Genomic DNA, 124,999 nt, shown 5'->3' on the forward strand with positions numbered 1-124,999 from the left:
AGCAAAAATCGAAGGTCACTGTCCCAACCTGTAACACCACAAGTTTTCTGTTAAGTGGACCATTATCAAAATTCTGTGTTTCTGCAATTTCAACATCTTTTAGAAAATACCAAAAAAGAAAGCAGTTCTATATGATCATAAATTCTCCCACTGTGATGTTTTATATTTTAATTGAGCTTTAAATATGTATAAATGTTTACATGATACATCATGTTGATAAATTACTAAAGTCTAAAAGTTCAGTCTGAGTGTAATACAACAAAAACTGTATATTGGTCCCTACAGTATGATTTCCACAATGTGGATGGAATCACAGATAGACAGTTGGTAATAAAAAGGAATCAACTGTTAAAACATGGAATATTATCCCTGCGTTACAGCGCAGCGTGCCTAACAATGCCAATGGAATGTGTGTGTGGTTTCTTGGCCATACCAAAGTTGACATCCACTTCAGTGCCATCCTCAGGTGGATCAGCTGCCAGGAGGAGCTAACTGGTGGATGGACGCTTTCTGCATTGTTGGATGATCTTTTCTTGAATGTAGTCGGCCATTTCTCCAGAAGCTTGCCTGAGACACCTTCGCCGAACATCAGAACGAAATCCTGTTCCACCTAAAGTAGTTATAATGGGCAACAATTACAAGACAAAGTTAATTGTGACAATTGTTTCAGTATAATATTGTCTAAAAACTATTAAGTTGTCAAAATAAGGAAAGATTACCAAGCCGTTGACGTCTGAAATGTGGAAAGAGATAGTATGTTGCTTGACTCCTGGGGGGTCAAAGACCATTTCACGGCAATAGTCAAATGTCAGCTTCTTGATTGTGTCCTCATCAGCTGAATGTTTCATCAATGCGATGGCTTCCTTGCACTCATCTTTACTCAGGAGAGTCTTTTATAAGTTACCCACCAGATTTCTTGATCAGAATGGATTTGACCAACTTAAAACACAAAGCAAAACAATTCCAAATGTTGGGAATGTATCGATTCAACAATTGACAGTTAAAGCAACATTTCACCCCAGGGTTCCCACACATTTTCTTAAACATTAAAAATTTTTCCATAACTTTTCAGAGACGCATAATATAAATTTCCATGACTTTGAGGAGGTTTTAGGAAAGATGGCACTTTTGCACCTATGATTAATGTATAGCCTAATCAATTAAATTACAGACAACGAAAATCTGTGACTTTTCCATAACTTTTGACAATTTTACTTAATGCCATGACTTTTACAGGCCTGGAAAATTACATGACTTACAGGTTTTCCATGACCATGGGAACCCTGTCACCCAAAATTTAAAGTTCAGTTTGTGTGTTAATTCTTACTTGCTTGGCCTCTGAATCCAGCTACTGACGTTTACTGGAAGGAGTCTGATAAACGACTATCTTGTGAGTCAGATGACTCAAGGGATGGTAGGTGGGACTGTTCAGGAGAGGATACTGCGGAGACAGATTCTGACCATGATAGAGGAAGCAAAAATGTTACAAATCTCTGTAGTAATATATCCATTCCTTATCAAATGAACAATACAGCATTCATATCACAAGAACTTGCATATCCATTAAAGAGATCAGAAATAAATACATACAGATTAGAAATATAACTGAAACAAACCAGTGTCATATTTGATGGTTAGCACTCCAGCTAAGGGATCCTTAACGACACCCTCAAAAACGTCGTCATCCATCTCAGTCCCTGAACTGTCAAAAACTTTTGCACCTTCCATTATAGCTGGCACACCAAACTTTGCAAATGCTAAAGAACAGGGCAAAAGCATGTGTAAACCAAGAGGCAATTGTAACTTATGAGTTCACATTTGTCGAATAATTGGCATACCAATATTCAATGAATCTGGAACATTACTTTTGAACTAACACACAAAATGAGTGAAATAAAATTACTTTGTAGTATAACTGCATTTGAAGCAACATATGCATTCAAAGTTAAAGAATGTGGATGAAAAGGGAACATTTGAACTGCTAATGTGAGAACACAATGTCAATTTCTTACCTGCAATCAAAAACTCTTTCAGATCTGGCTCCATTACTCACAAATTTTTGAACATCACCAAGTTTGGCTTTAAGCAACATGATTCCTGCAGAGAGCATCAGCACAAAATTCCTCATTATCAAAATGTCATATATGCTCTTTATAACAAAAACAAATGTAACAAGTGAATGCTTTACAACAGAACAGCCCTACAGCAAGACCAACTTTTATGAATCACATTCAATTAAAGAATAAAAAAAGTGTTTGTTTCAGGCTATTTAACAGCTGTCAAATGGTGAACTATTTGCAGGATCAATTCAACTTGTGTTCAATCATGTCATCTTGTGCACTAACCATGTCATGTTATGAACAGTTTGGTCTGGGACTCACGTTAACTTACTGCAGCTTCTCACAAAAGACGACACTTGTGATTACAGCAGTGTCTCAGAGCTGCTGCTGCAACTGTCAGCCTGCGCCATCCTGCTTTTTTTTTTTTTTTAAGCGACCTTTTTAGCGCATTATCATTAATGCACACAAAACAAAGCTGGAGGCGACAGCTGCCATGACTTATGACACATCACTGCGACAATGAGCGGCATTTTACACGAACAGATGATATACTGTTACCTTGGGCTAGTTCACTGCTAATCACTGCCAAAATAATAACTAGTGTTCCAATGTTACGAGCCGACCAAGAGGGCAAAGTTTTTTCAAAGTAAAAGCGTGCTGCTTCCTTACCTCCAATCATTTAACCTCAGTGAAATTTAATGACTGACAATAACTATAAATATTGGCCGCAAAGTAATTTCAATCGGTGTTAAAATTAATAACGTTAACTTTACAAGTTATTAAGGTTACCTTAGCCAGTTTAACTCCCCACACAACCAAGTGCTGAAATGACGTTAAATTAAAATTGCGTTTGCACCGACACACAATGGTGTAGATTTGAATTGATTAGCTGGGGAAATTTGCACAACCATTTGGCCTGTGGGCGAATTTACATTCACCAAGCAGCAATATTACCAGAATCTATGAATGCATAATACAACAAAATCTACCTTCCACGTTGTATCAGCGCTATATTTAATTACCTCTTGCAAATATGGCTAGTTAAGATAGCGCATTTTAAGCTAACGTTGCCATTAGCTCGATCACTATAGCCCCCTGAAATTCGGTGTTTTAAGATAAAAAAAAAAAAAAACACAGGTCAAATCCACCCATAAAATATACAAGCAGATCACATTTCCACGTTGTCTTAATGTTAAATTAATTACATCTTGCAATCATCGAATAGTTAGACACAGTCTAAGCTAGCCCCTCACGCGGCCACGTTAGCCCTTCAGAGTTAGATGTTTTATGATACAAACCGGCTACCTCAAGCGCAGGGAACAAGAACAATACAGTTTCTGTTGAAGTGTCAAATAATTAGTTCAATAGGTAATAAGAAGAAACTTACCGCTGTTTTTCGACAGAGAGAAAATGGCGCTGGTCAAATCGTCCTTCCTGTTTGAAACTACCGAAAAACTACCGAAATTAACACGAACCCTGGGGGGTTTTCGACTCAAGCTGTAGTTAAAATAATCCTGAAAGAGTCAATGAACTTTGACACTGCCAAATGTACTGTGTACTAACATCCAGGAATAGTGTTCGACCAAAATATGTCTTGCTAAAAAGGAGAGAAAAAAAGAAAAAAACCTCAAAAGTTCCTCCAGAAAGTCCACAGAAGTGTTTGAGACAGAAAAAAAGGATGTAACTTCTCATTCTCATTCATTATGCACATGGCAGATTCCTGAGTGGCTGGCTGTATTTACCCCCTGTTGCATGAACCACCAGCTGAAGAACAGTTTCGCTAAAAAAAAAAGTCACCCAGTATCTGCAAAAAAAAAAAAAAAAAAAAAAAATCAGAACTAACAGCATTTCACATCATTTGACAAAAACAAAATCCTTGTAATAGAGATTTGTTTTTTTTAATACTGTTATGTATTGAACTACAATGTACTAATACATTTATTTATCTATTTAGTTTTGTAACTCCTATTTACTGAAGTACTGTTACTATTTTATGTCATTTTGTCATCTTTTTTTAACTATTATAACAAACTCTTAGTAACCTAGGTTACATAAACAAAACAAATAAAGTAACAAATACCAAACACAATGCCCCAATGCCGCTATGCCAGCTAGTGGATGCTGAAATTGTTGTTTTACTCTTACTTTTTTTTGTTATTTATTTTTTTTTACAATTTCAGTTACTAGATCGTTCGGATTTCAAAAAAGAAAGCACGCAGATAATATCTGGTTGAAATACATTCAGTTAAAAGAACTGTGGATAAACACACACTTTCTTCTTGTATTGGGCTGATCCTCCTAAAATAGCCACACATGCCTGCAGGGCTGCTTTTACAGTGAGGGAAAGGTAATTGGAACCTACCGTTTTGACAGGGGAGTTTGTCGGCGGTTGAGTTTGTAAATTGTCCATACAAAGAGTTGTATTGCTAAAAATATGAAGAATAACTACCTTGTATGTGTTGATACTGTACTTGATGTTTTGGAAATTGTTTTCTTGGATTACGGTCACTTGAATTGTAGGTGAGCTTGTGTATCAGCCCTTCACTTGGGAGAGGTGTTCTGATCCAGCACAGAAAAGCCCTGGCAGATGGCATTTAACGCAGTCTCCTCTCTGATAGTGGAGAGAGAGGTTGGGCGCCATGTTGCCATGTTATATTATAATATTATAATATTATATTATTATAATATTATAATATTATAATTAACTCAACATCTTGGGACACAGTCCATTTCGGAGTGAGTGATGCCTGCACTGGGGGAACAGTGCTAACCACTATGCGGCTGTGCTGTCCGGCGTGATTTGGATACTTAACTGCGACGGTTCTTCAAGTTACAGATGGCTTTATCTGTTGTTGGGGATTTCTTCTTCTTTTTTTTTTTTTTTTTAAATTAACACATACTCTCATTGTGAGACAGTGCACCACCCACACTTTTTCCACTAATGCCTGAATATAGTTGTCCCATCTCTCTGGCATCCCTCTTTCATCATGCAGTTGCTGAGGAGTCCATGACCTCGCAGTTTAACCAACTATAACAAATCTCAGAAGCTTATATATATATATATATATATATACATATATATACATATATACATGTATATATATATATAACTGAGGGTTTTGTTTTTTTTTGTTTTTTTTTTTACCGTGTATTGAACATTGTCATCTAAACTTGCCGTCCTACTGTAGCTATGAGTCCTAGAGGACCGACTTTATCAAATATTTTATGATATACCGCAACTGGCAGCATAATGTCATCAGTGTAACTTTGAATTAGTCTTACAGTCGAAAATTGTTAACTGTACTTTGGGTAAAATTCATTTATTTTGGGAAGTGTCAGAAAAAAATTGCTGTTCCGTCGCAGTAGATGGTACCTGGTGTTGCAGCACTACTTCATGCATCCACATTGCTCCACAAGGTCAGTCAAAAATCAGCTGGGAATGTTTGACCGAGAATTAGAAATACAAATGAAATCTGGAAAAAAACAAGCCTGGTCAACGAAATGCAAGATCATGCGCTAAATTAACTTAGTACAGCTGAGTATAATATCCACTCAGTTCAGTAATAGTGGGACCTTATAAAATCTGGGATGGAATCAATTATAGCTGCTACATGGTCGTATGAATCGTCATTTCACAAAGGAGAACGGCAAAACAAAAAATAAAAAGACAACCCATCCAGACTGTTTAATGTGTACAGGCGACCTGTGTGACTCTTAAAGGTTGAATTCTTATGTGAACTCTCCGCTTCTGTCAAAATGCTGAGATGAAATCTGGACCAGTGTTTCGACAGTGACCTCGTGACTGCTTATGGAATCATTTTTAGACGTTATCTCGTGGGAGTGGCTGATTGGTGGTGTATTTAAGCCGTGACTCTGCATCTTGGTGTGTATAGTGGAGAAGACTGTTGGTGCCACTGATCGCTCTGTGACATCTCTGCTTTGTGCTCTATCAGGTAAACTGGCGCATCTTTCAGATTACTGTATGAAAACAGTCTTTATTTAAATGGGGTCATTTTAATTTATTTCGGCAATGTTTTTCTTTTTTTTTTTTTTTTTGGGGGGGGGGGGGGGGGGGGGATTTATACATCTGTTTAACATTGTAGCAATGTTTTAAAATTATATACATTTATTTATTTAACAACAGTTCGACTGTAAAAACCCAGACAATGTTCACAGTAAATATTTGTATTTTTTTTTCAAGTCCCTAGAATAACTGAAAGGGATTTTTTTTTTTTTCATTTGATGGTAAGTGATTGGCAACTTTGCTTTTATACTTCTTACCGTGTATGGAACATTGTCATCTAAACTTGCCGTCCTACTGTTGCTATGAGTCCTAGAGGGCCGACTTAATCAAATATTTTGTAATATTTTATGATATGCCGCAACTGGCAGCATAATGTCATCAGTGTAACTTTGAATTAGTCTTTATTAGTCCAGGGATGTCACATCGAAAATTGTTAACTGTACTTTGGGTAAAATTCATTTATTTTGGGGAGTGTCAGAAACCCTAGCTGTTCCGTCACAGTATGTGGTGTTGCAACACATGGTGTTGCAGCACTACTACTACTACTACAAGGTCAGTCAAAAATCTGCTGGGAGCAAAGGCTGTACACTCTGTGTCAGTAGGCCAGTGCACGAGGCGCGTGAGCAAAAGAACACAATTGGGGTATTTATTTCAAATAAACAAGCATAAATAGGATTTTAAGATACAGTCAGATCAGATTATATTGATGAGTTCTTCTTTCATTCACCACCTGATTTAATGCATTTGGCCTACTTGTGCTCAAATACCGACACATCTGATGTGTGTACTAACGTTTTGATCCATGACACTCGTGCAAATTGTAATTTCAAAATGGCAAAAATCATAATCGTAATTCTTTTTGATTCATATTGAGATCAGTTATTCAATATGGTTGACCATTGACTTCGATAACATTATGAATTTATTAAGCATTGAAAATTGCTTTTAAGCACAGCACAGCACTGCACTGCACTGCAATGACAATGGCTTTTTACCAGACAAAAATAACAAACTGCTTAATATATATTGTGCACAATACGCGTACGTGGTTTCAGTCTACTATGATAGTGGGAAATATCACACATATTGACACAAAAGGCTTACAAACTTAATACTTCAGTAAACAAAAGGCAATTGGGCTCTGCCTCTCTGTGCGTCAATGCTGCTGCCGGGAAGCTCTCTCTAAAGTAAGGGCGGTCGCCCTGGAACACATGAACAACTCTCCCCTTGTCTTTCCGCATCCCTAGCCTCAGGCTTCATCAACAGAAGAGCTGCAAGGGCTAGCCACTGCAACCACTGCTGCTCCTGCAGCACCGCTGTTTGTCACGTTAGCTGGCCCATACAGCAAGTAAACACCTTAATACATCCAAACATCAGCAGCATCAGCAGCTGTCTGGGGTGGACAAACTTTCGGAAAGAAAGCAGTCAACTGCCTTCTTCCTCTTTCTCCTCTGTCTTCTCCTGATCCCCTCAGGTCATTGAATCTGGGCTCACTGACCGGCCGCTGTGTGTATAGTGGACTGTTGGTGCCCACTGATCGCGCCGCGATGTCTCCGCTTTGCGCTCAACCAGGTAAACTGGCGCATCTTCCCAACACGCCTGACTTGCAGCAGTGTTGGAATGAATGAACTGACTCAATTTGTGATTGCCTTTTGCAGTTGTGCTGTTGTGCAGCTTCACCTTTTTGTCTGGTAAGTAAAGGAGTGCTTTACCTTTATATGACGCATTATCTGACGAGTATAGGTGAACCCGCAGGTGTTTTTTTTTTATCCAGATTTTTAATCAAAACACACACACACACACACACACACACACACACACACACACACACACACACACACGGAGAAACAAAGGCCGATGGTAAATCGCTCTTACTGGCAAGATGGTAAAAGATGGTGAACAAATTCATCAACTGTCCGTCTTGTGCAGTTTGAGTCTGTTTTGTCTCGCTGGCTGTCTGCGAGAAGACAGGCTGATGATCTGGATGTGTGATGATCCATTCAACAATGACCTATGGACCCAATGCAGCACTAAATGCAGAGGGTTTTTTGTATTTTGTTTCATTTCGAGTTTTTTTTTTTTGGCATCTTGATTGCTGACATTGCTGATCTTGGTGTCGACGTGCTGCACGTCTCCCACTCATAGCTTGGCCTCCTGTGACCTCACTTGGATGGCCATGCACTGATAAATTGTGTGAAATGTGGCACGTCGATTATCTTCTATCCTGAAACGATGAAGTGCTGATTATATGTGCTGAAGCAATTTCCTCTCTTCTCCTGTGCTTGTTAGACTCTGCCTCGGTCACCAACTACGCGTAAGTTGTACTGTGAGATTTTGGTACTCGTGTTTGTGTTTTTAAGAGATCTCTGGGTGTGTGTGGGTGGGGCTGTGTGTGCACAGCTGTTTTATGAAATGAGTGGGAATAGAAAATGTGAAAGAGCAATATCCCACAAACTATTTTAGGCTGAAGAATTGGGAAACTGCGTAAATTGCCAGTGAGTCACAGTCAAGCCGTCTGCAAAAAAAACTCCTCACATGAATTAAAACATGAAGTGAATTTTTTTATCTCAGTAAAATGTAACCTTTTGGGGCCAGTTTTCTCAATTACGCAATGGATTCCAAAACAATTTGGCATATTAATAGTTATGGAAAACCTATTAATATATCCCATTGGACCAAAATAGCTGGAAGTCAATTTTTTTAGAATATCCCAAATTTTTGATGAAGATAATAATAATAATAAACAAATAACAACTTTTTAGATTTTGAGGGCTCAAAGACAAGTTTTATCATTCTAATTACACCATTGATTGCTTGGTTGACTTGTGTCTTATGTTACGGTCAAAGCTTTTGATTTGGAACCGGAGCAGACAGAATCAGATGAGCAGAGTGACATCGTACAATAACTCTACTGCAGCTGGTAGTGAGGGTTGCCACTGAGTCTTTGGGAAATGAAAAGAGGAGATCCAGCAGGAGGACAGAAGAGTGTTTGTAGGTGAATGACATGGCAGACAGTGTTAGAGCGTTACAGGGGTTACAGGTGAGTGCTCTAGCAAGTGATGTGACACACAAGTGATAGTAAAAATAAAATGGGCCCAGATGTCACCACATGGGCAGCAGCAAGATTTAAATGAACAGCAGCTAGATGTGTAGTCATTGGGTGTATCTGCAGACACGTAAGGCTGACAGGGCGAGTTCTGAACTACACCTTATTCTCTCTCTCTTTTTTTTTTTAAACACAAACACATACCAACCTACATTCTTCTTCTTCATGCAATGCTGGGAATACATTTATCATTTAAAATAAATGTAATCAATTTCTACAGGTTCTCCAACCTTTACTAAACCTGTTTGTACAGTTGCAGAGTTGGAGCTTCACCATATCAGGATGTTGCTATCACTATGGTTAGAAAAGAAAACCTTTAATATGAAAATACTGGGGTTGTGTCCTTCTCAGGGGCGCAGTTACCCAGTGTCAGAGGGTATGCAGCAACAATTCTGGGCCGCCCCCCAATTCGTCTGCATTATTTTCCCTAAAAAGGACAAAGTGAATCAGTTAGTCAACAGAACTTCAAACTATACTGGACATCTCGTTTCCACTTATTTAACTGTTGCCCCATCCCTTGACATGATGCGACGTGCTCCTTTTCTATGTCTAAATTCTATGGTGGACTATTATGAGTCCTGAGGACGCCCTACTCTAGCATGTTAGCCCTCTAAAATGTTATATAACCTTAAGGAAATGCAGAATCTATTTAGAAACACAACAGCAGAAGCAAAGAAAGTACCAATTTTATTTTACTACTATAATTTTTTACCATTGCTTTGGCGCACCTATGCATTGCATGTAGTGCTTACCCACTTTTTGTGCCACTGGTCCTACTGAAAGATAATGAGCCGAAACATTAGAGGCCAAAAAACTACAGAGACACTTGACATGTTGCTAGAGCAGCATGGGGTTCGAGAACAGTGTTGGAGCCCAGAGAACAGAAAACTACAACTGCAACACATCTGCAGCAGTGTTTGGGCAAACTGTGTGAACAATATATAATCTTTCTTGGAGAAAGTTCACTGGAGTGTCTTTGGTTGCACAATCATGTGTTGTGTGTCATAGAAAGTTTAGAATGTTTTCACTCAAGGCCATTAGAGGGCAATGTTACAAAGCATACCTGAGATGACAGGCGCTTATGAGTTATTGCTATTTTGTATGAACTTAAAGGGGTCTCTGTGTCTTGTAGAAATACCTCCAAGAGAATAACATAAGAAAATAAAAAATGAGGAGGAGCAGGGGTGTCATATGCAAACATTTGTCAAGAAAAAAAAAAAAAAAAATCTGCATGTTCTCAGTCACCCAAGGTCATCTTAGTCTTGGAGTGTCTAGTGGGAAGGAACTGGACTCATCTTGTCTGAAGATGTTGTTTGCCCCTCCCCCATGGTTTCATGTGACACCTTGGGGTCACATGACCCCAGATGTATGTGAGGGTTAAACTACCTGGGGAGGGTTCCCAAGACAGCATTGTACGGTCATGGTTAAGAAGTCTGGACCCACAATGCAGACAAAGACAACATCGAGAACATGATCAAGAATGCGGAGAAGTACGCAGAGGAGGACAGAAGGAGGAAGGACCGAGTGGAGGCTGTCAACATGGCTGAGGGAATCGTTCACGACACAGAATCCAAGACGGAGGAGTTCAAAGACCAGCTTCCAGCTGGTGAGTGCACCAAGCTGAAGGAGGCGATCAAAGGTCAGGGATCTTTTGAAAAACTACCCCCTTCTTGAGATGCATCACACTGGTAATCGGAGTGGTCAAAAACTCCTCTAAATTCCTTCTCAAAGGCGTCAAAACTAATGCGCGACGAGAGAACCAGGCTTCAGCCACAGCCCTGCCTCTCAACAGACCACAGATGTATTGGATCTTAGAGGTGTCTGAATGAAATGAACTAGGTTTTAATTGCAAAACGGAGTGGCACTGGAACAAAAAAAACCCAGACAATGATTTGGCTGACCTGAGTATGGGTCTGGATCAGTGGCTCTGGAATCTTGTGGTACAGAAGTGACCGGGGAAGGTGGAAAACAGCAGCAGGAGCAGGTGTGCCGGAGGACACTGAGGGCAGAGCGGACAGTAGACTTGATGGGACAAGGCTTGACTGTGCTCAAACAGGGTGCGGTTGCTCTGCTTGTGCTGACCAATAATTACTCCCTGCTGGCCTACCACTCGCTGGACGGGGTTAGTGTCTGCGGGGTCCATTTCATGGCCAGATTGTTCTGTCATGGTTAAGAAGCCTGGACCCACAATGCAGACAAGACACAGAGATAGCAGGTAGCAAAAATGAATAATTTATTTTGCGTCAAGACAGAAGGGCTGGGTCTGGGGGTGTCCTGAGGTAATCCGAGGGGGTCATCAGAAAGCGGAGTGAGGCCAGATCAGGAGGAGTTGCGGCAAAGAAAAACGAGCTGTGGCCTGGACCCGGGTAATAAGCAGTCTGGAGTGAAGGGGACTTTATTGCTGATGGCTGGTAGGACGCTTGATTGTAGATGACTGGCAGGTGTGCAGGTAAGTGGAGAGTCCAGCTCTGCCCAGCTCCCGACAGGGGAAGAAAAAACAAAACAAAACAAAAGCACTAGGATCCTAACATGTACGTTGCAGACAAATTGTGTCTCAGTCCACCACCTCTGTTTAGAGAAGGTTTCTCTAAGTGGACATAGAAGACATAGAAGACATCTGTCTCTGGACATTTGAGTCCTCCAAAGACTGACCTTTCTCCTTAATATCCATATGTACAGCTGAGTCTTGTCCTGATGAGGGGGCTCTCCTGTGTTGTCGTCTCAGTGGAGGGGCTGTTTGGTTTCTCTTATATTTAGGTCAGAACCCCTCTTTGGCTTGAACTGCATACGCAACATTACTGAGTTCATGTCTGGGTGTTTTGTCCTTGGGATGGACCAGTCTCCGTCTTAAGGACTGGCCAGTTTGAAGCTAACTTGAATTTTGTGTTTTTGGAAGACCCTTATGATTTCTTTTTTTTTTTTTCGATTGATCCGCCACATGTGGGATGACAATGCTCTTATGTTTTTTGCTTTCTGCCTCGGTTGTTTCTTTGTGGTGCGTTTTGGACAATTTTGACAAAACTCCCCCTTCTGTTTTGGTCTTGTGGTGTCTGGATTGCCCCTTTGTGCTCCAGTAAGTGGTCCGATTTGATTTTGTGTCACGTGTCATCCACATATCTGAACCAGTGGCTGGGAGTTTTTCCTGTGAAGGCATTCAGCGTGCTCCCTGCCACCTCCTCCATTTAGAGATTGGCCACAATAGGAGCCACTGGAGAACCCATGTCACAGCTGTGTTTCTGTCTGTAAAAAAACGTCACTGTATTTGAAGTATGTCATGGAAAGACAAAGATGCACAGGGGTGCAGATTTGGTCAGGGTGGAAGTTAGTTCTGGAGTGTAGAAAGCTGTCTTGTTGTAGACCATGGCCACTCCAGTGACAGTGAAAATAACTTTTTTCCACTTTGGCAAAAACAACCACTTTTTACCACTGCTAGCATTATTCCTCAGTGTAATACACTACTAGACCACCTGCCTCACACCATCAGCCTGATGTGTAAATGGAAGACAGGTTGGGTCCTAAGATTCATGCTGTTGATGTCTAATTCTCTGCCTCAGCAGATATCCAGATTGGATTAGACCAAGATAATATGTGTGTGTTTCTATGTATTATACACTGACATGCATTTCAATGGTTACAATGTTGGTGTTGGTTCTAACTTAAGTTGATTTCAGTTCTTACAGCTCCTGTTCAAGTGACTCCAAGTGAAAAGGTTTCTGCTTGCTGTGAACTTAAACCCTACAACCCACTCACGGAGATATGCTGTCAGTCAACCGTTGTTGCCAAGCCTGTGCCAAAGGCTCAATGTTGTGGTGAAGGTGACTAGAGTTCAACGTAACTTGACTCATCATCAAACGGAAAGTTATTTAATTGAAATATCTACCATTGCCACTGAAATATTTTGATTAGTAAATGTCCATGCTGCCAGTGTTGCAGTAGCTTTAGCACAGTCTTCTAGCCTATGCAACAAACAAATAATAGCTTAATTAAAAGTGATACAGTCGTTGTGATCTTTTCCACAGAGGCTTTTGATGAAGACAAACAGCTCTGTTGTGGTCCGCTTGGAAATAAAATGATCCTGAAAAGGCATTCCAAACATCATGAGTGCTGTGATCGCAACCAATTTGACACCAGGAATCAGTGCTGCTATGAAATAAACGGGACTCTTCAGATAGGAAGCATTAATTCAAGTTACTGTGCAAAGAACTCAGGTACGGTAGAAGAACAAAACTAAGGTGCTTTTCCTGACTTTTCTATGTGACTTAACGTTGCATTCTGGTTGGTTTGTTTTTCGGTTACATTGTAAGAATTTAACTCATCGCAAAAACTTACCACTTCCCTTGTGATAGTAAATGTTCATACAAGAGACAAAGTTGCACAGTATGTACTATTCAAGGTTCTGATGCCTTATGTTGACTTTATGCTTGCCTTTGCAGCAACACAACAATACTGTGGTAATGGTGAGTGGCACTACCACAAAAAAACATCACCTTTACATTTCAGTAAAACAAAGCAGTACTTGAGAGATGGGTATGAGATAACAGCAATTTTAAGTTGAGACAGAAGTGATTTACTATGATAAAAGTATCATTGTGATCTTTTCCACAGAGGCTTTTGATGAAGACAAACAGCTCTGTTGTGGTCCGCTTGGAAATAAAATGATCCTGGAAAGGCATTCCAAACATCATGAGTGTTGTGATCGCAACCAATTTGACACCAGGAATCAGTGCTGCTATGAAATAAATGAGACTCTTCTGATAGGAAGCATTAATTCAAGTCACTGTGCAAAGAACTCAGGTACGGTAGAAGAATGTCTTGACACCTGTGTAAACATTTCACTAACAGAAACCTAATCTTCACTTTATCAGACTGATCTATGGCCTGTTTGAACCCTTATGCGCAATTTCAACCAGATCGTGCGTTAGTTCTGAGGCGCAGCAGAAAGATGAATTGCTTTTGAATGACAGATCTTAATCTCATTCTGCACTGATGTCATATTTTCGAATAAACAAAACAAAAAACAGAAACTAAGGTGCTTTTCCTGACTTTTCTATGTGACTTAACGTTGCATTCTGATTGGTTTGTTTTTCGGTTACATTGTAAGAATTTAACTCATCGCAAAAACTTATCACTTCTCTTGTGATAGTAAATGTTCATACAAGAGACAAAGTTGCACAGTATGTACTATTCAAGGTTCTGATGCCTTATGTTGACTTTATGCTTGCCTTTGCAGCAACACAACAATACTGTGGTAATGGTGAGTGGCACTACCACAAAAAAACATCACCTTTACATTTCAGTAAAACAAAGCAGTACTTGAGAGATGGGTATGAGATAACAGCAATTTTAAGTTGAGACAGAAGTGATTTACTATGATAAAAGTATCATTGTGATCTTTTCCACAGAGGCTTTTGATGAAGACAAACAGCTCTGTTGTGGTCCGCTTGGAAATAAAATGATCCTGGAAAGGCATTCCAAACATCACGAGTGCTGTGATCGCAACCAATTTGACACCAGGAATCAGTGCTGCTATGAAATAAATGGGACTCTTCAGATAGGAAGCATTAATTCAAGTCACTGTGCAAAGAACTCAGGTACGGTAGAAGAAGCCTGTATACACATTGAGCACATTAATTCCAACTTCTGCTAAGCAAGTTACACTGTGTGTGAAGTGTGTTTGACACAATTTTCCTTGCAAAGGGCTAGGTTTTAGAGGACATTTAATGAAGAGAAAAAATCCAGGACACAGATGATGCAACGAAATATCTGTATTATTAAGCAAATAAACATTAGCACAGCTTAACTAACCTAGCCACAGTCAATTAGACAAAAATACAGTGAAGCTAATCAAATGACAAGCAGTGAGCAACCACGGAGCTAGCTTAGATTAGCTTAGAAACACATTAGCATCCAACTGTATTTCACTATTCACACAAACACAAAAATAACTCGACATCTTCATCTCACTAGATGAACAATACTCACTGAAGTTGTCTTTGCACAGAGGGAAAATGAGAAGCTGATAACCGATAATGTTGCATGTCTCAACATGACTACCGCCAACAGCGGCACTTCCTGTTTGACGGGACACAAGTGAAACAAATAAAACGTTGTTTCTAGAGGCATAACAGCCTTCTACTTCGATAATGTATTCCAGCATGTCCTTTCCCCTGAAGGCTATGATAACATTTTGTGTTTCATTTTCACAGTTGGATTGAAACAGGTAAGAAACCTATATCTTTTTTCTATCTTTATGCTACTTGAGAGTGGCCAGAAACTACACCACCAAAAAATGTCCTCATATATAGACCAGCTTTCACTGACCCGACCCTAAAGGACAAAACACCTCAACATAATGCAGTGCATTATATTAGCTCTGAATGTGAGGCTCAAAGTTTTTGTTGAGTATCTGTTGATTACGTGGATTCAGAATTTGAAGTCTTATAGCTTTACTTGGAAATCAGATGACATGTGGTCTGCACATTCAGATGTTTACTGATTTTTGCTCTTTCTCCTTTTTTAGAGCGCAGCACCGAAGCCCAAATGGTAAGTCAACCAAATATTTGATGCAATATGCTCAAGACACAATATTTGCTCTTGTAAATATACACTTTGGGGCAGTGTTTGTGTTACTTAAATTAGTTCTGCTCAGTTTCTAGCTATTAAAGCTATTATATTAGTTAATTATTTTATTAGAAAGATGCTATTTAAAAAAAAAAAGCTCAGACATTTACCCTTAAACCGTTACACTGATATGGCGAAGCAATGCAGGATACAGATATCACTACAAATATAAATATAAGTAGTGATATGAACATTTAAAAAGACCTATTTGTAATGTTCTCAGGAGTTTCTTTAAAGTACACAAAAGTTATGTTTACATTCAGCATTATTCCCCAGAATGCACTGAGGAGTGAATCCAAACACGCTGACCGCAATTCCCTTTTCATAACACATTTACAATTCAATGATTTGCTAACTTTGGGGTTAATTTATCATGCTGCCCAAAGAATTGTGTTTGTACAGCTGTGTACAACAAAAATGCATTTTTATTAATTTTTGCTCATTTTTGCCCATTCACAGCACTGAGCAAGAAGCAAGCCTCTGCGGATCAACATGTTATGACCCTAATGAATTTCACTGCTGTGAGAGAAACCAGATAAAGCCTTCTTGGTGCTGCCATGGTGAGTGGTTGCACGTTACATCTGCCATTTGCTATCTGATGCTGCCTAAGGTCTGACATGGACTTTGATCTAATGCTAACAGGTCAATGAAAACCAAATGGAGGAAATTCTAAGTCAACATTGTGGAGTATGTAAATGTGAGGTAATTATGTCTCGTATAGATGTGCCTAGTCAGGCATTAAAAGAGGTGACAGACGTAAATTCAGTGTAGGTCTTGGGAATTTTAATAATTTGGATTTTAATCCATCCATCTTCGACCGCTTTTCTGTTTCTGGGTCGTGGGGGGTGCTGGAGCCAATCCAAGCTCACACTGGGTGAGTGGCACAGTCAACCTGGACAGGTCACCAGTCTATCACAGGGCCAACACACAGAGACAGACAAAGATGAACGACCACTCACACGCGTACCTACAGACCATTTAGAGTCACCAATTAACCCAAACATGATGTCTTTGGACGGTGGAAGGAAACCATAGTACCTGGAGGAAACCCACACAGGCACGAGGAGAACATGCAAACTCCACACAGAAAGGCCCCGCAACCTTATTGTGGGACAACAGCGTAACCCAACTTATACGCCAAAATTAGAAATGAAACCTAAGACCTTAAACAGAATTTTAGTGTCATTGTGCCTGCAACACACTTCGCTACAGGAGGATGAAGAGGGTATAAGGTATGTAAATTGTGGCATAAGGCGACTGGTACTGGTTTAAATTAGCCTTACTTAGTCTGGAGGTGTTTTGGATCCTTCACCCATGGTTCACACTGGGAAGCACACAAAACCAAACCTACAGGTGACATCATGGAGGGTCACCATGATAGTACTGATTTTCACAGATTTGCACTAGTCCAATGTTCATATCTGTTGGGCAGATAAAAATGAATGAAAGATGCTGGAAAATCAAATCAGGAGGTTGGAAAACAGGCTCTCATTGAATGATAGTATCAAAGATAGTATTGAGAAATATGTTCCCTTTTTTTCATGCACTTTTCTCTTCTTGGATGACTCAGACCTTGTGTCTCAGTACTGCTTTACACCCTGAAATCCTACATCTTTATGTGATCAGATTCTTGTCATTTTAGAGTGATAACTGTTCTCTTTTCATCGTTTTATCCCCACCCACTCTGTATAGGTCGATGTGATACTGCTCCAATGCTGCATGACCCACGTATCCAAGTCTGCTGTGGTGGCTGCGTGTCTGGGTTGAAACCTTGGATAGATCAAGTAATGTCCTATTGACGTTTAGGTGTTGAATGCTTAACCAGTTCACTCTTGTTTTAATTTTATTTATTTTTATTTTTTATTTTTTTCAAAAGAGCAGGATTCTTCGCACTATAAGGTGCACTTAAAATCCTTAAATTTTCTCATGTATGAATTCTTGGTGTGCTTACTGACCTCGAAACAGTTTTATGTGGTACACTGCGTTCAAAAATCTGTCAAAATGTTCTAGTGGTTTGGTAAGCCATGAAACCGCTCCGCTTCATTCCCAGCTGGCACAGGGAGTTGTGTTAATGTTGGTCCTTGGTTGAATATGGGCTGCAACGTCAGACAACATTAGACAACTAATTGTGTAGTGCTGACAACCAACCACCATCCAACATTTAGTCAGTGTTACCTTACTATAATCAGACGTCAAGCCAACATTAGGTTTTTAACATAAACCCAGTTTACAAATCCATAATATCCATAATCCATAATAATCCAATTATAAACAAATGTTAGGAGACAATGTTGTTCCAACGTCACACCAACTTTTAATACTTGCAAAACATTTTGTGTATCTGACCTCTGGTGTTCCTTACATTCTCTCAAAACCTGTGTATATACATGTTCCTAGATGTGCATCTGAATGTGTTTGCCTGTAACTGCCCCTTTAAATGTACTTTTTTCCGATTCTAGTGCTGTGGACAGGAGGCGGATGGCATCGCACAAGGTGGAGTTCTCTGCTGTAATCACATCTTGTATATGGGCAGAGAAGCAGGAAAGGAATCAGAGACCAATATTCCTTTTAACCCAGCTAAAGGGACTATACGTGGCTCTAGGTTTTGTCACTCACTGGGAATACACTACTGTGGGACAGAACTCTACCATCCTCACACTGAGATCTGCTGCAATGGACACAGGTGATTAAATGAACACTCATGCTTTACAACGCTTAATGCTTAAATACTGGTAACATTCTGTGAGACAAAAAGTCATTTGTTCTTTTGCTTTGGCATGCCAAAATGTCTGGTATGTAAAATGTCTGACACTGTCAGACATTGGCTGTTGGATTAAATCTTTTCCAGCGTTGAGGAAATATGGTGTCTGGCTGGGAAATATTTTGAATACCAGACAAATAGATCCTGGATGGAAGTTATACCTCCTCCCTCATAAGTCTTTGTGCATATTACATACAACTACACCCAGCTGCTCTGCCAGGAATGTTTGTGTGGGCTTTGTTTTGTCTAAAAAATTTTGAAAGGAGGTGTTTGAACCGCCTTTCTAAATTATTATAAATTATTATAAATAGTTTTTTCTTTGATCTTTTTCTAATTTTTCCATTTCATTGTTGCATCGAATAATACTTAATGTTAGGGATATCATTACATTGTGCATATTCTTCTCATCACATCCTGTGGGTGAAATATTACCTCCACCCATTTAAGTTCTGAAATGAAGATAACTTCCTTTATTTAGAGGTTTAGAGGAAGCAGGTCCATAGTGAATTTAAAACCCCAAATCTTCTTTGCCTTAAGAAACAAACTGTGATTCATGACACACTTTATCAGTGTCTGGTTTTTCCCTTTTCAATTGTACAATTAGACTTAATTAATTATTGGACCACACTTTTAACCCTGAGGGCAACCCAACAGTTAACCAGGACTATGGTAATTAGGGGTTTTTATGTAACGGGTGGATTACTCATCTTTTGCTTTGTTTAGCCTGTGGTTGCCACGGTGATTCATGGTGTTTGGGTCACACACAGGGAGGAGAGAGGTGTCTATGGTAGCCGTAATTTTTTGTTGACCGCTTTCACTGGTTTCATTGGTTGTGTTGATCACTTTATAGCTTTGTTGTATTTCGCAGACAGTGCGCATGTTTACATCTTTATTGCATTTGTAACTGAAAGCCGTCAGAGGAGCTGTATCGTTTCATTTAATCGTGCAAAACTCTATCTGGAGTCAGCATGCTTATGTAAGCAGCAGCGCGCCATACAAACATACAGGACCACACACTCTCACAGCGGCTTTGGAGGACAGCCAAGTCGCTACAAGGGGCTACATTATGAATTATTCTGGCATTCTAATAGTTTTAATTGATTTAATGTAACTATTAGTTTTATGGAGCCATTGGAATTGACTAGTCCAGAAAGGACGATCGTTCAAATTAATAGCCTTTTCTGCTTTTTACTGTCAAGCTACAGTTGAACATGTATTTCTGTTTTGACACATTCCACTTTTTTAATCAGCAGTTAGTCATGCAGACCACATGTTATTTGGCCAACATTTAAGAATTAGTGTCTGGTTTCGAAAGTGCTGAGGTGAGTCGGGACTAGGGCTTGGGAAAAAAAAAAGGATCTGACAAGGACTAGACAGAAACTGAGACTGAAATACACACTGAACTGAACGAGATACAGATGAAACACATTAGGAAGAAATTCAAACCAAACCAAAGAACATGACTGACTTTGTGGAAAAAGTTGCCCACCCAATGAGCTAAAGAAATATTTTTCCAACAAAAGCTGAGTTAAAATTTCTGTTAAAAGGTCAGTTTTGTGCTTTACATGTTGCACGGAAAAAGTTTTGGGCCAGTTTTGACTTGACCATAAGTCCTTTTAGGTTTTTAACTTTTTTCCTGAGTATTGTGCACCGACCACTCTGCCGCTGAAGTGCTTTTATCCTCTAATCCAGTGTATTTAATGCCCAGATAATATGTATTGTAACCCACTGACTTTTAAATGAAAATTGATCTCTCCAGAACATAAAATGGAGTATCATGCTGTCACTCGTCTGGCCTGAGAGAGCAGTCATCAGTCACCATAAGAAAAGCGCGATAGGACTATAGTGTTTGTGTGCGCAAATCCTGCAAGAGAGCATTCAATCTACTGTTGAATCTACTAATACATTAGCAAAATTAAATCCTATACACAGAATGTTGCTAGCCACTTTAATGCTATTGAATCCACATTGACCTTATTTTCCTGATTTGATATGAACTTTTTCTCCATCCAGACATACTAAAGTTGAAAACAGTCATTGCTGTGGAATTCATGTCTTCAACTCTAAAGACCCACAAATGAAGTGCTGTGCTGGCACACTGTACGACCTGAAATCATTGGGCATACGAGGGCAGAACGCACAATGCTGTGGATCTATTCTACAAAATCTGCAGGTACTTTTTCATCAGTAACAATGACAATAATCATCATTCTGTCTTTGCACGTCTTTTGACTGCAGGAAATTCTTGAATTCAGAGGAACTCATTCATTGTCAAATGAGCCTAAGAAAATATTTACTTGATGCAAGTGAAGGCTGAATATGTGAAGAAAACAGGCTTGTCAAAATAAAAGCACAAATAAAAATAAGCAAAATATGTCTTCACCAACTCCAAATGCAAATGAAGGTTAGGTATAGCACACTGGTCATTATTCAAAAGTCACTCTTTTGTCAAAGGCATGCTAACAGGCAACCTCATGTACAGTTTTTTTATTGGAATTTTTTTGTTGTCCACACTGCCACTTTTGAAGTATTTTTCTGAAGCGAGGTTATTCACATCCTGGGCTGCTATTTGTTTTATTTATTTATTTATTTAGAAAATGAAACATAAAAATCTTTAATATCTAATGCCTGTGTATTTTGTAAGTCAGGACACATAAAGTGATATCAGACTAATCAAACTGCTTAATATTGACAGCAAGCATGTTGTTCATTAATGTAATATGTCTACTACAGAAAGAGGGTGTATGCTGCTCAAGTGAGGATCAGGAATTGCTCTATGCCAACAAGGCGGGATTCAGATGCTGTGGTCACCTCTACTACAACACCTCTCTGTGCTCGTGCTGTGCAGGGAAGTTAAATCCAGTGCGCCAACAAGGACAGCACCAGGCAAAGCTCATCACAGGTGATTTTTAACAGAGCAGTTCTTGAGCTTTAGCATTTGAACTTGATGTTTATTCTAGTTTCACCATCCTCGCAGTAATATGGATGCACCATTTTTTTGTTTCAGAATCAAAATTTCTATTACTGAGTAATCTGAATGAAAATGGCCTTTGCGGAGAAAGTAAGCTATCAGTTTTTCAAATAGATTTTTCAGGGGGGAATGTAGGAACATATACTGTTTTGAAAAAAATTGTTATTTTTAAAGCTCATTACTTTTTTTGTTACTATTTAGTGAAAATTGGGATTGTGGAAAGTGTGTCCCTGAACAGTATCGTGTTCAGCAGTGTGCTGAAAATTCATGGAAGCAGTGCTACTTTGAAACATCTGCCCTCACCTCATATCCTGAGAGTACCTAATCGCTGCAACTACCCTAAACTGATTCCTGGGAAAAGCTACATTTTTGATGACATGAATGTCTTCACTGATTTCAACCACAAGTCTTCTCTTCAGACACTTCATTTCATTATTTCGAAGTGCCATCATCCATAGCTCCTGTCACATAGACCACCTGGTCAGCTGTTCCTGTGAATAACTTACTTGAAATGTGTTATTAGTTACGGATTACTTTTTACTAATTGAAAAGTAACATTACTCATTAACAGCATTTTTTTTTTTATCACATCATTTCTGGTTCTCAGTCCACTTTCAAAAAAGGGGGATTACAACAACTCTGACATGATGTCACATGTGACACTCTAGTTACATAGCTAACATGCCGTTACTGCACCAGCATGAAGTTATTCAAATACAGGGCCAGGGTAAGCCACTAAAGGACCCTAGTAGAAAATAAGGTATGGTCTGTACCTCTGTACCTCTTATTCTGTCCAACCAGCAGTATGAAGCAACAAAAACTACCTACTATGTGGTTTCCTGTTGCCACTTGACACAAACAGCCACACAGCTATTGTGATGTTTGCAATTTATATGAACACTTGAATGCAACACTTAGTGCCTTCCTGGAGAGGCTTTTTGAGGACATGCATCATCTCCCAGCAACATTTCACTCTGCCTTCCAGTGTGGCTTCTTGGTCTGGGTATCAACTACAGGGTTGGTTTTACTTGGTTTCACTGTGCACACTCAGACACTAATAAGTACTTTAAGACTTCCCAACACAGTGCACGGGGACACATTAACTACTCAGCTTTGAAGTATAGTACCAGGATTATTATCCATGCATGTAGCTTTGGTAGTGCTCACGTTAGCAGGATGCCATGAGTGTGTATATGTGTAATGTGTGCCATTTAATTTACACATAGGCTAAAACACCTACAAACTAATATGCTTAATCTTTACACTACTTAATTCTTGCACTGCACTACATTCCTTTGCAAAAACATTTGCACTTGTTTGTCACTCATACAATGATGTATCATGTTATGCTTGTCATGTTGATTAAGCTCGTAATTCCAAAGTTCCAATGCAATTATTGAAAAATAAAAGTATATCAGGGATACAGAAATGCTTACATCTCAAACCCCAGTTACTTAAAGATCCCTAGTGCCTTTGTCAACTTTGAAATACAACTGCAGCCAATTTTCATGTGAATGTTTTTCTGTAATATTAAAAATAATTGTGTTTTTTCTTTGTTTGTTTGTTTTGGCATTGGCGCATATTTAACTTGTAAAACTATATGTGAATGATGTAACTTTAAGCTAAAATATTTTAATTTTACCAAATGTTTTTTCTATAAAGGTAACAACAAAATGCAAATGTATGTTATAGGGCTGTCAACTATTAAAATGTTTTATCAGATTAATCTCATGGCCACTGTGGATTGATTTAATCATGATAGATATTCATTCATTATTGTTTTATTTTGTGGGGGCAAAAAAAAAAAAAAAAAAAAAATCATGAAAGAAGGCAATATATATAATTACTACCCATGTGTTTACTTAAACTAAAGAGCAGATTGTCCAGATTGCAATATCTAAATAAAAAAAAAAAATCCCAACCACATCCTATTTAGAAACCATTTTTTCTTTTTCTTTCTTTTTTGTAAACAAATCCACATTGATGTGGCCTTCTTATTCTTATTTTAGCCAGCTGTTGAGACAGACTCACTTATTTACTGCATTATCAGAGAGGAGAGCTGACCTTCTGTGAGTATAGCCAAACCATTTGTTACAATTAGGAAGAAAAATGTAACAATCATTCACTAAAATAGTTGTGTCTCTTTTACTGGTCTAGTCTGTGGACGCGTCCTGTCGCCAGTCTAGCCTCGGTCCGTTCCTGGAAGGGGTGCCGTCACCAGTCTGGTCTGGTTCGGCCTAGGTCCTGGGGGGGGCGCCGTATCTGCATTAGCCCAGTCCATTACTCGTAACCAATGAACTCCGTAGACATGTTCAGGTGCCCACGCCGGGAACCGAACCGAGATATTACATCACATCACATACATTTAACATTACATCATGTTTACATCTACAGTACATTACATCACTTAACCCCGGGGTTACATTAAAATCAGATTTATTCAAATCAGATTTATTTGTATAGCGCCAAATCATAACAGAGTTACATCAAGGCACTTTACAAGAGTTAGACCAAACTCTTTATAAATTTATTTAAAGAGACCCAACAGATCCCCCGATGAGCAAGCACTTGGCAACAGTGGCAAGGAAAAACTTCCTTTAAGAGGCAGAAACCTCGAGCGGAACCAGGCTCAGGGGGGGCAGCCATCTGCCTCGACCGGTTGGGTTGAGAGAGAGAGAGTGAGACAGGCATTGGAGGGGGGGGAGGGGTGTAGGCAGGAACATGTTGCTGCATGGAGTTCATGGAGTTGAGCTGTAGTGCAGAATTCATGAAATATGGGACCAGCAGGTGTTGCAGGAACATGGGATGGCGATGAGTCACCACCTTACATCATACACTGAGCTGCTGGAGTTGCTGCATACATTTGCGCTATTTCACCATTTCACATGTACATCATGTACATCAGTGAGCTGGGATTGGCTCCAGCACATCTCGACTGCATCATTTGTGGTAGTGGAGGACTGCGTTCGCGCTCTCCTCTGATGTAACGTGAAAAATGAACCTTATCCTCACGTCAACCTATCGGTGGATGTTTTTTCTCAGTACATGTGTTGTTTATTGTGCACACTAACACGTGGTGTGTGTTAGTGTGCACAGACACATGTACACGTGTACATGTGTCAGTATATGTGTTGTTTATTGTGCACACTAACACGTAGTGCGTGTTAGTGCGCACACACTAACAGTTACGTTAGTGTACACGCATGTCAGCGGAGGGGCAAAATTGTTGCCTGTCCGCCAACATGCAACCCCAAATGGGTTGATCTGGCTGGCTGGGCGGGTGTCCCCACCGTCCTCTGCCGGTCCCCAAGGCCCTCGGGCCGGCGGAGGAGGACGGGGTGCCCCCGGCGGACTGCCACCCATCCATATGCCGGTAGCTGCTCCTCAGCTACAAACAGATAAACAGCTGGAGCTCCAGCTTACATCCTCTGTGCCGAGAGATCTGTGACGTTCTCAATGACGCAGCTGTGGAATGACGCAGGGTATGCCCTTATAAGGATGTGTAGGAGGCTGAAAACGGAACATTCTTTATTGAAAATAAATACATGTAAAATCTGGCCAGTTTACTGGACACAGACACATATGTACCAGCTCTGCACACGGTGCACTCAGCCTCCCACATGTCCCCACTGGGTCGGTAAACGAGGAATTTTTTTTCTCAGTTCATCTTAAAGTCTTCGGCTGCACCGCCGGTGTCTGCTGCTTCCTTGTTGAGTTTTGGAGATCCGCCCACAGGGCAGCCTCTCGGGGATGACGTCACAGACGCTTACCTGAACAAAGACAACCTGGGGGGGGAGGCACACATACATACACATACACACAAAAGGATAACCGGACATTACCATCAATTATTAAAAACGCCCCGGAAGGGACGTAAAAAGTGGACATTGTAGTTTTGACCCATAAACGAAGAAACACAGTCTGAACAGGTGCGTTTACTTGGAAGGCAAGAGTAAATATGCAAATGTCTGTGTCCGGTGTTACTTTAACTCAGTTAAGAACAAATAGCTGGAGCCTAAGAAACATAATTATATGGTACGCAGTAAACCTGGTAGTGGAGATTTATTATTATAATCCCGGTAATTTACGCAGTGACACTCGGCATTTTTTGCCAGCATTCCTTGCGGCTTCTTGCTGCTGCAGCTATACTGCTTCTCGCTTAACTTGGTGATTTATACTTCTGATTTTTGCATCATATGGGAAATCAAGGTGGGGGAGGCAGGGCAGATACCACGATCAAGAAGGTGGTTCACCCAGGGCGAGGCTCAGCCATTGCACTCTGATTGTGCTGTCCACTGCGAATTCCCCAAATGTGGGAATCTCGACTATCGGTGGATGTTTTTTCTCAGTACATGTGTTGTTTATTGTGCACACTAACACGTGGTGTGTGTTAGTGTGCACAGACACATGTACACGTGTACATGTGTCAGTATATGTGTTGTTTATTGTGCACACTAACACGTAGTGCGTGTTAGTGCGCACACACTAACAGTTACGTTAGTGTACACGCATGTCAGCGGAGGGGCAAAATTGTTGCCTGTCCGCCAACATGCAACCCCAAATGGGTTGATCTGGCTGGCTGGGCGGGTGTCCCCACCGTCCTCTGCCGGTCCCCAAGGCCCTCGGGCCGGCGGAGGAGGACGGGGTGCCCCCGGCGGACTGCCACCCATCCATATGCCGGTAGCTGCTCCTCAGCTACAAACAGATAAACAGCTGGAGCTCCAGCTTACATCCTCTGTGCCGAGAGATCTGTGACGTTCTCAATGACGCAGCTGTGGAATGACGCAGGGTATGCCCTTATAAGGATGTGTAGGAGGCTGAAAACGGGACAGATTACACACAACAGGATAACCGGACAATATTATCAATTGATTAAAAAAAAAAAAAAAAAAACCCAGAAACTCCCAAAAAGACAAGTAAAGTCTGTGTATAACAGTCCTGGTTCCACTAATCAGGAAACCACAGATGTCTGGAAGAGCTAGCTGAGTCTGGAGTTTTGCAAATACTGTAGCTGCATGTCAGATCTAGGTCTTTCCCTGATCATTGCCAAATTCTTCTGGTTGTACACATAAATGTGTTCAACAAACTGTTGAAAATAAAAGCAGACCACAATTCCAAATAAGACGCAGTCAGCGGTGGTGACATCTGGTCCAGAAACACGAGACATCCCAGACTGAATCATCTGGCAGTGCAGTGGGGCTAGGCCTGGCTCAGTGGAGAGGTGGAGGTTTGCAGGATGGTCATTTGTGAGGCAACCACCGCCTGCACTCAAAAGAGAGAAACAAGGGGAGTGGGGACAAATTGAGAAACTAAAAAACTAATTTTGAGATTCCATTTATCTAATGTCAATGGGATATTTCCTGTTTTCGTGTTTATGACAGAGCAATTTGTAGACACTGAATGGAAATGCCAGAAACACTGACCACACCAAACTAGTTTAACAGCAGAAGACACTTTCTGCCATCTGGAAAACCTGTTATTCCCTGCTGTGAAAAAGTCCAGCCTTTCCACTTTTTACAAGAGTTTGTTTCTGTTTTCTTGCAACATTTACTGTGCCATCCGTCACTTCCAATAAGTTGACTATCACACTTTTTTAAACTAAACCACAAATAAAATCTGAGCACAGTAAAAACTATTTACTTCCCCAACAGGCCCTGAGTATCAACAACCAACAAACCTGTGGTGAGTTCTCGCAGCCACCGACAAACAATGCATTACTGCTCTCCAGTGTCTTGGAGGATTACACTTACACCAACATAAATTATGGCTCTTACATTCCCACTTCTCTTCAGCAAAGATAAAACTAATCAACTGGCTAATGTCTCATTTGGTTTATATGGCCTACAGTATTTTAGCAGTCAGGTTCTCAAATGGGTATTAAATGATATATGCTCATCTGCAAACCACTGTCAACAAATGATGAAAATTCTTTCAAATAAGACATAAGATGAATAAATTGACATACTAGTACGGCCTTCATAGAAAAGGTCTGTCTGAACATTTAATTAGGACCCCAAATGCAGTACATAAGTACAGTTAGATAAAATCTAACCCTAACCCTAAGGAATATTTGAGTAAACTGCAGGTATCATTTAAGTAGGCTATCTTGTGTCCTCTTTTTTGGAAATCAAAATATGGTCACCCCACCCTGTGATGGACTGGGAATCTGTCCAGGTTGTACCCTGCCCTCGCCCAGAGTGAGCTTGGATTGGCTCCAGCACCCTGCGATCCAGAAATGGAAAAGCAAGGGAAGATAGATGGATGGATGGACAAAACGGTAACATTGTACAGAAGAAGCGGTCAGCTCTCCTGTCTGATAATGAAGTAAATAAGTGAGTGTCTCAACAGCTGGCTAGATAAGAATATGAAGGCCACATCAAAGTGGATTTGTTTACAAAAACGAAAGAAAAAGAAAAAATGAGGAACAGCACGTAGGCGTGTAGTGGCAGGAGGCCGGAAAGGACCACCAGACTAGGTGGTTGCTGGAGCGGAGACAAGGGAGGAAGACCAGGAAGGAGCTGAGGGGTGCATCCTGGTGCAGGGATCTGGCAACAACAATCAGGATATTATCAAGAGCCATCATGGGAGCCAGAATGACAGTGTAACTGCAAGGTGAACTGATCTGACTGCAGAGACTGGGTTGAGATTCTGCAGATAGTGAGAAAAGGTACAGGTGTCACCAGCCCTGCAGCCTGCAGATCCACTCCTGGAAGAAATGGAGACACATGGAGGGGCGTCAGTATCACTAAAGCAAACTAAGGCAGTAGACACACATATTGTCTGCCTATCTTACTGTGCTCATGCTGATCAACAAGACTAAGAGACAGCAGGAGTGTATTTGCGGTCAGTCATAAAAGAGGAGTAAAGATGGATTACTGAGCAGGTGATAAGCAGTAGCCATGCACCGATCATTGTATGGCCGCCTGCAGACTCAGAGGCAGCGGACAGCAGCTCAGGTTCAGATGGAGAAACTGTTCTTTAGAATGAATTTTAGTGTTCATGAAATTTAATTCAACTTATTCATTAATTACCTTGGAAGAAGGACTCTACTGGACCAGTGTGCAGAACTCCACACTTGAAGAGAGCTAATTTCAGGAAGACAGGATTCCACTCGTTGACACGTTTTGCTCTCTTTTACTTCCTTTTATTTTAGAAGTTTGATGCAATGTAGAAGTAAACCAGGTGAAAAACCTTTAAACACAAATACAAACACCACATAAGAAAACAAAAACTAAGATCAACACATGCAGTCAAAACCATTTTTTAAACACCCAGAAATTAATCTTGTCAATAACATCCAGTTCCTAATATTTTAAGTAAATTAATCAAATACAATAAATACATTTGAAATGAAATTTTATCTGATTTTAATTATTTTAACGACGCAATGAATCAACAGTTGCTTAAAATAAAGCTTTTAAGTACATCACATTCTTGATTATTTTTGGAATATTTAAAGCCCATGGCATCATTTTGATACTATTTATCAAGCATGATTTTAACCTTAAGTATTCAGTCCTTAATCAATTAATTAAAGTGATCTACAAACAATGGGCTGCAACAATGTGCTACAAACAAAGCTCAGTTACAATCAAAAAAACTGAAAATTAAATGCATGGAAGTTCACCGGCTGCGTCATTCACTCCTCATGCTGGCTCCCACTGCTGCTCTGCAGTGATTCTGTGAGTGGGTGACTCCAAGGCCAGTCCATCAGCTGATCACCCTCACCTGGTGCACTCAGCTGGAGGGTCATGGCCCATAGTTCAACTCAACAGTCACTAGAGTGAATGGATGTCCGTCAATTTACAGATGAAAATGCTCACAGCTCCACATGACGGCTATATTGTGCACACTAACACGGCGTCTGTGAATCACGCCTTTCCACATAGCTGAGAGCACAGCTGGCGTATGCAATGGTGCATCTCTCACCCTTTCACCCCTTCTGGACCCCACTCCCACTGTGTGTCTTTCCTTGTGAGCATGCGCAGTGGTGAAGAGTGAAGTCTCTGATGAATCGAGAATAGTAGTTGGCCATCCCAAGCAGACTCTTGATTTCACCAGCATCCTGCAGGTCGCTGGCCTGCTGTATTGCTGCTACCTTTTTTTATACCTGCTGAAATGCTGTTGGCAGAGATGACGAAGCCAAAGAATTCAAGCCTGGATTTGTTGAAATAACATTTTTTTCTGTTGAGTGTGAGGCCGCTCTCTTTGATCCTCAGGAACACTGCTCTGAGGCTGTCGTCATGCTCAGACCAGGAGGTGCCACAGACGATGTCATCACTCAGACTCTTTGTCTGCAGGTCTTGGAGAGTCTGACACACTATGTTTTGAAACACCTCTGCAGCTGATGAGATGCCAAAGTTCAGACGTTCGTATTGCATCAAACCAAGGTGAGTAGTGAATGTTATGTATCTGCTGTCAAGTATGCCCCATTAAGTTCATGTATGACATCATCTACAGTGGGTGTGATGTGATGTTCACGTTGAATTGCAGTATGTGCTTGGCACATATCTACACAGACTCTTACTTTATCTGGGTCTTTTGGCTTGGGGGGTGTCACAATAGGGGAGATCCATGGTGTGGGGCCTGAAACAGTCTCAATTATGTCTAGCGTTATCTGTTTCCAGTTTCTGCAAGTCATCCTCCATTTTTTTGCCTCATGTGGAACGGTGTGCGTCTGTATTGTTGGCATGGGGGTTGAATATTTGGGTTTATGTGGAGCTTTACCTGGACGAAGCAGGCAAAGTGAAGAGAAAGCTGCAAAATCAGCATTTGGTCAAGAATTATGTTTCTTTATTTGTGCAAGTGACCGTATTTAACATTATTTTATCTTTGTCGTGTTTTATATGGAATAAACGGGGGGACTCAGACTGCACTATTTTTGCAAATGTTAGCTAGTGAAAAACTGGAAAAGCTAATGCTAGCTACCTGCATTAGCCACGTCACCTCCAGGAAAGAGGGATTGCGAGCACATTATCTAAAAACCCTCCAGGTTAGAAAACTGTTGGAGCCAAAGCCCAGAGGGCATAGCTCTCCAGTTCAAAACATTAATGAGCGGTGAGGCTCAATGGTCAAAGCACACTTTTGACTTATTTATTTTGAGACAATCAGACCTTTTTAAGCTCTCGTGAGCCACATAAAATGACGTGGCGGGCCCCATCTGGCTCGCACGCCTTAAGTTCGACACATATGTTGTAGAGGGTCTCAAAGAGAAAAAGAGTGAAATGAAAGATCTGTGTCACACTGAGGGACCAGCTGGTGCAGAAAGAGGATATGTGATTAAGTTAATGAAAACAACCTACTACCTACAAAGAAAAAACATCAATGCCATCCCACCTCCTTCAACTGCCGAGTTAAAGACTGAGTGGCCATATCTTTTCACTCCAAGAGAGATGTTTAGCCATTTCAGGTTTACTCACAGACATTAACATTCTGGAAAAAGTGGAGCAGGCTGTGGAAGAAAAGGCGAAGCTGATCCTTAGGTTCTTCCAGCACCATACAGCAGGAACCAGTCCAGATGAGGTTGAGTGCATCCTGGTCAGTGTGATCGATGCCCATGCGTGATTCTGCTGCGGATGGCCCACTTCAAAGAGAAATCTGAGGGGCTCAAGTTACAGGCCGATATAAGTGTAAAATGATTGTATTGTATGTTGAAGTTTTTGAAATATGTATCGGTTTGATCATGTTACCCTCAACAGTTGAGCTGAGGGTGATGATAATGTCCTCAATTCAAAATGGTGATCATGTTTTCAGTTTAGTTTTTCTTTGTCTTACAGGTGTCAACAGCAGCTGACACTGAGGGAACAATGCTGCTTCCTGAGTCTCCAAGACTCATCGTCTTAGGTAGTGTAGTTTTCTTAGAGACTATATGAACGACACATTAGTTTAACCTATGGATATGTACACGTGGAAGGCAACAGAAAGAACATGCATCAAAAATGCCAGAAGAACAATAATAAACCATTTGTTTATTTATGTTTAGGTGATGTTCTCACAGCAACGAACTGGATGCTGAGCATTGAGGGACAAGTGGTTGTGGGTCCACACCAGAACATTGTGGTTGGAATGGCAGTGTTTTTCTCATGCTACTACGTCTTCAATCTGGTGTACCAAGCAGAGGCCTTGAGCACAATGGAATTCAAGGTATGTGCTTCAAGGGGATGCTAGTGGATTATTATTTTGTTACATTTTCCATTATGAATGGTGTATGGTGTTATTTTTATTCAACTCCCTGCATTTCTATTGCATTGCAAAGCCTCTTTCTGCTTCAGCTTGCATGGACGAGTACATCTGCAATTAACGCAAAATTTTGTTTTGAAGTTTTGCATATTTGGAAAAATTATAATCTTGTCTCCACAACTTGATGGGTTCTGCTGTCTCAAACAACATATTTCATTAAGTGTCTTTTTCAGGTGATTTTTCAGGTGCTTCATCAGGATCAATTAAACCTCTGGCACAAAGATGACAAAGTAGATCAGTCCAAGAAGTGAGAAGAGGAACAACATTGTCAGCCTTCATGTCTCTGCACTTCTCAAGAGATTAATGGACTTTGAATGGCTTTGAGCTTGTCACAATACAATAGCTCCCTGACTTGTTTTATTTAACAGCTGAAGATAATCTAATGTAGTGTTTAGAAGCAACCTCAGTGTACTTAATTAGCTAAATGTGACAAACAAAGATTAACTGTAAACCCATTCTACAATAAGATACTGAATTATGATTAAGTAACACCTGCAGACTTGGCAAATATTAGTTGCCAGGCGATTCATCTAATATGAATGGAATACAAGATAATGTTGCAAACTAAAATACAGTAAGTGATTGTTTTTATATAAAACAGAAGTATCCAGTAATATACTGTAATTATTTTTTTACAGTAATTAACAACACTTTTACAGCACTTTATGGGCAACTTTTTTGCCTGGTATTTACTGTGGATTCTACAGGAAATTTATTACAGTGAAGCCAGGACATCAGGCATCCGGACAGAGCGAGGCAGAGCCCCGTGGGATATCCCAGGTGCTGGGGTATAGCTAAACATGATATACAACATTTGATAATGTCACTTAAATAGCTTAATAGGGTGACCATATTTTGATTTCCAAAAAAGCATTTTTTTATATTACAAAATATCTCTCAAAGAGAGAAATTCAGATAGAGGTTACTGAACATTCTTTATTGTGCCTCAATTGTAAAAAAGTAAAAAAAAAAAACAGAAAGTGTGAGTGTTTTTTTTTTTTTTTTTTTAATGTAAAAGCCAGCCCCTTTACTGGACACAGACACATATGTACCAGCTCTGCACACGGTGCACTCAGCCTCCCATATGTCCCCACTGGGTCAGTAAATGGGGAAGGAAAACCGGACATTATCATCAATTGTTAAAAACCCCCCTGGATGCCCCAGACAGGATGTAAAAAGTGGACGTGTCCGGGGGGAAAAGGTTTGGTCATCCTATAATATAACAATTAAACACAAATACACTGCTCATGTGAACCTTGCTTGACATATGAAGTTTTATTGATTTGTGGAGGCCAACAGGAGAGGGAGTGTTTTAAACTGTAAATCTATAGAAGACTTTACATATCTCCAAGTTAAAAATATAACAAGGCTCATATCTACGAATCAATTTACAGCGTCCCATTCGTCTTACTTTTTTTTTTTTTTCTGATCTCCATCACTGTGGAAAAGGAACTATACAAGGCACTGAGCGTTGATGAATTTACTTTTTATAAAAACTTCCATACTTATCAATTTATCCCAACGCATCACGTAACTCACACTGACTCCATTGTTCGTATTCTCTCACTGATATGTTGCCTTACCTTCTTTACTTCCATTTTTTCAGTGCAGTGCCCAAAGTGTATTATTTGAGCATTTTTGAGACGATGTATGAAAACTAAAACTGCAATGTCAGTCTTATTAAAACTCTAATTAATATATTCTTTGGCAACACTTGATCTCTCCTGGTGAGTATAGCTGTTGAATCAGTGAAAGTGCTTACTATATTTATTGTTGGTTTATGGAATTGAGAGATGAGGAATTACTGTGTGCCAAGAGCGTGGGTGGAACACAGGAGTAAGCATCTACATAATATACTGTACATAAGAATTTGTAACCATGTAAGAAAAGTGAGAATGAAACCTATGGATAACATGACTTGCTGTCAAATAAGGCTAGTGCATTCCTAAAAAATTTCATATAATACAGTTATTCCCAAAAAATTAATTACTAAAATTGAAACTTATGAATATTATGTGACTGACAAATTCTGTGATGACTAGAGTTCACTAGTTCACATATGGAATTCCCACTTCCTAGGACTGCTACCACATCCTATTCTAATTATTAACACATAGGAATAAATACATGGGAAGTCAGGAAGGACAGTCTGTGGTTATTTCAGGAGATATGTGAGTCAGCCTGCTGTTAAAGGTCCTTGGAAGAAACATATCTGTCAGAACCACAGACATGATTGCAAAAGTCTTCCACTTCATTCCGCTAGTTTTATTATCCAAACATTGGAAAAGCCATATAATCCTTCAGGAAACCCAAAACCTCAGTAATGGATATATTGTGGTTTCATATTTTTTAAGCAGTTGATGATTGCCAAGGAGCACAGCGGTGTAGTGGTTAGCGCTGTCACTGCATTCAGTTCCCGGCCTGGGTCCTTTCTGCGTTTCCCACCGTCCAAAGACGGTTTGGGTTAACCTGTGACTCTAAATTGACGGTAGTTGTGAATGTGAGCGTGATGGGTTGTTTGTCTTTGTGTGTTGGCCCCATGTTGGACTGGTGACCAGGTGTACTCCGCCCCTCGCCCGATGTGAGCTGGGATTGGCTCCAGCAACCCCACGAAATGAAAAGAGTGGTAGGAGATGGGTGGATAATTGCCAAGAAAAAAAAAAAAAAAAAAAAAAAAAAAAAAAGCCAAGCCAGAAGCTCTTTCCTGTCAGTTTCCAAAGAAAGATCGGAACCCTCCAGCATCGTCCCAGCCTCCTGCTTCATTGCTTCTGTCACCTGGGAGAGGAGAAGGTTACAGGGAGCCATTGAAAACCAGCTTGGTCATAGTTCCTGCCTGCCTGTTTGCCCCTGCTCCTCTTCGCTCTGGTGTCCTCCAGTGGGGGCAATTTTCAAGACCAGGCTTAAAACTTTTCTGTATGAAAGAGCTTATAGTTAAAAAGTCAAAACTCACTTACTCTCTCTTTTCTTTTCAAACCTTTGTCAAGTGACAAAGTGAGTGTCTATATTAAGTGGGGGTATTGTTATGGCACTGTTTTTTATCAAGGTTAATCTTTGTTTTTTGCAGGATTCGGAGTGACTGCTCCATTGACTGGGATGGGGAAGGTCTTGCTGGTTTTCTATGGGCTGCTGGGCTGCTCAGCTACCATGCTCTTCTTCAATCTCTTTCTGGAGAGAGTCTTAACATTACTGAGCCTTCAGATACTCTGGTGCCATAGAAAAAGAGGCAGGCTCAGTGGACAGAATGAGTGAAGGTAACAGAAACGGAGAATAGGAACCATTAGTGTACCAGGTAACGAGCATCCTTTTTGTTGCTGTCATGCTGGCTGCATGTATAGCTGCTTGCTCTATTCTGCCATGGGGGGGGGGTATTTGGAGTCCCTCTATTTTTGCTTTGTGGCTTTTAGCACAGTGGGCTTTGGGGACTTCGTAAGTGGTCAAAGGAAGCACCATGAGGAACCTGGGCCTACCAGATTTTGAGCTGTCTTCGAATGCTATTGGGAGTGTGCTGCACTTACTCCCTCTTCAATGTGACTTCTGCCATCATCAATAAGGACTTAACTGGATGCTGAAAACACTGTACTGGATGTACAGCAGTATTTGCAACTGTAGACTGCAACTCATACCACTATTCAAACTCTGCTTTTCTGACTCTGATCCACCGGTGTGTTATGATGAAGTGTACAGTCGGCATAGGCAGCAGGTGAAAGCCATTTCTGTTTCAGCTCGCAGTATGTTGTGTCACACTGTGGTGAGGTTGTCTCGTCTTGGTTTTATTGTGTCTTGTCATTTCCTGTTTTATTTTGAAATTCCTAACTCTCCTCTCGTTTCAGAACACTTCCTTGTGTATCCTGTGCATCTTCGTGATTACCAATTGTCTCCACCTGTTCCCCATTTCCCCCACAGCTCAAATAGTCTGTCTTTCCCTTGTCTTGTCGATTCATGCCCCAGTCCTTGATTGAGTGAAGGTTTGTTGTAATTTCTGTATCTCAGTTTAGCCTTTTTTCATAGCCTTTGTGTATCCTCTGTATGAGTGACCTTTTGTTTGTAGATCCTTTCGATAGATTAATGTTCATAGCCTTGGTGTTTTCCTCTTTTAAGAGTGATTTTGAGTTCCAGTAATGTTTTATAGAAGTACCTTTTGATCCTCCGCTTAGTAGAGCGTGCGTGTGTAGGGAATTTCCACAAAGACATGGTTATTGCCCATCTAGATTATTTCACAAATATTGTCAACAAGGTGGGAGATGAGTATCAGATGAACATTTATCATAAGTGTACCACTGACAGGTCACAGGAAAACAAAAGCTCTGTGAAGTGGAATGGGGATTTTTTTTTTTTTTTTTTTTTTTTTTTTTTTTTTTTGGATTTTGCAATTTTGAGGATTTAGCCACCCTCTTGGGTGCGGTCAAGAAATCAAACCAGCTACTCACTGGCATGTCACTGTGGGATTGTTGTTCTTTCTGAGATCTGTTAATACCACAATTCCCACACAAAGAAAAGTAAAGCAGCATTTAAGATTAAATCTGATTTTAAAGTTATCAGGGGTGGGGTGGGATCGAGGGCACTTAATCACTTTCAGCTCACCTCAGGGTAAATGTAGGAACACTTTAATTGCCACTTAGTCACTTTGAAAGTCCCTTTGACCGCACCGGGATGGCATGGTTCCAGCGTGTTGCCCTCTCTAATGCTGGACCCAGTTCAGCACATTGATCCAAAACCTTGTCCCTCCTAATTCTGCCAATGGCATAGTCCTCCAGCAGTGCCATGGCGCAGCATTACGCTGTCCATATAGGTTTACAATAATCAGGCTGATTGATAACAACTTGAATACAGTTTGTGCTAACCCCCAGTCTGAAGTAACTGAAGTGTGTGAACATTACCACTTTCTTTGTGCCTGGTTTGTTATGAAAGGCATCAAGTATAGCTGACGATTTGATTTAGATTTATCATTCTGATTCTCAGGAGATGTTTCCAAAACAACTACTCAGTCCAATGCAAAATGACGCCATTGAATTAAATCATTCTGATGGCATGGCCCTAATGCATGATATGGGTTGGAATTAAATGTGTCAAGGGCAATGTGTCACCCATTCTCCTCCTCCAAACTGTGTGTAAGCATTGGTCAAAGTTTGCGTAGGGGTGCGCACATTTTCTCGTCAAGTCTGTTTTTTATAGATCACAACCTTTGCATAGAAGTGATGTACGCAGGTTTTAGGTCCTATCTTGTGTGCAACGTTGATAAATGAGGCCCCAGAAGAGCAATTACTCCCTCTACTGGAATTTTTTTTTTATTGACATGAAAGAGACTGATGTGCTTCCTGTGTCATTTTATGCTATGGCCTGCACAAATTCCTGAAAATGGACCATCTTATCCTAATTATGCATAGACCTTGACTCATTCTTTCATGAAGTTGTTATCAAAGCCTACATTGTATATGCTTGTCTCAGTATCTAGTTGAGGATGTTTGAGCTTTTACTGAACAAACTTTCTGGAATAGTTCCCCATCTCCAGTGCTACATTTTAAACCAGCTACCTTCTAGTCTCACCCTCATAGTTGACCGGACAATCAAAAGCAACCATTTTTTTTAGTCTCTTGACTGTTTTTGCCGGTTTTATTATGTACTGCCTGATCCACCCATGATAACTGTAATCCTTGCTTATCAATTATTTTTTCAATCAAAATCTCGCTGCTGCTTTTGTGTGTCAGCATTTGGGTCCAAAACAAGAAATGTTTGGAATAATATTGTTCCCAATATGCACAACTCTTAGAAAAATATGTACCGTAACTTGTGGAGTTTTGCATTCAGATGCACATATAGGAACATGTATATACACAGGTTTTGAGAGAATGTAAGGAACACCAGAGGTCAGATACACAAAATGTTTTGCAAGTATTAAAAGTTGGTGTGATGTTGGAACAACATTGTCTCCTAACATTTGTTTATAATTGGATTATTATGGATTTGTAAACTGGGTTTATGTTAAAAACCTAATGTTGGCTTGACGTCTGATTATAGTAAGGTAACACTGACTAAATGTTGGATGGTGGCTGTCTAACGTTGTCTGACGTTGCATCCCATATTCAACCAAGGACCAAGTTTAACACAACTCCCTGTGCCAGCTGAATGCTCCGACAATCCATCAAGTTGAGCGGCTTAGTGGCACTAAAACATTTTGACAGATTTTTGAGCGCAGTGAACCACATAAAACTGGTTCGAGGTCAGTAAGCAGAACAAGAATTCATACATAAGGCGCACTGCCGATTTTTGAGAAAATTGAAGGACTTTAATTGCGCCTTATAGTGCAAAAAATATGGTAACCTATAAAGTATGATACTTATTCTTAAAGTTAAATCTTTTCCTTGTCCCATTGATATCATTTTATATTTCACTTCTCAGTATGTGTAAGACGACAGTTTCAAATTTAAAATGGGTTTTGACATCACGCATCTGAATTGAATGTAGCCGGATAATCCTGACTTGAAAGAGTTTTATCATTTCTTTCAGACACAGTTAATCTTCTATACAGTGAGGCAGTACAGTGGTATCTTTGCGCGCTTCCGTTATATAGAGCAAAGTAAATTGTGCTTTTTCTCTGGTATAAGTGTCAGCTGACATTGGTTAACAACTATCAAACCAGTGTGGCAAAGAAATTGCTTTTTTTTTTTTCTGTCAATTGTTTCAGTATTTTCTCGATGGATACGTGTGGTATGACCAAAGATGTGCCGGCGGAAGGATACTGCCCTCAAGCTGAGTCACAGCAGCGCACCGGCTCGGCTGGTTCGAGGTTTCTGGGCAACTGAAGTTCAGCGGCGGGACTCTACTCCACAGGACGGCCCCGGACACGCCTTTAGCCCGCAACATTTAACCAGCTAACTCCTCTGATAAATACGTTAAAAACAAAAGCTTATATCGGACGTTTTGTCGCCTCCACCAGGCTTGAAGAGTCACCGGTACAATGGTGAGTAGAGGCTAACGGGCGCTAGCTGAGTCCGGTGACCGTTTGTGCTCCCGGAGCGTCTAACCGCCGTTACACTCAGTGCGGAGAGCGAGCCGACAATAAGCTAACGGTTCAACACAGACACAGCCCCACACGAGCTGAACACACATCCCTGCTGCTCCTGGCTGCCAAGACAGCTGCACAAAATGCTGCCGCTTCGCTCGGTTTGTCAGATAACCGCATTTATTGTGTGTGTCGGAGAAAAGTAGGCGCGTCGTGATGTTGGTGAGGGAAACAATCGGTGGTCCGGTGTCACAACGTTTATTCAACACCGTGGGTTTAACCCCCGGCCGCTTCATCGAGGTTTCGCAGCGTTTATTTATTTATGTATTTGGTTTATTTATTTATTTGTCGTAGTCTTTGAGACCAGAGTGGGCGTGGTGATGTCGGTGGAAAAGGGTGCTGTGTAAAAATAGACCGTCCGGTGTTAACGTGATCTTGAAACCCATCTCGTTAATCTTGCAAGGCAGATATGAGAACTGTGCCTCCACTCTCTGGATAATACCCGTTTCGCCATCCCACTATAACAAGTTGCTGCTGCAGCAACACGGGCAGCACCTCCTGCAGCCACAGCAGCAGCAGGGTGACTTGGATGTAGTGTGACATGCGCAACAAGCTGGGGGCTTCTACTCCGCCACCGACTGCGATTACATAAGAAAACAGCTCACATGTGGCGGTGTGAGGTTCGCCGTCAGCAACAATTGTTTGCCATAATGGACGGAGTTTTGTGAGGGTGGTGTTGCATCATTTCTGGGCTGTGTGTGTGTGTGCGCGCGCGCGCAGCACCACCATGACAGCATCTTCTCCGTTACGTAGTGCGCCATACCGTTGAGCCGCATTCTGCTCCTGCTGAATGATCCTGTTTTCAACCCCTCCTTCCGCACCTCCCTTCCCCCCGCATTGAACCAAACCATGCTTGGTGCAGTCGGCTGTCAGGACCCGCAGTGCACCCTCCAAAATGGGAGCTAACTGTATCCAACAGGCTCTATTGTTGCATTACAAATCAATCCTCTCACTGTCTCTTGTCCTTTATATTTCACTGCTCTTGTTCTTTGTTTTGGTGGATGTTGCCATTTGGCAAGAAAGGGAATTTGGATCATGCTTCAGTAGCCTATCAGTTGCATGCTGCCTTGACAGAATGTGGTTATCTTCACTGTGCGATTAAGGACAAAAAAAAAAAAAACAACTTCATGGTTCACTGTGCTCAACTTAACAATAGATATGATCACTTGTTTACTGATGAAATGAAAGCCAGCAATGCTGTCTTGCTGAGCACTTTCAAGCAGCAGTATAAATCCTCTAAAAGACAACTGTGCTCTGCTGTGATCCAGACACTGCTTGCTTCAGCACCACCAAATCGGCTGAATGAAAACTCTGCAGTCTGTCTTGCTTCCTTCTCTATACCCACCCCCCCAAAGCCAACACAGAGACTTAATGAAATAAACTCAAAAAAGTGGTGTTATCACCACCTGGAGCTATAGAAATTTGGGTTTTAAGCTCATTGGTTTACACCCATCAATCTATCTGCAACATCAGATGGACACAATGGAAGGAAGAGTTGCTTTGATTGATGCCCCAGCTGTCATACATCACATGTTTAATTAATGTTTTTGATTAAACTTGGAGGAAAAAAAAAGACAATGTAGTACTAACAACTTATCTTGGCTACTATAATATATAGTACTGTAGTATTGGAGACTTGCTAACCGACCAATCATGTTAGTTGCTTGCTAGGCTTCTGAGAATCTTATTTTGATAATATGAATAAATGCATACAGGGAAAAAAAAAAAGGAAGCACTGTAAGGCAACAGTTGGCACAGGGTTTAGGCTATGATCATGACCTGAATGTTTATTCAGTAAAAAAGATAAATAGAAAGAGGTGGTTAGTTGCAGTGATATTCAGTGTGCTACATTGGCGACCCTGTTCGTGTCTCACTAATTATAGCAGGCGTATGTATTTCGGGCTGTGGAATATTTATACCCGTCCCTCATCACACTTTCTCAGCCTGAAGTGGGCATGTTGACTGACTTAGACAGGCCTGGTAAGACCGCATGAGTAGGGGGAGTGAATGAGGCTGAAAATTGTGCTAGCTTTATGACAGCATACGTCCATGTTTTGTTGCCTCAAAAAGAAGTGAAAGCCTTTCTAAATTCTGCAGATATGACTAGTTTTTCAAAATAGGAAAGAAACCATAAACTCGCACTGTCTGTAATTTTATCTGTTTGATGAGCTCATTTTAATAATACAAGAAGCTCTACATTTTGGATTCAGTAGGAGAGGGGTGGATACGTCCTGCCTTGTATAATACAAACAAAGAATAGTTTGTCCTGCTGTAACAACACCAACAAAAAAAGACTGAGGTTAAACAAAAGTTGTTTTTTCCTTTGTACCTTTATCCATTCTCAATGTCGTTGGCAGTGTCTGGATCCTGCAGTCGGATCACATTCCGGTCTGTTTTGAATTAGTTTGTTTTGCATTTGCAGATTTGTTTAAATTGTTTACTTAGTCAACTTGCTGCAGCATAATGCAGTCTACTCGCCGTCCACAGCTTAGCGCTAATGTAACATGCAAATAAAAGTGATTTATGAAACTTTGGCCATCTGCTGGTTGTTTAATCCTTGGGTTATTTCATCCTCTACTGTCAGTGTCATTGTTAGTATGAATACCACAGATCCAGATCTCAGAAATCCTCTCATATAATCAGTTTTTTTTTTTTTTTTTGGTTTTCACAAGAATCCTAGCAATACTAAAGGAGTTATATTGTATTAGATAGAAACAGTTTGAGTCAACAATTTCAGTCTCAAGTTGAATAATGTTATGTGTTTGGCCACGATTTTCTACCTTGTTTATTCAAATTTAGAAAAATTTATTTTTCAGTTTACTCAGAGAAGAGTAGTCTGCCTAGGAAAAAACACAGTGATTATGATTTGAATTTTTCAAAAAATTTGCCAACAAATGTAGAGGGTTGTTAAGGGGACTGGGGCGTAGTTAGGCACAAAATGCAGATGGGTTAATATTGTGGGTGTTTTTTTTTTTGTTTTTTTTTGACAGCATGGTGTATATTTAATTGTTGACTATGACTGTATGTTGCTTATTATTTTATCAGTTGTGTATAATTTACATCTTCCATATATTCTATTGCTTTCACACCGCACTGGAACTTACCTAAAGGAAGAGTATCTGAGGGAGGACATGTTCAAATCTGGTGGACTGGACATTACATTGACAACATTAGTTCTCTAGTGCAAAGTCTGTGTAATGGCCAATGGAGACCATGTGTTAATAGAGCAAGTCATTGTTTGAAAAATTCACAGAGTGAGTCGGTGGGTCAAACTATTAAGTACACAAACATCTCAGGGTGACAAGGACCATATTTGGGAACGTCTGTCAGTACACCAACACCAAAATCATCAGACAACTGCAAAGAACAACAAGGCCACAACACTGCAATTTCTGAATCTTATTTTTTCTTATTATATGCTGTCTCTGGCATGTTCTACCCAGGCACCACCTCTCGCCTAAACCAAACACAATACTGCCAGGAGGCAAGCACACACTTGATACAAACAGTATCTGGTTGTGTGAAATGTGTGTAAGGGCAATACTGGACCTGATACTTTGGACATTGTCCAGTGTTCATATAAGAACCCATATGGTCAAATAAATTCAGACACTATTGCTTTCAAGTCCTAAATACATTGTCATTGAGCAGGGCTGCGTGAAAGATTATGTTTATTGTCAATGCTTTATCAGTGTTGTGTTTTTATTAACAGGCTGATCAGCTGACTGAGGAGCAGATTGCTGGTGAGTGCATACTTAAAACATCTTGACTCTTGTAGTTTTAGCAGCTCCTTAACTCATGTCCAAAACAAAGAAACTAATAAAGATTTAAGATGGTTGTTCAGGTTTGCTTCTGTTTACAGTTCTTTGCTACTTATTAGTTAATCACACACACATAGATTTGCTTGGTGCTCATCAGACCTGAGATGAAATAAGAAAAAAAATAAAAAATTGCATGATTATAAGTCAAGAAATTAATGCTCTTTCTGATATTATACTAACAGTTTATTTGTGTGAATGTACAGAATTCAAGGAGGCTTTCTCGCTGTTTGACAAGGATGGTGATGGTACAATCACTACCAAAGAGCTTGGGACTGTGATGCGCTCTCTTGGACAAAACCCCACTGAGGCTGAGTTGCAGGACATGATCAATGAGGTGGATGCTGATGGTGAGGACACAAGAAAATTGTACTCATTAAAATCTTAAATGACTCTTCATCTTCTGGTCAAATTTTCCTCTTGCCAGGAAGGAAAGTAGTAGAAAGATTTCCCAGTGAATTCAAAATGAATATTTTTAGGAGACTTGATACTAATCTCTTTTGACTGCCATTGTTTATTAAATCATTAAATTGCACGAAGCTACCATACAAAAACATTGAAGGTTGATGAACTGTTAAATGCTGCTATATGGTGATTTTATGTCTGACACAATTGAGGCTATACTTTTTTGGACAAGACTCCAGCAAAACCTGATGCTTAAATGTAAAAAATGTATCACTCAATTTTTGGAATCAGTCAAATAAAAACCTCTTTCTGTTCATATGACTGTGTAGGTAATGGTACAATTGACTTTCCTGAGTTCCTGACCATGATGGCCAGGAAGATGAAAGATACAGACAGTGAGGAGGAGATCAGAGAAGCCTTCAGAGTGTTTGACAAGGTATGTGAGGACCAAACTGACTGAAAATGTTAGCTGATACATATTGACTAAATTTAAAAGTGATGCATTTGCCACAGATCTGTTTGTCTCTCTGGTGTCCTTGTTATGACAGGTTCAAAACCTTTGTTATTACTATTATTATCTTAAACATTCTTGTCTGTCAGAGAATACTAATTTGAGTGTAATGTTTGGCTGTGACTGATCAACATTATTTTATTTTCCTCATCCACAACTTTGGCCTAATAAAGGGCTTTTAGTTGTTGTCTCTCTGCTAATGATCATCTTTAGCATGTTAAGGAAACAATGGAAGTAAAGATTATGCAAAAAGAAAAGCAATGCAACCAGATCATGAATGTAATTTACACCACATGTGAAGACGATAGCAATCTTTTGTCTCTAGCACTCAGAAAAGTAGAGATTATTTATGTAGAGATGCTGAAGCTGGCCAGTGCCGTTGAGTCCTAGTTCTCTATGTAAAATAGTGAATAAATAGAAAAGCAGATGTTTTTCTGTTGCCTTCTGCAGGATGGCAATGGCTACATCAGTGCAGCAGAGCTACGGCATGTCATGACCAACTTAGGAGAGAAGCTCACTGATGAAGAGGTGGATGAAATGATCCGCGAGGCTGACATTGATGGTGATGGCCAGGTCAACTATGAGGGTGAGATTTTTATTTATTTTTTTCCCCAAACCATTTATTTGTACATGTCAGAAATGAGTAAATCACTGCAATATCTTGGTTTTTAACTCGTTTCATGTGACGTGTTTTTACCACAGACCTTTCTATTTTTTTCTGAAACCTTATTGAAAGACATTTATTGTTGTATTAAAGATGGCCACACAATGTTCACATTTAACATACTGGGCTTTCAAATGATTATCGCAGTCTTAACAGCTGCCAGAATTTCACTGTTTTCTGCTCTTTTCAGAGTTTGTCCAGATGATGACTGCCAAGTGAAGAGAAGACTGAAATTTCTCTCAACATTGCTTGTCCTCCTGAGATCACTGTCTTTAAGAACCAAAAAAGGAACAATTATCAAATGATAAACTAACCCCCCCCCCCCCCCCCCCCCCAATCACTTATCTATAGAATTTCACAATTTGTGCTTCAGTACATCCAACTACTTCTAAGGTATCTGTTTAGCAAACACCAACAGAATAATCCCTAGAGAAGTTAATGGACCAAGCTTTAAGAGGGCTGAAGCCCCGTACTTCAGACCAAGATTCTGCTGAGTCACCCAGCTCCGAATTAGTTTAGAGGAAAGAGCAACACTGAAAAGGCAAAGGGGTAGGAACCATGCCACAGTTGGTTTAGAGAAGTTGGTTATTTAATTATGTCCAAATAATCTTCAATCATGCAAATTGACTTTGCTGCACCAGTGGTGATTCTCCAAACACTGAATTGAGTACTCTTCATGCATGCACCCTTTCTGTGGTGTTCTCTTGTCACAACAAGGAGGCTCTGATCCCACCATAGGTAGTGGTCAGATTGTGTACACACTGGAGGTATATACATAAATATATAGCTATATATCTGTAAAATTTGTGTCACTATTGATTATCGCAAGAGCAAATAGTTGCAATATAGGGTGTTTATTGGTGCTCGGTTTCAGATGAGAATTCTTATACCTTGGAGAGTTCGGACAAGAATGAGAGACTGAAAAAGTACTAATGGCTTCTTTTTTTTTTCCTCTTGGGGAGGTTATATTGTCTTGTTTTTAGTCGTGGGCTTTTCACTGCCTGCAGCACTGATTGGAGACAGTAGTATGTTGTATTGCTTCAGGACGATTTTGGTAAAAACACACCAGGACTGCGGTTAATACATTTGTTCTGCAAACAGATATTCTGATAATATAATACAATATTGATGTAATGCTTTCTAAATGTGTTCTCAAATATTAATGTATTGATGACAAACTTTGGTCACCAAATATATCTATATATATTAGTGTAACGTAAAGTTTGCATTGCCTATTGTTGTAGTAAATGACCTGTGACACGTTTTATGTTTTGGTTTTGAAATGTGCCATAATACTCTTAAAAACGCCTCAACCTTCTTGCAAGACTCGTAGTTCATTAGAATATAATAAATCAATTTAATATCATAAAAATAAATGCAGTTGAACATATTTGCACTTTGGTATAATCCATGTGGATATTATAAAGGATTTGTTCTAAAAGAAGAAAAAGAAACCAAATGTCACTGTTGCTGCTGCTATAACAACTCATGTTTCACTCATTTCTCATCCCACTTGTGTCTGATCTTCAACTTGTAGTCCAGTGATTCAAACTTCAATCTGCTTGCTGTTTTACTGAACAGAATACATATACTGTATATTCACAAATAACTTCTTGTGTTGGGGGTGATGTGTTTCCTTTGGGTTATTAGAATCGGACATTGAGATGGGGATGAAATGGGGGTTGTAGCAAAAACTTCAGCTTTAGATGCAAGATTGGTTTCAGTCTAAATTTGAGAAACTGGTCTAGCTGAGTTATCTTTGATTCCTCAAAGTACTCTGAATTTAACCATGGCTGCTTGAGGCAATATAATTGGCTACCTTTGATTCAGAAGTGTGGACATAAACAGTAAATGGGCTGTGAAATTTTGAAGGTATCTCAAAAATGTAAAAATGTGATATATTTTCCTTAAATCAATAAATTGACTGAGCTTTACTTCACCTACATTTCACTGTGTCTTGTGTAGCTTGAGTCAGTCTGAGACAGACACACCCGGCTGGTTTTGAGCCAATGACTGAAAAAGAGTCGCCACTGCCACTCTACAATACTACAGCATATCCTTTCCCTACCAGTGTCCCTGTGCCAGAAAGAAGCACTAATCTTGTCCAGACGGGCTCAGATTGGGTCAGGGCAGGTCACCCAAGCCTTCACTGGAGAAACTATCTCGGGCACAAGCTATATTTAGCAGCTCATGGGATTGCTACCGGAGCCTGTGGTAATCCAGGTCAGCAAGGGCCATGGCCTCTCACCCATACACAGTAAATGCAAACTGTGCTGGTGTCGTCGCTGACGGGAAAATCAGGAGCCAATGGGAGGAGGTTTTGACTGGGGCAGGCAGATGTGATTGGATGTATGTCCACCGTTCATCTGCTAATCATGTGGTTAAGTAGATAAATGATTTAGGAAAGCACACTCAGCAGGAAAATAAGAACAGCAGCATCACAGCCATAGGCAGGTGTGATTATCTCCTAGCTGTGTTACTTCAATTAAGCGTTGCTCATTGATAAAACTCTTAGGTGGATGTTTTGCTTTTTAAGTGATTTCATGTCAGTCTAACATGAGGGATAAAGGAAAGTACCATCTGGGGTTTTACCTCCAGAGGTGGAAAACAGTCTACTCATTCAAAGAAGCCATTGTTCCGCTTGGTGTACTCAACGTATTCAACGTTATCTTCAAAGACATCCTGCGCTCTTGTTCAGACTTGTGACAAAACAGGCCAACTGTCCAATGATACCAGCATTATCTGGAAAGTTTGGCATTATGGATTCTTGTGGTTTTGTTGTTTCAGGTTGGCACCCACTTTAACAGGTTTGAGGTCTGACTGCCTGCATGAAATGGAAAGGGGATTTGAATGCTTGTGCAACATTGTCAGTGGAAGTTCCCACTTTTTTCCCCCCTCGGAATGGTTTCTGCATAATAGTTTTAATTACACGCCTGATAAAAGGTGGACATGGAATTTTAAATTTCTCTGTCCATATGCTGCTGACTTATTTTGAGAGTAAAAATTTACTTGCACCAGACGGACTGTGGCCAATATAAACGTCACCACATAAATGAACCTGGTAGTAAAGGACATCATCATGATTTCAACATGAGGTGGCGCTGTTTCATCAAATTATGAATCACCTTGCACCATCTAATGTGGGTGAAGAGTTGCACAGTGTGGCACAGACAGGGAGGAGACAGGAAACTGCTGAAGGAACAAATGTTACAGTGAACTTTTCATTTCAAGATGCTTAATCACAACCGGCTGTGAGACAATATGTTTTTCTTAAAATGCGGAAACAACTGTGCTTGTGTGCATGAATATGTAGGTGTGTGTGTGTGCATGGATTGAAGGACAATTCCTTCATATATTTGTGTAGGTGCTCCACACCCACTACCCTTTATTGTGTAAATTTCAATTGTCGTTATGCTTGTGGAGAGAGGATTGTAGACTGTTTACTATGACTGTTATTTACGATACAATTCAGCCTGTTGATAAATGAAACCATTTTACCAATAACATTTTAGCAACATGCTCATTTAATGTGCATACACAGAATATGTCTATGAAGATTCTCATTCATCCAGGTCATTGTTCTCTGTCTCAACAATTGATTTGCTTGAAATTCAAACGCCTTCATAGACAATATAAGTCCAGTTGCCTACAACTCAATTTTGAGACAGAGATACACAGAATACCTCTCCTTTCAGGAGTGTACCCAGTGCAGTCTGAAGCTCTCTTTTGTCACCATCTCATCTGACGTTTCACTCTTCTGAAACCTTTCACATGCTCTGTGCTGCTTGTGCTCGGTTTGCAACCCAGCTCTGTACATCCTGTAGCTCTCTGCCTTTGTTTTGTTTGTTTTAAATCGAAATCACACAGCATTCTGCAGCTAACACTCAGGCAGGCTTTTCTGAACGACACCTGTTAATCGTGACAAACGGGTTTGGTAAAATGATGGTCAAGTGTGTGTCTGCCTTGTTTGAGTACTTCAGTGGTAGCTCTCCTCAGATTAACAGTCATACTTGCTCTTCCACACCAGTGATTCCTACTCAGTTTGTTAAATCAAAGTCATGTCCACTTACCACCTCTTATTATTATTTATTTCACTGCACTCATGCTACTGCACTGTACAGCCTGGACAATCTATTATATTTGTACTGTGGCTGTTATTATTATTATTTCTATTTCTTTTTTTTATATATAATCTCCTCTACAAATTTTGCTCAGTTTTTCTGTTTTGCTGTCTTCATTCCTAGTTTCTTATGTCTATTCACATGGACGTACTGAGAGCAACATGAAACCAGAGTCAGATTCCTTTTCTGTGTGAACATACTGAAAGACTTGATCTGATTCTGATTATCTCAGGTTTCACATGGCGGCATTAATGGCGTGTCCATTTGAATAGAAACATGATAAATGTGAAGATGAGGAAAAAGGACTCAGCTTTGCAGAGCTACGTTATTCCCTGCCTCCTTTCTTCTTAACCTTTCGCAACTCATTAATTTTGCAATCCTGTGGGTGGGTCGGGGTAAGTTGTCTTAGTGACTCTACTTGTGAACATGGTTATAAGAGAGGGAAAAGCTAATTATCTGATCATACCTCTTGTTACACCAGTTTGAACTGTTTTCCTGTTATACTATGTTTCCTTGTGCAGGACATAGTCAAGGTGTATACATATTTAAACCTCCTCTTATTTTACAATTGCCTCTTTTGGATAGCTGCAAAGCATATGGGGATAGTTGCAGATTACAGTAGATGCCTTGAGGGCTGGGGTTCAATCTCAAAAACTGGTTCTCTCTGTCAGTGGGAATTTCTCAAGAAGGGCACACAGCGTGACACTTATATACACCATTTTCCGTTCAAAAACGGATGTTCAACGAATGCATTTTGACAGAGACAAATTTCCGATAATAACAATGTGGTCGTGGGACATTTGTTCATCATTTATTCATTTTTCAGATGGAATTCCAAATTGTTTAACAACTCTATATTTTTTTTTCTTGTATTTTGAGGAAACATTTATAATAATAAATTGTAACTATGTTTAAGTAAATATGGGACTAGTTCAGAAAGCGTTATACTTCATGAATTTTATGAATCCCTTCTGGCTTGTACACTGTGTCATGGTGCATTTTTTGATGAAATACTATAAAATATTAATAAGGAAATGGAAAAGGCATTTGGGATTTTTAGGTGGAAAATACTGGAGTTACTGTAAAACTATTTAGAGTGGCAGGATGTGGAATTACAGATTAAACAAGCAGAGATGGGTGAATTAACCAGAAAGATGAGCAGGAACTGTGCCGCCTATACAGAATAAGAAGAAATGTTCATTATTTGCTTGCACCATCATCTACTATTGTCATATCAGGAGTGCATTCTGGTCACAGCATCATAATACATTTCAAAAGCCTTATTGACATCATGAACATATTCACATAAGGATTAAAACTCCTCTTGTGCAACAATGTGTGTGCTAGCTAAGATTTTGCTTTATATGTGACTATCATCTGACAGGATAGGGGTTGTTTAGAACATGATGACATTGATGATGTAGATGAGTTAACCCTGGAAAAATATGGACTTGAATCAATAAAATTATAAATGATATTAAAAAATTATAATGGATCTTTTACTGGCCTGACAAGGCTGGTTCTCAAAGCCTTTACTCTGTCATTCCATGCATGGTTTTAAATTGGCAATTCCCATCAGGATCCTTTTTCTAATAGCTGACCACAATGATGCTCTGCGTGAACAGCTGAAATCACCCAGGCATTTTTGATCGAGAGAAATCTTATTGGATACTGATAAGTTCTCATTTGGTGTTTATTATAAATTCACTATTGTTAAGCAAAAATACATTATGTGCTTAGGTGCTTTACTGAAACCTCTCAGAAAAGGGTTAGTAGATTAGTGACTTGTGGTACATACATCTACTTTTGGCAAGAATCAATTTAAAAATTTTTACAAGGCACATCAGAGAATGGTGCAAAAATGTACCCTGTTTTTATCTACACACCAGGACCTGCTTCTCTATTCTGCTAACAAGGAAAGATGGTGACAGATCTGAACGTTTCCCCTGCTAAAACCATGATACTTCATTTCTCTACAGGTTAAAATTAAGTAAAAAGGAAGTGAAAGCTTCTTACATATTCAATTGTTTCTTTCCCTATCTTGAAAAGCAAAGGCAGGGGAAATTATATTTCACTTTAGGTCGGAGGCTGTCGCTTCTGCTCTCAACACGTTTGGATATTATCTGTGTGGTGTTTTATTTATTACTCTTTCGAACTCACGGTATAGATCTGCATCTCTGTAATGGACTCATGCTACTTGAAGCCTGTTCAGACAAAGACAACCATGAGTGAAGCTCTTTTGTTGCCAGAAGAAAAAAAAAAACATGTTCAAATTCCATTATGGTTTGAAATACACCAAACAAGGTAAGCCAATGCAGGACTGGCTCATTATTTTTGCATTATAGGTGCCTGGGTATTGTCTACAGGATTGGGAAAGCCCAGTCTGTTTTCAAGTAAGTTTCCACTGAAGCCTTATTGTATCTGTCTATTTGAAATGACTGTCAAGAGTTTGTCAGCACTCTATGCGTCACTATTTTGGGGCAGATGAATCTTTTAACATGTGATACGGGAACCAAGATGTTGACGAGATCCTCAAACCGAGATGAAGTTATATTGTGGTGTTAAGAGTATTTCTAACTATAACTCCGTATTTATGACTCATTTTGTCCCAGGAGCTAACACACAACTGGAGCAGTAATCGAAGCTTCCAGTGTTGTTCCTGTTTTTTCCCTGTTTATACCATTATGATTTTCTATTGGCAGTTTGAGAGCTACTGCACGTAATCTTCATTACATTTTGTACTAATTGGAATAAGACTTCCTACACCTCATGTTGTTGTTACTATAGTATACCTATTGTAATATACTATACCACTTGTGTAAAAATTCATACCCGAGTTCTCACATGCAGTTTGGTCCCTTTAACACCCCTAACTGATCCAAACTGTGTTCACATATGACATCTTATTTTATTTAATTTTTTACGTTTAAGTCAAGGGGAACAACAAATAAAGCATTTCATTGTGCACATGCTTTGTAAAACACAGTCACAGCTGGTGCCCATCCAAGTTACTGAGCTGTTGGCCTTTACAAATAAATTATGTTTATGGAAAGATTAAGTGGGCATGAAAAATGCTAATTTATTTTTGAGACCTTAAATCGCTAATCTTAGGGGGATTATCACGTCACTACAACTGCACTTCAAGAGCTCTGATAAACCTTTGGTATGTGAGTGTACGTGTGTGGGAATCTCTCCCACCTCACCATCTTTAACCTAGGTTAAAGATTAAGATCTGGCTGATTGTGTTTATCATAATGGGCCTTAGAACCAGTGTTGCATTGCTTGCCTTCTAACTGAATAAACAAAAAGGAGAAAGAAAAGTCCTGCAAGCCTTAAATTCATACCTTCTATGACGTCATGAAATGCACAGTTAAAAGTACTGTATGTCCTGCTTAACTGAATCATTTGGTGATTAACATTTCCATGACTGAAACAGTTGAGACTTATCAGTCAATGAAAACACGTGGCAGTAATGACAACAGATGTGTGGGACCAGGATGGCAATTACATGTTCAGTCTTGTCCAATCACTTCTTGAATGTACTTGAAAATAGCTGAGGTTGTAGTCAGTTAGTGCAGAAAACTGTTATGTAAACAATCTGTCTTACAGGACAGAGTGAAAACAAATGTCTGTTTTTCTGTTTCCATTATCTATCCACCAATATACAGTTTTACAATGACCACTGACCCATCCATCCATCCATCCATCCAAATTCTCAGTGTCCATTTCCCTGGAACTGGGTGGGAGGCCTGTACCCTTTACCTATGCACTTATTATCTCATAATAATGACATGCAGCCAAACACCAGCAGCCTCTAAATGGCAAAAGGCTTCACTGCACTTATTGTAAACTGTTTCTGTATCTTAACAAGAACTTGTAAATTTACCAAGTGTTATGATCACTGTGTCGTAGTTGGTATGCTCACAAACGAGGCTCCAGCTTTGGAGAAAGTGTGCAAGTATGTCTGCATTTGTTTTGAGCGTCTATGTCTGTTGTATATTTAAATGTGCCAGCCTTGTTTGTTTTAAGGCTCCAACTCCAAACACCCTGAATGCCATCCATATCTTCAGCTGCCCTGTGTTAGTTAAAAGTAAATGATTATATTATTTTCAGAAAACTACAGCCTACCAACAGCGATGTGTCTGCACCTCTGTAGCTTTCTGCGTGTAAAACAAGAAGAAACTCTATCTGTATTACTCCATCAAGAATTGAACAATGGTCTCAGTGTGTTATTGATATTCTCCATCATTTACAGAAACAACAGGAAGCAAACTAAACTAAGAGTGAAAACTGAGCTACAGAATGTAATTACTGTGCGCCAGTTTTTATTCATGGCTATTTGCTTGGTTGTGATTGTTTCATTAGTGCTGCACCCAATTTTAGGTGTCGCCATTAAGGAGCAAACTACAACTACACATTACTTTAATCTGGTGCCCAGGGAATATGAATATTAAACATAAGTCAAAATGACAAGAATAACACTAACTAATAATTGATTTGCATGTTTATTACATCGCATTTTAGAGAGAATTAGCCAGTATCACGCTAAAGTCCAAATAACTTAATTAACTAATCATCATTGATTTTTGAACATTTAATTCTAGATGCTAAAATATTTATCCTATCAGCAATTAATTAACAACAATTAGTAACAATTTTGGCAATACATTAAACAAATAAGAGCTCTTGTCATATTAACATAAAAAGATTCAGTGCTTATTATGCTGCAACCATTTCCTGCTTAATATGCTCAGGTGTATTTTATCCTATTATAACTGCTCTTGACTTGAAGTTGTGTGATGTTGTGTGCGGAGTGTTACATTGAAGTAGATGCAATGTACCATTTAAAAAATGTAACTGTTCTGGTCAAACAATGCCAACAGAATGTGAGGGGGCACGGTCTGCACGCACAGAGTACAGAGACAGGCTGATTTAAGGGAAAATCCCTGTTTTAAAATGGATGCTGTTGGGAAGGGTTGAGACAAAAGAGCAAAATGCAAGTTATGATGCAGCATCTAAACCTCAACAACATCTGGTGTTTTAGATGGACATGAGTGGGACAAATGGATGATGTCATACCTCCTTAGCGGCAAACTAACTCACTTAGACCATCCCAACCTTGCCGTATTGGACAGCACATTTTTCAGTCTCTGTACTTATGTATAATTTTGCTGCCTTTCATCCATCACATTTTAAAGAGAAAAATCAGATATCACCATGAATCCAAATCCCCTCACTCAACTGAATTAGTCATTGATTATTGATTTCTGGAGCATTTAACTCTAGGATATAAAATTATTTGTGTTCCGCATGATTTCTTTGTAATTTTCTGTTTTTGTTGTGTAAGATTAATATAAATGTTGTAATAAACAAATAGTAGTTGTCATAGTAACATAAAAAGCATATTTTTACAACAGTTTCTTAGTTCATTCAACTATCAATGTATATTCTAGGTGCACATTATGTGATAAACAATTCACAATAAAACTTCCTACTCTACAAAAGAGGGGCATAGATAATGAGAAGCCTGCTTTTACCTTGGAACCAGAATATTAGGGGTGACGGGATAGCTTTCACATTTTTGGCTTACCTGCGTTGAACTTAGAGCTCCTTTAATCCATTGTGTTCAAACTGTTTTACAAACTAGCTTGAATTGTTTGCTAATAAAGGCGAGAGCAGACACATCGGCAACCCACACAGAGAATGTATGGCCTCAGACTCCAGGACTAAAACTTCTCCCATAGTTCAGGTCAGCTGTCACATACCAAATACTGGTTACAGAAGTGACAGACAGACTGCAGGCCTCAAGGTACGCGCCTGATTTGTTAAAGGTGAGTGAGACGAGCAGTGGTGACAGGCAGTGGCAGAAAACCAATCTGGTCCAGCCCCTGACTTTGGATGGCCATATTTCACTGGAAGCTTTGACCCTGCAATCGAACATCTGTTGGTGGTCTCTCCAAAATGTTGAGGCAGTGGGGTCCCTACTGTCTGTCTTTCTCTTCCAAGACAAAAACTTTTATATGAAAATTGGTATTAATGCTAAGACGCTACTCAGTTGAGTACTGATTACTCTAATAAAGTATCAATACTTATTGATAAGTGCGAAATAAAATTGTACGTCACTTGCGAATCTTCTAGGCAAACTTACTCCAAGGTTTTGTATCGATACACCCCCGGCAGCTCCAACTTGAACTAGTCCACCTATGTCACGTGACCGGAAGACGGCCGCGACTCCAGTTAGCGGTTTCTGTTTGTTGTCCGCTATTGACAAATTAGCATGTGTCTTAACAGCGAATACGAATGGGGAAAGTGGAGCAATAGCCGAACTTTTCACGTGTGTGTGTTGTCATGTGACTTGTCTTTAAGTGTTTTACTGGTGTAATATTTAGATTTTCAAAAAATCTGATGAGGCCTAAATTGATCAGGTGATTCTGAACTTGTTCCTGATTGGTAAAATTGAAAGCCTGAACTATCCTGTCTATGCCAATGCTGCTGTTTTTTTTTTTTTTTTTGAGTCTGCTTTTGAATACAGTATTATACATTTTTTAAAGCATTTTCTTCCATTATTTATTGATGTTAATATGTTTCTGAATACATATTTTACAAATGGGTGAAATTTGTGTGGGGGGGTTAATCTTCCCATCCACCGCTGATAGTAATGAAACAAAAGCTGCACCAAAAAAAAAAAACACAAAAAAAAAACAGTTTTCTGTGGTTTAGAGAAAACGAAGAATGTACAAGCAGAGCAAGAGGAGCAGAAACAAGTAAGGGAAGTATTTCTTCAGGACCATGTTTAGCCAATGTGGACTACTTCCCCCCTTTTCTGTTGTACTGCACCAAAGGCCATATGAAATGTAAACTAGCTGAGATTAGGGCTATTCAAAACACCTTTTTGAAAAACCTAGAGGAGACACTGCCAAACCAAACACTTAAGACTAATTAAATTTTTTTCAGAGCTCTCACCATCTCCTCTGCTCTTCCAATCCAATCAGTGGAAGAGCAGAGGAGATGGTGCAGCACACACACTTCCTGGAAGTTGAACAAACTGTCCTGGTCTCTGCACATCTCCTCCTGGTGAAAAGAGCTTCAGAGGCTGAAGAAGGTCCATCCCTGTCCATCAATCCCCACTACTCCGTACGGAGGAACTTCCTCAGACAGGAAGGCGCTACAGAGGGTGGTGAGGTCAGCAGAGAGGATTACTGGGGTCATGCTGCTATCTTCTGAGGAGCTGGCACAACAAGGCTGTCAAGGGAGATGAAACATCACCAGGGACCCCTCAAATCCGCTGAACAGCCTTTTCCAGCTCCTCCCATTAGGCAGGAAATACTGCGGTCTGAGATGCAAGACTGTCGAGTTCAGTTTCCTCCCAACTGCCATCAGACTGCTGAACTACACTACACTAAACACTTTGAAAAATCAGTAAAAATTCGTTTCAACCTTTTACACTGGATCTTATTGTTGTACTGACCAGCCTGCAGCTGGATTGTACTGGAATCTGTTTGTTTGTTTGTTTGTTTTAAACTTATCTTGTTTTATGAAAACAAAAGTAAGATCAGGTAAAAAAAAAAAAAAAAGGTTAGTTAAGTGGTATGAATTTTTGTTTTCTAGAACTGAAATGAAATGAAATTGTGGAGAGTGGGTTCAGATATTTTTAGTCACTCGCGATGCAGCTCCCTCTACTTTCAGTTCAGCATTTAAAAACGAGTCAGGAAAGGGCAACTCTACAGATCAGTCAGCGGGTTTGACTTCCAGTGAACAGACCACAGATTTCTGTCCCAGCCACCGGCCTGTCTGTGGGCTGGAGTGAGCTGTCGGTGGGAGGGACCAGGCGGACGGGGAGGGCTGGAAAGTACGAGCAGCTCCGTCTGTCGCACTGTACATGTGTCGACACGTTACCGGGAGGAGCAGGTGGTCCAAAGCTGAAACACTGAGATCCCCGATCATTTTAAACAGACAGAGAGAGAAGAGAGGAGATACTTACACAGTTGAGTGGGTGCTGATTTCCGGCAGAAAAGGTGAGTAAACTAGGAAGATACAAAAGTAGAGGCGTCTCTGATAAGATGTGTATATTACTGTTCTGAGAGGAAATAACCTCATGTGATGCTGCTGGGGTGGGCTGAGTTTACAATGTCTGCATTTAGAGAAGTCCAACCCGTGACCACTATGCAGTTAAAAAACAAAAAACTTGTGTTATTTGTTTCCATACAAAGATTTGTCCAGAGAAGACCTTGGGACAGAGACAGGAGAGGCTATGAACGCTGTTTGAAGTCAACGTTATGGATGTGAGCGTACAGCCCAGCTGTCTGTGCGACCAAATGACGGCACCAAGAGGTCAGGACTCTCTGCTGTTGTCGGGGAATTGCATGTTAACTCTTCACTGAGACTTCACCATTACGTTTTATGTAAGTTACAACAGAAGAAGCACAAAGAAAACAAAAACAACAGCATGCTCTCAAACGAATCATGCCACAATACCACCTGCAACGATGCCGTGTCTCTGACTTGGGATGGCAAACCGGTAACAAGCATCATCATGTTCTTGGGTGGCGTGATGGGAAACCTGCTGGCTCTGTTCATCCTGGGAGTGCACCAGAAGGAGCATCGCTCCAGGTCCTCTGTCTTCTGCATCCTGGTCACTGGTCTGGCTCTCACCGACCTGCTGGGCACCTGCCTCCTCAGCCCGCCTGTGTTCGTCTGCTACGCTCACAACATGACACTTATAAGTTTGGGTGGCAAGACACTCTGTAACCTCTTTGGCTTTGCCATGAGTTTCTTCGGCCTGGCGCCAACACTCATCCTGTGTGCCATGGCTGTGGAGCGCTGCCTGGCCATCAGCCACCCTTACTTCTATTCTGTCCATATCCGCCGCAGCTTTGCCAAGTTCACTCTTTTTTTTATCTACCTCTTTTCTTTAGTCTTCTGCCTCCTGCCTTTCAGTGGCTATGGCAGATTCAGGCAGTACTGTCCCGGGACATGGTGCTTTATCGACATGGATGCGACAGAGGTTGACCAGGACAGCTTGGTGCGTGGCTTCTCTCTGACCTACTCGTCCCTCATGGCTCTGCTGATCTTTGCAGTGTTTGTGTGCAACGGTTCAGTGATTGTCAGCCTGTGCAAGATGCACCGCAATCAGCTGATGCGGCGTAGCTCTGTTGTATCGACAGGGAGAAGGAGGCGGCTGAGCCTGGCCTGGTTCGGTCAGGGGGAGGAAGAGATGGACCACCTGGTACTGCTGGCGCTCATCACTGTCATCTTCGTCATCTGTTCCCTTCCACTCACTGTAAGTTCACATTTGTCTTTCCTTTTTAATTCATGTGTTTCCCTCTCAATTTCTTTGACAACACATTTCGTCCAAGCTTTTACTGCTGAGTCAGAGATGCGATATCCCGATGTGTCATTTGAAACAGACCTCAGGGAATAGAAAAGAAGTTGAAACATGTTTTTGCTGAAAGAGGAAGAGAAACAGAGAGCTTCTTTGACTAGATGTCACTGTGAGTGGAGAGTTCAGTCTCCGGCATTTAATGGGTTTCTTAGGAATTGTGGACTTCCCTCTCCTGCACTGTTTCTACACTAGTGACATTAATTCCTTCCACTCATTCTGTAATCATTACCGCCATGAAACCTCAGCTGGCATGGTGATCATTATTTTTTTTGTCGCTTTGGGATGTGTTTGTGTGCTCTGTTGGAGTCTCCATAACTATTCAAATTTACTCTGCCACCTTCAAGTAAAATAAAAGGTGTGCCTTAAAGTGCCGCCTTTGCAACACAAAACAGCCTGTCATTTTGTGTTTTTGTTGTGAACGTGTTTGCTCAGCTCCATACTGGTCCTTGTTTGAGAGGAGTGTGCCAAACCTGACAACCCTGGAAGACTGGTATGGCCCATCCCAGACATTACATCTCTTGTGGCAGGGCTCCAAGGTTAAGCAGCCTCCAGTCTGTACCCCTAAACATTAGCCAGGTATAAAAGAAAGTCATGTTTAGGGAATAGGAAATAGGATCCAGCTGGAGGATGTGAGCAATGTGATGTAAATTAAAGTTGGATTCTAGTCTAAGTTAAATAGCTTACAGGAAACAGTAAAAATAGTTTTTGCATCATTTCACTCTCACCATCTACTCACTGTCTGCATGTAGACAGTTTGTGGTAATGTTAGTCCTGAAGGTTTGACTAATCGGCTGTGCGTGACAGTGGTATTTTGGCTCAGGGCAATTTACATTGCCGATGATATATCACCGTCAACAGTGTAATTAAATAAGTAATGCTTGAAGAAACCAAAACTGTAACTTCATTGCATGTATGCTTCATTTTTAATCACAGCACTACTTTTCTGTTTCTGTTTAAAAACACATCAATGTCAAAATAATCTGGAAATGTCACATGGCTTATTTTTCAAAACCACCACTTTGATCAAAAATAAATCTTTGGCATAAATATTTCTAAGGTATAATCTAGAGTTGCATGCTCATCTATGGCCCATTATTTTCTGTGTGAGTGTGTTCGCACAGTGTGTGCTTAATTTACTGAATTCATGAACATGCTTGTGGTTTTAAATGGAACAGCTGAGACTGTGGGGGAAGCGTGTGAGGCGAGTCAGTAGACTTCTCATGATTCCAGACAGATGTGGTTTAGGTATTTACATCACTTAGTGTGCCTGAAGGACAACTAATGTTCATGGGATTTTGCGCTACATTAGATATTTTATAGAACCATCAATATTTTGTTGATGGTACTGTCAGAAATGACAGAGTTCAGACTCTTACAAACTCCCTCCTTTACATCCCCAAGTGCACAACCAACATGGAGTCATCATTCATGCAATGATGTGGCAGCATGTGTTTCCAGTTAATCTTAATTTACTCAAAGCCATTTCATGTCAATGACTATACCTTGGAGTTTTCAAGTTCTGAAAATTGAGCTCTGCAGTTAGCTATCATCAGCATGGCTCATGCACTGGTAGACGTGAGTGAGATGCTAAACAGGTGCTGGGAAATGCATGATGTGGCACAAAATATAAAAAAGAAATAGTAAAATCTGAAAACATTTGTTATTGTCTCTTCCCCTCACAGAGATAAATAATGTTGTGTGTACAGATCAGGTTTACAAGATTGCATATTTTGGCCTTTGGACAAAAACAGATGTGCACTACTTCTTCAGTTTCCTTCTGAGGTTGGATTCCTTATTAAATTTTGCAAGATTACTCAATTTTGAGGAGAAAAAAACATTCATGGTTGTGGTACAGGGATCAAAGAATTTGTAAATGATTCTGCGAAGCACCTATTCGTTGTTGTCAGCGTACTGTGCTGTGCTCAACTCTAAAGAGAAACCTATCAACTGTGAATGTTCTTTACCTGAATCACACATGAGCTTCGTGGACTTGTCACCTCCCATTGATTTAAGCAAACAGTACAAAACTGCTAATGCAGCAGACAACTGAGAAGATAAGGTCCCATTAAGCAATATAAGTCAGTGTGATGAATGATATCAGTGTAGCTGTACTGTGAAAGAACGTTTGACATGTTTGATCTAGCTTGAAACATTGTTTGAAGTCCTACTTGGTTTGTTCTAGGACAGACTGTTGACACTTGGCATATGGAGGATACGGTTACAGTTTGTAAAACAAAAAAATAAAATAAAATAAAATAAATACGGCTACAAAAAGGCAACCAGTTGAAGGATGTAATCTAGAGCATGCCCTCTCCCAGTGTGATATAACACAGTTAGAGCCACTAAATACCAACAGTTAGTTGATAGGTTACCTGGGAACAAATCTTCCAATGAATGTCCTGATATTTTGCATCTTGAAATTTATAAGTAATACATTTCAAGGCATCATCTCTCGCAAGCAACTTTTTTTTTTTTTTTTTTTTTTTAACATTTTATGAAGTAAATGAATAATAAATGGAATAGCATTGCAGATGTAATTAGAGAAATCAGCAACCACTCCATTAGCTTGTTCTTTATGCCTATTAGTTCTCAGTTTATAAATGATCCAAGCTGTCTACGGAGCACATTTATGGGCTTTTGTCTCTATCTACCTCCAATATCCCTCCTCACTGCCGTTCCCACGGGAGCCTCATGCTACCGCAGAGCCAAACGTTGCGGCTCAATAAAGTGCAGTCGTCATATCACCGGCTAATCACAAAGGGGATAGTGGTGTTAGTTTAAATTCCCCCATTGTCATAGACATTGCTATTATTCTGCAGCAGCAGCACTAATGTTTGGGCTCAATGAAAGCTATTTTTTAATAGTTTGGCTCAGAGTCAACTGAGTCATTAATATCAATTTGTTCTGCCAAATTAACCCATTCATCCAGATTCATTCATTTGCATTATTAATTTCATAAAATTCATAAAAACACAATTAACGCATCCTGAACCCCCCCCCACCAATCTCTGGCGACACGTAATGGGCAGTGTGAATAAAGTTTGTCCTAGCGAAGTTGCCGTAAATCGCTGTCCAAGATGAAGTAGTGAAGCAGAGCATTAGTTTGCAGGTCTGTCCCCTATAGAAGACACAAAACCCTGACCCCGACCCTGAAGATACAATGAAAGATTAGGAAGTGACACATGCGCTTTTATTTCGCATGTATTTATTAGTATCAATATTTTATTACAGTAATGATACTGAAATTAGTTGTGTGTGGGTATCGATATATCGATACCTCCATCACTCGTGGTCAGCTCATTCAGGAGCCCGTGAAAAGCTGACACCGCTGGCTCACAAATATCTCGCCACTCCAGGTAACATTGTACAGTCCTCTCCGATAAACAAGTAAACAAGTGAGTGTGTCTCAGCAGCTGGCTAAAGGATGAATAAGAGGGCCATATCAATGTGGACATTTGTTTGTTGCCAAAAAGGAAGAAAGAAAAAGAGTGGTGTCTAAACATGATGTGGCTGGTATGGGTTTTTTTCCCCCCAATATATTGCAATCCGGAAACCACATCTGCTCTTTAGTTTCAGTAAACACAGTGTAGCATTTATATATTGCCTTCTTCATGAGTTTTTTTGCAACCACAAAATAAAGCACAATTAATAATGAAAGAATTTTAATAGTTTGAAAGCCCTAATATATATACTTTTTTTCCTGCCTTTGCAGCCTCCAGTTCCCACTGATTTAAGGTAATAGTTTAAGTCGTCCCACTATGGAGAATCTGAGCAATGTGCTGTGATGGATCATCTGCAAAAACAAGTTTCAGCCACTCTTGAAAATGCTGCTGAACTGGGCCACACTGACCTGAATCTACTGCAGTAACTATAGATAGGTAGGGTACACAAACCGACTCTGAGGGCATGAATGGAGATTTTCTTATTTATTCACAGCCCGTCTTTCTTTCCATTGCAACTACAACTAAATAGCACACAGTACATGCTGTCATTTAGAAATGAAAATACCAAACAACTTCCAATAGCACTAAGCCCACTGGATAAGAGGAATTGATTGCCAGTAGAAACAATGTCAGAAAACTCTGGTAACACAGCTGTGTGCCTTTGGGACTGTGCAGTACCTCATAAATCTGAGCTGTCTGACAGAATAACAACCAGGAAACTGCGCTAAAACAGAAGAACACGCAATAATGTCTGAGAAAGAAAACTATGTTGAAGAGTCAAAGTAAAGGATTTAGTATAGTCATATGAAGAATAATTCTATATGAGGTGAGGTCCCTTGACATGCCCTGTCAAGGGTCAATTGCCATTGAACAGGCACTCCCCAAAATACAACTGGATCCCAATTTAGGAAATATGTTTGGTAGAAGAGGGGAATTCACCCACTTTAGACCGATGGAAGATAACTTTGTGCTGTAACGCTTGCCAAAGATCTCAGATGAAATTACTTTTGCAGCATGTGGAAATAATTGTTGGATCCCTTTTGAAGGCGGCGTGACTTGCAAGAGTATGAGGTGTCCGGTGGACGCACACGTCATAGGAGAGGTTCAGTTATGGGTACATAGACCCATATGCTGTAATAGACTCAAAATAAGAGGTGGCTTTGTCTCCTGCTATTGTTCTCCAGGTTATGCTGCTGCTGGTAGATAAATGTCACTGTGAGCTTTGTTTGAGTTTCTAAGGAAAGATGATGCTCTGTAATCATCAGCTGGCTTTGTGGAGTGAACAATGAGGATTCCCTCTTGATGTGGAAAGATGCTTAATCCTGCATTCAACACATCAGACTTTCATGAACACGTACCACATTTACTCTCACTAATGTAGTCACAAGGCCTCAGGCGTGGTAGTCATGCCATTCATTTCATGCAGTTTTATCCTGTTTTGTTGTGCATCCTCATAATTTATTTAGTTTAAATGGGGGGAAAGTGGACAACCAATCCACAAGGTAATTAGGTATTGGCCTCTTGAAGTCCTTGAAGTGTTTGGGAAAACATGGCCCCAGGCCTCAGACTGGGTGAGCAGCTGCTGGGGAGATTATTAATAGCTGAGGCACTGGAAAATGAAGCGTCTGAACACAGATCTGGAGAGCAGAAATCGATTAGGCCCAATTCTTTGCTGATAACCTAGTTCTAATTCCAGCCGAGGCTTTGACCTAACCTTGATCACTTGCTTTTATTTTTCTATCCATCAAGGAGTAGCAAAAAAAGCTGTAAATACTAACATATCATGATCGTTGAAGCTGACAAAGCAATTCATTTGCTGGCATATCTCTATGCGCAAGATCAATCTTGGGTGAAATTTTAACCATGCTTTTGGCTCAGATTTTGGTCTCCCCCAACCACCTGATGGAAATATCTTCAGCAGCTTTGAATCTAACCTGTCTGGTGTTGGACAGGTAAACGGTGCCATATTTTTTGTTTTTTCCACAGAAAGCTGCTGAATAACCTGTGGCAAAATTGTTGTGGGTTTAAAATCAATGCAATGCCAAATGAACACTGACAATGCAAGACAGAGCAACATCCTGTTTTTGTGTTCAAGTGTTCATGTTTTAAAGCCTCTTTATTCTTTTTCTTTTGTGGTCATATTGTGGTCAGATGGCTCCCAACATACTTTTTAATGTTGCGTAACTTGTGCGTGGAAAAGCAAAAAACTGTAAGAAATCCATTTGTTCTATTTGGACTGCTCAAATCCAGGAAGAATTTGGCTCCCTAATAGACTGCCCATGATCAATCCATCATTTGCTTTTGAATAATTTACATCCCCAATCACTGCATGAAGTCTAGTTATTTGAAAGATATTGGATCCAATTTTTTAAAATATTAAAATTTCCTAACTACTCCAATAGACCGATACATTTCTTTTATGTGCATCCATACTGTGATGAGTATTTTTAAACTGAAGCGCAGCATTGTAGGATACAGATGTGTATTTGCAACAGGAAATATTCTTCAATTTGTTGCTGACACTTCCCAGCATGTTCTGAGTTTCTAGCACTAAGTTTGACAAAATAATAGTTTTTAAGTTTGTGGCCCACATCAGTTTATTACATTGACGAAATAATAAAACGTTATGACCCTGGAAAATGGTAGTAATTGTCAGCAGCTGTTGTTTAGAAGTAAATGTTATTGGAGAAACATATAGGTCATCTATTCACATTAGACTTTTGCAATGCAATGTTGAATTTGAGAGACAGCAATAGATTAACTACTTCCCTTTGGTACACTTCTATGCAAAGTCAATAGTACGTTGTGTGTATGTGTTGAAACAAGTTGCAGGTATTTGAGTTGGTTAATAAAATATTCACATTAATTACCTGAACACACAGAATATGCCCTCTACTGTATGCAGAAACTATTCAGTGCTCTCCATATTTGTCCTCTTGGCTTCTCGCTGCATTTAGCTGTTTGTCTATGTACCAGCAACTTCATTGTTCTCACAGCAGTCTCATGATATGTGCTCCACACCCAATACTTAAGTTTCTCAACTTCAGTGTTGGGATCCCTCTTGGTTTCATTTGATATTCAGAGACTCATACACTGTTTTTGCTGTGTGTATTGTACATTTATGGTACATAAATAATAGAAAACTAAAAACTTAAAATATGATTATACCCTGTTTGCATTTACACATCCGCAGACTTTCTTTGAGTAAAAAAATCCCATTTTGATTCAACAATTATGTGACTTGGTTGGAATAATTTTCAGTGAGTTCATGTTGGACTTTGTTTGCAAGTATTTTCACATCACTGATTCAGATCAGATCAAATGTTTGCCATTTTTCAATTTTGCACCTTATTATGTTTAATCTGAATGTAATTTTACATGGCACAATCATACCTGAGTAAGTGGCCTGATCACTTTTATGTAAAAATCTTAATGAATCTGGTTACATTATCTTGTCCTCAGCTGAAGTAGATCCCTGTTGAAACTGTTGCAGCAACACAGGATAAAGAGTAAATGGATCATCTCAGTTTTCACCTCTGATCCACAAAGGAAATAAGATAAAACGACAACACACTAAAATAATCACAGGTAACGTGTCATTTTAAGTTGTTGGAGAGATTCTTCCTTTATAAAATCAGCCTCCAAAAAATGTTCTAGAAAGAAAAAAATCACAGTTATAATCTTAACTTTAAAGCAAAATAAACCTTTTATATATCACACTCTCACTTGACAACAATGATGTTTTTCAACAACCATGAGTTCAATACAGAGATCAGCTGCATGTGAACCAGTTAGCCAAAACAAACAACAATAATTAATCCAGGTATTAATCCAACTAGATATCGTATCCAAAACTAGAAGCTGCTTTCCAAATCTATTCCTGGTGTTGAAATATTGATGGTAAATTCCAGGTAAAGACAAAACGATTCTTGATTCAGACTTCACCTGCCACCGCTCTCAGGAGATATATGATCCAATAAAATCTAGCTGAGATGAGGTAGTGAAACATAACACCCACAAATCAAACAAACTGGAGCAGAATGTGATTATAACCTTTGTCGTGCTGAGGGATGTGTGAAAACAGAGAAGAGCTGACAGATAGTTCAATATAAGTAGGACAAGAACACACTCTGTAACCAAGAAACATTCTGATCAATCCCATATCTTTCTTACAGGAGGAACAAAAGAAACGGTGAAATAAAAAGCCAACCATGCACTTCCCTACATAAAAATGTGATCTTGAATGATTTGGCTGTATCACAGAGTGAAGGACATGTGCAGTTTATTTCCTCCCTTTTTACTGGTATCAGAAAGGTAATGAATCATTGCATTTGACTTGAAACGCAAAAAAAAAAAAAAAAGTGCCATTTCGTGGCCTGGTGTGGTTGATGACTTCTCTACATAAATAGCTGTGTTTACTGACTGATTTTTATATTCCTGGGAGCAGGTGTCATGAAATGTTCTTTTGTGATCCTCCCAAAAATGTTTTACTTATCCAAATGATTCAAGATCTGCCTTCAAAGTGTACAAGAGACAATAACAACATCAAATGGATAATTGCAACCAGGCAACAAAGTGCAGATTCGTGGGCTGAGGGTTTTGAGAGCCCAGGGAACACTATTGTCTGAAAATATGTGATGGTCAAATAGAAAAAGGGTTAGGGGAATGGGAAAACTTCACTCTCTGGGTTAGGAGTAACATATGTTACATATGGAAGTCAGTGATTGCTTGGGTAACGATTTAGAACAATAGTATATTTTTGATGTGTGCAGTTCATATGGAATTGTTAGTTCACTTTTGTTGTACACTGCGCATACACAATATGTCATTTAGACATATAAAGTAGAAAAAAAATGTTACCGATAGATGACAGATGGGCTTAATGTTTGACAAAGACAAAAATAGTTATATTTTTGCCAAAATGTAAAAATTCTGCTGTAATCTTAAAAATCCATCTCTGAGTTTGTGAGTTGGCAAACTTTCTCAGCAAAATTGAGGATGAACGAAATGCAAGCACAAGTGCTCTGTTCTTAATTACCAGTATTCACTTGTCAAAATGGACACACTTTGTTTACTAGAGACAAATTCATCTTTTTCTTACGTGGTGAAATTATGAACCAAAGTAGCTTTAAGGGCTTCAGGTGACTGAACTGGTATTGCTGGAAAAGTAGCAAAAGCAGCAATACTGAATAATACTGGAGTACTGACAGTTAATAAAGCCAATTTAAACTTTGCCGCTATGATCATGTAAAAATAACAATTTTTATTCCAAAGTGTAGCAGCAGATTCTGGAAATAAGCAAAATACATGTCCAAGCTTTGCAATACTTATATCTTGAATGATGAGTGGAAGGTAAACAATTCAGCACATACTTTAAATGTTTTAAATAGCTACTAGGAGATGTGTTAATGTCAGGCCAGGTCTCCGACAGTTTCGCCTCATTATATGAACTTCCTTTAATCTTTCTAGACACCCCGACTGAAAATTTTGGTGTACTCTGGAGATTGACAGAAATATAGGATTTAACTGAGAAATTATGTATAACCCACCTGGTTGCTTGACTTCTTGTATCAATTCCTAAGCTGACAAAGTTATCACAGATGTTATCACATCCCCAGAACTCAGTAATGAATTGAAATCATAAGCAGCTGGAATGATGGATAAACCTACAAAAATAGGGCCCAATGTTTTAAAGCCATATCGTAATTTCAAGATGACGTTGCTCAATGTGAATGAAAATGAAACACTGATATTCATAATACTCAGTTGTGCTCAACTGTTGACAAATGGGATGAGGTATTGTACACGTGGCGAGGAATTAGAAAGGTATACGGCTGTAGTCCTGTAGTCTTTGCATCTTTGAGTCTCTGTTGCAACCAACCTAACATGAAATTACACAAGTACAAGTCAATGATAATCCTTAAAGTCAAACTTAAGTCATTGAATCATTTCAAAGATAATCTGCTGCTCATTTTAAATTTCACATATAGTGTCAAAACCAGTCCATCATCAGCAGCATTAAGTCCATAACAATGCTTGTGAAACGCCGTCATTGTTGAAGAGGAACCTGATGAGCCTTTACCACAAAAGAATCAAGATTTTGCAGACAACTGCTGTGTGACTATTCTTATCTCATGCATTAGTACATATCAGCCAATCTTACCCAGTTTGAAAGTATGCTATTCACAATTTTAGCATCTACCTCTGCTTCTCAGTCGATGGTGCAAGTGCCTGTCGAAAGGGGATTACAGCTGTAGATTCTGTAGACATAAAGCATATTTATTTTCTGGTTATTCTGCTGTTTTTTAACAAATGACTGACTGCACTGAGTGTTAGACTTACAACAATCAGAGTCCATTTAGGTGAATGTCTGTAAAAGGTGTAATAGCCGCTGGCAATTCACCGCAGCCTGAAGCATTTGTTAAAAAAGGGAATTTACTAATGGCCTTACGAACAGGATGATTTCACTAATGGAAGTTGTCGGACGGACAAACACGCTCTGCTTTTACTGCCTCACATTGCTGCCACTTACATTTGTTCAGTTTTTTTTTTTTTTTTTGTTTCTCCTGAGACGCGCCATTTAGTCTGACGTGCCGTCTGAGATGCCTCCTAAAATGACAGTGTTTTACTGACCAGTTTGAAATTCTTCGGAAACTTGTCTTTGTGATGAAATCATAGTTAACAAAGCAACTGCTGACACCAGATGTACATAGTTGCTTTCACCATCACCCGCCTGCCAGTTTTTTCCTCTCTGCATCTTTTTTTCTATCTATATCGATCATAGATTACACAAACCGTCTCATTTACTTATGTGCTATAGATGGGAAATTCCCCTGCAATCTCAAAATGCTCAGCTGATTTTTAAGTTAAGTTTTAAGTCTTCACTGTATGAGTCACCAATGCAGCTCCTTCAGGAACTAAATCTGGGGCAGAGGCCAGTGTAGTTAGATGCCTGAGGAAAAAAACATATTTAATTGTAGTTATTTGTAGATTTCTAGCAGCAGCTTTCATTTTTTTAATCAATTTGATTGCACTTTATTGGTCAGCTCACTGTTATAGTGCTCTACAGCAACTGCTGGCGCACTGTGTGTGTAACACATTTTTTATTTGTGTTGAGTTCACGTGCCCGGTCCAGTTTATAGAAAGGGTGTGCTTAAAAAGAAATTAAAATGGAAGATGTGAAACTGAAGATGAAGATAAACGTCAGAGCTCCAGGTGAAGGACTGTGTGAACTTTCGGTGTGAAAACGAATCAGAGGTGAAAATTTGGAGCATGTGAAATAAATGCCTCCCTGATGTTGTTGACCCACAGTGCATGCGCCAGAAGATAAATTTTTGGTAAACCCCTGGGGTTTGACTTAGTTGACGTTAATGTCCTGAGGTTTTGTGTTCATAGACATTTAGGTGCGACAGTGAAACCATGAAAACAAAGGGGCTTTGTAAAGTCCTTTTATTATGATTCTGCCCTATAATCAGCTTTAATTTCATTGATTGAGAGATAATTCACACGGTGATAAATGTTGAATAATACTGTTTTGTTTTGTTTTTAATTCAATCACAAAAACTCAGGAAAGGGGGAGGGGTTTTTCCATTTGTGGTGAATTTTGACTTCCTTTCATTGTACAGTGAAAGTAGAGCAGCTTATGCGTTTCCTGTGAATGGAATACAACATTTTCTGATCAGTATATGAAAGAAGTCAGCGAAGAGGAGAAAATATTTATTTAATTACAGAGCAACGCAATCATCCAACCGATGTTCTAGTTCTCAGCCTGAACTTTTGAATTTTTCTAAAACAACTGCTACATGAAACAATGTGAAAGTGTGAAGCAGGGATTAATTGCATGTTCAGGTGATACTTTTTTTTTTTTTATCCCTTTCACATTGTTATTAGCTTTAAAGCTCCTATAAACATGTTAACTTCTACAATGTATCAAATGACCAGACAATGTGTAGTTAATTAAGATGCACCACTCCTTTCTTAGCTCATTGTTTTGCAGCCTCGTTTCCAGACACTGGTTGTCATTTTCCGAAAAAACACGGGCTCTAATAACCGAGTTGGTGTGATCTGGCCAGCAGCAGACAGAACAATTTCAGACAAGCCGATGAGCATACCAGAGTATTTAAACAGATACTGACTTCACCACTGGTGGGGAGCTTTAATTATCTATTACTGCTGAATGTGTAAATAAGCAGCTGTTTGCTGTCACATTTGCCTTATCCACTTAACCAAAAGCTGATTTACCAGACCCACACGAGACTGATATTGATCTACGAATTTTCTCATTAAGAGACAGTCATTCAAAATAATGCCCAAAACGTGAAATTACTACTTTAAAGACTATTGCGTCACTGCTTCGTTTTTCTCTCTCTGTGTTCTTGCTCAAGGTTGCCGACAATTCTCTCTGAAAGGCCATTAATACGTGCTCTGCCTCTGCCCGTGTAATGATCCTGCAGTGAAACAGGATCAGGAAGAAAGAGTTGGGAAGAGTCCTCCAGGACCATGAGATGGAAAATAATGGGTCATAGAGCATAGACATCCATTAAGGGGCTTGCTTCCTGAAAGACGCAGCAATCATCAGCCCCAAATAGCATCTTGTGTGTCTCTGCCAGGATGTAGCCTACACATTAACACCAGTCAAACTGGGTCCAGGTACATGAAGATTCTCAAGCAGCAGGATGTCGAAGTTCTAAGTAAAGTTGTATAGACCTGATTTAATCAGTCAGTCAGTCCTTAGATGCAACTATGTTCATTATCAATAATTCCTACTCAGTTATGTCATGTCACACTATTTCACTCTTCTCCATCATTTTATTGACAAAACTTAAAATGCTCTGAGTTTTATTCTTGTAAGAATTGTGGATGTGGATGAGGAATGTGTATGCATTTGCACATAATGGGCAGTGTATGTGCATCTTTCTGTTAATATGCTGTGTCCATTTGTTTATACAGTGCACGTACGAACCTGACTATATGTGTTTTCACAAGACGTTTCTTCATTCCTCGCATTGGGAGGCTTCTCCCTTCCCTGATTCTGGCCTGCTGTATAACGTGTCTGGCCTGCTTTTTAACCTCAGGCTGATACATTAATATACTGCTGTTTAAGAAGAGCCTGACATCCCATCACTTTTGGCCCCACAGCCTGCAGCACTTGGAGAAGACAGCTAATGATTTGCGTCCTTCTCTGTGGGGCTTAGGGTGCATTGAGAGGACCATAAGAGGCAGGGTAGTATAAAGGAACAGTAGCGAGGCTGAGGGTGTTCATGTAGATTGAGACAACAAGAGCAAGTGCAATAGCAGAGCGTATGAAAATGCAAATAAGTTTGAAAAGTTTCTGGCAATTCTGCGTAAGGTGCTTGATAGAGGAGATATTTGTCACTGTGGCTGAGAGCCTGAGACTCATTTTTACCTCATGTATAACATCGCAACAAATTGTTGCGAGAATGAAGTCTGTTATAGAAAAAGGTCCAAGAGGGACACCTTAACTGGTAACTGGTTACACCCTGGACAGCTCGCCAGTCCACCACACGACCAACACACAGAGACAGACAGAGACCAACAACCACTCACACTCACTCAGACTTACGTACAATTTAGAGTCACCAATTAACCCAAACACGATGTCTTTGGACGATAGGAGGAAACCCACGCAGGCACGGAGAGAACATACAAACTCCGCACAGTAAGGCCCCAGGCGGGGAACCAAACCCGCAACCTTATTGTGCTGTCCCAGCTCAAACTTATCTAAGTTAAAACCTACTTTTTAAGTCAACATTCATGTGTCAGTAGACTGAAAGTAGATCCAGTTGTAATTTTTGGAAGATAGGTTAGAGCTTGTGATGTGGATTTTCTATATATATTTTTGATTATTCGTTTAATTTGAGGTTGTGGTTTTGTTTTGTTTTTTTTTTGTTTTTTTATTGAACAGGTTTACACAGCTCTTTACAAGGTAAATTTATCCTGCAATGTTTTGGTCAGCACATAGATAAATAGAGAGGAAAAGAAGAGGTAGCATCAGGTCAGATTGTGAAATTTTTGGTTAGTTTCTTGTAATCGCTGTCGCAATCGACTGTTTTGAAAAGGAAATATCCTTTAAAAGCCACATCACTTCTCCTGTGTGTTTGGTGAAAATGTGTGTGTCTGCAGATGTATTAGAGTATTACAATTCATGAATGTTTCAACTTGGACGGTTTATGTATTGAGCTGGTCAAATCACAAAAAAATCCAACAGTCTACCCAAAACGATTGCACAATTCAAGAAAAACGCACGCTACCAACCAAGAATCATGATTACTTCCTAAAAAGTCAGAAACATCTGGACCGCTGTTTGTTCCACTTTGGTTTTTAACCACTTCAGACACACCTACGATGACAAGACTTTGTCAGGGTGGATGAAGTTGCTTCTGCTATCATGCACAACATCTTGCTGACATTTCATGGTAGTTATTGTTGTTGTTTTGGGTGTGTAGTTAGCGTCATCATCTCCTGTGTTTCTCATGGGTGTATTTGTGGATCAATATCTGAGCGACCACATCCGTGTGAGTAAGAACATAATCAGCTTCGTGTCTGGTCCCTCTGGTAGTCTGGTTTGGCCTGGCTCTGGACCTGTTCCCTCTGGTCCCTCTCACTCTGTTCTTAGCTTATTAGTTTTCTGTCCAGGCCCTAGCAACAGGGAAACATTTACACAAATGCATAAAAGCACTCAATCAGCACAAGTCATTAATTAGACCACAGTTTGTTGGATATTTCATTGAGGAAATGGAGAATTGTTGATAGAGAAGAGGAGCTAGGTGACAAAGGTGCTTCCTGGGCCAGCTGCACCTTCTCTCTCTCTCAGCTATCTGCTGCTGTCTTCGCTGCCTGTCTGCAGTCTGTCATGACTCAAAGGTCAATGCAGAAAAACGGTGGATTCTTCATGTCATGTAGCGTTGTCTCCATCAGTATTCAGGACAGTTTGCACTCCTGAAATTTAAATGCAAACTCACAGAGAGTATGTTTCTGTTGGTCTAAAGAGTTGGATGCTGACATTTGGTAGAGCCTCGCATTACAAGATGAATCACAGTTTCACTTGACACTGATACTAAGCACACAGTCATGTTTTCGCATCTGGTCTCAACACCAAAGTGCCGACAACTCCATTTATATCTGCTCTTACAGAGGTTTTAGTCAGGTTTGTTTTGGCTCAGTCCAACAGCCATAATGTTTAATCTTGAGATGTCAAATCACTAAAACGCAAGTTAATATGAATATTATTAATTAATATATATAATTTTGGATGAACCGATTAATTCTTTGATCTATGAATTGAGTTCATTGCCATTTACTGAAACCATATCAAAGCATTGTCCTCTATTATGTTATATTTTCTTAAATTGTCAAAAGCCATACTGTGTGCCATTAATTTACAAGCTGTGTTTTTATTTATAACTGCAAGAAGAAATGTTAAATATTTTTATAAATATATATATTTATGTATCTTTCTATGCAGTCCATTTAAATAATCATCAGTTTACATTCAAAAGCTAAAGCTAAGACATCCAAGCATAGTCAGTCATGCACACATGTCAAGTCTCTCCTGATCATGCTCATGTCTGGTTGCTGCAGGCCAGGCTTTCATCAAATACATCTCAGCACTCTGTAACCGTAAACAGGCTTTCTAACACCACTACTTCAAAACACTTCAACAGCGACATGCTGCCTTAATGCTGAAACTATGTTGGCGAGGCAATGAGTGGTGACTGCTGCCTTCCAGACATGACGTTTGAATTGAAGCCAAAGAGTTGGTTTCATTATCCCGAAAATTTTTATTTTCTACAAATGGAAAATTAAGTGCTTGCATCTGTGCTGTGCTCCTGACTTTCTTTGTATTAGTTAGCATACAGTGATGCAAATTTTTGTTTTCATTAACTTCCCTGTCTCGTACACTCTGGTGCCTGGACAGTAAAGAATAAAAAGTTTGCAGAGAAGTTCAGAGAAAAAAACTACTTGGAAAACATAGTAAAACATAAAACCATATTAAAATGAAAGGCTTAGGGAGAACTGACCAGGATTTTTTTTCACATCGATGGCCGAAGAGCAAAACCTGCCCCCTTTTTTTTATAGGCATCCATCCATCGGGGTCGGGTTGCGGGGGTAGCAACTTCAGTAGGGAGCCCCAGACTTTCCTTTCCCTGGCCACATCAACCAGCTCTGACTGGGGGATCCCCAGGCATTTCCAGGCCGGAGTGGAGATATAATCCCTCCACCTGGTCTTCGGTGTGCTCCGGGCCTCCTCCCAGTTGGACGTGCCTGGAACACCTCCAAAGGGAGGCGTCCTAACCAGATGCCTGAACCACCTCAACTGGCTCCTCTCAATGCAAAGGAGCAGCAGCTCTACTCTGAGCTCCTCACCCTGTCTCTAAGGGAGAAGCCAGCCACCCTTCTGAGGGAGCTCATTTCGGTCGCTTGTACCTTCGATCTCATTCTTTCGGTCATGATGCAAGTCTCGTGACCATAGGTGAGGGTAGGAACAAAGATTGACCTGAAGATCGAGAGCTCCGCTTTCCAGCTCAGCTCTCTTTTTGTTGCAGCAGTGTGATACAGCAAATGCAGTACTGCTTCCGCTGCTCCAATTCTCTGGCCAATCTCACGCTCCAAAGTCCCCCCACTCGTGAACATAACCACAAGAGACCACAAGTGGCCACATGTTGTCTACCCAGAGTAGACAGTCCATCGGTTTCCTGCTAAGAGCTGCATTTTTTTATAGGCAGATAGACGGAAAATGAGAAATGTGAAATCTACCAATCAGAAAATTCTGCAGATCGGAGGTTTTGCATTTTGGCCATCAACACGACTTCTTTTATTTGACTATTTGTTAGTGAAGAAAACTAACCTTGATGTTCTCTGTCTTCAGATTGCAGGCTTTATCAATGCCTTTCAACCATTTTGTGATGACTCAGAGAACCTGGCAGCTTTCCGCTTCTACGCTGTCAACCCCATTGTGGATCCATGGGTTTTCATCATTTGCCGCAAGTCTGTGTTTCACCATCTTTGCTCTCTGCTGAACTGCCGCTTCAGAAAAAAAGCAGTAAAGACAACAGCACATTGTGCTCTGTCCCTTCCCCTTGATAGTCACATCCAGCACAATCACCCAGATGGGACAGTCTCACAGACCAACATGTACTCCAGTTTGCCGCTGTGACCCAGAGGAAACCCTCAGCTGTGATGGGAAAGGGACCTGAGGCTGGGGGGACTTTCAAGTCTGACATAGATTCAGAGGAATTTGTGACATTAAACTTTAAGATTTTTACAAAGACTATAACTTTGCAAAAGAGGCATCTGTCCGTGCGCTGTTGTTGAATTTCCTCTGGAAATTCAGAAAAACATTTTGCTCTTGGTCTCAAACAGCCACAGACTGATGAAAATGTTCAGAGTTGCAGAGATGCTTTCTCCACAAAACAAACAGCTCTATAACACTGCACTGAGAAAAACATCAAACCAGATCATGCCTATCAATAATATACTGTAAAATAGATATATATACACATGTATGTATATGTATTCACTTGGGTAAGTCTATATCTGAAAACTGTGCATGACCGTTTACTTTTGAATGTTTTCTCAGCCTTTCCTTTAAAACATCAGCTGATTCTGGGCTGATGAACTTTTCATGGACTGTTCAACACTGGTGACACTTTTTTCTTTTTTTTTTCAAATTCTTCTTATCATTGGGCTTTGAACACATCAATACGTTTAACCTGTCAAAAGCTCTGTTGTGAGTGTAATCTAAGAAATATGTACATATAGTACCAGTTCAAAGTTTTGACATGTTGTCCCATTGATGTTAATGGAAACGAGTATCCAGGTTTTTGACTGACAGTGTATTTTGTGAGTTGTCACGATAGAGCCACTGTGTAGCCACTGATATTTTCAGATTTGTAACACATGTACAATAAGAAGTAGAAATGAAACCACTAGCAGGCCTTAACGCAGAATAATAACCAGGTTTAGAGAAGACTTGAGTATTCACTTCTGATCGTTTGCTGAGTATCACAATCAAAATTAGAGCAGAGGACGATGAAAATGTCATTGGATTTAGATATTTGGTTATAAAAGAAATTAATGCATCAAGATATTGACCTTGTGATGGTGCAAAGTTAAGGGGGCCATCAAAATTAGAACAGTTCATAGATCCCCATAGATTGAATTAATTTCAATCCAGCCAGTACTGTAGTTGTTAAAGAATTTTACGCAAAACCTGACAACGGCATTACAACAGAGCCTTGATAGTGAGCTTGATCCTCTCTGGAACAGGAATTTCTGGGCAGTCCATTGGTACGAAAGAGTTTGACAGAGATCTTCAAGTTTTTACTTTTGGACAATACCAAGCAAATCTAGGTTTCAGCTGAGTTACATTGATATTGAATTCTTTGAAAACATACCAGAATAGTAACATGTGATTTACAATAAATAATAAATGTAAAATCAAATTATTTTCTAGATTTCAGTTTAAAAGAAATTGTAAGAAAATAAAAGAAAAATGTAGGTTAATAATACAGGCCAAAGTTAAAGGTTTAACATGTTAAACCGAGCCTGAGCATTTAAATTTAAGTCACATCAGTTAAACCAGATTTTTTTTTTGACTATTCCGGTGCATGAAAGTTGAAAGTTGAGAGGATAAATATTTGTGTCATTGTTGTATTGCATGATTATAGTTCTTCGTCTGACTGATTCCTAAGCTACCTATTACAGTTGTCTGTGAATGTTTGTGCTTTTGGAAAAAAACAAAAAACAAATTGCTGCTGCAAAATGCACTGATACCTAATCTTTTGTTGTTGTTGTTGTGACTGCAATGGTGTAAACGCATTTAAATTGAGAGTATTTATGGCTTTTCACAGTGCTAATGTGTGACGTGTCCTTCTGATTGTGTTGGTTAGATGTAAACAGTGGAGTACAGAGACACAGGGATAACAGAGTCATAGTTCATAGTTCAGGTTTCCTTTTCCACTCTTTAAATCTTTGATGCTCAGTTACACATGAGCCAATGAAAATTTCCACACATTTCCGCTTGCACATTTTTTCCCTTTGTGAATGTATTATTTGACATAATGTTATAAAAATAAATAATGCAATTTTGGGAAAAAGTGTAGTTTACTTTTTGTTCATGGGAAATTAAATATTAACATAAACAAAATTGATTTTACACTTTGCAGGTTTTTAATTCAAAGCTGAAACAGTCAAGGCCAAAACCTGACCTTGACCTTTAACTACCAAAATTTCAAAAGCAGCCTGTTCTTGATCCCAAGGGAATGCTTGATGCTCCAGAGGAAATGAAGGTGTTACAGGACTATCGTGTTTAGCAGAATAGAGCAGACAGGCTGAAAACATAATGTCTGCAGACTTGGCTGACACCAGTACAGAGGTATAAGATGCTTTCTATAAGAGAAATTTAGTGCAAAACTATAATGCAGATATGTTTAAAAGTGAATCTCATTGTGCTCTCTACTTCACTTCATGTGTAACTTGTAATGTAATGTACATTTATTTACCGCTATGTACTGTTTTATAATGCTGTAGTCATTTTTTTAGTTACTTTTATGAAACAATTTGGAAAAATATACAATTAAGGTGCTTCAGTGTTTCAGTGAATTTAATGAAATTGATATGAAAAGAGGCAGAATTCATATATCATTGGCTTATATTGGATAATGAAAATTTCTTCATCTCAAGTGAGATATTGTGGCCAGTTTCAAATAAATGTATAGTATTCAGAGTGTTAAAAAGTTAGTGTTATGTCAAATATTTATAGTTTGAGTTGCTAGTTTGTAAGGGAAATTAGGGTTTAATCAAAAAAAAAATTACATGCAAAATTGATATGGAAATTAGGGATGAAAGATGACAGCACATTCTATTAATCATTCTATAATTGGTTTGGCATTTCAGAAAATCAAATAGCTTGAATTTAGTCTCACATCTAAGTGATCGAGCAATCACCAACATTGTAGCACCACTATGTGGTTAACCAGTGCACAGAAATGGATATGCATTTCCATGCCATAGAGGTACTTGCTATACCAACATGAGATAGACGCAAAGTTGCAAACCACTTTCAAGCTCCATTTGCTTCATGGAGGGGTCAATGGATCGCCAAAGAGCTTTGAATAAGATAAGTGTTACCATGCAGCCACAATGTAGTTTAGTTTAGCAGCTTATTTCAAGTCAATCAGCTCAATTGCAAGAGCAAGGGTTTTAACTTTAAAGCAGGAAAAAAATCCCCAACAATACCCTAATTTTCTTTGGACGAGACAAACCTTTCCATTATGAAGAGGCATATTTAGTTTCTGGAATTCAGTGCTTTTATTTTATTTTTTATTTGTATTTATTTCTTTCAGCTCATACTTCTTATGCTGGACTTTTTTGTAATTGTAACAAGTGTTTACATTGTTGGTGTATTGGCACCAGTTTAAAGGATCCACCACTGGCTACATGTCAAGTTATATTAATGTTCCCACAAATAAACCGCCAATAAACAGTCTCAAGAGGCTTAAAGAAAATCAATCATTTGAACGATGCTGCACACAACACAAAGTCATAATTTTATTTGGAGCGACCTGAGCACTATCTGATCAGCACTTAAAAAAAAAACAACTGTTCGACATTCATCATCAACACCCCGTTACATAAGTTTCCAAATGGCTGACATAAGCTCTAAGAGTAACTTCCTGCTTCAAATAGTTTAATGACAATGGCTTCGTGAGGCCTCAGTTTCAGTGTGTACAGAGATGTTGACCCAAGGCGGTCCATTTCTGTGCTCGTCACAAACACTCCAGCCTCAGGAAGGTTTGGGGCCCAGGCAGGATCCAGTGTGTGATGCTCAGGCCCTACATTAAGTAAGATGAGGAAGTGGACACAACCCCAGGAGCGGAGGAAGGCCAGAATGGGTGGTGATGAAGGAGAGGGAAGAGAAGAGTTGGAGGAGGAGGAGTTGGTTGAGGTGTTGAAGGGGAGGAAGGTGAAGTTGCCGTACAGGAGACCTTCTTCTCTGGCTCTGGTATGACTGAGAGCTGCAAAGAGAGCTACAGCGGTTGCCTTTGCCTTCTTGTCCTGAGAGATTATAGAGCAAGTGTTAGAGAGTTAAATCATCAAACCAACTAACTTTTGGGTTCTTCATATGATTTGGTTGTTAAAGTCAGACTTTATTGCTCACTGTATGGGCATCTGATGATTCATTCTTCTTTCTGCGAGAATTCAGAGACGCTTTCTAAAAGACACAAACCTTTCATTTGGTAACTTTATCTTTACAAATGGCAAACGATTGCTCAGGCAGCATTTTCCCCCTTTTAACCTGTATTTGGTTGATGTCTTCATCATGCTGGACTACAGGTGACCCTGGCAGAGTCATTGTCAACACCAGGAGTAATTTCTTTAAGTCATGAGATGCCTTACCGCCAACCTGCAAAAAACACATTGCAATAAGTAGATGCCAAACACTAAAGGCTAATTAAAATTATAGACACAATTACTAAATCATTAAGTTGAAGACTTGGACTAAGATTAATAACTGATCAACAGTAAACTACACACTATTTCAAGTTTAGGTAAGGTTATAAGCGTTAACTAATCTCAATTTTCTTTGACATATGGTGTGTTTGTAAAATATCTCTAAATATCTCTGAATTTGGTTGATGTAACCAAAAAAAAAAAAAGGATGAATATGTTGCCTAGGTGTCAGAACATGTGAAACAAAATGTCAATTTATCAAACAAAAAAAAAAAAAATTGATAAAAGTAAGTTGGTTGTAGTCAGTACAGTTAACATTGGAAATACGTGCTGAACCTGGGGACGCATTGGTAAAAGGCTTAACAGTATTTAGGATGACTAGCATTTATATTTCTGCTAAACCACTTTGCATTTTAGAGAATGCAGAATACAGACCCCACAGCTGAATCAATGCTTCTTAAACACAGATTCAATAAGTTTGACATTAAATCCTTCAAAAAGATATATTAGAGACATATTAGATGACAGTGTGCATTAGACTCCATTAGTCTTATAAACAGCACCAACTATTTGCACGTCTTACTGTCCAGCTGGGCCATATATCATCTTCTCTTGTCTGCAAGTTTGTCTCTATAGCATGTGCCACTTCCTGGGCGGAGAGGAGATGATGGGAAGATGGAAGAATTGACCTAATCACCACGTCCACCAGGGTCTCATTTGTCTGGCTGGAGTTGCTCAGAGGACGCAGGACATCTTGAGTTTGTTTGACCACAACAATCCTAAATAAAGACACATGCATCCCGTTTCAAATTACTCTGTAGCATCGTTAGAGAAGCATTCACCTATGCTCATCTGCAGATTCAATACCTTTCCTCTTCCTCCTGGCTGCTAAATTCCTTCAAGACCTTTCTCCACTCCAGCAGAGTCTGAAAAGTTAGTGTTTTTTTTATTGGAAACAATGCTTATAAGAAAATATAAAAACATTACCTTACCTACATTTACCTTCTCTGAATATGACGCATCTGTATCACAGATTGTAAAACCTGCCACACCCTGCTTCAGCCAGAACTGCAATGTGTTCTGTGGAAAAAATTTGATCTTTAGAAAGTCAGCATTACTGAAAACTGAACACATCCAGTAGCGTGACCAGAATATCAGTTTGACCTGCACTGTGGTCGATGATGGCTCATTTTCTGCAACATCCAGATCCACTTCACAGACATCTAACACCACTTTGAGTCCTGCAGCACCAATGAAAAGGCTCAATTATCACTTCATGCTGGAAAGGGTAGACTTATGTCTGAGGGCTGTTCTCCACGCACCTGCTTTGTTACTCTCTGTGATCAGATGCTGGATCTGAGGCAACATCTCCAATTTTTTGCCGGTTGGAGTGAGATTAAAGAGAGGCCCATCTTTGCCGAGGAGATCGTCCAGAATTAGAGCCCCTATGCCCAGGGATCTGAGGTAGGGGAGCTGCTCACACAGCACTTCCCATGAAAACACGAGACTTGGTTAGTAATATATGTATATCTCAGCTTTCTCAGTTCAATCCTCAATCCTCTCTTTTTGTCTCAACACACGCTGTTGAAATGAATTCTTGATGTTAATTGCACCGAGCGCCTTGTGCATGTGGCAGATGGTCATAATATATAAATCTTAGTTTTATTATTGTTACAAAACTTTGTAACTTTTTAATGTGAACATGGCTCATCAAGATGACAGCTTAATGTGCATCGGCTGGTTTGTGTTAACTGAAATATGTTGATAGAAATGTTTGGGAACATCCATGATTACGTCCACAGCTTTGATTAAAATGAAGATGCTCTCATAAAGAGGATCTGCTCCTAAAGGGGGTTTATTACAATGTGTTCTGTATGTTAAAGCCTTCAATGTTTACGTCCAGCTAAAATAATACTTTGGATCAAAACCAATCTGACTGCATTAAACACTGGGGTGGAGGAATGGGGGATTACTCAAACCAGCTGCCTCCCTGTTACTCCCAACTGTGATTTCCATTGAGTGAGAAATTAAACTCCATATTTGCAACAGCTAGAACAATGCGGTGTATTTGGGGCCAGATCAGGTCTAATGAACTCATTTTCGTGTCCTCACCGTCCACCTCGCCTGGCCCCCGTCCCTGAGCCTCCATCAGCAGCTCGGGCTGCAGCTGGTAGAACAGCGACCTCTGCCACCACCGGAGCGGCGGGGCCACCGGCCGGGGGCTGAGGGCGATGATGGCGATGGAGGTGGCGAGCATGGCCAGCCAGGCCAGCCAGAAGAGCAGCACCAGGTAACAGCGCAGCCTCCTCCAGCCCGGACCCCCGGCAGCCACCTCCAGCTCCTGCTTGGTCAGCGGCTGCCATCGGTCGCCGGGCTCCGGTTCGTGCTCCGGGACGAGCAGCGGCGCCGTCTCCGAGCAGCCCGCACCCCCCGACAGGCCGGGCGGGCCGGACACGCTGCCGTAGCCGGTGTCCCCTGCGTTCAGCGGCATCCTGCTGGTCTGCAGAGGAACACACACACTTCAGTGTCACTTCGGATAAATATGGATTCACTCGTGTCACAGCACTCAACAGGGGGCCGATCGTTGGACAGTCTAGTTTGGACTTGCTGGTTTTGTGTCCCTACCGAGCTGTCTGTCTCTTTACTGTCCTCCATGTCAGTGTGAGCACAACAGGACAACAGAGGGAAACACATTCAGCAGGCAGATCTGCCGAGATCAACAACCTCCATCATCCAGCTGCTGCCGGCTCCACACAGCCGTTTCATTAATCACTTCATTTTGAATAGTGCCAGCGTCACCGGCGTCTGATTGGCCAATCCCGGTGACCTCCTGACCCCTAACAAGTCACAGTCCAAACTAAGACCTAAAGGAATTTGTTTAATGCAACCAAACGAACCCGTTCAGTTATTCTTTTATGACACAAATGAAGATTGGCTATTATATTTCTTAATATTCAATTTTCTTGCTTTTGAATAATTGAGAAGATTGAATGTGTCTTCATCTGGGTGGGAAGATGGTGGTGTTTTCACATTTCTTGTCATAAAAGTACATTGGATGAAATGTCAACATTAACAATTTAAAAAATAAACATTTCTCTTACAAGGTATTTACCTGGCACGAGATGAAGGGCCGTCTGGTGGCCACTCAGTACTGGACAGCTAAAAGCTTCTGGGGGCTGTGCCCTCACGCTGTCCAAACGTATAAACTGAAAAAGAAAACCAGAAGACCTCAGGCAAACTGAACACGGAAAGGAAAATCCCGTCACCGTCCTGATGTTGCCTATACTGTCGGTCTGTGCCTCATATCATTACTCACATTTTCTCTTTCAGGTTTTCGTGTCTTTCTCTGGTCTCTTTCTCTCTCGCTCGTCTTCCTCTGCCCACCAGTGTCCCCACAGACAGTGCTGTCTTCAGTTGAATATCTGAGTAGTATGACGTGTCAGGAGTGAGGAGGTGAGAAGGAGACTGGCCAATAAAAGCTCCGCTCGGTCAATTAATACAGAGGTGTTGAGCCTCGCCACACCCTCACAACACATTGTGAAAACCAATGATCGCCATTTAGACCCCCGAAAGTCCCTCATATGGTAGTTTTGACTAAAACTTGAAGCATCTTGGTTTGTTTGTTAGTCTTCATACATAAGATGTGAGGAAGAGTGATGTGTTGGTATTTAGATTTACCTTATGTCTTGGTTTCAGTGTGTGCTTTGTTAATCGTTGCCAATTCCTCCCATTGATGCTAATTCCTTACCAGTAAATTTAGGTAAAAAAAAGTAAATGTGTTGCCGCAGTTTCAAGCCAGCTTTTGACGAGAAACGGGTTATCAACTTAATACAGAGCTGAAACGCTGACAGAAAATAAACGTACAAGTAATTTGATGGTTCATTGTGAAATTTTCAAATGAGAAATGCAAAACGTTTGCTGATTTCAGCTCCTTTAAAATGAACTGTTGCTTTGATAGAAGAAGCGTTTGGAGGACCATTCACCAATCTCACTAAATGGAATAGCATGTTCAAAATAAGTGACTGTAAACATCACAACCACAAGGATGCTATATGAAAATGTTACGGAATTAATTAATAATACAGTTAATTTGATCTAATCTGTCTATGGTTTAATTGAATAGGGCAAAAAACTTTCAGCAGGCGCAGTCAGGCCGTACAGATCTGTTAACTATAAAGTCACCTGCAGAAGAGCAACTTTATATCACATGGTGATGTAACATCACACACCCACGCTAAGGAGCCACAAGGGGCACATTTAATGATTTATGCCTGCTAATTACTGGAAGTCCCTCAGGCTTCTCCCTTAGCTGCCCGCCTCTCCCTTCCCCAATATCTCCACCTCCAACCCTCTCTGCATTCTTTATCCTTTTGCGTCTCTCCTTCTGGCTTTTATCTCTCATGGCATGCATTTATGTGGTTGCTATAACACATCATTGCTATCCACATCACCTCTGCTTCTTGACAACATTGTGCAACCTACAAACTAATTGTTTACTAGAGGATCCTGTATTCCATCATCGGACTCTGATACACACACATCCCACATGTGCACCTCAAGTAAGTCAAAGTTTTTGTTGCTGTTGTTTTTTTTTTATTGGTAATGTTATTTTTGCTATTTTTGTACAGTTTGAGAATGAAGAGTGTCAGATCATCCATTTCCATAAGTGCAGGTTGTATACAGTATCATAGAGAATTGTAAGCGAGCTGCCTTATACAAAACCCTCTTGTATATACATATCTATCAGTATCTCTGAGCTGCTGCATGTTTAAAGATTAATAGGAATTCCCTGTTAATAACAAATGATTTAGAAAACGTGTCCCCATTATTAAAATAAATCTTGAAATATGACTTTTTATTGACCAGAATTCAAATATTCACAGAGAATATGTTCCATAATTAATCAACAGTGCTCATCTAAAATTAAAGCAGTGAGTCTGTTTCCATGGCAACGGCTTTAGTTTGAGTCCTCCTCAGATCCCTCGATGTCCTGAAATGTCACAAGACAAGACATGATGTCATTAAATTTGCTTTACAACCAGACCACAGTTAGTGAGAGAACTAAATTATCAAAAATGCCAAACATGTCTAGTATGTCTGATTTTCCTGATTTTTACTTTCTTTCTAAAAAATTGCTGATATTGTAGAAAAAAAAAAACGCTTGAAAAAGTACCAGAGGATTTCTTCAGTGAACACAATTACTGCACCGATAAAGGGGATTATGTTTTCCCCTGTGCCTGTTTATAGGTCAGCATGTTCGTGTTTTAAATGCTCAACCAAGCTGCACCGAATTTGGTCTGGTGCAGATCATTTACATTGTCTCCTCTGAGGTGTGCTTGTTTGACATTGGTCTTGGCCCAGGTCAACACTTTCTAGTTTCTTTTTTATTTTTTACTCCAATCAACTAATCGGTTAGCCACTGAATTATTTTAGCACAAACAATAACAAACTGAATATTTGACAGATGACTCGGAGGATTAATTTATCACAACAAAGCAATAGAATTAGTTTGATTATTAGTTGTTGGGTGAAGGCAATTACAATATTCAACATACCATATTGTTATCAAACAATTTTTGTAGGTGAAACTTATTTATTTTATTTAGTAATCAATTTATTGCAATTATCAGAATCCAAAAATATATTAACGGCAATAAATGCACCACATGTCTCTTACCATGGGCTCCTGACTTCTCAGAGCCATAGTATGTTTCTGATATGCAGAGATGATACAGTCTCGCCTGCAAAGAGAGAACCAGAGAGCACATTAAAGTGATTCCTGATCAGATCTCACTGACCCATAACCAGCTCCACTGGAAACATGTTTGTGTGCTTTGAGGGTTAATTGTTCACACTCACTTGCTAGTGATGCCCCCTCCTGGTGGAAGTCCCGGCATCTCTTCTGCAGCCAGGAATTTGATCACATAAAGAAGGTCAGGGTCTTCATCTCTTGACCTCATCATCTGGATTATTTCTGGAAACAGGGTCAGATAAAACGATACCCTTATGAATTATGGAGATTATATCAGTTCGATGATCAGTAGTTGGTGTTGCTGCAAATCACCCTCCACTTTTGCGTCAATTTGTTGCTCCAGCGCCGCCTCCTGCTGCAGTGCTTCCTGTGACACCTGGGGGGCGCCAGGGAAGCAGACAATGATGATGCTGATGTTGTCCAAGCTGCCCTGCAGAGGGAGACAGAGCACAGTTTAAGTTTGGTAGAAAAAAATAACAATGCAAATTTCAACCCCACAGTCAAGGTGGGATCAAAAAGTCTAATTCGAGGTTCTTCAACCCAGTCTGAGTATTTTATGTCATGCTACTTCAACATTTACTCCTTACTGAGTAAAAATTGCAGGACTACAATATTTCAATATTTTTGTAGTCTAATCCATTTTGCACATCGAACTTACTATTTAAAGTGACAATAAATGGCTATTGATATTAAACCTTAAACAAGCATATTCTATTCTGTGGAAATTTGCATAAAACTAAGTATATTTAATTTTCTTATACTACAGAATTTACACTATTCAACCATCTAGTCCATTAAATTGCTACTTAAGTCCTGTAGCACTGTGGTGCTGATGCTTTAACTCCACCACAGGATCCTCATACTTGTTCCACTGCTTGAAATCACTTGAAATAGACCTGCTGATAGGGAGAATACAGGGGGAGCAGAGGTCTCGCCAGGCTTGGTGGAGTATATTTCAGTTGATTTTATGTGAGGATTATCACACTGATACATTTGCTAAACAGAGTTTGGACATTAATCTCTTCTGATGTTACAGTTAAACACTTATAGAAACAGTGGGAAGACAGATTTCCTTACATTTCTTGGGTTTGTGGACTTGATGATAGCTTCTTTTATATTTATATAATGAATTGCAGCTGTAAGACAAACCCAACTACAGACTAGTATTATTTCATTCCTCAAATATCAATGCTCATATCAGACTAAGTTAGTGTGTGTTCAGCTTCCATCGACGCATTGACACTCAGTCTTAATCCGAGCCATGTGTCTCTTTTCTTCCCTCCTATCCCATGTCCCAGGATACCTTAATACAGTTATTTATAGGGCGGGAGAAGGTCTCGTCAGGGATCAGTGGGACAGGGAGAAATCTACTTGCATAACAACATCAGTGTAATTCCTCTTCACAGAGTCCCTGTCCACTCCTTCTCTACATGAAACTTCCCATTCATGAAGCCACCTGCTGTGACACTATGTGCCCTGCTGCAGTGTCCAATGAGCTGAGCTTGGATAAATCAGTTCTGCTGAGCTAAGACAGCAGGATGATGCACGTACACAAGTGCTGGGGAATTAAGTAGCTCAATATATAAGTGGACTGGATTTGAACATGTGTTTGTAAATAATACGTCACTGACAATAAAACATATCAATGATGGTATCACCTGGTATTACGTCATGTATGGAGTTACCCAGAGTAGAGTTCCCACAGGGGTTTAAGATATTTACCCTTTCACTACCAATGACAAAACTAGTGGCCAGTGCCATTCTGCAACACTCAATTTCATTATCTATGAATTTACAAGTAAAAATCCCTGAACCGAATCAAAGACTCCTATAGTCCAAGGTGATGCCATTATGTTGCTTTTTAGGCCTGACCAACAGTATTTCCTTCTTCTTTGAGATAGTAACGGAAGTTCAGTGTTTTTAGGCAGGACTCTTAGTTAACATACATCACAACTCCCCTCTTATTTTGATTAAATAAAAAAAAAGTGGCAAAACCTCTTACTACAAAACCTTTGGCAAAAGTATTCTTTTACAGTATTAAAATAGTATTGAGGGTTTTACCGTTTTACTGTTGGCACCGTAATGGTTATTTTATTAGACAAACTACCCTCTGCTGAGCTCTGGTTTCTCACCTTATAGAGGCAGAGGTCAATGACCTGGCTGCAGATCTCTCTCAGGTCTTCGCAGACCTGCAGGCGGCTGCGCACAAAGGCGCACAGTTCCTCGTTGCCGATGGCGTCCCAAACACCGTCACAGGCCAGGATGAGGAACTCGTCCTCAGGTGTCCTCTCCAGGTGGTACACTTCAGGCTCCGGGGACACCAGCTGTTCGGTCTGCGGCCTCCAGTCCACCTCCTTGAAGTCAAAGTCCCCCAGAGCTCTGGAGACGGCCAGAGAGCCGTTGACTCTCTGCAGGGTCACCGAGCCTCCTGCGTTTTGGATGCGCTCCTTTTCTCTGGGGTTGAAAGGTTTGTGGTCCTCAGTGTAGAAAGCCACCTGGCCGTCATGGCAGAGCAGAGTGCGGGAGTCCCCGCAGTTGATGAAGTAGATGTGCTGCGGTGAGATCAGGACGGCTGCGGCGGTGGAGCCGCTCCGGTCCCAGCTGTCCTGGCGGGCCAGTTGGTGCATGTGGCGGTCGATGTTCAGGAAGCCCTCCCGGATCCCCTCCTTCGCCTGCTCCGGCTCCTCACTGGCCTTTATCCCACCTGAGGAAGGTGAGGGGGAAACATTTGCTTTTAAGGTGGATGTAGACACACTTGGTGCTGCCATTCTGTCAGTTTGAGGACGTGTAGACCACATCAACAAGGGCGGCCTTGGACATTATCTGTATTGTGTTTCTGTCATCTGGAGCCAACTTAGTTGACTAAACTGGCGGGGAACAGAGACATGACCGGAGGGTCGAGACCACCTGGTCGACCTTTCTTGACAACAAAGATCCCACACACAAACAAAGTCGTCATTAATGGCCGACACGTAGCCTCAATAAAAACGGATGGAAAACCCGGAACTAAAGTGCCAAAATAATGATTGAAGTCGGCAGATTAATGGCAGCGGACCAATAAACGAACTTTGACACCGAGCAGCGGCAGGTTACTGTGAGATATAACCTCACTGATGAATTCATTTGTGGCACGGACCACAAAAGTTTGCGATGGGAAGGACATCAAGTTACTGGCTGCTACCTAATTAATTTTGGAAATTTGAAGCGTCTTGTATTTTATTAGCATTAGCATTAGCATTAGCATTTTTTGGGGCTGGTAGGGATTTAAAGTGTGGAATGATTGAAAAAGAACCACTGAGCTAATCTAATCCTTTTATCTTTTATTAATCAACTATTAATGAGCTACATTTGTGGACTTTGTGTAGATAAATCTGTCTCTTTTTTCTTTAATTCTTTCATCTGGCAGAGTCCAAAGTCTAACTGTGAATGCATTTAAACTCTGTATGAATATTAGATAGCCATCACTTATGTATGTTCATGTATTCAATTCTCTTTTGAAAGTATGATGGTACATGTTTGTTGTTGTTGTTGTTTTTCTCTTGAATTTTTAGATTCACCTCCTCATGAGTCACAAACTGTTATGTACCTGTAGCCAGGATGTGATCCAGCAGGTTTCTGGAGCAGTACTGTGCCACTGTGGTGCCTGCATGTCCATCAAAAACAGCAAAGTATCCCCAGTCTGTCAGCTCTCCCCTTAGCTGGGGCATGCAGGTGTGGGCATCCTCCATCTGTGCCCTCCAGCCCTGCATACTGGCCACAGCATAGTTCAACCCAGACTGAGATCCACCTTCTGACACATGCTTCTCCAAAATGGGACGCTCCAGGTACGGGCTCTGCATCAAGTCATCCTCATCCAAGCTGTCCTCCTCCCCGGGCCCTTCTTCCCTGGGCCCTCCTTTGAAGAAAAAGGTGACCATCTTTTCTGTCTCTTTGACGAGCTGGCGGAGGAAAGAGGGCACCTCAACATTGCTTGCCCGCCTGGCAGTCCTCATCACCCCACGGAGCCTGTGCTCAAGCTTCCTGCTTGACCTGGCAGCAGCCCGTCTCTTCCTGGTGCCCCTCCTGCGGCCTTGTGTTTTCCGCAGCAGGTCCAGCGCAACAGTTTTGTGGTGTCCCTCCAAACAGGTAAACAAAAAGTAATTTTCAGCAGAACTTGGGTTGTCAAATGAAAAATTTAGCTGGTTTTCTGTAAAATGTGTTCAGAAACATTTTTTAATTCCTCTGTCTGCTCGTAGAGTCAGAATATTCTTTCTTTCCTTTTTCCTACCTGACTATAACTATAAACCACTTTTTGCTCTCCCCCTGTCACTCTGTTTGTCTCTCTCGCTCTCCTTCTCTGCTGTATGTCCTGTATGAGCCCTGCACATCTATTGGTGTCTATTTCTGTTGATTTATCCCTCTGCTCTGCCCCCACCTACTGCCTCTTTCTGTGTGACAGTGCTGGATAATCACCTGGTTTTAAAGGCACTCCAGATTACCTTGCCACTCACATGCTTGGATTATGAGTGTTGCATTTTACATCACACAGAGGGATCCTTCAGTCAGTCACACATGTCTAACAACACTCCATTCTTGACATCAGAAGCAGGAATTTACAAAACAATCAACCACCTCAATCAACTGCTTTTAGTGGCTTCTCCGGAGCTTTCAGCCAAATCTCAGGGTTCTTATCAACAGGGGTTTGTCTAGTTTTACTTGTCTATTATTATCATTGTTCAGGGAAAAATTATGTACATTTTGATGACAACTATCATGCAATGAAAGGCTCCACACAGCTACACAATGAACCTCGATACTGGGATAGTTTCTTTAACATTTCTTGAGACAGATTAAGAACAGTTTATTTGTAGGCTACAGGACCTTTCAAAGATGTAGCAATCTAAATCGCTTCCTTATCGATGTTAAAGTGCACATATATATGCAATAAAGAAAGAATCAATCTAAAGATAAAAAGTAGCAAAATCTTTTATAAAACTGAGCCAAGAATGAATCAAAATTCCAAATTAAAATGTATGTATGTATTTATTTAATTATTTTTGTATTGTGTTGATACACCTGCTCAAACGTGCCTGTTTTATATGTGAATTGAATAAGTCCCTGTTCTTCCAGCATGACAGTTGTGCACTTATTTGATTATCTGCTGTGTATTTTGAGCTTCTGACCTGGTTTACACACAGGGACTTGAGCTTTAACAGCGTTGAGGACTGTACGTTATACTTTGTTGCTATTCAGCTATAAGTAGGACTAAACCTTTTATCAGCTGATACTGGTCTCTGCTGAAAGTGTTTCAGATGAGGTGTGCATGTTTACCTTTTATTTATCCTGTTAAGATGGAGCATGCTCACAGCAAACAGGATGACGCAGAAAGTGCAAAGCTGTGTCTAATTGTGATTACTATTGTATATTTTTTAACAGGAATACTGAGTTAATTCAATTAAATTAAATATGATACAGCAACAGCCATCTTGCTGACTAGAGTCTGTTTCAGACCAATCACATAGATAATAAATCTTGTCTCACAAGACCATTTTTCACACACTTTTGTGTCAGCCTTAGTGATCCCTTTATAATTTCTTAATTTTTCCTCTTTAAAGCGTTCTAACTTTAGCTTGCATCGACCATAATCTACTTGTCATACCATGGTAATTAAAGCTTAAAGGCTCATGAAAATACTAATAGATGTTACTATTCAATAAATTTACCTGAGTTGGGCCATACTATCTATTAGGGTTAACCCTAACCCTAACCCTAACTTATGAAAAAGCATTTTCTTATTTTCTCTCAGGCTTTATTCTTAGTATCTAAATTATGTTTTTCTATGAAAGGTTATAAATATTTTTCCTCAGCTCCTTTATTTGGGACTCACTTGGTACATTTATAGCATCATAATTTATAACCCCATCAGTGATACACACTACTGCCCTCTACATTGCTTCTTTCAACAGGCTTCACTTGTGTACATATATATAAAAAAAAAGGATTATTACTGTCTTTGTGTGTAATTCTAATTCTTTAGCTGTAACTATAGATTTAGTTGTGGTAGGTTTTCATGGTTGTACTTTTTGAAACAATGATAATCCTTCCTGTGAACAGGAATATAGTATGTGTATCTGAAACATATAGAAAGCAGACAAGTATGCTGATGATCTATGCAAATGTTTGGCCCTCCAGTCTGTCCTGCTTACCCTCAGATGTTTCCCCTTGAGTGCATTTTTTTTGTTTTCATTTCTCATACTCTTACACATTATGAATGATTTATCTTACAGCCTATAAAATCCACAGATGGAATCATGTGAAGAGGGTGAGCGGGACAGACAGACAAAGACGAGCTATGAATGGGAGATAACAGCAGGCTCAGACAGACACAGCGACACACTCAGGATCCTCTGCTTTTGCCTCTGCTGTGGTGCACACTCCTACCGCTGCAGTCATACTGATGCAGGAGGAGATGAAGAGAGGAGGGTGCAGGATGGTGGGAAGAGGAAGGGCGGGGCTGCTGAGTGACAGAGCGAAAGGCAGGAGAGGGAGGAAGCTGCTCAAGCAAGAAACAGAGGGAGGAGGAGGAGGGAACAAGAGAGAGAGCGAGAGAGAGAGTGAGTATGTGTATGCACAGGGCGTGAGTCCCGACAGCAGAGAAGGGGGGGGGGCTTCCAGACTGGATGGGCCCAGCAATGCCTTGATGGAGTATGGGCCAGGTTTTAGGATTTTCCCACTGCCGTGAGTATGCTTTTTTTCCTCTTGGTTTCATCTCTGTTTGCATGTGAGGCATCTGCGTTTGTTTGGTCACCATACTGTCGACACATATATGCCAGCTCATCGTATTTCCTTTCTGTCAGCATCATATGTGTAAGCTCACCCCTCTGTCGCTCTTCCTCCTGCCTACTCTCCATTCCTTGCTCCTGCCTTTAACAAACACATGGCTGAATAGGATGGATGCAGGGCAGGAGCAGACCTGTTTCCTCTCATTGATTTGCAGATGTTTATGTTGCTGTGCAGAAGATTTTTCTCCAGTGGACATTTAAAGGATGCAAGTTAAATGGACCTCAAATATCCTTGAGATCCCCACATCCTGAATCTGAGTTTAATTTTACCTTTTTATCCAAACATTCAGAGCAGAAGGAAATGTGCTGTGTTCATTGTTTGGCCTGGGTTGAATTATTAGCTTATATCATGGTTGCTATCTAATGTAGTCGCCGCCTTTACTGCTGCTGGTTTATCTCTATAAGGAAATTTGTCTGTATTCACAGACCTACAGTATGTAACTAAAACCGTCCATGATAACTAACTAAGAAAGACTGCTTTATATTATGTGGCATGAATTATTTTATATTGGAATACATTATTTATTGTTCATCAACCAACAGTATTTTGAATGTAAAAACCAAGAGGAGTATAATGGAGGACGGCAAAGTTATTTGTGTTTCTTTAAGCATGTAAAGCACAGTTCAATGTTACAACTTAAAAAAAAAAAAATACACAACAATGTCCTGCAGTGTTTACTTTATCCATTATTTCACTTGGCTATATATATTGAATGTTTGAGGGGCACATTATTAGGATGAATGTGAGGTAGAAGTAGGGGTTAGCATAAAAGCAGCAACAACGCATCATTTGTATGTTGGACATAGTCTTGTGTTTTCTTTTATTTGTGTATCTAAAAATTTGACTGTTTCCTTCCAGAGGAATATGGCTCTGTGGCATCCACTCCAGACTCAACACCTCCGTGCACCGATGGTAAGAAGATACTTTACATTAGAGACACATTTTTCGTTTGAAAATGTGAATCAAATTAATTCATCCCAACACCCCTGTCATGTAAATCCCCTGTCACCAAAGGTATCAGAGCCACAGGTTAGAAGAGAAGCCCTGTTATTATTACATTTTGGAACAAAGGCAGATGATGCACTTATCAAAGAAGGTTTCATCTTGAGATGCTGTGGACATTTTTCTGTCGGATATCAAATAATACACTTTGGTGCTTTAATCTGACATTTATTTATTAAAATCAAATTTTTACAACTCTGAATTCATAAACACAGTGTGAACCACAGCCCCTATAATTGAATGAAGTGCTAAGTGTTTAAGATTATTAAGATCTAAGATTATGAATGATTGTCTATATTTACTCCCTCCTCTTTACCTCTCAGTCTAGAATGTGTGTCTCTCCATTCACTGCAGTGACCACTTTTCTTGTTTTTGTGTCCATTCAGGTGGAAACGAGGAGTCGGAGATCTATGAACTGCAGACAGCCAGGGAGTGGTCTGACTATGAGGAGGGTGGAGATGGAGATCCAGATGATGATGAGGGACTGGGTTCATCCCCATCCATCTGGGGAACACCACATCAGAACTCCTTTGAGCTGACTTTCTCTTATATCGCCATTGCCGAGCCAGAGGCAGTGGGAGCCTCAAGGCACCTCCGTGATCGACGCAGGGGGGGGTCTCGAGGAAGCCGCACACCTCTAATCCGCACGGACACCTTGGAAACACTTTTGGACTCCCCTGATGTAGACTGGGACCCTCAACCCTTCCTCAGTCGAGAGGAAGAGGAGGAAGCATCAGAGAGGAGACAGCAGGAAAGACTCGTGGCAAGGACAGCAAGTGCAGTGGGAAGGAGGGAAAGAGAGCAACACAGACAAACTGAAACTGTTACAATCCAGCCCTCTCCCCAAAATCTGGAACCGGAAACTCAGGGGAGAGATGCTGGAATCCAAAGAGAGGAGATTCAAAGCTATATGACTGAGACTGTCCAGCCGCCATCTCCATCCCTGTCTTCTCAGCAGCAGAGCCCCATACAGACACTTCAGGGTGAGCAAGACAGGGAGATGAGGGAGTTGTCCTATTGACATTGTTCTATAATTGTCTTTGCTTCTAAACAAGTAACATAATTTGAAGTGGGAAGCAGAGCCCACCTCATGCTTTAAAGTGTAATCTGTTCATAATTTTCAGAAATTTATTGGCTCACCTAACAGTTCACCTCTCTGATTGAGCTCAATATATTTTCAGGGGATGCTTCCTGGCTAACAAAATAACATGCTCATGTTTGCCCGTCTCCTCAGCACTGGAAATTTTTTCCTCCCTGTCAGCAATCATTAGCATCAACCCATGTTATGCCAAGAGCTGATTATATAGTCTGACTTATGAAGACCTGTACATGTGACGTGTGAAGTGAATGGTAGCCAAAGGCTCAGGAGGTCAGAATTGGAAAAAGCAGCCCAAGCCATCTTCTGATCTTCCTGTGTAGTAAACATTTGTTTATCATATCTTTGGATTGTTCAGATTTTCCAGTTCTTGAAATCACAGACCATAAAATGACTGAAAGTCCTAAGCAGGACATGAATTGTAAAAAATATTTACATGTTGAGTGGGACAAAAGTTGAATTCCATTTCTATGTATACAATTCAGAAATGTAACATCTAATATGTCATCTTTTGTCAGCTTAGCTCAAGCTGTACAGAAAATCAGTGGTGATGTCATCATGACAGTGACATCATCCTCTGTTTCCCGGCTACAGCAGAAACAGCATCACCGACCTCCGAGCCGGAGTCCCACCTCCCCAGAGAAACCATCTCTGTCAAACTGCTCACATCTGTGCGACCCCGACGGCCAGCATCTTCGTCGGCAGCTGCCATTGGCCTTCACTCTCAGGAACAGCTGGTCAGCGATCACTGGTTTTCAGCGCTTAACCTTTCAGAGGACCCGACAGTATGCACCCACATAACAGGTACAAGATTACCATGTTATCTTTAAATTGCCTAATTCTCTAGACCTCTAAAATATCAGGTTTCAGCAGGCAAACAAAGATAGACCCCCACCTCCCTGAAGCTTTGGCCATCCATTGTTTCTCCATAGTGACCATCTCACGGGATTTCAGGATAATCGGCTAATTGTAGGGAGAGCATTTCTGGCAGTGGCTCAGTGTTTTCCGCTCAGATGCCATCGATGCTGATATCTGAGAATATTACTGTTTAAAACACAAAGAAAGAGGGACAGGTGTGTGTCTGTGTCTGTGTAGTTTCTCTATGTGCAGATTAATGGCTAATTTGTTGGTGCTGTATTGAGAGATTCAGACAAATGAGGGGAGAGAATGAAAGAAAACAAGTTGTCCTCCAGTTTGATGGCACTTTAAATGGACCTAGAGAGGAGGGCAGTCCTATTTTAGTTAATGTTGGGGGAGGAGGGGACCAGCAGACGGTTGATGAATTTGTGGTGAGGGTGATGACAGAGTTTAGGGTGTCCAGAATAAATAGCACACATACATCTATTGGAGCATCATGTTTTTTTTCTGGTTGTATCATTTATTAGAAAATTAGAGTATCAAACCTTGACAGCTGGTTTGTATGCCTTGAAGTATGTTGTTGAAATATATTTATTTTTGCCGTCTGTGTGGAAACTACAGCACCTATATCAAAACATTTACCTCACCAAAATCTACTTTTCGGGTATTTTTGTGATAACGTAAATAAATATATATCTGCAGGGAACTTCATACCAAAATGTTTATGTTTTGGCAAACAGATCAAGTAAGTTGTCCAAATTTTAAAAGAAAAGAAAAAAGTTAGTCTGTTCTAGCCCTCTAAAACACTCACATCAATTCACTGAAACAGGTGAATGATAATATGGAAATATTACTTATGTTTTGTCTGATTGTCGCATTATTCCTTTCCTTTCCAAGTACACAAACCTCCTCTCTAAATTTAACAATTAAATAAGCATTTTACTCTCAAGAAACCTTTTTTTTTTTTCCTTCGGACCTTCAGTCAGCCAGCTGATCTTTTTGTTGGCTTGGTGACATAACAGGAAATAAACCCTGGTTCTTATGTTTCAACTGATGGTTGAGAACTAAATATGAACACAGCTCTGAAGAATTTCTTTCTGAGTCCAGAGGAATCTCATAAATTTATTCTACTTCCGACTTAGATTTGTGCTTTGAGGGGAAAAATGTGGTGATTTTGAGGTTCCTGTGTTATGGCTGTGAATCATCTCTTCATGTGTGTAGCTCTTGGAGTCTTGAAGACTTGTGGGCGGTGCTTCAAACAAGATTATTTTGGGATGTCAGGCCTTTGGACTGCTGAGTGAGCAGAGGGTGGCCAAAAACAGCTCAGGGGGCCGAGGGGAACACAGTGGGACAGAGAGAGGGACAAAGGGCGTGAGGGGGGAAACACTGGGAAACACTGCACCGAAATGGCCAGTAAAGGTGAGAACCTGGACTTGAAGTGAAAGAAAACAAATTGAGACAGCACCGTGCACTTATGTTGTTGATGTTTTGGTATTTACTTCCAGTTGTCAGTAGAGAGTCAGCAAAGAGTTGTTTGATTTTGGTGAGAACAGAGAAGGCAGAGAAAAGCTTTCATTTAAATGTAAAGGACTGGGAATCACTTCTAATCTTCAGTCGTGGACTCTTTAGCTTTGTGACTTTGGTATAGTAGAGAGAAGGCCAGGCTGTCAGTGGACTGACGGTGGGAACTGAGCCGTTTTCTCACATCTCTTTGATCGTTTTTACAAGCGCAGTCTCTGGAGATGGCTGCTTCCATCAGCTTAGAGGTGTTTTTGGCTTTTAACTGATGAGTTGCTCAGTAGGGTAGTGTCCATTCATTTAAATTACCAACAGCCATTCAAATGAGTCAAAGCTATCAAGTAGTTGCCATTTGCAGATTATTGTGCTCACTGTGTTATATCTCTTGTCAGCTGACTTTCATAACATTGCAGACTGCAGCACTATTGGATTTCTTGGGAACGTGATTGGCCTGACATGACCTTGGCCAAATCATATAGATGTCAATTCTAAAATGAATTTGTAATTCATGTTCTTTTTGGTACTTGACTGGGGGATTAGTGGATTGGATTTTTTGATTTGATATTGATTTTTTTTTTTTTTTTTCGTGCAGTTGTTTACTTGTTGCTCATTTGAAATATTTAACTCAGTGAAATGATCCTGATAATGAAGTTTAATTAATGTCTTGATGTTGTGCAGGCAGTGAACAGGGAATGCAGTGGTGTAATAATAAACCCCCTGATTAGCAATTATTACTCACTAATTTCTGAATCATTTATTAGTGTGTAACTTTGGATATAAAGGTACATGAGGTCCACTTGGAATGCACAAATGTTAGTACAGAAGAGTGATTGAGATGATAAAAATAAACAAGTCCACCCTAAGAGCACTTAAAGATATTACACCCAGTATATTTACTACACCCACCACCAAAGTCTTAGCAAGAATTGGATGCTGGAGTTTAACCTTTTTGTAAGGTTTAGAAATAATCAGTTTATGGGGCAAATGTAATAGCTCATGTGGCGTTTACAAAAGGAAAGTAAAACAAAAGTTGCATGAGACCAATGCCACTCTATATGAAACTCCTATGAGAAGGCGTTTGCTAATCTTAATTAAAAAAAACTTGAAAAAGTGGGAAATGGCTACACTGGCTGGTCTGAGGAAAATAAAATCCTCCAGCACCAGCACCTATAACACTGTTTCTGTTTAATCCACAGTTAAACCACTCATGCCATTTTCAATCATGTAGTCCTTCTTAACACCAAAAGATGTATTTTTCCTACAGTTTTTGTTTAGATTGAACAGACAATTAGTGTGTTAACCAACAAGCCGTGGTTTAATGGGCAGACCCAGGCAAGATGCTTTCAGCTGTTTCCTAAATTCTTAAGGTATTCCTTTAAGATCATGAAAATCAATATGCTCAGCAATCTAAAAATGCAAAACATGGCTCCTGCGTTTCTGCTGCATTGTTGCTACACTCCAGTTTGGGTTAGAAAATGCTGAATGAGTAAAGGATAATGCAGTTTGTGGGCATAGAAAGTGGATACAGTGTTGTTTGAATATATTAATAACTTCCATGTACAGTTAACTGCTGTTCTGAAATGAGCTGCCTTCAGCTCTACAGTCTTCTGTTTTTATTTCATCAATGTCTTCACGTGCTGAGAATGACAGCAACACAAACAAACCCTCTGGACAGGCGTATTCCTGGGGCATCATGGGTATTAATTGTGTGAAATTATGTTTATAAATAACCCACCTGCTGTCAGTGCACTCTATTCAAAGAGGCTTCACTTTATTGTTATGCTGAGGCTTAGCATTTCACTGACAGCTGACCCTGTCGTCACACACTGCTTTAACTTTTGTTATTTTAAACATAAAAATATTTTATACTGAAGTCATCATCTCCAGGGACTATGAATCTATGGACGCCTCAGTCTCCACGGCAGCTGTTGCTGGGTGACACGGAGATAAACCAAGAGGGTGTGGAAAAGAGGCTGTGCTGGAGGCCTGACGTCTGCCAGCAGGTGCTGTGAAAGCCTGCACTTAAATTCTCCTTGACTGCCTGCGTCCCTCTTTCATCCGAGAGCTAAATTTAGCCCAGGCCAGAGCCTGACGTACTCATCTGCTGCTCTGTGTGTTCTCTTGCTAAAGGCTAGAAATCCCTCCATAATTCGTACATGTTTATTGACCCCTACCACTTCTCTAGCTTTTTCCCGTCCTTCCAATCCAGATGTCAGAACAATTTTATATTCCTGCCCCTCTTTGTTTTCCCACTAGCTCTCAAATGAAAAGACCTTGTGTTTGCCAAATGCTAAGGAGGCTGCCAAGTGACGTTGCACCAGCTGGTCTCTTAAAACAAAGAAGGATGCAGTAATTCACATTCATGTCAATTTTGCAGTTAAAATATCTGCTGCGTAAATACAAGAAGTGTATGATTTTTAAAAACATTTGATGTAGTAATTGCTTGGATTATTTGATATTTGAGCCAGTAGCTAGAGTATGTAAACAGTTCAGTTTGAATTTCAAGAGTTTGGTTCAGCGTTGTCGCATTTCATCCATTCATATAAAATTTTGGTTATTCAACTTTCAGTGATGGACGTGATCTACTGGAAGGACACGGAGCGGACGGGCATGGTGTTAACAGGGCTGGTGGTGGGCCTCCTGTCTCTGTTCCAACTCAGCATCATCACTGTGGTCTCCACAGTCTCCCTGGCCGTCATGTGCTTCACCATCTCAGTTCGCATCTACTACCAACTCCTCTTTGTCCTCAACTGGGGTGATGGACAGCACCCCTTCAAGTAAGTTACTGCGCCTATATTTTATGTAGGAAAATGGTTGTCGTCTTCTGCTACATTCCAGCTTTTCTAAACTGGAACTGAGAGAGTGGTAAATGCAGACAGAAGAGAAATGACATAACATTTAGAGCTGGATTGGCCCATTTAAGTCACAGCACATGAATGTTTTCCAAAACGAGTGAGTTCAGAGTAAAAGGTCTTTCCAGTCCAGGTTCTATTGTCGTTCTTTCTTCATTTCTGTGTTTGACTTTATGCAGTGGCTGTACTGAACTGTAGTGAAATGAAAAAATTAATGATCATAGTAACAAGCAATTTACTGTTTCAGTGCATTTATACTTGTGTTTTACTGCAGTTTTTAAATTTGTGCTTGGAGGATTTTATCACAATCTGGTGAACAGTGATGGAATAGAAAGGGAGGAATGCCGTATTAAGACCCCTCTTTTCTGAATCTTATCTCTGTCCTCTTTTTGTTGGCTGATGAACTCTCAGGAAATATTTGGACCTGGACATCAGTTTCAGTGGAGAGCAGGCTGACCTGTATATGCGGAAAGCCATCGTCATGACTCTGTCTGCTGTTGACACTCTGAAGAGACTCATTTTTGTTGGAAACCTTTTTGACTCTCTCAAGGTGAGCTAAGCTAACAAATGATGTTTTAATCGATGTGTGGGTGTTGTAGAATGTGTTAATCAGCGTGGGCTGAATGGGTTTTTGTTCACTCTTTCAACTATCTGTCCTCCTAACTGCTTTGGCCTGCCCTCATTAATACAAGCATCTGTGCATCTCTGCACTCTATTATTGTGCTCCATCATGTGTCATCTTCTTTTCTCCATCACTGGAGATGACAGTATCGCCATGCCAACCGTCTCTCTCATCATTCTATCTCAGAGTTGAAGATTGTGCACTTAAATAAGGGCAAAATGGCTGACAGTAACTGTCCTAGTAACATATTTTTTGGTAATCATTTTCAAAACAATCAGCCCCCAACAAAAAAAGTTCTTCCAAATTGATTTGATTTTCTACTCACAGTATGCAAAGAAGGGAGTCTGTGCTTCTCCGCCCACCTGCTTCACTATCAGAGCCTAAACACTATGTAAAATGTATAATGCCTATATAACTCTCACAGCATTACATTACATGTAATTACCTGATTGATTCTTTTTTCTTTGCGTTAACAGCATGTGCTCTGACTGTATTTCCTGAAACACGTCATTATGCATTGGCTAAACAGTTTTGTTTTTTTTTTTAAAACAGGACGGGGGGGTCTAATTCAGCAGATAAAGTGAGGGAACCAATAACTGTAGCATTGGCTGTGTGATGCCTCGGTCCTTCATGTTCACATGTTGAATTAGACAAACCGAATCTAATGAGGAAAGACCTGAATCAATGCTATGTATGTAAATATTGTTTTCATTCAATGGTGCATTGTTCATAAGCCTAATGCTAATAAATACTAAAAGATGTCAGCTAAAAGTGATGTAGATTACATCATATATCAGGAGAAAAAAATTTGACCCCTAAAATATTTGTGGCATGACATAAATGAACAGCAGACTGACTTAAGACATTTACAGTAAATGGTGAGTTAGTGTGAGGCGACTGAGCCCCTGTATCCCAGGACCTCCCAGTCTCAACCCTGACCTGGCCGGTATGTGACATGACACACTGAACACCGTATGCAGAATCAGCCGGGACAAACTGGTGTGTGTTTCCATCTGAGACAGGAGTGTCCCATATCACGGCAACTGGACCCCCTAAACAGTGACTGAGACACTGAGGTATATAAGGGGAAACACTCAAACCTACATTAGGAGCTATGTACTTGGAGCATCTTTCTTCATCAAAAGGAAAACAATGTCACCATGGATAATTTGTGCTACACAATGCATCCACAACATGATAGAGAAAATGAAGCAAAACGATGTCATCATATCAATATTTCCAAAAAGAATAAAATTAAACGCACATGAATCATTGAGGCGCTGAAACTAACTCACTGCAGCTGTATCTGTTTGTCTTTGTCTCAGTTCCTGGTCCTGATGTACCTCGTGACGTACCTGGGTAACCTGTGCAATGGCCTTACTCTGCTCATCATCAGTAAGAGACAGATATTTGCTGGAAATCTGGACTCTGTCAACATCCTGAGTGCCCTTCATGTTAACCGCTGTGCTTCTATGTCTTCTCCAGGTGTGATTGCTGTCTTTTCTCTGCCCCTTTTCTACAGTCGACGCCAGGTAATGACTCCTGTAGCTCATTATTTTTGTAGATAGTTTTATTGATCCTTATTATCTGTTTTAATGGACATATATATTTGTCTACTTCTGTCGTGTCATAGGAGCAAGTGGATTCTGTCATTGCAAAGATCCAGGCCCATATTGACAACATCAAGGACATGTGAGTAGGGCGCCATCTTCTGGCTCAGCAATGCCTTTAACAGCCTAACCAGTATCTTCCAACCATTGCACTTAATCCTGAGCCCCTGAATCAGCCACCTTCCCACCTCTGTGATAAACATGCCAAAGTAACACAGTTCATAAAGTTATTAAACATTTCTTTCGGTCAAGTGGTTTATTTGAGCTGGGTGGGATTCAGAGCCAGTTTAAGAGATGGCATGTTCAAGTTTTGAGACGGGAGGCATTTCTAAATATTGTTCATGATAATTAATTTGACAGTGTAGATCTTCAAAGAAGGATGCATACTGTCAACTGCATACTGTGAAGCCATGATAGATTCATGCTGATGTCAAACACCTGTGTATAGACTTATTACTGCTAACTCTTGCAATAATATTGTTTAGTAGTTGATACAGAATTTTGAGATACAATTAGTTCTAAATAAATAAGTTTTACATAAACAAGCTTGTATCATTAACCTCTGAAAATTTGTAATGCAGTAATGGGTCTTTTTCACTGATAAACTTTACTTGGAGCTGCAGCATTTAGAAAAAGGACCATTACTTCTACAACTAGGGGTTCTAATCACAGCTCCTTCTAGTTCAATTCCCTTTCATTTCAAGTCTAAAACATCTCGAAACTATAATATGATGTCTAGCAGCAATAAAATGTCCCACAGAGTTGAGCCTGCATTTGATAAACTGCTAAAGTATAAAACTGTTCTCTTTTTTTCCCCACCAGCTTTCAAAGACTTGCCCGTGGCGGTGGCCCCCCTCCCGACCCAACTCCTGGTGGCGCCAAACCGAACCAACAGTAAACACTGATGACAAACCAACATAAAGACAAGCTCCCAGAGTAACCGGCTGCCACTCAGATGTCTTACCCAGTAGTCTGTGCTCAGACCGCCAGAGAACAGAGCTACAAACACTGGGGAGAGGAAGGGATATTACTTAAACGGACGATGATGAGGATTACGCATGGTACTTTATTCTCTACCTGTATCTAAATTAAGGGGTTAGAGGTTGGGGATTGATTCATTACCTAATGGGTTAATAACTTAATGAAGGTGAAATCAAGTTGTGTGATACTTGGATGAGTCTCTTGATGCTGACATCAGTCACAGATGGAAAGACTCAGCAATACAGCTCGTCATTTGTGACGATCTTTGGAAATGTTCACTGTTTTTAAAATGCAAAAATGACTCAAGAAGTGTCTTAGAAGGAGCTGTAGTCCAAATAAGGTTCTCACACTGACTTCTACATACCTTACAAACTGGAAGTCAGTTTCTAAAGTGGTCTAGGCTCAAGGTTAAAAAAAAAAAAAAAAAAAAAAAAAAAGAAAAGAAAAAATGAAGTGAAAAAAAAAAGCGTTATTATTCACGGCAGCATAAAACTGGAAAATAAGAATGCATGTGTCAGCACATGTACTTTTCTGAATGCATACTCATTCTCATGACTGTTTATCTGTGTGTATGTAAGTATGAGTGTGGGTGGATTTGTGTGAGTGCAGCCGCTCCTGAAATGTTACCTACAAGCAATTAAAGTCACATTTCTTCTTTATTTTCCTAATTTTTCAGTTTCTTCTCAACCACTCAAACGTTCACTGTCACGTGATCATTTTTTCTATTGATATTCTTTTTTTCCATATTTTCTTGTTATCACTGCTGACACTTTTCACTCCATTCATTGATATAAACAGAAAGCTGAAACAACATATTCACAGAGGAATGGAGTTCTACAACAAGTTCAAAACTTGAGTTGTATCATAAGTGAATTGAGTTGACATGGCTGGAGGTTATTGACTCGGTTGCTCCTGAGTAACTTTATAAGATGGCTGGAAGTGTTGAAACAAAGTGTCTGCTCTGAGCTCTGACTGTGTTTTTCTCCAGCTGTGCAGGAAACTTCTGAAGGAATGTGGGAGTGAAATACAGCAGGTGCCTTTCTAACTGCAGGTTTTTTCCAATTCCTTTATTTGTCGCACAGCGGGGAAATTGCAAATTATAATGCATGATCTGATTCACAGCATTTAGAACTCCTGACAACAGCTTACAACAGCCTGACCATTGCCTTCCTGAGGACGTTGTTTTGTATGCGTACAATACTTGAGTGATAGTACATGTGTACCAAAACAAGGTATCTTATACTGAATTGTAAGTACATTTTAGGTTTAATAAAAAGTTATTCAGGATACACATTTCCCTTTAGTGGATGCTTTTAAAGCTCTCACCAATTTGCGTCTGTTCTTATGCCTTATTACACAATTTACTTACATTGAAATAATTATTATGCACACAAACGTGATCCATGACCTCCAATTACGTAACGTGCTGCTTTGTAATGGACCTACAGTAGTTGCAGTAGTTTTTGAGAGGAACTTGGCCAAAATGAATAGCGACAGCAATGGATTTAAAGACATAAATCCCCTTATCGATCGACACAGCTTGATAAATACAGAAACATTCATTCCTGAGGATGTCTTGTCATATTGTATTGTATTGTTAGTCAAGTTGAACTTGTCATTTCCATAGGACTTTCTTATTAAATCTAAATCACCACATGCTTAGATTTTGTTTTTTTTTGCTTTGGCCTTTTTGGCAGTATTAGTTAGGACAGCTGGGGGAGATGGAGAGAATGGGGAATGACAAGCAATGAGCATGAGCGCTACCCACTACACCACTGATGCCCCAGGTTTTTACATCACTAGGTGAATCAAAGAAAAAAAAAATCTGTCCAAACAGGATTTTCGTCAATCTCATTTGCTTTAGTTATTCCTTTCGGCATTACACACATTATAGTAGAACACTGATTATTTTGTATTTTGAACTTATATCGCTTTCAAAGGTTTTTACAGGAAAGTGAGATTATAGATGGAGGAAATCCTGTTAACAGGCTGGATGACATGACAAGGCCACCAATGTCTTTGGGACTTTGCACCATAAATTTCGTTTTTTAAATGTTACGTATATATCTTTGTATCCTGACTGCGTGAAAGGACACATCATATTTTCCTTACAATTTGGTAAACACAAGGAAAATGATTTCTCAGTGCTGCTAAACCACAAACTGTCACCTTTGAGCAACAAACAGGAGGATTTGGTGCACTCTGATTTAAAGTAAACATGTCACAAACACATTCACAAGAAAAAACATTTTAAAAAGGAAAATCTGCTCAAGAGAACCAGACTTCACTTTTTACTCTGTCTCCACCACAAGGGGGCGACAAAAGGCCAAACAATGCTCCACAACCTTTTCTCCAGATGCTACTGTACGTGTGTTTCACAGTTCAGATCTCCCTGGCTATTGGACAGTTTGAAAAATTACTCAGTCAGATGGAAAGTTATGGTTTAATTTTATCACATTCTTACCTGAGCTGTGCTTTGGTTTTGTACTGATGCACATTTTGGACAGCTAACTGCTCCGGGTCAGCTGGGAACAAATATAAAGTAGGTCAGTGATCTTGTTGGGGCTGAAATTTCAGTGCTTTATGTGTCATGTTCAAAATGGACATCAAGGTTGTCTCCCTTCTCACTGGGGAGGACAAGTTTGGACCTGCCTGCACAGGATCCTGACAGCTTCCCATGTATTCCAATATATTAGAGGATGGAAAATAATAGGAATAAAAGATAAGTCTTTACGGTAAAAAGGGGTTTTTTGCCTCATTTAGCTGTCTCACACAGGTGATCTTATAAATGTTGTGCAGATATGTCGGTAGTTGTGTCACAGTGTGAACCTGTGTGTGTGCGGTGAGGTGGGAGGGATTAGTCAAATCAGTGTGAAGTTAAAACAGCGTGCAGTTCCCCCTCTCTGTTGGCTGCAGAGCTGCGGGCTGCGGGCTGCGGTGGGATGGTGATCGGCCTCAGCGTGCGGAGCCTCGACTCTCTCTCCAGATTGAACGCGTTTGCCGGACGTGCAGCAGACAGACTGGGCTGTTCTCATGGTTGCTGCTCCATCGGCCCGACATTGAATGCCACCTCCGATCATGGATTACGGAAAGACAATGGCTCCTCCGGTGCCCCCGCATAAAGCCAAGCCGGCCCGGCCGGGGCTGGCCCAGGAGCGGCTGCTGAAGTGCGTCCTGCTCGGAGACGGAGCGGTGGGCAAAACCAGCCTGGTGGTCAGCTACACCACCAACGGATACCCCACCAAATACGTCCCCACTGCGTTTGATGACTTCTCGGGTAAGCAAGAGCAGTCATGACGCTGCTTGCTTTTAATTTTTCCTCATTAATCTGGAAACAGAGCAGCGCATGAGTCGATTTATTTTAATAAAAGGGCGCCATGCTGATGAATTAAACTCTGACACACTTTCCGCTTCTGGCGCAAATTCATTTGTTTCTACCTGCCTGGCCTTCTCCCACTGAATTCTTCTTCAACTTATCATGTTTTGAAATCATCCGCCCTTCGCGCAATATCCCCATCATTATTCAGCTGTAATGATAGATGACTTATCTGCCTTCCTACTGTAGTGAAGCACATGAGTTGTCCTCCCTGGCTCCAGCCAGGTTTCCATTTGGCACACATCCATTTTCCAAACCGTCTCACTAGTCCCAGCAGGCTTTATTTAATGAAAAATAAGAGAAGGGAACAAATCCCTCAAAGGGGGCACTTGTTTTAAACTGATCACTGTTGGCATAGAAAGTACACCTGTGAACTCTTGGGCACCTTTATTGCACGTTCTTACTTTTTCTGTAGACACATTTGACTGAGTTATTCTATCTGGAAGTGTCTATCACTATCGACCTCACAGAATGCAAGTTTAGTGTTGCTATATAAAACATCATTCAGTTGCAGCTATTTATGCTGATGTATAATTGAAGAGACAACAGGCCATTTGGTATTATTTAACGTGTATATTTCTGTTTGGTAAAGCGTACAACTTGAGCTGTAAAACACTCAATGTGAACGCACACCACCCTCAGATGAACACTGGCTCTACCCCCCTTACAGAGCAGTCTGGTTCAGGGGTTTTGGATTGCACAACTCTGGCTATTGTTGTCAGCCTTGACCCGCAAGCCCTCTCCTCTATACTGGAACGGGCACATCTGTTGCAGTGACTCTGGGGCAGAGATTGTCTTTCTGCCTGACAGAGAGCGATTGTGCACTTGGGGCCCATAATGGTGATGTCATTTCTCGGTGCCCGGGATCACAGTGTGCCCTCTTGAAAGCTGACTTTTGAGCAGTTACGCAACGCCACAGGTGGCAGAGATGCAGAGGAGAGGGAGGCTGGGAAAGGGGTCGATAAGAGGGACTTTCAGGGGGCTATCGTGTGTCAGAGACAAGGAAGTGATTACACGGCGGTGGCTCACTCTCATTTGTCTTTCTTTTTTCTACTCTGCTCATTCTCCTTACTTTTGTGAAAGCGGGATGTCATAATGGCCGTACCACCTGAGTAGTTCCAGCAGAGTCTTTGATCAGGTGGTATGACCGAGCACTCCAGGCGTATTGTAAACGTTTCCATGTGCCTGCTACTCTGCGCTGTGCTCACTCTTCTGAAAAGAATAAATGGCCCTGTAATGAAACTTGCTGTAAGATGAGTCACCCACTTTTTCCAATCTGGAAGTGAGGCTGATTGGAAGAGTCACTGAGCAAACAAAATCTGCTTTGTTTTTGCACCACAACCCCACCCCCCACACCCCCACACCAACCCCCCCATTAGTCAGCCTTGGAATGGCCTCTGTCAAAACACAACAGAGAACAAAGCTCACAGAGTGGTCCAAGCGACAGTAAAGCACCACGGCCTCAACAGTTACAGGCAGAGTGGGTGGGCGAAGGAGAGCAGACCGTCTGAGGGCCACAAGAGCAGAGCAGGAGGTCTTTGTGTTTTCAACTGACAGGCCTTTGTTTATTCCAGAGTATATTGTGCTGGTTAGTTGTGTGTATGTTAGCAACTGAGTGTCAGGTGGAGACAGAAGTAATATTTTCTCTGTCTGATTCTGTCCACAGCTGTGGTTCAGGTGGATGGAAACCCAGTTAGACTGCAGTTATGTGATACCGCGGGACAGGTGAGTTGTGTTCTCACACACACACATGCATGCACACGCACACAAACACACACACACACACACACACTCACACACACACTCACACACGTGCATGCACACGCACGCAAACACACACACACTATGACCATTTGGCATCCTGTCTGGATTACAATGTGGGCCACACATGTCTCCCAACCTTTGTAGAACTTTATCCCACAATGTAATATCTTAAGTGTTCAATTGCCATGAAATTCAGTGCAGACATTCATGGTGTTCATATGATGAATCCTCGTGAGTCTGATTGACTGACGTTTCTCTCCTTTAGGGCTTTTAGCTTGTTACTTCAGCTAGCTCACCGGTGAATTCTCGGTCACTCTTCATAGATGAAAGAAAACGCTGTTTATTTCTGTCTATTTTCACCATTGAGGATGCAGGAGTACAGAAAACTTACCTGTCAAAAAATATTGGCTCACAGTCATGCTTGCAGGGCAATCTTGAAAGGAACAGCTTGTGATACTGTGCTTTAATTTCTCTGTAACATGGGTGGTTGTTGATAATCCATATCAACAAAGCCCTGCCCTGGGAGCAGCATATTTGACATTCACCAATGCTGCAAAGGCACTGCCAGTTCTAGACAGAATGAAGACAATTTGGCAGTAAAGTGGAACGAGGTATTTGAACAAGCCTCTAATACATGTAAAACCTCACAGCGTGTTGCAAACTGCACACAGTGTCAAAACTGCATTGACATTCACACACAGAGACAAGCTCGGGCAAATATGGGCAGATAAAAGTTAGCAAACACTTAATGTTCTGATGCAATTTCATCAGAGGGGAGGTTTGCACCAAAAGTTGGCTGGGGTTTGCCAAAAAAAAAAAAAAAAAAAAAGACTGAGAAAGAGAGAATTACAGAGGGAGTGAATGAGCCAAGACAAAGACGGAGAAGGTTTGTAGCGGGCTGATAACAGCTGCTGATAGAGCTGATAAACAAGGTTTCCCTGTACTCCCAGATGCTGATACGTCTGTATATTCTGCAGATGGACCAACGTCATTGGATCACTAAGCAAAGCCAAAAGATTTGTGGGAAACTCACAAGTTGATAAGTGTCCACTGTAATTTTTGAGGTTCAAGATCTGATTGCGTCTCCAGATTTTAGTTGACTCAAAGCATTTCAGAGGAAAAGAAGGATTAGAGGATGTGTGTTGGAAAGGAGAGGGTTAAGAGAAGAAAGAGAGGTTTGTGTTCCTTCCGACCTTAATCTGTGTACTCAAGGATGTGGGAGGCCCTTGTTAGTCAAAGTTATGTGGCTCCAAAGTGTTAATTTAAGAGATTTACTGTTGATATAAATGAGCAGGTAGGGCTCACACATTGACTCTGTATTAGCACAATGTAAACGCTGTTTAGACAGCTTGATACTGAATGACGCTTAGTGCACTTTTGTTTTGATATGTTAAGGTTTGTGTGTGTGACCAGTGAAGTGAATATTGAAAGTGCATTTGTGTGTGGTCCATCTGGGTGAAAGCGAGGGGAAATAATTCATCAGAGTGGAGTTTCTGAGCGAAGTCAAACGGAAAATCCAAAAACCTATCACAACATGCTTATTGTCTGTCTCTGTCTCCACAAGGATGAGTTTGACAAACTCCGCCACTTCTGCTACAGTCGGACTGACGCCTTGCTTCTCTGCTTCAGCGTGGTCAGCCCTGCTTCCTTTCAAAACGTTTGGGAGAAGTGGGTCCCTGAAATCCGTCGGCGCTGCCCTCTCACACCCATCCTCCTCGTAGGCACCCAGTGCGACCTGCGGCAAGACGTCAAGGTGCTGATCGAGCTGGCAAGGCGAAGGGAGAGGCCAGTGCTGGAGGAAGATGCCAGAGCGCTGTCTGAAAAAATTGGGGCAGTGATGTATGTTGAGTGCTCGGCACTGACACAAAAGAATCTGAAGGAGGTGTTTGACGCAGCCATCGCTGTGGGGCTGCGGCACTCCGACAGGCGAGCGCGTCGGGAGAGGAAGGTCCGCAGCACAGCTGATAAGATGAAGATGCTCTCCAAGTCCTGGTGGAAGAAGTATGTGTGTGTCCAGTAAAGGGGGAGGTTCTTCTGTGACTGACGTAAAACCCTAACTGCTGACATTGGATGTACGGACTTCTATTTGTACCTTCACCTGGATGGCCCCAGATGTGCTGGCCAGCATGACTTTAATCCATCCAGTGGAGCAGCAGTTCAGTCGAGGCAAAGTGTTACTGCCTGAACTGTAGAGCTCTTCCCGCTTTGGCGTGGTTTCCTTTTGACCATTAAATATATGTTGTGGAAGCCTTAAAGACAGAGAGCATGAGGCTGTAACCACTGTCTGCTGCTCAGAGCCAGTCTGAACTGTTAAATATGACTGTGACCAGCATTCAACCAAAAATTATGGGGCTAATAAAATACTACGGCACATGGACTGCATATCATACTCGACTTGTCCAAAGGAAATGTGAGCTGACTTGGAGGGGAGGTGTTCAGACAATGATGTTATGTACTAAAAGTATACTCCTGTTTGTCTCATTTGATCCCCATCTTTAAGTATATTATTATCTGTATTTCTACTGTAATTCACCCCCAAACACTTCTGATAGATGCTCATCCTAAACCCACTAATCAGAGACACCGTAGCTCTAAAGCCAGTCCTGCACCTTTGTTTCCAAATCCATGTCTATAACTTCAGTGGCATTGTAAGAGTCAGACGAAATCAAATGCGTGTAAATTCATTCCCCTCTGGATTACAATCAAATGTACATGAGTATAAATTTATATTATATCAAAGAGTTCATGATGTGTGAGTGCTTTGGATGGTGTATGTTGTTCGATGAACTGTCACGTTAGTTTGGCCATTCACTTCTGTTTCACTAGTGTAGCGATGTCTCTGCAGCGGATTGTGTCTGAGCCACGTTTCATTGTGTTGTTACAGCTGCCACACTGTGAGTCAAACACACACGTAGAGGTTTGTGAGCACCTCGCTGATGCACACCGAAAAACCGACACTGGCCAACTCGTGTCTGCTTTCGAAGATTTTGGGGCAATTCACGTTGACTAAAAAGCTTCACCACTACTTTGAAGGCAAATTTTTTGTTACTCGTACTTTGGGCAGTGCTACTGTACTTTACACTTATCACACAGAGTCCGAACATATCACTGAAGTCTTTCCATGCAATGGCCTTTGGACGGGGGGTCAGGAAACTTGAGAATTAGATATACAGCATGTGAATGCATCTCTGGTGGGGAGACGTCGGTTTATGACACAAAAATAGCCAATATGCATCTTCCCTGCACTACACCGCTGGTGTGGATCATCACAGGGCCTTTTATTGTCATTGTAGTCAGGACCTTAACAGATAATGAGCTGTCTTCGTCAGCCATTATACTTTTACTATATATACTATACTTTTGAAATTACACAGTAAATGAGGTGAAATCACCAAAGACACTGATTTGATGTTTGCTTCTTATTTTTCAGAAGCCTCATTCAGCTCTGTCTCTGTATCTGTTCCTTCTGGGCCAAAAATGGATCAACAACAACACAGAGCAATTGTATGAATCATGATATGCCATTATGTATGTTACATAGTTATCATTCATGATGTTTGTAATGTAATCAGGATAAATGTGTGTGTGCATATTAAAGTGACTCAGTCATTAGCTGTCCAACTATAGAGGGTACTTAACAGTCTGAGAGCTTCAGTTGGTGTCTCACTCTGGTATGTGAACAGTTTGTCGAGCTGTATGAGCGGAACAAAATAAAATGTGAAATATTTACCCAGGTTTCACTGTTGTTATCATGGAGGGGGCGGGCTATTGGGTGATTTGACACATCTCATGTTTTAGTAGCTTAATGATGAATACAGAAAATTTACATCAAGAAAGAGGGAACTTAGAGGTTTCCAACCAAAATGTAGATTATTAGACCTTTGCAAGGTTACTGCTCTTTTAGAAAACATCATTTAAATAAACTGAAGGTGTTTCTTAATTCAAAACTTTGAAAACCTACCTTTTTCTTTGAGTCAAAATAACAGTGGCTTTGTACAAAACTATTTAGTTCACTTTTAGTTTACCATAATAAAGAAGACATTAAACAAAGTGCATAAACACCAAAAGTCAAAAAAATCAAATGCAAAATCTAAAACAGTAGGCGTACAATAGTTGAACATTAACAACTGTCATGTATTACTAAGACAAAAAAATGTATAAATAATAAATTATATAATATTTCAGTTACACAGTTTTTCTGTGTGGTTCTCTTTCCTGTTCCCAACAAACAAAATTTAATTTATGGCGACCAAACATTTTCGTCCATCTCTAAAATGAGAAAAACTCAATTTTCAAAAAGTGAGGAAGGAGTTAAATGAGACTTCAAAGATTTAGCCTCAGAGGTTTTGTCGGCACCAAAACTTCTAACTATGTACGATCAGATGATTATAATTGCCTTAAAAAGGCTTTTTCTCCTATTCATAGCTATGTGTCTATGCCACAGTATACAACAATGGGCAGAGAATGACAGTTTGCTAGGTATGTTGTACTTGTTTAGAAGCGCTAATGATAGGGTAGACAGCTAAAAGAGAGTTTGTGTCGTCTGGCAGACTGCAGATGAGTATGCTGTCCAGCCTCAGAGTGGGTGAAACTAAAGCAGGAGTGGTGCCAAGTGGTCTAATTATGACAGTCAGGGTGGCTCCACTTTCCACCAATATTGGAGCAGGAAACCCAATTGTTGTCTCTTAGCAAGGCAGCCATCTTGTGGAGCGTCCACTGATTTAGCATTGTGGCTTGTGTAATATCTGCCTGTCAGCTAGAAATACAGGTTATCGTCTGCGGTAAGAATTTGGAGCTGTCAGTCATGAAATTACTAGACTGAAAAATCAGGGGACGAAGTCCACATATCTCAGATTTCACAAAGACTGTATGTCCATGTTCTCGTGTCTCTGTGCTAATCTAGACAGCTCTTAATCCCCAAATTACCCTGGGCGAGAAATATTATATTGTATAAAACCGGAGAGCTTCGCCTTAAGCAAACCTGTATGGAGGTTTTAGCGTAAGTAAAACATGCCAGTGAGCCAACATCATCAAACCCTTGAAGACTTTGGATCTGAATAATATTATCACTCGGTGGTAATCTAACTGTATACATTTCACAGTCACCGCTTCACAGAGGCAAAATCAGCACTGAAATGACCTTTGTGGCCCAATCAGAGGCCTCCACTGTGGCAGATATTGGCCAAGAGAGCACCTCATCTGTCCTTAGTTTAAAAGAGCCAGCTGCTGATGTGACAAAAATGATTGCCAGAATTGTAGAAATAATGAGGTCATGAGCCTGAACTCCTAAAGCATATACCCAGCTACAACGGTTTTCTTTTTTTTGTTTGTTTTTGTTGTTTGTTGCTATTTTTTATCACTAATATTGAATTCTTCCAACTCTTTAAGTCCAAAGCATTGTTCACACAGACTGACGGGGGAATGTTAATGTTTCGGCCAGAAGAGGGATAAAAGTAGAAGACAACATTTTGGGAAATACAATTATTTCCTGTTCTGCAAAGAAAAAAAAAAAATAGAATAATAAAAAAAATAGAATATCGATATGATTTTCATAGCCGCTCTTACAAAAGTTAGCTTAGCTTAAACACTATAAACTGGCTGACATTGTAAGTCCAGCTCTGCCCATCATATAATTCCCCATAAAACAAAACATTTTACACTCTGTATGAGTTACACGAGGAAACATGATTGATTAGAGATGCTTAAGTATAACATGAAGCCTTAGTGACCATATAATAATAACCGCGTATTATTTCTGTGTTACTGTAAAATTTAAATGATCTTTTATGTCTTGACCCCCCCCCCCCCCCAGGTTACTGGCAGCCACAGAGCTGAATGGAAACGTTATCCCTTTGGAAATATTGCGCAGTGAGATAATGGTGTGAAATGGGTGGCCCAGTCAACTGTAGGCTGCTTCAGCTGTTTAAACTCAAATGGTCATTGAACTTCTCAGTCCTGTAAACTCACTTCCTTATATAACTTCTGAGAATCATTTAGGTAACAACTGAACTCTGACTCCACATGAAAGAGCAACACCGTAATCAGTTTTGACGTCTTAAAGTTGGTGAAGGATTTCTCCAGCACCCCTTGGAGCACCACCAGGATAATAACTGGAGCTCAGCCCTTGGGACAGGATTACTGAGCAGCATAAACCTTGTCGATCGGGTCTGTGGGGTGCTAAGGGATCCAACCAGTTGACTGTGGTTCACTTTGTACATTGTCTTTAGGATTAACTGTTGCCCAAGCTCTGGTAATTCAATGCAATATATCTGAGGCTCTGATTAAAAGACACCCACACATAGATTTAACTAATTGAATACAGTTCATTATTGTTGACATAAATGTGCTTTCAAAGTAGGTTTAAGACTTTGGCCTTTTCCATGTAACCCCCCAAGACCTGTTCTCTACTTTAGCGTCAAGCGATCCACTTCATGGGACAAGAAATAAAATCCTAAGGGTGTTTGTGCGTCAGTGAAGTCTAATTTTTGGATCACTTTTTCCCTTGTCCGCTAACGCTCTTTAAAAATGTGACATTTGTTCACAGTGATCTCACAGAGCAGGTTCAGGCCATAACTCACAACTATTCGCTCATTATTTCACAGCTCCAATGTTTATAACGATAAAGTGAAATTTGGCATTTTATATTCAGAATGTGAAAAGTCAACTTCACTGTGTGCAAAACGCACACACACGATAATTATTCAACACAGGAAATCAAGAGGTGAAATTTGTGACCATACTTCTTACAAGGCAACTGGCTGGCAGGGGCCTCAAAACTGCAGAGTGGTCATTGAACTTTAACCTGCATCTTGTGCAAATAATTCCGAATAAATGCAAATGATGTTTCGATTTAAAGAGCCCCGAATCAATATTGTATAAATACAATAAAAACTTGATCCTGACTGAACGCTAGACTTACTGTCAGCAGAAACAAGCACTTGACTTTAAAAAAAAGTGATCTAATGTGTTGTTATGCAAAGTTAAACACAGCAAAAAAAAATCTGCAAAAAACAAAACAAAAATTACAGTCTGTTAAAAGACATTCGTGGAGAGAGATTAAATCTGATTTCATCCCAAACTAGACACTTTCTGCCGTGATGTAAATTTCTTAATAGACGTCCTTCATCTGAGCTCTCTCTCTTTGTCTCAGTGGCTACAGAGCGGCCCGTCTGGCAGGCTACAGTGTGCTGTTGTTAGGGGGATTATTTTTTAATAAGATTACGTAAACACCCCCCACAGTGTGGTCTCTCATTATGGGAAGCTAATTGAGTCGCTCTGTCTCGGGTCAGCAGGGCCTCTTTGAATGGCTCAATGTTTTGCTATAAAGAGGCCCATCGCAGCCTCCAGAACATCTGTCCTGTGATCTGTGGAACATGTGTCTTCCCTTGAGGCGAACTGTTTGGACGTGCACATCCACATGTACACGACATTGTATTTATGCAAACACAGGTGCTTCAGCTGTAGCCTGGCGCTGAGTGTAAATCAAACTGTAAACTATGATATGTTTCTTTTAAAGCAAATGACACGCTGCGGTTCTTTGTCCTCTTCCTCCTGGTCCTCTTTCCTGGAGCTGTGCAGGTGTTTTAGCATTTCTATAAAATACTCATCATACTCATCAGCCACACTGGCTACATGGCCTGGACTGAAATTAAATTTGGCATTCCATTAGACTATAAAGCGTACTTGCAATATTCCGATTTTGAGAGCAGCTGTGGCATTTTAGGCTTTTAGTTAAATACTGTATAAAGGTGTTCAATTCTACAATGTGTTTGTAGGACCATGTGTATGCCAAGTCACAGTCAGTCCTCAACACAGTCCCTGGAACTTTAGAGCAAGGCACTCACCAATGCAAAATTGAAAATGTGTAGTTCTCTTATTTAATATTCATTCAGTAATACTAAAGTAGACAATCCCGACATCCCCAGCTGTATTTTAGGTTTAGTGCTCAGTCCTAATCTTTAGCACTGCCTAACGTCAGTATTTCAGTTTTGTCATGGTGCGCATGATAGCATGCCAACATTAGCACTTGTACAGACCCACTGTCACATGGCTGGATGCTGCCAGTTGATGTAATGTTGGTTCCAATAAAGAGGCCATTAGTGCATAATTTATTTTATTCGCCAGATTTTTGTGACTTTGTCATTTTCCTTATGTATAAATTATGATCAAAGTTTGATGAATACAGACGTGAAAATCCAAACTACCACATATGACCGTTGTGGGTTGTGTGATGAGATCTCCTTAACCTGACTCATGCATAATACTCTATGTTCACTTCACCTCTGTAATAAGTCCAATAGTATTAAATGGTATTACAGAGTAAGAAGCTCCTCTCCCTTTCATGTGCAACACTTCTGATCAAATTTCTCTGACTCCTCGTTTCAATGTGGGGTGTTTTTTTCTTTCTTTTTTGATGTGGTTTTAAACACATAACTACCGATTTCACCAACACATTGCTTCATACATTTATACACACATACACACGCATGTATGTCACGTGGTCTTTACAATGTATTGTTTTTTAAAGAGGTAAAAATAGAAGAAGCTGGAGTTCTTTCGCTCTGTTTATGGTTGAGCACACTGCTGAAAAGATAACCTTTGTAAAACAAAATGACAAAGGTGGCTCCATATCAGTTTCTTATCTGTAACAGCTACACAATAGACACTCCCAAACACTGAGGATTGCTGGTAATAATTAGCTTGAGTTATGTCAGGAGTTCCAATGTTGTCTCTAAGGTTGAGCTGTAAATATTTCAGATTTATATTCTCAGAATTCAGACACTAACCAGATGCCAAGTGTTTGATTTCTGATGAGGAGAGCATCTGCTCGTTTCAGAACGTCTCAAGCTGCCTGCAGTTCAGTTGAATTTGCTGTGTAATGTCAGTCGAATCTGGGGCATGAAAGCAGTCCTTCTCTGGACAAATGACTCTGCTGATGAAGCTCTGGAGTAGAGGCCGATGGGTCTAATTCAATAAAGCTGTTATTTCCAACAGATACCACCTATTGTATTTTTTTCTTTCCTCAGCGGATCATATTCTCTCTTTAGTCTCCAACTGTACATCTGAGGTCACTAACACAGACTGTGATTGGCTCAAAGCTGCAGCCCACTTGGCTGATGTTATCTGATTGGCCTCCGGTGACATATATTGTTCCCTATGTTGCAATGGCTCATGGGTGTAGTGACCTCATTTACACTGGGACATATGTGAAAAATTTCTTCTGTTTTCTCCTTCCTTTCCTCTTTTCCAACTCTATTTAACACACACTTCCCCTTTCTTTCTGCTCGCGCTGTCTTTATCAGTTTGTTTTGCTGGCGTGCCCGCCATCGCTGTTTGATTGCTGACAGCTTTCCATGCTTTGATCTCTCATACGGGACAGATAAGAGCACAGAGTAGGTGTGTACTTTCTTGTATCCATATGCATACAGACAAAGTATATCTGGTTTTCCCCTGGCCTTGATGTAGGGGGGCTACCACTGTTTGGACTTCCAGTCCAATAGCCTTCAGTTTGACTGATTCATCCAGGACAAAGACAGCTCAGATAACAAGAGTGACTCATTGGTTTTAATATTGATCACACACTCTGACTGAGCATTTAAAAACATTTATGGACAGTTGGCATTATCAATAAAAGTAATATTTTGTTCCAAAGGTACACAAGCCCTGATGAAATCAATCTGCAAGTTTGGTGGAAAATGATGTTGTCAGAGGTACAAGCTGATTATTTACCCATCAGTGTGACTCATTACAGGCCTGACCAGCTCTACTGGACTGATGGACCAAGATAGACTTGGGGACGAGGATATGATGACACCATATCCTCATTTCATCGTTTGGCATCGTTTGGCAGTGACACATTGACATTACACAGTTTACCTCATGTTATTCCATTTTATTAAGAGTCAGTGTCAGAGGCAGTGTTGCCTCATCGTCTGTTTGAAATGAATGAGTGGATTAGAGCATTAAAGTGTGTGACTTCTTTGCAGTTCTTGGAACTGGATCAACACATATGATCTGCTCACGACTGAGGTGATGGATGTCGACGGGAAACAGATCCACTCATGGGTGTGGACTCTCCATTCTCCTCTCTGCTCTAATTTTCTCATTGATGGACACAAGAAATCTGGAGCTGGACCCATGAAGGCTTTAGTGTTGTGAGCGCGGACTGAGCCAGCTGTTGGCAGTTACGGGCTCAGTTATGTAAGCGTGTCCCTCTCTCCCTATGAGGCCAGGTTCCCCACCTCATGCCATGCTGTGCATAAAGCTCTTTATCAGTAACTGAGATAAAACCTGCAGGAGCACTCCACTTCCCTGTCTCTGCGCAATGGAGCAATTTTACAGCCCACTGGAAAACAACAAGCTCCAGCTTGTATTTTTTACGTACTTTTAGTTCTTCCCCTGTTTTTCTTTTTGCACATTTTGTTGCAGGTTCTTTGATTTCTTCTCCTGCACACACTCTCTCCCTCTTTATCCTCCTCCCTCTTGGCAGTCTTTCTCTTGTCCTCTTTTGTTTCTTTCACACCCACATTCACTCCCTTTTTCACCCCCCACTCTGCTCTTTTTCTAAAGTTGCCCTTTATCCCACTTCTGAATATATGCATTCAGTTTCTCAATCGAATACAAAAAACAATGACTTATTCTTCGAGCCCTGGCCAATAAAGTGACCTTAACTTTCTCCTCTCTCTGTCCTCCAGTTTCTCTCTTTTGTATCATTTTCACTCTTTTTCTTCAAGGTTTAGGGCTTTCCCACTAAAGTGTCATATATATATATTTCTATGTATATCTATGTATAGATATGTATAGATATACATAGAAAGATATATATTTTTATGAGTCGCTTTCATCTGTGCTTCCTACTCACTCTCAGTCCTCCTATACTTTAATAAACACGCTGTTAAATTACATGGGTATTTATCCATCCACCCTTCATCAGTGCCACCAAACTAACATATACACTGACCGCCAGACTTTATTTCCAGCAGTGAGCTCACACTGGGACTGAATTTGTCCACTGAAGTCAAAAGCAGAGCCGTCTTCAATGATTGATTGCTCAGTGATCCCACAGTAACAACACAACACACACTAAAATCACTGTGGTAGCCTGTTCTGCACTTCACAGCAGGTAAGGAGCCCCCAGAGAGAGATCATATGATTGGCCGAACCAGTACTTACCCTGACGATCATCACCAGAGGATATGAATGCTTCCATTTTTAGTGCTTAATTGCGGAAGCCATTACTGTGATTCACAAAGACACGGCGTCCCTAACTAGAGCCAAACTACCCACCGTGACCCTGCAACCTCAACCCCCAGCAAGCTTTGAAACCTGAGAAAGCAGCTCTGACCTCTGACCTCTGGTCTCCCTCCTCCCACGGTAAGGAGAGCCCCCTCTTTCTCCCCCTTTCGACAGGAAGCGACCTATGAGAGGAGCTCTGTAGGAGGGCCTTGACCCTAGACACTGTCCAGACTAAATGTCTGGACAGACCAAACCAGTAGGCTGAAGGTAAGAACTGACAACAAGATGTAAGAGGTTCAGATAAGTGTTAATTGTCAAGAGTTAATCGGAGGCCCGAATAAACAGAAGTCCCCCAAGATGCTGCTTGTGGGGGAGTCAAAGCAGCCTGTAGTCGATGGAGACCTTTGGACAATTGTCCCTGGACATCATGGAGGTTTATGGAGATGAGCTGCGCAGTAACACACCTGAAAGTGATTTGAAGTGACATTCACTGATTTAGTGGCATTGGTCAGGTTGTGAATGAAAGGATTTGACATCAGTGGAAAGAGGAAGCGATGGACAGATCAGGAGTTTGTTGCTGTATGTTCACTAACTGAGGAAGAAGGCAGAGGGAGGAGCTTCATTTGGTTAGGCTTAGTTAAAGTTGTGCTTTGTGTTCAAATATTTATATATAAATATACAATATAGGTCCGTCCATGTACTTCAACCTTTTTGGCCTCTGACTTCCTCCTTTGCCTCTGTCATGTTTACTCGAACCAACAGAGGTGGCATTACATAACTGTGGGCTAATAACAGCCTTGAGGGGTTGTTTTGCTGTTTTTTGTGTTTTTTTTTTACATCATATTGTCTAAAATGTTTTTTATGTCTTTGAGGACTGTAAAAGTCTGAAGGGCCTGAAATGTTAATCAGACAAAACAAGCCAGTTGATGACATGATCTTCACCTAGAGATTGTTAAAAAGTAATTTTAAGCGTTTTCTGACCTCATATAAAGCAAATGATTCATAATTTAATTAATGAAATGGTTGTCAGAGGGCTTGTTAATGAAAATAATCAATGGCTGCAGACCAATTATCTTTAATTGTAATTACCTTTGATTGCATATCATTTCCCAATACATGAAATTGTGTTGTGGATCTGAACATGTTTTTTTTATTTTCCCGGCAGCCGGTGGTTACCATGTTCTATTTGAAACCCAGTAATACACTCATACTGAACATTGTGTTTTCTTTTAGTTGTTCAGGTGGCTGATGGGAAATCTCTGCATGGTACTACCAGTCACTGATAGTGTATTTTTGACAACACACAGACACGTCAACTGTGAAGGATTACTGACCTCAAGCAGGCTTCAACAGACAACAGGCAAGTTTTCACGATAATGTTCCCTTCCTTTCATTCTCATATTTAGATAAAAGGTGCCTTCCACAAGAAATCTATTTAGATATTTAAAAAAAACTATCCTCTCCTACCGTTTCTCACACCGTCACGTTATAGTTTTCTTTTCTTTTCAGTGTTTTCTTCTCTTTACTTCTTTTTTCCATCCTCCTCTTGACATTATAAATATATCCAGTCACTGCCGGTAGAGTTTATAAGGACAGACTTTCTGTGTGATGTCACTGGATAATATAAATTTGTAGTTGTTTCTCAGTTTAGCTAAAGCTTTTCACAAAGTGCAGAACTGACAGGTAGTCAAACTGCCATCCAAGACTGTCTATTGAGGTTAGAAATGGCTTTGATGCTTTTGATGGAGATGTTTTACACCAGCGTCTTTTTTTTTCTCCACCTTTTCAGGTTGGACTATTGACTCATATCTTTGTTGCTCTGCAGAACATCAGCCAACAAAGCATCAGGAAGAGCTGAGTTGGTAAGAACAGGGAGAGAGTTTGGACGTGTTGGGAACGGGGTCATGACGTCTGGTGTGTGTCAGCAGTAAAGCTGCTTTCACCACCAGAAGAATGAGAACAAAGAGCTGCAGCAGGATTTCACTGAGTCTAAGAGCCCACAGTTTAATACCATGATGTGTTGTTCTGTAAATGAAAAATTACCAGTTTAGTGTTGTCTGAGCACTTCTTATTGTGAAATCTCTGGATTTTGTTCAATAGTCCTCGGGCTTAGTTTGTGTACAGTGTAGTGAGCGTAGTTTGCGCACATTCACAGTTTAAAAGCATTGTACTTTTGCTGCAAACCACAGTAGAAATTTCAACACCTTTTTACACCGTATATTTTAAATTACACCTGGTAATTTTTGTATCTGTAAAGCACTTTGAATTACCCTGTGTGTGATAAACTTGCCTTGCCGTATATTAGCAACAGATAAACATTGTTTTCAATGTACAGCTTGAGAGGGTTCGGGTTAGGGTTAGGGTTAGGGTTACCTGTTTCCATGGCCAGAGATAAAATGAAATATATAATGTCTCTCCAGGGGTCACATAATCAGACACATGGTTAACCTCCTTTTAAACAGTAATCATATTGAGTAATCAAACATTGGAACGTGTGTGTGGACTGATGGGAATGAATCACAGAGCAATGAGAAGAGATGGAGGGAGGGATGACCTGACGGGACAGAGGGGAGGGAGACACAGAGCAGAGTAGACAGCGAATGAGTGTGATGCGAGTAAAAATGAGAGGGTGAATGAAAAGCGGTGCCATTTTGCTGAGGCTGTGGGAAAAGAGTCATATGACAGCTGCAGCCAAAAGCCAAATTCAAGGAGAAGCTGTATTTATTGTTTTTAAGGGTTTAGTAAAAATGTGGATCATTTCCGAGGACAAAGCGAGGCTTTATTTCTGGTGGGATCTGAGAGAGGGATGGAGACAGAAAAGGGGAGACAGAGAGGGAAGGAGATTGAATACCTCCTTGCAGCAGCCTCCTAATTGGTCTCATTACTGTGTAACTTCCTGTTGAATGCAGGCCGCTCCGACCTTGGCCTTTGAAATATAGACCCATGGTGTCTCAGCTGCAGGCTAAGGGAGGACAGGCAGGAACAACCGCTCTCTCTGTCAGCCAGTGTATGCCTCTTTGTGTGCGTGTGGGTATATGAGAATGAGCACAATATGTACGATCATGGTTGTTTTTGTGCTTCTATGTGCTTGCCTGTTTACCCAAGAAAGATGGGACATGTGTGGGAGTTAGTGATGATCCTTTTAACATAAACCTGGCTTGCTGACACAGAATCTATCCATGTCCTGCCTGCTGCCGAATATGAATACTGAAGATTGAACTCATGGGGTCTGAGCCCTGGATTAGACAACTGGATTAAACAACAGTCAGTGTCTGTCTTTTCCGGACCGACTATGCTGTCGACTGTCGACATGCACCCCCTATCTGAGCTTATAGCTTCCACAATTTACTTTACTTCAAGGATTAAAAAGATATTAATGCATGAACCTTTCTGCAGCAGCTCAATCATGATCACTGTTTACATGGTGCTGTTTCACATAGTTTTTCACTGCTGCCACTCAATGCTTGTCACTTGCTTGATTGAAGAGCAGGGAAAAGTCCCCCAGGCCGGCCAACATCCCTGATCATACAGCATAACTCGCTTCAGCTCAGTGTGAACAAGAGCTCTGTAATCATTCATCATCCTAACATTCTTCTCGAACACAGAATCCATGCATTTCTCGCCTTTAATCTCCCCTTTTTTTCCTTTCTCTTTCTTTGAATTTCAGTATCCACTCTCTGCCAACCCACCATTATTTTTGTCCTTGGCCATACTGTGGGAAATTTGAGGAAATTGTGCCTTGATACAATTGCAAATTCTTACAGTTTGGATACAAGGGTTTGCTCCTGCCTCCTTGAAAAGTTTTCCCCCACACATTTCATATTTACTTTTATTTTCCGAGTGATATATTTGCTGTCTGGATTCTGTTCTCCAGAGTAATAATTGCATACTGAATAAAACCCATTGGAAACGTAAAACAAAGTGCAGTTATTTTGGCTTGTTGTTTTTTTGACAGTTCAAAATATTTAAAATATTGTCAGGAGTATCAGAAGTGTCAGTTTGTTCAACTACAATATAGTAAAACTAACAACTTAAAGAGACAAAGAGTCATTAACCATGGTTGAAATTTTATGGATTATAATTTTAAATTCTTCACATTATGTTGACAAAAGTATAATTCTTATGGAGTTTCCTTCTAGTCAATAGGATGTTGATTTTTTTTCTGCACAGCTTCACCTACACTTTGTGTTAATCAGTAATTATGAATGTGGCAAAATCAAAATCACATGTGGAATTCCTCAGGGGTCAATTTTTGGGCCTCCTCTACTCAAAATCTGACCACTCTTCCTTGCCCAGATAATCAGATATTATCGCTTACCATTGTTATGCAGATGATACACAACTCAATGTGACAGCAGTGTTACATTGTCTTATATTTCCTGAACAAGCGCTTTCAATCAGTGACTTCTACCGAGATAGCTGAACAAAACTTTTGCCGCAAATAAGAAAAAGTCAGTTCTCACGTTGAATCCGCGAAACTAAAATCTGTAAATGCAGCCAGACATTTTGGTCCAGTTACAAAATGGAATATAAATTTCAACAGCCACATAAAAGACAAATAAAAAATCAGTGTACTGCCACCTAAACACATAATTAAAAGGCTGCCATCTAAACAGGATAGACAAGAACTTATTTTCATTTGGTATGACTATTATGATGACGTCCTCACAGGCCTTGTGAAAAAAATCAACCAGAATGCTGCTGCTTCCTTACATCACAGCACCATTTCTTTTAAAATGAAGCCTCCTAAATAAACCCGTCTCATCTCTGGTTTGCCTTCACATGTCTGATCACATCACATGATTTATTGCACTGAATCCTTTTTAGTGCAAATGTTGCCATTGTGGTCAGCCTTTGACTTTGGTTAATTATAATGAATTATGTCGCTTTCAGCTCGTTCTCTATCTCATTACGTGCTCACGTCCCTGTTTGCCTTAACAGCAGGGTTTACTTTTCCATTGAGAGGCGCACACTTACTCTGTCTGCTCCTTCCCTCTCATTTGGACATCCTGCCATTCTCTATAGCTGCCTGTTGCCTAAAATGAATGTTTGCCTGGTGACTGTTTTGGCCAGCTGCTGCAGATGTCTCAGTGGGCCTATAGATAGACTTTTTCTAGAGTGGCAGAGAAATCTTTGCGCTGGAATTGGTAGTTAACAAAACATGGCCAAACATGTAAATGTAGAACAGTCTAGAATCCAGACAGATGTAAGGATGTAATACATATCAGAGTTTTTTTGTAGCTCTCACGACAAAGCTGTGCATAACATTCACTTTTACATCGCAGCATATCAAATGCCACAGCAACCCAATTGTTGTGATCAGTATTATGTTGCCAGTGATTGAGTTAAAGTTGAGCTGCAGGAAAATCTGAGTCCAAATGACACCTGACATCTGTTTGAACAGTGTTGTCATCACGGTGTCTGTCTGCTGTTTTACCTGGGTCTGAATGACTAACAATGTGTCCTTACTGAGCAAAGCCTTCCACATTAATTCTTATCTGAAATTATACAAGCCTCGAGCAAATACTTCAACTCACAGACAACAGTTTGTGGAATGGAAACATGAGAGAGACATGACCTTCCTACATGTTATTTAAGAAACATGGGTAGGATAATATTTGCAAAAATATAATTCTCAGTATGTCGGGGTTTGTGAATGGCTGTTTTGTTTGGGTTAACGGAGGTGGGACGCAGATGGGAGTGCTGCTGAGTTTAGGGGTCAGCTAGTAGGAGTGAGCAGCAGGTTGACGGGCAACATACAGTGTATCTGTGTTTGTGTCAAAGAGCCTTATTGATGAGTGGTGAAACACAGACAGAGATAAACAAGAGGCAGCATTCTCTTCTCCCAACATGTCAGAGCATGGAAAGACAGTGTACTGTATGTCCGCCCTTATGTGTTGCACTGTCCTTCCATCACGCCTTAGTTACATAACCCACCCCAACCTTCACTGTAATGTAATACTCATCCACACAAACTATAGTGAACAATAGACTGACTGATAGGCACCCAATCTACAAAGTTTTGCAGAGAAAACTAGACATGCTCTAAGTGCTGTACAGACAATGGGCAACGCTTCCACATCATTTAAAATGTTCCTGTTTTATAGTCCAAATCTATTAAACAAACTTCTATCCAGTAACAGCACTTGCAGCTGCTCGGCAAACTGCAGAGTAAATCAGACTCTTGAAACCACCAGTAAAACACAAATATAGTAAGATACACAGACCAAGCAGTCTGTTGGCTCAGGCGACTGTGTTATATGAAGCCGGTGGCCTATTTAAGACATGGTGGCGTATGCAAATGCTGTCTCATCCCTTCATCTGAAATTAGACATGTAACTACAGTAGCTTACAACTTACTACTGAAGAAAATATAGAAAAGAGGCCAGAAAAACAGCATAGTGCTATTTGTGTGTGTGAGGATGAGCTGATGGAAAGAGGGCAGGGTTGGAGTTGGAGTTGGAGTGTTGTTTTATGACCTTTTGATTGACAGAGGCCCTGGAGCTACAGACTGAGGGTATGACATAACTAGGGGGATGTAAAAAAGGTAAATTAGGTGGACAATGGTGCATCTCCAGGCAAGACTGTGAGTTTGGGAGCAATGGGGGGTGCCACAAAAGGAGATAGAGAGGGATACAAGGGGGAAGGGAAGAAAACAAGAGAGGGCAGAAAAGACTGATAAAGAGGTAGGAGGTGAGATAAAGTTTGAAAAAAAAAGAAGAAAAGTAGAACACCACCAGTTGGGAGGAGAGGAGAAGATGATGAGTGGGGGAGGGACATTCTCCGCTCTTGAAGCGGATACAAGCCGTAAAAACTGTCCCCAGAACGAATTGCTGTGAAATTTAAACTT

At 40.4% G+C, this 124,999-nt stretch overlaps 8 protein-coding genes, 1 long non-coding RNA gene and 1 pseudogene across 9 annotated transcripts; 7 read left to right on the forward strand and 3 right to left on the reverse strand.

Moving 5' to 3' along the window:
- Positions 1 to 10,660: 10,660 nt before the first annotated feature.
- Positions 10,661 to 23,393, forward strand: LOC115053208 (uncharacterized). The gene is made up of 16 exons (XM_029517777.1): positions 10,661 to 10,829; positions 12,862 to 13,005; positions 13,210 to 13,398; positions 13,624 to 13,647; positions 13,796 to 13,984; positions 14,421 to 14,444; positions 14,593 to 14,781; positions 15,397 to 15,410; positions 15,711 to 15,733; positions 16,271 to 16,371; positions 17,504 to 17,595; positions 18,271 to 18,494; positions 20,586 to 20,745; positions 21,306 to 21,474; positions 21,580 to 21,633; positions 21,745 to 23,393. Exons 1-16 carry the CDS (start codon positions 10,661 to 10,663, stop codon positions 21,999 to 22,001), a joined length of 2,022 nt encoding a protein of 673 aa, XP_029373637.1. The 3' UTR covers positions 22,002 to 23,393.
- Positions 23,394 to 25,763: 2,370 nt separating this feature from the next.
- LOC115053659 (uncharacterized) lies at positions 25,764 to 25,870 on the forward strand (annotated as a pseudogene).
- A 2,296-nt stretch (positions 25,871 to 28,166) lies between these two features.
- On the reverse strand, positions 28,167 to 29,295 carry LOC115053610 (uncharacterized). Its single transcript, XR_003841468.1, has 3 exons — positions 29,171 to 29,295; positions 28,575 to 28,734; positions 28,167 to 28,249 (listed from the first exon to the last, which is right to left on the reverse strand). It is a non-coding gene; the product is annotated as an uncharacterized LOC115053610 (long non-coding RNA).
- A 1,823-nt stretch (positions 29,296 to 31,118) lies between these two features.
- On the forward strand, positions 31,119 to 38,582 carry LOC115053211 (potassium channel subfamily K member 13). The gene is given in 10 exon segments (XM_075353377.1): positions 31,119 to 31,172; positions 31,320 to 31,386; positions 31,526 to 31,686; positions 32,801 to 32,879; positions 34,847 to 35,024; positions 35,026 to 35,120; positions 35,123 to 35,233; positions 35,236 to 35,328; positions 35,331 to 35,367; positions 38,465 to 38,582. Coding segments are annotated over 10 exon segments (993 nt in total).
- calm3a (calmodulin 3a (phosphorylase kinase, delta)) lies at positions 38,559 to 46,185 on the forward strand. Its single transcript, XM_029516810.1, has 6 exons — positions 38,559 to 38,740; positions 42,555 to 42,585; positions 42,867 to 43,010; positions 43,395 to 43,501; positions 44,027 to 44,162; positions 44,431 to 46,185. The coding sequence occupies exons 1-6, from the start codon at positions 38,738 to 38,740 to the stop codon at positions 44,457 to 44,459; spliced, it is 450 nt and encodes a 149-aa protein (XP_029372670.1). The 5' UTR covers positions 38,559 to 38,737; the 3' UTR covers positions 44,460 to 46,185.
- Positions 46,186 to 55,984: 9,799 nt separating this feature from the next.
- ptgir (prostaglandin I2 receptor) lies at positions 55,985 to 76,800 on the forward strand. Its single transcript, XM_029517877.1, has 3 exons — positions 55,985 to 56,376; positions 56,572 to 57,641; positions 74,076 to 76,800. The coding sequence occupies exons 2-3, from the start codon at positions 56,808 to 56,810 to the stop codon at positions 74,361 to 74,363; spliced, it is 1,122 nt and encodes a 373-aa protein (XP_029373737.1). The 5' UTR covers positions 55,985 to 56,376; positions 56,572 to 56,807; the 3' UTR covers positions 74,364 to 76,800.
- A 1,069-nt stretch (positions 76,801 to 77,869) lies between these two features.
- On the reverse strand, positions 77,870 to 81,316 carry LOC115053286 (4F2 cell-surface antigen heavy chain). Its single transcript, XM_029517875.1, has 9 exons — positions 81,287 to 81,316; positions 80,774 to 81,161; positions 79,984 to 80,148; positions 79,832 to 79,902; positions 79,664 to 79,741; positions 79,529 to 79,587; positions 79,245 to 79,440; positions 78,507 to 78,614; positions 77,870 to 78,265 (listed from the first exon to the last, which is right to left on the reverse strand). Exons 1-9 carry the CDS (start codon positions 81,314 to 81,316, stop codon positions 77,870 to 77,872), a joined length of 1,491 nt encoding a protein of 496 aa, XP_029373735.1.
- A 2,302-nt stretch (positions 81,317 to 83,618) lies between these two features.
- ppm1na (protein phosphatase, Mg2+/Mn2+ dependent, 1Na (putative)) lies at positions 83,619 to 88,405 on the reverse strand. Its single transcript, XM_029517876.1, has 6 exons — positions 88,000 to 88,405; positions 86,546 to 87,117; positions 84,726 to 84,843; positions 84,521 to 84,635; positions 84,339 to 84,402; positions 83,619 to 83,651 (listed from the first exon to the last, which is right to left on the reverse strand). Exons 1-6 carry the CDS (start codon positions 88,403 to 88,405, stop codon positions 83,619 to 83,621), a joined length of 1,308 nt encoding a protein of 435 aa, XP_029373736.1.
- A 7,099-nt stretch (positions 88,406 to 95,504) lies between these two features.
- Positions 95,505 to 102,240, forward strand: rtn2a (reticulon 2a). The gene is made up of 7 exons (XM_029517617.1): positions 95,505 to 95,610; positions 98,279 to 98,486; positions 98,973 to 99,111; positions 100,509 to 100,578; positions 100,669 to 100,715; positions 100,817 to 100,875; positions 101,616 to 102,240. Exons 1-7 carry the CDS (start codon positions 95,598 to 95,600, stop codon positions 101,689 to 101,691), a joined length of 612 nt encoding a protein of 203 aa, XP_029373477.1. The 5' UTR covers positions 95,505 to 95,597; the 3' UTR covers positions 101,692 to 102,240.
- Positions 102,241 to 104,691: 2,451 nt separating this feature from the next.
- Positions 104,692 to 110,649, forward strand: rhoub (ras homolog family member Ub). Its single transcript, XM_029517173.1, has 3 exons — positions 104,692 to 105,051; positions 106,817 to 106,875; positions 108,479 to 110,649. The coding sequence occupies exons 1-3, from the start codon at positions 104,838 to 104,840 to the stop codon at positions 108,932 to 108,934; spliced, it is 729 nt and encodes a 242-aa protein (XP_029373033.1). The 5' UTR covers positions 104,692 to 104,837; the 3' UTR covers positions 108,935 to 110,649.
- The last annotated feature ends 14,350 nt before the right edge of the window (positions 110,650 to 124,999 follow it).

Source organism: Echeneis naucrates, chromosome 13, assembly GCF_900963305.1.
Source record: "Echeneis naucrates chromosome 13, fEcheNa1.1, whole genome shotgun sequence".
Classification (NCBI taxonomy): domain Eukaryota; kingdom Metazoa; phylum Chordata; class Actinopteri; order Carangiformes; family Echeneidae; genus Echeneis; species Echeneis naucrates.

Bases quoted from the DNA above. Each gene is read 5' to 3' on its own strand.
- LOC115053208 (XM_029517777.1), top strand. From the start codon at position 10,661: ATGATCAAGAATGCGGAGAAGTACGCAGAGGAGGACAGAAGGAGGAAG. The intron at 17,596-18,270 runs GTAATGTCCTAT...TTCCGATTCTAG, and splicing joins TGAAACCTTGGATAGATCAA to TGCTGTGGACAGGAGGCGGA. The intron at 21,634-21,744 runs GTAAGCTATCAG...GTTACTATTTAG, and splicing joins AAATGGCCTTTGCGGAGAAA to TGAAAATTGGGATTGTGGAA.
- calm3a (XM_029516810.1), top strand. The intron at 42,586-42,866 runs GTGAGTGCATAC...GTGAATGTACAG, and splicing joins GACTGAGGAGCAGATTGCTG to AATTCAAGGAGGCTTTCTCG. The intron at 43,502-44,026 runs GTATGTGAGGAC...TGCCTTCTGCAG, and splicing joins CCTTCAGAGTGTTTGACAAG to GATGGCAATGGCTACATCAG.
- ptgir (XM_029517877.1), top strand. From the start codon at position 56,808: ATGCTCTCAAACGAATCATGCCACAATACCACCTGCAACGATGCCGTG. The intron at 57,642-74,075 runs GTAAGTTCACAT...CTCTGTCTTCAG, and splicing joins TCTGTTCCCTTCCACTCACT to ATTGCAGGCTTTATCAATGC.
- LOC115053286 (XM_029517875.1), bottom strand. From the start codon at position 81,316: ATGGAGGACAGTAAAGAGACAGACAGCTCG. The intron at 81,162-81,286 runs GTAGGGACACAA...GTTCCTCTGCAG, and splicing joins GTAAAGAGACAGACAGCTCG to ACCAGCAGGATGCCGCTGAA. The intron at 79,903-79,983 runs GTGCGTGGAGAA...TTGGTGCTGCAG, and splicing joins CACAGAGAGTAACAAAGCAG to GACTCAAAGTGGTGTTAGAT.
- ppm1na (XM_029517876.1), bottom strand. From the start codon at position 88,405: ATGAGGACTGCCAGGCGGGCAAGCAATGTTGAGGTGCCCTCTTTCCTC. The intron at 87,118-87,999 runs GTACATAACAGT...CACCTTCCTCAG, and splicing joins GGATCACATCCTGGCTACAG to GTGGGATAAAGGCCAGTGAG. The intron at 84,636-84,725 runs GTGATTTGCAGC...CCCTGTTTCCAG, and splicing joins AATTGACGCAAAAGTGGAGG to AAATAATCCAGATGATGAGG.
- rtn2a (XM_029517617.1), top strand. The intron at 99,112-100,508 runs GTGAGCTAAGCT...TCTTTGTCTCAG, and splicing joins ACCTTTTTGACTCTCTCAAG to TTCCTGGTCCTGATGTACCT. The intron at 100,716-100,816 runs GTAATGACTCCT...GTCGTGTCATAG, and splicing joins TTTTCTACAGTCGACGCCAG to GAGCAAGTGGATTCTGTCAT.
- rhoub (XM_029517173.1), top strand. From the start codon at position 104,838: ATGCCACCTCCGATCATGGATTACGGAAAGACAATGGCTCCTCCGGTG. The intron at 105,052-106,816 runs GTAAGCAAGAGC...TTCTGTCCACAG, and splicing joins TGCGTTTGATGACTTCTCGG to CTGTGGTTCAGGTGGATGGA. The intron at 106,876-108,478 runs GTGAGTTGTGTT...TGTCTCCACAAG, and splicing joins TATGTGATACCGCGGGACAG to GATGAGTTTGACAAACTCCG.